The sequence below is a fragment of the Crassostrea angulata genome, chromosome 5 (assembly GCF_025612915.1).
Source record: "Crassostrea angulata isolate pt1a10 chromosome 5, ASM2561291v2, whole genome shotgun sequence".
NCBI lineage: Eukaryota > Metazoa > Mollusca > Bivalvia > Ostreida > Ostreidae > Magallana > Magallana angulata.
The window spans coordinates 14,025,930-14,149,620 of record NC_069115.1 but is presented as its reverse complement, the minus strand read 5'-3'; the positions used below and the strand labels follow the sequence as shown (position 1 = coordinate 14,149,620).

Sequence of the window (123,691 nt, the reverse complement as noted above, 5' to 3'; positions counted from 1 at the left end):
AAGCGTTATATATTCAGTCCTCATTTCTTCAACGCACAGCAAAGTAGTTTATGAAAATTCATGCGCATTGTATGTGTCCAAAATGCAGAGTCTTGTTTTTAACACACGTTATTAATAAGAAAACTAAAAAAAATGGACAATTCTCTCAAATTAAAAAAAGAAAAGAAACAAAATGCCAACACTTTTGACAAAACGTGGCTCTTTGTGTAACTAATTGGTATAGCGGAAGCTTTTACTTTGACTCTGTTTGGTTTTTTGTTTACTTTTGAAGTAACTCTGGCGACTTGCCTGCCAAGAACCACAACTCTGCTTTCAGCAGAGCCCGGCTAAAAAGTTAGTTTTGTGTTATGTAAGAAGAGAGGAATAATTTAGTTATCAATGAGTAAAATTTAGGTGATATAGGTTTTGTTCTAAGAAAATTACAAAGTTTTCTTGAGTAGATTTACTCATCAAAATGTTCGATACATTCAAAAGACTTAATATTATTTTTAAAAGTAATACAAATAAACATTAGTTGATTTATTCATGTTCTGAAAATTAAAATTTTGTTGATTTCGTGACAAATTATGTGCAGGTAAGATTACGTGATAATTAAAACTGTTCTGCTTGTGTGACATGTATTTCGGCGATTTGTTTTCAATAAGTAAATGATGATAAGATTTCTGTTAACAAAGAGTTTATGTTTTGATTTTGTTGTTGTTCTTGTATATTATTGTTTAAATTTGGGTAATGACAGCTACATGTGTTCATGAATTTATCAAGATTATTTGATATCGGTATTATATACATGTAATTTTGTGTGTTCAATTTATTGAAAGCGATACCAAAATTATATCTGATATTTTTGTTCTATGTCCTATTTATTATGTATATGAAATAACAAAAAACCAAGGAACATTCTCACGTATCGTAAAATAGTTTGGAAATTAAAGTATGAAGCGATACGACAAAGTTTTGTTTAATTCCAACAACTAACCTATCACATCTTTTCCTGATTAAAATAATATTTAAAAACATATATATACAACTTGCAAATATACTGAAATATCAACATAACACTGAAGGAAGCGAGATGGTTACGGGTTGTTTTAATCATCATTTAACAACGACATAAATAGGGACGTTACGTTCACTCAGTTTGATTAAATTAAAAAAAAGCAATACTGGAAAAGCTTTATAAAACTATTATTTTGCTTCTGTAACGACCTCTTAACCTTTGTCAATTCAATATTTTGTGTTTGTCTGCTGGGTTTGTCAGCCCACTCATTAGTCAGTCTTACCATTGTGAATTCAATATTTTATTTTTGTCTGCTGGGTTCGTCAACCCTTTCCATCAGTCTATAACCTACAGTCAGGGTTGAAACCATAGGCTTCCCAATACTCGATTGTAACTGCTGTTTTTCCCGTTTGTCTGTCACATAGTAATTCCTCCTTGAAATTACAAAAACAACCGTGATGGCACTCGTCAGTGTGAGACTAATGTCTTAAAAACTAAATTTGTCTCAAGTACATTTCAACATCTTGTCAAGTATTTCGGGTTACTGATGATGAACACATATCAGTTCATAATTATGCTAATGTGAATATGGTGGGTTTTTAGCATAAGAGGTCCTGGAGGGGGTGGGGTAGGAATAATGATTTTACAAATTTGACTTTTCTTAGCTTGGAGATACTTTCAACCAAAACGGTCACAATATTTGGCCTTGTAGTTAACAAGAAGACGTTCAAAAGAGAAGAAGTGTTAACGGACGGCAGATATAGAAATCACGCGCTCAACAGCGGACAAAGAAACTTGTAAAAATGGTTGCCTGAGTGATTCAGGTTACCTAAAATCATTGTGTGTTTCCTAAATATATTCACTCCGTCGAACTAAAATTTTAAAAGATCTGTTTCAGTTACTCTTAAAATATTGCTATTCTAGGCGTTATAAATTGTTTATAACTTCTACGTTAAAATGACTCATTTTGATTGGCAATCTGAGCATATTTCCGTAGAACGTATTGATTAGCTTATTACAGCCAATAACTATCGAAGTTGGATCACAAACTCCCTTTGTGTGATTATTGGGCGAGAATAAATCTCTGATAAGGTATTGTATGGTTTTAAAGTGAACAAAAATGTAATTGTCGCTGACAAGCATAATTCTTTATATATATATATATATATATATATATATATATATATATATATATATATATATATATATAAACATTGTACATTATATGTGCAGTAAAAAGGTATCTATCTACATTGTATATATTAGTAAAAAAATATCACTTCAACTCATGGTTTCTTTGTTCTTTAAAAATATCATTTTTAAAGTAATAAAAATATTAAGATGTGCATGTAGAAAATGTTGTACAGTTTAGAGCCCCAAAAACTTGCTTTAAAGTAGATCCAGTTCTCTGTGACGTCATACTTTTTTGGTAAAACTTTGAGTTCCTTAAAATTTGTGCAAGATAGTTTTATTTATTTTATATAAATATAATTACATAGAAGTAATTCGAATTACTGTAAAGTTCAAGATATTTTCGGAGCTTAATTTTATCATAATTCTCCAATTTTTTATACATTTAATCTATGCTAAGGGAAATAACTCTTTTCTGACTTTTCTATCAGTTGTATGTCTAAATGCCATAGTTTTTCTTATCCCAACGATTAATTTTAAAATATTTTTGTAGTTTTAGTTTTCTGTAAAAGTTGACAATAAAATTAAACAAGATAAAAAAAATTTTGCCCACAAAAATTTTACTTTTAACCAAAAAAAAAAAGATACGGTTTTCTAATGCTAAAATATGCATCAGTTTATCTGGCATCTTAAAAAGTGAGATGACATGTATATTTTTTCTAACAATTGACGAAATTTAAGTCTTTTAAGTTGAAATCAGTTCGGTTTTTCAACTTTCATCAGAGATTTCATAAAAAGAAAATCTTGAAAGTTTTGCCTCTGATTACATCAAAATCAAAATTTGAATTGAGATAAATTGACATCAACGAGATTCTCAACCATTAAATCTAAGTTGCTTTTGCAATTCTGTGTCTGTGTTGTAATAAAATTCATTTGATGCAGTTTTAACTTTTATATATACTTATTTATTTGATTATTTTTACTGACTCCGAATAAATTAAAAACTATTTTGTATTAGTCATGAAACTTTCTGTTCAAAGATATCGTAGATGGAATAATTGGATTGATTTTAAGTTTTGCAAAAAAGGAACCTTAATCTAAATTAAAAAAATAAACGCCTCAAAACAAACTCAACACTCACTTGCCGCTCAAAACAATGTCGCATTAAGTTATTATTTGATAAAAATATACAATCATACATATTTATATAATATGTGTATAAATATGTATAAAACGCTTCAGTTGAATGTAATGAAATTTCAGATCTGACAAGGCATAACACGTAAGAAAATTATCGATTGATCTTTCTGCCGTGTGTTCCAACCCCGAGATGCACGATTTTTCTAAATAAAATATCAAAAACAAAGTTGATTCTTTTATTACACAAGGTGTCAAACTGATGATTAACATATTTGTAAGCAAAAGTAGAATTAGCATCACTTTAAGAGATCAATTAAAAGTACACGTATTTTTATTTATAAATCTGTAAACAATTTATAAATAGATTGCACAATTCTAATTATTTTTTACAATCTATCATTCATTTGCTGTTCAACTCGAGTCCTGGAACTTGGGTGATATGTACGATGTGCTCATCTGCGCTCTATCCTTCGCAAAATGCAATAATGAGAGAGGACTTATTTAGAATCCGAGATATAAATGCTTTAATATTACTATAAAAAATAAAAGGCATGTTATTTTTTTGTGTTCTTATGGTTATCATGAGCTAATTAGATGCGATTTTTTTTCAAAAAAGGGATCGACCACAAGTTCAAGTAATGATGCTAAAATGACTGAAATGTGAATATAAGATACAAAATTATGAATTACAAAATAAGTAAATTAACAAAAAAAAGGCATTTATTCTAATGAATCGATTTCATCATTTGGTAAGCTAATGATCAAACCATCCCTTTTCTAAAACTGTTACAGCCACCTGCATGTCACAGCTTAGAATAAATATAGTAGTTCTCATCTTTTGCTATGTTAATCATTCACATATAAACATTAGCTCATTTAATGGACACAGGATAATAGTTGAGTCTCCCATGTCTGAAACACAAACAGTAATTAGAAAATTGGTACTACATACATACATACATACATAGGGCCCTAAGGATTATTTAATTAATTAGTAACAAGGAAAACCTTACGGATTTAAATATGTGTACTACATAGCGCAGGTGGAAGAAAGGTTGTTAGCTGACTGGCGTACTTAAAAGATACAAAAGGTCGCTTCAAAATGAAATAACTTGTCGACAGCCCCCGTCTGTTACCAAGAAGAAGGACTTGGCCTTGGGACCGAGGAACCACCATCTCTTTAGACCATTGTTTATAAAAGTAAAATAAAAAATCAGCAAGATCAACATTCGGAGCAGTAAATCATTATTTTTTAATCAAGATAGGTAGATATTAAACTGTTTTTAAATGGAACATCTTGAAAACTTTATTGCAAGTTGAATTGGACGCTCTTACAAATCATCAGTTTGGTCAGGTTTTATATTCTGTATGTTTTCTGGAGGGATAAAGCATGTACATGTATCTAAATTATGCACTTATCTTGTATCAAAAAATTGAAATTAAAGCAGTGTATGTGAAATCACATTATCATGAAAGATCTACAAAATGTACATCTAGTCTAAGAAGGGTAACTCTAAAATTATTTTTTATTATCTTCACAACCCAGCTATTTTATTGCACAATACATCACAATTATGTAATTCGAGCTTAGACAAGGTCGATAGGTGACGTCATTCATCTAATTTGACATAGTAGCAAGAATACTATATATACTAATGTAGAAATATATTAGAATTACATTGTATATACTTCTATAGTTTGCTATGGGAAGCTATGGTATGCTATAACGCATGAAAAGCAAAAGTTGTGCAATTAGATTTGACACTATGGCTCGAAATTCCAGTGCTATGCTATGAAGTTCCTGTGCTATAACATCGATATCATGAAAAAGATGCATTTTTAATTGAATTTTCTTATACCCGTGCTGTTTAAATAGCTAGATTGTTTTAATCAAACTTTCAGAAATCATAAAATATGTATAAATTGTTATCATAATTGAGAGGAGGATGTGTTTCGGTTTTTCCCACATAATATGTCCTCTGCTTGACATTTCACATTATTTTGGAAAAATCTCTGAATGTATGTTTGCAGCCACAGGTTAAAAAACCATTGAAATTCTATAATAGGGGACTTTATAGTGGTCATAAATGATTTGAATTTTAGTGCACTTTCTTTATGAAAAGCAACACAAATCACAAACCCTTGTTTAAAGTCGACGGACCTAATTCGCTTCGCGCATTTAAGAGAAGTCATTGTTACGAACATCAAATTCTCAATAATACATCACAATCACTAAAACTCAATGAAAGATGGCCTATGACGCAACATATAGCTGTTCAATGTCGCCATTACACAATTTATAAAGTGCAATTAATAATGGCTAACACAACTATTATTTAACAAGCTAACATTTGCTTTTGAACGTAATTTAACATGCATGATTTTCTTTAGGGAATGTCAAAAGTTTGTAGTGGATCTTATATTTGTTAAATTGTGTATAACTGTGTACATAGATTCGTTATCAGAGTTTCAGCCATTGAACAAGTAACATGTATCAACATTCCGATCCGCTTCAATACTCAAAAAAGAAATACAGTGAAACCGCCCTGTGCTAAGGTTTTGAAGTATTTTTATCAAAAAAGACGTTAAGCACACTCTCATAGTTGTTTGAAGTTTGCACAGTACTTTTCATGAATAAGTGAAATATAAAATAACGACATACTGCGTTTTGGCATGTGCCCCTGTAAAAAGGAAGTCGATGAGCTGATCATTTTTTAAATGATAATAATTCAAAATCATCATTTAATTGTCATATCTTAATTTCGATATCAAATCTTATGCAAAATTTGTTAAAAATATTTTATCTCACAATAAACGCTATTTTCCATTATGTTCAATTGGAAAAGAAGGTGATTTAATCTAAGGAAGCTTGGAAAAAAAATGAGAAATATTGAGAACCATAAAATAAACGTTTATCAAGATGGTATGGGACACCTGTCCATGATAATGTGGATAAAAGGAAATTATAATCTTAATACTTACACATTTTTGAAATTTCAAAATTTTAAAATATTTGCCCCCCCCCCCCCCCCAAAAAAAAAGTGTATTAAAATTTGGGTCATAAGTAAAAATCTTAAAACCCACGTTACAACGCACTTTGAAAAGTTACGCACTTTGAATTTTTTTTCAATGTTCGTTGTTTATGGGACCAAGTCAACGGTAATTGAAAAAAAATCAAAGTGCGTTCATATTGTCTTTATTAACGCAGTTAAAAAAAAATCTTTATGGTAAAGTCATAATAATTGATATACTTTTACATACAATCAATGATCGCTTTATCCTTGTTCATCTTAATGTGATTTATTTAAAAAAAAGCACTTATTGCATTCTAAGCTAACTTAATAAACAGTTTCTAGATGAGAATTTTTTCCTTTTCGTTCTTTGTGAGATTTGAATTATCCAGATATGAAATAAACTTCATCGGTAAGTAACTGCATTTTCTTTTTTTTGAGTAAGCAGTAAATTAACTTCCTATCTGGTATAGTTGGCTATGTCAGAACGAATATGTATTTTTGTATATTGATAATAGAGATCAATGTATAACAAATTTCAGCTGGCTTATTGCATGTGCTTGTAAACAAACATGATGTAAAAAAGGATACGCTAGGTATGTTCATCAAAGGCAATATGATATTTTAGAAGATCGGTGCGAGAAGAGAACCCGCATCCAAATGCTTATTTTTATGTTTATAATAATTCAATGTTTGTTAATGTGATTCTTTTTTTATATTGAAGTAATTTATTTGACTAAAATATGAAGGGAAGGATTAATGTTAATGCACATAACTCTTTGACATACCAATGGAGAAATCATTATTTTGCCAGCTCGTTTTTCAATGTCACTGCATTTACTTAATTTACATAAGAGCATAATTCTTTTTCCGATCTTAAATGTTGCTGAAAATCATATGTTTTGGAAGGGAAAATGAGGGATAAGGGACCTTCTTTCTCAATTCAATTAACTGATGTACTGGTAATTGACCTATATATTGTTTAACTCCCACCCCCATCCATATCCCCGTTCTCAAATACAGTAAATTATATTCACTAGCCTAGTGTTAACAAATTATCATACTATTAGCAAATCAGAAATTCAATCCGAGAATTTCTAATCTAAATATATTTTTTCAAAGTGCGGTAAGAGTCTCGGTACTAAAAAATGTCGATGTACCTTCTTAACCCACTTTCAAAAGAAATTTCAAATTGAAAGCGAAATCCATAGGTGCAAGATCAGGGCTGTATGGCGCTGGGGGTGCTGCAAGAGCTCAAGATATGTATTTCCATTTTCAAACTTCTGTGATTCCAATTGTAAACATTTGTCCTATAAAAATGGCAGTATCTAAGACCCTTTTGGTCTCCATTGGAGATCTATCTGTGACGACACAAAATTCAATGACGACACGGAGCTCTAAAAAATATAAACTGAGATGCTCTGCGAAGCATATCTTATCAAAATAATTAATCTGAATATTTTTTATGGTGCAATTAGAATAACAAATCTCTACATATTTCTTAGAAAATACGTCAGGATTTAATCTGAAAAGTTTCGCTGGTATCATGCAAATAGTCCATTCACAATCAAACTTGTCCGCGAACTTTTCCAACAAAACTCGTATTCCCTTAATCATTGCATGTACATTAAAAAAAAAATAAAGTGCTGATACTAGTATCATCGGGGAAAATAAGGTGTTTCTATATATCCGGCGACAATTAAACTAAAATGCTTTAGATGGTAAAAAACAATTTATTTGAACTTTAGGTCGGTATGGGTGATTTCTGGGAATCCAAAAACTACACCCGAACAATCCGAAACCTAATTTCTCTCTCCCGACAATGTTGTATAACACAATATAAATAAGAATTGAAAACAATAGAAATAAGCACTTAAGCACGAGTGACAAATGTCATATAGTAAAACTTCAATATGAGTGAGTCAATTAAATCAAAGGTGAGGTGTAAGAGTTAATAAAATAATTAAGCAGTTATAACGGAAGTGAATTATTGTCTTGTACAAAGGAAAATGTATATTTATGAATAGACAACAGTTACTCAAATTTCACCCCATGATACTAGAATCGATCTGTAACGACGCGTATAACACTTTACCTGATACAATGGCATTGCTATGCACGAGTTTCAGATGCAGTGTCATGTATACCAATAATAGACCATTGCCTAGTGAATATATAAAACCATTTTTGTTGTCATTGTTTCTCCACGTAGTTCAGACAGGTAATTAAAATTAAAATTTCCTATCAGTTTGTGACATTCTATGGGACTTTGTTCATATGTTATATGAATTCAAATCAAATACTTCCGGTCGAAAGATTCTATAAAAGTGTTATTATTCCTACGGTAAAAAAATTTTCCTGTAAGAAAATATTTTTAAGGTAAATATCTGACCTACGAGATGAGATACATCAATAACAAAATTGATTTAAAACGATTTAAAATTATGGTCAGTCGTATGACGTATTTTATATTTTCGAAACATTCATTCTTGACGGGTCACATTGGCACTGGCATATTCATTTGGCAAATTTCATATGCTCTAAGTCTTGATGTGTCAGTTTACCAGCAATTTGAAATCAAATAACTTTAAGATTAATTAGTCAATTTTTTTTAAAAAAAATGACTAATTAGTCTTAAAGTTGTTTCTGACTGATACTCATTTGCAAAAAATAAGCAGCGAACAAAATGGAATGTAAAGTGCTTGCTAGAAAAAATATATCTATAAATTGTCACAATGATGTTGGTAAGATTTAAAATTTTTATTGCATATATATATATATATATATAAAACATAACATAATGAAAAATATAATATAATGGTTTTAAAATATACTAGTTAAGAAACTCACTAGAGAAACATATCAATAGTTTAACAAAGCATTTCCACCAATGTTTGTTTGTTTTTAAATTGTTTAAACTGGGACAACGTAGAGTCGTTTAATATGTCGCTGATAATTGATGATTACTATAACGAGGAACATGCTCTCTTTCGTTCAATTTTTGAATCATATGCGCAATAATTTTCAAGTAAGAATAATGTGCTTTCATTTTTTTTTTTTCAAAATGATGAAAAGATGCGACATTATAGTTTTTAAATTTATAAAGATTTTTTGTTTAGCTTGATATTTAAATGTTAAAGATATTTTAAGATAGTTACATAAAATAGTAACCTAAATAAGATATCCAATTTAACAACAACAACAACAACAATTTCAATTAGAATTTAATAATTTCAATTAATAAGTCTCAAATTAACAAACCTGCAAATACAATATCTATTTCAATGTATAGCATGACGATAGGTCTTTAAAACGTATCTTAGGCTATTGCAGAATTTTCAATAATAAGTTTAACCAAACCAGAACATGGAACACAAAAAATTACATGAAACAGCTATTAAAACCAAGTTTCAAAAATTTATATACGAAACTAGCTGTTTTTACCAAGTTTCGGATTTATGCAAACTGTATGAATAAACAAAAATATTAAAAAGTACTTGAATATTATTTTTAAACAAAGATGCAGGTTCACTTTGTTGATATGCAACGTATATTATTTACTTAATGAAATTGGTAGTTGAGAAACACGTCACTAAATCTTACCAACAAATTAATATTTTGTTATTATTGTTTAATAATTATTTAACAAATTCACATAATTACATATTACATTTTCAAATGGTGAATAATGAAAATCAAGTATATTCCTTTTAGAGATATCATTCCTTTGAAATGCATATTGATTTTGAAAAGTTATCATACTTAAGACAATTGTTGTTTTTTTTCCCTAGAATGATACCTACAACGTGCTCCTTTTACTCAAGTATAATTACTATTTTTTAAACCTCAATTTTGACCCAAAACATCATAGTTTTCTTTTGAGATTGATTTTAAAAAGCAAATTCAAATATCACTTTTGTGATTTTTAGATATTTACATATTATTATAATATTTCACATAATGCAGACCGAAAAAAATCAACAACGATTAATATAATGGATTATTTATCATTACATAATACACTAGCTTTTTTCGAAAAGGACATATAATTTAAAATGTAAATACACAGTTAATTACTTCACAAAAATCACTTGTTACTTCAACTATAATAACTACTTTTTACAAAGTTTGCTATCATTAAACAACTTTTACTTTAACAACAGTTGAAAATTTATTCATGTTAAATGCCTTTTTTGTGGCTTTCTGCAACAAATGATATTTCTTATATCAGATTTCACTTTACGACTGAGACTTGCATAAATTAGCAGATCAGTTGGCTTTCCTAAAACAAACGTAAGGTACATGTAAATATGGATAATCGAGTTCGCATTTTGTATACGTAATTCATGTGTAGTAAAATTCGGTAAGATAAATGCGACGTAAATTGGAGTTTCTTGAAAAATGAAAGAAATACCTAGATATATGTGAACCTTGATTAAAATCAAGTAACTCACTTTCTTTAAAACTTTTGAAGAAGAGAACGGTATAAAATATGACATTCTTTTGATTTCATTACGAACCATTAGAATAAGAAAAAGCGTACACAGACAATGAATACAGATTGGAATTGTAGTAAAGTATGCTATTTGAACAAAGATACTGAACCCCTGAATGAATACATAGAACGCTCCATTAAAAAACTCCTGGTCATTTTTCATGACGCATGCGTCAATCCTTTTTAATGGCGTCCCTGGCCTATATTCCTGTATGGTGGATACATTTGTGATTGGCGTTGCAATGATAATTGTACAATACAACATGACAACCATCAAATGGAATGAAATAAACGGCACCAACATGTATCTGAATTTCAACTGTCTGAATTTAAAGGGAGAAAGAAACATGAGAACACGATGGATTAGCATCAGTGATTTGATCCAGAGCGAGGTTCCGTGGATAACAGTTTGAGCACGGATAAAAACAAACATAAACAGGCACAACTTGTATTCGACAAAGCCATAATTCCACTGTAAAACATTAAAAATCAAGTCTTTCAAACCAATTAGCACAACGAAGAAAACATCGATGGTAATAACAATGACGAGGCATTTTTGCATCGGTCCAAACAGATTCTGCCTTTTAAAGGTCCTGATAAGTAAAATGGCGGCAAAAAGAGGTAACACCCAGAAATATGGAGTGACGTAGCGGGTAAAAATCATTCCCCATTCTCCGTAGAAGTCGCGATATTTGAGAGCAGATTGAATTAAGATGTCTGCTTGAAACAAGTCGTCCAATACCTTACGGTACTTTCCGAAGAAATCTTTTGCCGTCTGATTAAGCGACATACTTGAGGCTTTTCTGGTTTCCCACGAATCTTTTTCAATGACAAAATGGCTAAGAAAAGGTGGGGTTCTAAATTGTCTGTGTTTTTCTGCTATCGAGAGAATAAAACCAAATCAAGTTTAAAAAACTCATGATATTAATAACATAATCTGATAAAATACTCTTAATAATAAAAAGTTAATATTATCCTTAAAAGTAAATAAGTAAATTTACAAGAAAATAAAGAGTCAAAATCGCATATCGAAATTGAAAATCATTTTACAAATCCATAAATTAAAATGGCAATCTATCTTATAAAAATCATTCTCATGTTGAATATTTTATATTTGATTTAACAAAAAACCGAAACTTACGTTCATGTAATTTTTCTCAAAAATAACCCCAGTCGCTTCCCTAAGCAAAATGAGTTCCAAGCCAAAATCTTTTCCTTATACTCTGTGTAACAATGCGTAATATTGTTTCAACCAATAGGATAACAATAGTGTGACAATCTACGACACGTTACCTTAATCCGATATTCAGTCGATTGTTCCTTTTACTAATTTGTCTTAATTACACATAAATATTCTGAATAAAATATAGTATCAAATTGACCGAAAAAGACATCAAAAATATAACCCATACAAACAAAAACAGCAACAAAAAAACTAATATAAAAAAATACTGGAAAAAACCAAATTGTAATTACAATCCTTTTTTTATTATTCCAGCTGACATAACTATATGTAATAGCGTTGTTTGATTATTGGGTGAACATAAATACCTGATAAAGCAAAGTATGATTAAATGTGTTCTTAGTCTTTACTCTTAATCATTCTAAGTTCATCGGGAATTATTCGTGACTTTGTAAATAAGTTACAGTAAATTAGATTTGGTTTGGAAATTCGAAGCCTGGTATAGCTTTCTTATATATGAATGGAAAAAAAAACTCCATATATTTTATATTATTTAGACACCGGATTACCTTGTATCGGTAAAGGCAATAAATTAACTAAAGTAATATAATTCAAATGCACTATCATTTTGGGACTTTTGAACGTCATGAAAAGAAAATTCTTTCTCTTAATTAATATTTAACTACTAATTAGAAAATTTAATATATTTTTATAAGTTTTTTTTAAAGTGATTTGATTCTAACAACAGAAGATTGTTTATGTTAGTTTGTTTTCTTAACGAGGCCGAGTATGTGGAGTACGCACGCATTCGCGCAGCGTTGTTTCATTTGTATTGTGACGTAAAATTGATATTATATTGTGTAAAAAACATAAATGCCTCGAAGAATAAGCTACATGTATATTTGACCCGGGTCAAAACGTGAAGAGGGCTCAGCAAGCCTTGCCCTTTTTCACGTTTTCTGTACCCGCCTAAATAAAGCTCAATTCATATATTTCAAGTATTTTCATATATTCCATGTATTTTATATCAATGACCCTTAATATTTGATGTTATATATTTATTTATTACTTAAATATGTCTGAATGTTTTACTTATACTATAAAGATAACCGTTTCCGCTTTTGTCAAATAAAAAAATACCATTATCTGAAAAATCTGGGAAATTGGGCATACAAAAACAACTTAATTAGACCAGAAGGTAACAGGTTTTTTTGTTTGACCATTTGATGCCTTTTAGCAATAACTTTGATATGTAGAACAGAAAAAGAAATCCTTAGGGCAGAAGTTTTAAAAAAAATGTAAAAAATGGGCAAAATTGATACACTTCAAGCAAAATCCCATAGGGTCATATATGTTAAATATTGACACACTTTGAGATGACGCCTTAAACAAACGGTGTTTGTAAATGTCTTATTTTTTTTATCTTAAAATTATAATTATATCAGTAGAAATTAATCAAAAATCTAGGGGAGAACAATTTAGACCCGGTCTCGTTAAAAAATGGTTCGTACATGTAGTTTGCGCATTGATTCTTGGAACCGTATAAGTTTTGTCTTTAATTCTTTGATTTATATTGGCTCAATAATATATGGCAACTTCGATTTCTTCCTTCAAATGACACCAATGTTATGCTATCATCATCTTTGACCGAACAATATACTGATGAATATAAAAAATAAAATAGTAGCTGTAAATAAAAACAATGTACTTATGCTAAAACACCTGGAATGCTTAGTGTTTTATCTTTTGATAACATCTGGACTTATAGTTGACTAGGTGAAATTTATCGATTTATCTATTAATGTTATTTCACATTATTATAGAAAATGAAGGCAAATGTACAATGTTAATATAATTATGTTTTATTTTGTTGGCGAACGTGGCCACGGCCATAGGACTACCGTTTGTAAAATGGCTAGCCCTATCATTAAAACATAAAACATTACATTGTGCATTATATTATAGATTACAGTAGGCATTACATTATACATTTCATTATGTGTTACAAAATTGGAAGGTTTTAAAATGAGATGACCAAAACAAAGCTTGAACTTGATATGAGCTTTTTTAAATATCTTGAGTTATAGGCAAACGATGGTCAATTGATTTGCGTGAACGTTTAACACCTTCTTAAAGTTTTATAACTAGGAAGTACGTTGGTGCATAAAGTTTGCATTTTAAACTTATTCCAGATGAATATTATGATATTGTACTATATGCTACACTTTTCAGGGACATATGAGCAATGAAAACACATAAGTGGTAAACAAACTGGAGGACCTCAAATTTCGGAAAAAACCATAGTCTTTTCGAAAACTTGAAAAAAATTCTCTAACTACTATTGTATGAAATTTTTGTGTTTGAGGCTACATAGTTTAGTGTTAGCAGTTCTATATCGTCTCTGATATCATCCTCGTGAAATCTTCTGGAATGGGCAAATGATGAACGTCCGCTTCTTGTTCGAGCGATCTGAACCTTGTCCACTGTTTACGAGAAATAGAAAAGGCGATCGAGTTATTTTAGTCACTTATGTGCCTAGATTTGAAAATGTATTATTAATCATAGCATAAAGAACTAAAGGGCGAACCAAGTGCATTACTCTTTTCGATGATGATGTATTCTTGTTGAGAATTGCCACTAAAGCAAAATTGTCTGTATGAAACATAATTTTCTTATTGTGGAAATGGCTTTTAAAAAGCATAACTGCCAAAAATATTAGTATTAGTTCTATAAAAGTAATATCGGTTATAATATCTGTGTCCTGCCAATCATGAGGCCATTAGAAATAAACCAACTAGTCTTGTAAATTAAAGCCGCAGCCAAGTTGTTGATAACCTGCACTATCCGTGTATAGGTGGAGGTCAAATCGGAAAGCCAATTTATTTCTAAAAAATTAAGCTTCCGTTAAATTGTTCAAGAGAGCTTAGCCAAACACGAAGGCCACTTTTCATACCTTCATTGACACTTATGAAATGAGATGAGTGCTTAATACCCCACATTGCGTCACAGACTGTTATTTAAAAGCACGAGCTGTCGGAATTGCTTTTGCGCAAAAATTCAAAGTACCTACCAGTGACTGTAAATTTTTTAAATAAATGTTATTTCTGGATTTGCCAAAATCTGTAATATACTGTGCTTAAGGTCAAGATCTTGTAAATGATTCCAAACTGTCTTTTTGGAGCTAAAACCATAATGACGTCATATACCATAATGACGTCGTAATTGATTTGTTAAATCTTTTCCCGTGCTTTAAAGGAATTATGTAGAAAAATAATCCCGGTACCTATATTCAATTTCACATCATTTTGAAAAGGAGGTCAGGAGCTTGTTTAATGTCATTTTTGGAGCAACTGTGGGCATTTAAGATATATTTCATTAGTCAAAATGGACAAAACTCCGAGATTTGTTACTTTTTTTCCTTCATATTTCATAGAAAATTGTTGTTTAAAACACGATTTTTCATTGTGTCTACCAAAAATTTAACTAAGCCCCTTTACACCATGTAAAACAAAAATATTTTTTTTTTTTTTTTTTTTTTTTTTATTGTAAACAAAGGTTAAATATATAAATCATTTTATGAAACATTTACTCTCTCACTTCTCACATACTAATATTTTCATCCCATATTGTAATATAAAATAAAGAGTAGGGTAGTTGCTTGTGATAGTTATGCCTATGCAGTAAAACTGCAATCCATGTGAAAAAAACCAGACAAACAAACCAAAGAAAGAAAAAAAAAACCAGAATACCAAAAAACAAAAAACATAAAAATATTAAATTGATGCATTATTGTAAACATGTTAATTCTAAACTGCCAGATGATTAATAAAATCAATCCAAGGAGACCATGCTTTTTCAAATTCATCAATTTCTGATTTCTGAATATAAATATACTTTTCAGTCTTGTATCTTTGATTTAAATAGTGTAAAAGCCCTAAAAAATGTGGCGTCTTACTTTGTTTTAAACATAAAAATATATATTGTTTTGTATATAGGATTACAAAGTTTAGAATTCTGTTCTCCCAAACAAGGGGATAAACACCAAATAATACATTACTAACATCAAAATTAACATTTTTGTTGCATTTCTCATAAATAAGTATACTAAGTGCATTCCATAGAGGCTGGATTTTCTTGCAAGTTGCAAAAACATGTTTTATAGTTTCAGGCATATCATTACAGAACGTACAGCAGTCAGAGGTAGTAATTCTGATTTTCTTAAGATAATATTTAACAGGAAGAATTCTATGGAGAATTCTATATTGTAACCAATTAATAATTGAATCATTGGTAGTTCTAAAACATATTCTAAACACATCATGTACACAGAGATCATTTGGCAAAAATATTGTTAGGAAGCATAAAAGCACCAAAAAAAATTATATATTGAATTTCATAAACCTGAATGCACCTTTCATTTACTAGATCTTGCCCTTAAGAGCAATAGATTTATCCTCAGGTATACTTATAACCAGTTTTTCTGTGTCGTTGATTTCTATGCTTAGAAAAACCAATTACTTTTCAGGCCCAACTGTTTTTTCATCTGCTCGCGGAATTCCAAAATCTCTATAAGTATTCTGAAAATTTGACATTAATAATTTGCACCCTTTAATATCTTTGGCTGCAAAAATAAAATCATCAAGGTAATGACTTAATGTATCTTTACCTGTTTTTGTTATTGTCCCCCATTCTAGAAAACTAGCAAATTGTTCCCATAGAGCACAACTTATTGAACAGCCCGTATGGAAGCACATATCATAATTAAACTGATTGTTAAATTTAAAACCTAACAGCTCTTGGTCAGCTGGATGTACGAGTAATAAACGAAAAGCTGATTTTCACGTCCATTTTTGCAAGAAAAGAATCTGTACCTAACTTAGCAACCATTTCTAGAACCCCATCAAACGGTGTGTAATGAACCGTGCAATAATCTGGGTCAATGAAATCATTCACACTACTTCCTTCAGGAAATGATTAACGGTGTAACGCCAACCCCCATCTTTCCTATCAACAATGCCTATAGGCGATAATCTAAAATTATGCATAGGTACTTGAACGAATGGACCTGCAACACGACCTAATTCAATTTCTTAGTATAATTTTTGTTTTGCTTCCTCTGGGTGGTGTTTGGTTGAAATTAAGTTATCACAGGTTGATACAAAACGGGGACAAGAGTAGTTTATTTTAAAACCATATTTAAAGTTATAGAGTTTTAGGATAATAATAAGGATAATAAGAAAGGTAAAGATACATATTACACAAATAAATAGGTGTTGTTCCTTGTGTTTTGATGATTTGTGGTATGGGACCACGAAAAAAGTGAGGAACGGGATTGTCAGAGCTTGGTTGCGACATAACTGTTCTGTTGTTTTGATATTTTTCATGACATTTAGTTGCCGGGTGTTTACCAGAACATTTCAAACAGGTAAGACTATAATGACAATATTGTAGAATACAAAAACCCTTATTGTTAAAGTCAAAGCATGCATTCCGCTGTGGCAATTGTTCCCCTGGCGCGCTTGATGGTGAATAAATATACAAAAGCCATAATTCTTGACCGATTTGGTTCCAGGCCTGAGGGAATACAATCATTTCTTGCTTTCTTGATGCGAAATTGTCTATCATATTCCGTCCAACAAAATCGATGTGATCGACTAGCAGCAGTTTTTACATTTGCCATATATTTTAGCATCTTTGGTGATTGGTCGGGATGGGCTACTAAGTAAATGCTCATGTAAATGAAAAAAAAACAACAACATCTAGCAATTTTTGGGTATCAAACATTTTGTTTTGATTCACTGGTTTGAAAGACAATTGACCGTTATTCAAAACAATTTTGTTTTCCTGGTCATTAACTTGATGTTTATCTAAAAAACTATACCCAATATAAAACAGTCATTGTGGTTATTTACAATTCTTAGCTTATATATTCACTCTAGACACTATACAGAACCATGATTCCAAATTAGGAAAAATTCAATACATAACTATGGATTTTGCAGCACTGATACACATGCATGAAATTTGAAGAAACAGTCATTTTCGTCTATAATTTTATGTGTTGATAATATGACGTCACAATGTACTTGCGAGAAATGGTACTCGATTTTTTGCTCAGAGTCCGTAATCGGGCCTGCCAGCTAAGATTCTAAATATTGATTGCTGCTGAAGATTGTTCAACCGGTTGTTGGTTTCATGAGACCACGCCATTATCTCCCCTCTGGGATATTAATGTCTGAATCGTCTGTGTTTATTCAGGGAGGATCATTTGTGATACAGATGCAGCTCAGTACTTCATCGATGCTGACTCCGCTAATCCTCGGGTCTGATTGGTCCGGTACGTTTTGAAGTTTCGACCTCTTAGTCCCACCCGGTAGACAAGCTTTCCCGACCAATTCCCTGTTTTCGGTCTGCCGAACATCCTTTGAATGGGAAGCCTGACGGGGCTGCATTCCAATCAATTTTCCTTCGCCCTGATTACCAAGCTATATTCTGTCCCAAGATATTCTGGATTCATATTTTGCTTAATTGCTTGATATTTATAAATACCTCAGGATTCAAACTATGTTCATTCAAAAGTATAAAAATTTCCAAGATTTCTCAGTCGAAACGCCCCTGTTAGCTTATCAGGTTTCAATACAATGCTAAAAAATGTGATGTGTACGGAGATTTTGTACTGAGGCAAGGCCAGATGATAACGTTGATAAATTGCGCGATGTATTCCGAGTGTATTCCGAATGGAGAAAAGATGTAAACATTCCCCATTATAAATCTCCGTAAAGAATCTGTTTTTGTTCCTATGAATTTTTCCGAGTGAAAGATGATAATGTGTCAATAAAATTATCTTGGAAAATATCCCTTTCAATTATTTCAATTGCACTTCTTTCACAGGTAAGTGTATTTTTATCAAAAATTGTCCAAATGTGCTGCATAAATATCTTAGGATAGACTATAATCAGTCTTCAACCATTGTAGAATGTGACGCAATGAGAAAAAAGTTTGACGTCACAATGTAGGCGAAGAATAAAATTACCCAGATTTTTTTAAAGTGCAGTTAGGTTTGTTCATTGCTATAATAATCTGATTTATTTTTCAAAAGAAAATAAATTTTATTAATAGTAAGTGTAGGATCCAGTAAATGCTCTCATGTAGCGGAACAGTCATTCAATTGTTATTTAATTACCATTTTTTTGCGATTGAAAATTAAAGCGTGTATTATATATTGTAATTTTAAATTCTAACGTTACTCGTGTTATGTACTTCCATCGTAATAATACACCTTACCATAATGACAAAAACACCAGTCACGTTTTCTTTCTATTGTTCACATGGAATATTGAGCTAACCTGTCTTTGCTTATATATTCACGATTGTACCTGAAATAATGACGGGTAAATTTTTCAAATGAAAATTAGTATAATAACTTTACATGATACATATTAATGCGAGGATCGATTTATGTTGTGCTCTATATTTTCAAAATTCTAAACAAAATATTACATTTGATTTTATGAAAGTATACGCTATCGAATTATGTGAATGTAGGACACACTGTTATGATACGGAACCTTCAACAGAATTAATTTATTGAAAGTGAAAACTGCTGTCAAGATGTAATACGTCATTTGAAACACAATAGGTATACAATCACAAAGCGAGCTCTGTGTTTCGCGTATAGGCACTATCGCTTTGATATTTTTTTTTTGTGCTGACCATTAGAAAAAACCTTTGTTAAGCATTCTTCATTTTGAAATTGGAAAATTAAAACTTAAAGAAAATAGTATCTCTTTTTTTTTTTAAGAAAAAGAAAGATGATGGGATGTGGTAACCAAACAAGTTTCTGACGTTACCATAACAAACCGTGGTATTCATATACTAATCCATGTAATACAATTTTGTTCCCTTTCAGCCCAGTACATATATACTGATGGATTTAAGTAAAAAAAAATAATAAAGATCATGAAATATCGGCGAAATTTGAAGAGGTCAAATAATTAAAAAAAAACATTCGAAGATTGTAAAACACTCTTGTCAAGAAAGTTTCTCCATAATAGGTGTTAAGGCTAATACAGAAAAGTCGTGAATTTAAGGTTTTACCACAGACTGAGGGAGGAATCAAGTGACAAAGTTTGAAAGCCACCATCACACTTGGTCTGTAGAACGTGTATCATATTTCCAAATCGAAGTAACATCATTCACGGCTTCTCACATACGATTTCTTTATATTCAGATGAGTAAGATTATCGACATGTTTTATGCGTTTAAATAAACAATAGTTTATATCGTATTTCTTGTAATATTTTTGGGTTTTTTTCTTATAAAAAATGGCATATTTTGGTGATTTTTGAAATGCAATAAAATTAAAATCATCAGCTGTAAGTATTTCTTTTTAGATTTGACAAAATATTTTTTTTATATTTTTGAAAACATTTCACTGTCAAATGTGTGACCAAAATTTCAAAGTACCAACTACAAAAAGGATCTGATAGAAAATTTGTTGACCATCGATGTTCCTTAAACTCAAACTAAATACTGTAAATATTATTTTACTACGATTATTAAAGCAATGGCATATTTGCACTCTGCTCTGGCATATAGCATTAGACCTGATGAAGATATATTACGAGTTCCTTTCAAATGTAGAAAATATTCTAAACGTTACAAGAGTAAAGACGTTTTATTTGCCGTTTGAATGAGCCTGTGCATCCACTATTCTCACTACCTGTTTATATCCTTTATCTCCAATTTTATTGACCTTTCCTACCTTTAAAAATAAATTGTTTAATTTAGACTTTATGAGGCAAATTCTGAATTCCGGAACACCTATACACGCAATCGCAAGCTTGTCATTGCAGTAAAACGATTCAATCTTTTAGCGTATTCTTTTATTTTACTATGTTTTAAAAAAAATTAATAAGATAAGGAAAATGAGCTGTAATTTTACTTTAAAACAAGCACATTGATTTGAACAAAACTTATATTAATATAAATTTACCATTATAAACAAATCAGTGATTTAACATGTCATTACCGTCTTCCTTGGAAGACGGTATAAAGAGTTGAAATAATTTACAGTCTCCGGGCTGTGCACTTCCTCTCCTTTGTGATTGGTAGAAAATACATGATGTGAAAATTTACATTTATTTCATTGGTTGATATACTGTTCGGCACAAGGGAGAACATTTTCTGATGATCGATGTTACGTACGATTTAACAATTTTCGTAGATTTCAAATCTTAAAAAGTGAGAAAACGAAAGAACAATAACAAGAGGCCCAGGGGCCACATCGCTCACCTGAGCAACTTTCTAGGTAAAAGCCGAAATGAGTTCAGTATTGAAGTGAGTGCAGGGGAGGTCCAGGTTTTGTACAAACTGAAATCTATACTTCCTACCGATGCTTTTAATTGACAATTTGTAAGTATTTCTATGTACTGTAAAAGGTTGATCTTTCGACAAGCCTCGGCTTATTTCGTTACCTTTTTCTTACAGCATTTCAACCAATGAAATAATTCTAAAAAAAATTTTCATCATGCAATTTCTACCAATCTCAAAAGAGAGAAAATGCATAGGCCGAAGATTGTAATCGAGAAATGGCAAATAGAAATTACAGCAGGATTTACATTAAAAATTAGCTTTTAAATACAAGTACAATTAATATTTTTCTCATTAACAATATATTTAACTTTATATCAAAATACTTATATAAAAGAATACAGCATGGAAAATATACTATTATTTAACCACAGTCAGGCAGCTGACATTACTTATTTTTCTTTTAATAATAAAATATACCCATACCTAGTATATATTTTTTATTAAAAGAAAAATAGGTAACGTCAGGTACTTGTCGATTTAAGTTATCGTTGGTACATGTACCTATTTAGTACTGAATTTATTATGATAATAGATAGAGTTATTTCCCGTTGGCCGCCACATATTAGAGGTCGACTCGGTGAGTTTTCGTCTTTGTCTTACCAAGTTTAAGAAAATATAGCAGAAATATTTGCTTGAAAATCTTTAATATGTTGACAGTGCGACCGTTATGGCGAGTGCAGATATTTATTTTGTTTTTTAAAATTAAGATCAGGCTTGTCAAACTGCACGTGACATTCGTCTAGACTCTGGCGTCACATGACGTCGTAAGTTACATTTTTTTAAAAAAAAGGCCCAGGGGCCATATTGGTCACCTGAGTGGAAGACATTGACTTGCTAGAATTATGCATGTAGATGTTAGAGTATGGACTTCCCCTTTTTATTCATTTTCTTTAATTGGGCTTGATCTAAGCACAATGGCTTTCTTTCCAACCAGTGCTTTTAAAATGCCTACCTCATTATCAATTTAGTCATAAAGAGGTCAATCTCAGTATTTCTGCAGAATATAGCACTTGTACTGTCAACTCTCAAGTGTAATATTATGCTTTAACATTTCTCTCCTTTTTTTGGGGGGGGGGGGTGTAACATTAGCTAAGATAGTTATAATAAAAACAGAAAATGTGAATAAGATTTTACTTTTATTTATTTACAAAATTCAAGAGATTTGGTGAAAATTTATCAGACAATAAGTACATGTAGATAATATAATAAAAAGTAAGAAGCATTATTTACTAACAATGAACTATCTAAATTTTATATGACTTAAAGACATTTTTATGTACACAGTATCAAATAATGCAATATTGCAACAATTTTGTGACAGAAATGCAAAAGTTCTTGACAATAACATTACATGTCAACATAGATGCTTTTTAAACAGTTAAGGTATTAAAAATTGAAATTAACCAAATTCACAAGACTCATAAGATGAAAGGAGATGCATGGTCATTTTGCACATTAAAAGTTTTTGAAGACGTTTTGCCCTTGATGAAAAGTAGAAAAATGTTCATTTCTCAAAATTTCTGCGGTAAAAAATTCATTTATTTCATATTTTAATGAGGAGGGTGTTTATGCATATTTCCAACCAAGAGATTTGTTTGAAATTCAAATCACATTTTACAATATCATATAATTCATGCACTGCCCATAGACTTCAATGCAAAATTCAATGTGAAATTATTTGGCCAATAATCAAAATTTTGTAAAGTCCTTTGGTGGAGCATTTTTATTTGATAACATCTTCAAAATGCTACCATGATTGGAAATATTGGACCATTCATTTATTAGGTACGAAATATGGTGGTTATATATTGAATACCTTAATTCAAACATTTGTTTAGAGAGAAGTTTAATACATCAAAGTAATGATTTGAAAGATATGAAATATACACTTTTTTTAAAGTTCTCTCGGAAGTAAATCTTTCCTATACACAACGAAAGCGAAAACCGGAAAGATTGCAACTGAAAGTAATTAATTATATGATGGTCAACAGACTTTGACTTTGAATATCAAATATTATTTTTAAAGAATTTTTAATAGGTAACATTTAATTGGAGTACCTGCAGGAATCAGATCACCTAAACTTGATGGTAATATTCCAAGATGGAATGATTAAGATCTTTCTGCAATCAATAATTTTGATTTTAAAGACCAGTCATGAGAAATTATAGTGATCCACCTTTTTTTCTCTCTTTTATAGGAAAAATTGTAATGTTAAAAAGAGGTAGGTTTACCTCCCTTTACGGGCTGTCCATTGACCCCCTCTTTTGATACTTACCTGCCTATACGTGTTTAATATATAGTCGATTCTCATTAGAGAATAATATAATGGTGGTCACATATTAAATATCTCAATGCTGGAGAAAATTAAATATCAATTAATATGGAGTTAACTGAAATCAGCAATATACTAGTAACTTAGAATGAGATGTAGGTATCTCTCTGATTAAGCATGTTGCATTCCTATTCTACACAGGTAACTAGAGCTAGTAAAGGTAAATGTTTAAAGGAATTTCTGACTGTTTTGAAATACAAAAATACAATAAACTTAAACATATAAGTTCATATATACAATGAACATTATTTCAAAATAAAATGATGTAAATGATATATATGAGAAAAAAAAATCTCTAACTGAGCTGCACGTGCTTTCAAAATTCATGTATCAAATTCTAATTTAGCTTCAAGAATAAACAAGTGACTTAAACAAAAATCAATAAGTATGCTGTATGGTCATGATAAGTAATCTAATTTCTGGGAGCTCTGAATAAAATCAAAGATAATGGTTTTTAATATAGTGTGTGAACTTTTGCAAGTACATGTATTTCATTTTCAGGTGCATCTTTTGAATTTGGTTAATTTGTAGACCACACAGCCTGTTTAAAGCCTCAGCAATTGGGATTTGTACAATACTGCATTAGGTTGATTACAAAGTAATTACATAAAGACTTGAATTTCATGTATGATAAGAATATTGACACTGAAATTGTTATTATATTTGCTCTGGAAGAAATATGAATTCACATACACTGTAAAAGTTTATATTCTCATGTTCTCTAGTATTGTTCTGCAGGGACTAAATGACACATGACACAGTAACATTAATAAATTTACAATTTTTCTATACAGCAATTATTTCATGAAGAGGTAATAGTCGGTGAATTTACTTCATAAAACTATAGAATACAGTGTTAAACATATATCAAAGATACCAATTACTTGATGCAAGTGTATATTTCTAGTACAACTCTAATCATTATTTACCAGAAGTCATTAATTTCTTGAAATTAAACTTTGTAAACAATTCATGTAATCTCAAAAAATTTCATGTATATTCAAAGTACCAAGTTCATGATATTCATGTATCATTAAAGAAAAGAATATAAATAGCAAGGGTAAAACTAAGTCACAAACATCAATACAGTATATTCATAATTTATAAGTATTAATTAACATACAATGATCATCATTTTTTTTACATGAATGATTGTCATTAATGGCACATGAATTTTCAGTAACAATGTTCAATTATTTTGTACATTTATAAATTGTCTGTTGAAAATTAATAAAAAGTCATATTGAAGAATTCCTGTTTAGTACAACTGTTTTGTGATTATTAATGAGTTGTTTGCAATTTTTTAAGCTATTCCATGCATGCATATAAAATTAGTTTAAGGTCAGATGACACGTTCCTCAAGAATTTTTTTCTATCTCCTCGTAATAAAGAGTTCCAATAAAAAATATTAATTTTATAATTACTTTAAGAATGTTCAAAATTTACTTGGATTTGGTTATGTGTCTAGATGGTCGAGTGGTTAGAACCGTGGCCGCACACAACCAGAAGTGTATAGGTTCTAGAGGTCGTGAGTTCAAAGCCTAGCCCCGGTGGAGATATAATTCTTATATAGTGAAATTCGCTGTGCTGTACATGTATTTATTTTTATATTAGCAATTCAAGTGTATTTTCAAGAAGATTATACAGGAAATTGCATACTCAAGTATTTTGCAGAAATGCGTGGTAAGGTACCCTAATTTTTTGCAAGAAAGCTTGTCAAAGTAGTAGTAAACCATTAACATATTCCTGGAAAAAGTTATCTGAAATTGAGGAACGTGTCGTCTGACCTTAAAGTATACATATGTTTAATAAGAAACAAGATTTTACATCAAGTAATTGGTGCCTATCAGATACTGTATACAGGGAAATATTCGCCCCATTTTATTTTCCCCCCGTCATCCATCTTAGAGGTAGACAAATTTAAAACGGGGTAAATTAAAAGAACATGGTATGATTTCTTCAATAAAACTGCGACTGGGGAGAATTTTAAATGTTGCAAAATTACGTGAAAGGGTGAAAATAATTAACACAGCTAGGGCGAATATAACCCTGTATACAGTAATCAATGTACCAAATGTCACTAAGTGACACTGGCACAAAGGTAGGTGGGAGAGGGGAAATAAATACTTGTGCGTCCCTTATATCAGATTTAAAAAAGTAAATGTACAGTAAATCATTTTATGGTCTGACCAATATGCCTCAATCACATCAGTTTCACAATGAGGAAAGTTTGTGAAAATCAAATCAAGTTGTGAACCCGACTCATGAGTTACCTTTTTTACCAATTGTGTGCATTTTAAATTCAAGTTCATAAAGTTCAGAAATTCTTTGTGACCTGTAAACAAATCAAAATTGAAATCTCCAAGAATTATCAATTTCTCTGTGTCTACAAAAGGTTTTAAATGCAACATAACTTCACGTTCAAATTCTTTAAAAGAACATGCAGGGAACTTGTATAAAACAATTATCTGCACTTCTCCAAGGTCTCTGAAATGTATTAAAGCTATGATGAATTCAAGCAAAGTGTTGCTGAATTTTGAAATACATTTCATCAAATGGTCTTCTTTAACGTATAATGCTGTTCCATGATGAGGACGATAGCTGTGACTTCTCTTTTCATGATTAAACAAAGTCAAGTAACCTTCCATCATAAAATTCTGTTCATCATTGATGGTTAATCTTGTTTCTGAAAAACCAATAACATCTGATGCTAAAACATTGGGTTCATTTTTAATTTCAGTGAAATGTTTATGAAGAGATCTTGCATTATTAAACATAATTTTTAGTTTGTTCTGCTCTGTTTTGTACAATGGAAGATAACACAGTTTTAGAGGTGCTTCCTTCCTCATTCTTTCCATTTCTTCTACAACTTTTTTTATCAACAGTTAATGCTTGTTCATTGAAATTCAGAATATGCAATTTGTCAACAGATCTAACTCTACTAAGAGCTACATAATGAATGTGGGGTGTTTTCCTTACCCTTGATTGAGACAAATCTACTACAATTTCATCAACAGTGCAGCCCTGAGCCTTATGAATTGTCTTACCAGCAGCTGGTCTTAAAGGAAACTGTATTCTTTGATATGTAGTTGAATTGAAAACAAAAGATCGCTGACAGTCAAATATTGGTGTCCAATCATCCATAACATCATCATGGAAAAGATGTCTGTATTTCTGTCGAGCTATTCTTCCTACTGCAGAATCTAAAAACTTCACCCACACAATACTTGGCCTTGATACACCAGGTAATCTGTTTTCAACAAGAAATACAGTACATGATGAACCATTTGTCAAGCCATCAGTAACATCAATATTAACCGTAATGTCATATATCATTCCAATGGCTAGAGTTAGTCTTGTCATGAGATTTGCAGTTTTGCTTACATCATCTTGATATTGCAATGATCTGAGTAGTCGGTCTTTCACAGTTTTACTGTGGTCTTGAAGGACACTGTCAACAGCTTTAACAATGACTTTTTCACCAGGAAGTTGCTCTATAAGTTTATTGTTATATTCATCTACTTTTGCATTCATTGTGAAAAGATGGGGAGCATTGTGTGGATAATTTGGACTATTTTCAGCAATGATGCGCCTGTGAATTATATCCAAGTCCTCAGAAGTCATCTCATTGTGACGAAGACGGTTCAAAAGCTGTGCAAATTCTAAATCATCCTTTTGTCGCATTACTTCATCTAACTCAAATAAGGTGAAGTTTTCTTTCCAAAGATTACATGCAAGTGCTTGGGCATTTTGTTTTAAATCTTGAAAAATCCAGCCATCCATGACTCAGCTATGTTAAGGAAGGTCTAAGAATTCTACCACGTGAAATTTAGAAAAATTTGCATAAGCCCCGCCCCTTATTCATGAGATTTTACGAGATATGGGTATTTCGGTAATTTACAAACATCTACCAAAATGAATATGATTAATTATTGGGTTTGAATGGTTCAAGAAAGGTGTACTGAAATAAAATCATAAACTATTCTTTATATCTCGCGAAATCATGAAATTCCTAAGTCGTCTGATGACGTGTCGAGGCTGACTACGTCACATCGGCGCTTGCAGCTGTGATCAGAATAAACATGTGGACTTCAATGATATATCTCGGAATTTAACTCGTTTACAACCAGCGTGGACAGAAATCGGCATAGGATTCAACTAAACAAGGTAGGAATTATCTGTACCTCCCCTAGATATTGTTTTATATTATTTAATATTGTTGGATGGAACGGAAACGAAGTGAAATTCCTCGGCTGCGATTTTGTTTACTTGTTTACATTTGTTTTTCATGTAATATTGTGTTCAAACATCAGTTTGGTGACTCAGTCAGGCAAAGTAATTGTTCTGCGTTTCGCTAGTTTTGATCATAGAGAGCGTTGAGACTCATTGTAGCTTTGTACTGGTCTCATATCGCGATAATATTAGATCGCATTTCCTCAATGTTCAAAGTACACATTAAAAAGGCCATGGCCAAACACTGTATGTGCTAGCACTACAAAGATTACTGTGAGGATCTGGAATGATTATAGACAAGATTGTAATGTTGTTTAAGTAAATCGAAATGTGTTATTTTATTCAGCCTTCTTTTATGAAGATCTAATTAATTTTATTTAAGACAAAATTAAAGTGTGTTCAAACTGAATTTCCACTCATTTTAAAAAAATAAACATTTGATTATGCCTGTTGTAATATCACTGAAATTGAAACCGCCATTAATATGCCCAATAATAGAGTAATGTTTCATGTTCATGTTATCTTTAACACAATAGCTTGCTAATTATGACACATTATTCATTTTCAGGGTTACTTAGGCAGTAGATGGTCCACTGAAAACACTTCTTGGGATGTTGATAAAAAGTAGGTACTACAAATGTATATAAATATTTCTTTTACTCACTAACTTCAACTTCATGCATAGTTGGTTGTTTTTTAATATCATATTGATAATCATACTAATGTAACCTATTATAATAATTTGCATTGATATCTATTGAAATGAAATTTGAAATTGATATATATTCATCATTTCAGGTATTGGTTTTCTTATCAACTGGACTACCTCCAAATATCAAAAAGACAGAAGAGAAGAACATGTAGTGTGCAAGAAGAATTGTCAATTTCCATAAATTACACATAATGACTAAAAAATACTAAAAATCAGAAAACACTAGTCTTGTTGAACAGTTTGTCACAGAAAAGCAATCTCTATAGTATTTGTAAAGTTGATTATCAAAATAAATTCTTGATAATTTTGATATATATTGTTTCTTCTTGCTTTCTTTAATTAGTACTAAAATATCAATTATGATTACAAGTAAACCTGATTATACATTAAAAGAATTTATTCACCAGCATAGTAACATAAATTATTATGAAACATAAATGTGTAAATTACAAACTCAACACATACCCCCCCCCCCCCCCCCCCCCCCCCAAATAAAGGCAACTGATGAAATTGTTTTTTTCCAATTTCAACAATTTTATAATGATGATTGGTGTGAACAGAAACAACATTTTAACATTATTTTAGTGAAATTCACAGCGTTAAATTATTTTAAGAATGAAAATAAAAATCATGATCTTAGTCAGTGTTGCGTTTGAATTTCACGCAAATGACGCTGAAAGTGAAGTGGGTCAGATAAAATGCAGTAGTGCAAGGGCATACACTTGATCAAATATATTGAAAATTTCCATGTCTTACCATTGTATCCCTATTATATCAAAAAGTGCTGGGAGCTGTATGAAGTCGGTACTCATTTCATATGAATAAGCGTTAATTGCGGGAAATCCCAGTAAATTGCTGTTCATACACTGTTTACATTGAATTTAATAATTGTTCTTACTTGAATATTTTAAGCTCCCAGCACTTTTCGAAATTTTAAAGGTTCATTTTACAAGTTAGAAACAGAAATAACTATATTTGTTTATGTTATGCCCTTGCACTTTGCATTTTTTCGTATTATTCCTGGTTCATCTATTTTTAGCAGTATTGCGTGACAGGGTATTCCCAAGAGACTCAAAAATTGCTCATCCGATAACAAATTATTTAATTTGTATAATCGATAAAATATCACTTTGTTTAACAAATGTTTGGAGTAGAATACCAAGATTGTTCAAAGGCTAACATTTTATGTGATAAATATCGCTATTTTTGTATGGACGCCCTTAACATAGCTGAGGATTGGTTTAAGTTGAAAGAAATCTCCAACAGCAATAATACTAATGTCTCCAAACGGCCTCTTCAAACCAGTAAGAAGCTGAAGTCTGTCATTTATAAATTCCAACTTTGCGTTGCCAACCATTGAAAGTTCATCGATGATGACTACTGACAAATTTCTATACTTAGTTCTAAATGTGTTGAGTTCATCACAATGCATGTTTTGCTGCCTTTGGTTAATTTTCTGGTGAAATGCAGAAGCAATTGTTTGACCACCAATGTTAAATGCAGCTTTTCCAGTGTATGCACAAAGAAGAATTCGTATATCATCTGGATTCTAAATACCGATGTAAAGCTTGATAAAGCGCTCTGATTAACACCGACTTTCCAACTCCTGCACCTCCTGACAGATATGCATGAATAGGTTCCTGTTTAGACTTGATCCATTGCATAACATGATTGAAGAATTCTCGTTGCTTCAAATTTAAACTGGCTACAAGCTTTAAATACTCATCATCAGGTAATCTAACAGAACTCTGCTCATTCAGTTGTCTTGTTGATGGAATTCCAACATCACTTCCTATATCATACTCTCTCTGTTCAATTGGCCTTTCTGGATTAAAGTGAACAAATGTTTCAGAGTCAACAGTTCCTTCATATTCATCATCTGCATCAGTTTGTTGAGCACCAGGAGCTAATTCATCATATGCTTCTGTCAAATCATCCTGCGCCATCTGTTCTGCCTGCTCAAGCATATCAGCATTATGTTCATACTGTTTGATTTTCTTAGCTAAGAAATTTTTTTTCTGGTTAAATGATTGCTCAAAGCTCTGATGTCCACACAGAAGATCAGAAGTTTCATTTCGCCATGGAGTGAACAGCATTAGTTTTTCTCTATAGTAATTTTCTGGGTTTGTCTTTAAGCTATAGCGCACATATCGTATAACTCTTGGTGTTTTTCTGCGCTTAATTTTAATTCCATTTCTCAACACAACTAATGTGCTGTCGTCTTTAAATTCACCCTCAGTATCAGATCCACTATCTTCATTTTCTGACTGGTGTCTCTCATCATCATTTGTTTCCATTTCAGATAGGTCAGTTATACTTTCCTTTGGGAAAACTACATTTAACTGTGACACATAGTCAGCTAAACACCAGTTTTCAAGTTGTTTTGGACGTTTTGCATATCTTTTGACTATGTTACTGCATTCTATGTCTGTGGAATTAGCATTCAACTTTTGAAGTTCTGAATCAGGTTTGACAAGTATTACACGGTCATCAACTGGAGATGTGTTTATAAACATTACATCTCTTGATACTTTTGTAAGGGGCATTTGCAAAACTAGATATGCTGCTTCTTGTGCTCCAATTTCAACACTGTTAAGAAATTGATTTCCAATATGTCTAACTTGTCTCTTAATGTCAAGATTGCCATCTCTTGCTTCTTTTGCAGCTCTACTCAGCAGATCACTCATGCCCCTTTGGGATTTACTTATGTATGAGACAATGTACATTGCACAAGCATATGGATCCAAAACATACTGAATATCGATGTTTGCTGCCCATCCATGAAGAGGAGTACTGTTGTAAGCATTCACTCTCAAGTCACAGGGTTTACGTTTTAAAAATACCTTGGGTGTTCTCAAAGAACTTGTGATGCATTTTATATAATCATCTTCGGATAGTTGTAGTACATTCTGCAAAAAGTCTTGGAAAGTGCAGCTGATGTCACATCCATTTTTAAAGGCATTCACTTTGTCTTGCATAGTCTTATACAATTTTTTGTATTTCTCAATGTCACTGTCCAAAGGTTCCAATATCATAGTAGCTTTGAGTGGGGGAAGTGGAAATCCAAATCTGCAAACAGCCTTTCTTTTTTTTGCATGTTTGTGAGTGTTTATGAACTTGCAATTCTATCAAATTGTCTTCTGTATTCCTTTCACACTTCAAGTAGCTGTCAACAAATGCAACAATTTCCTTGTTTTCATTTTCTAAGTATTTCGGAGCATTTTCAATCCAAACAATCATGTGAACATGTGGTGATCCCCTTTGTTGAAATTCAACACTATAGAAAAAGTCCTGTATCTTGCCAATAGGATGATGATCACTCTTAAGCACAGTATTTAAAAAAGTTCGAAAACGATGATCAAAATATCTTGTACATGTAATTGGGTCTTTCTGAACTAACTTTGACTTTTCAGTCCATGTCATGCTCTGAATTTCAGAATCTGTGTACTCTTTGCCATTGTTTAAAACTCCTAGTGCTCTGATCAGATCATTCCAACGTGTATCTGCAGCAGAAAAGGACATAAACCAAGTTGGTAGACCAAGTTGTCGTATCATTGCAAAAACATCTTTCTTTCTTGTTTCAAGATAAGGAGGAGAATTTCTCAATTGTTTGAAAACATAAAATCCTTCATTGTGTCTAACAATGTCACTGATTTGATCAGGATTTCTTATTTCATTTGCAGTAAAGGTTTTCCCCTTTGTTTTGCACTTCCTAAGGGCTAAATTGCATTTGTCTGTTACCTGTTTTAGTTGAATCTTTTTCAATTTGAAAAACAAATTTGGTACCGACTGTGCAGCACGTCTATCAGCACTTCGTAATTCCCACTTGGCAATATCAGCATATGAAAGAGGTACTTGACGCTGATCGTTTTCTACTCTTCCTTCACCACAAAATATTGTTGGAAATGACAAATACTCAGCCATTTGATCTTGATACAAACTAATTGGACGCTGTCCCTCTCCTGGAGCAAACGTGAAGATCTGGTTCATGTCATATGAGTCACTGTCTAATAGAGTATCACGATTTCCATCCTTATCACTATCAACTTCACAGAATTCATCAGAGTCTGATCCATCTGATTGGTCATGCATTGCTGAATCTTCATTGGTGTGACCCTCTATAAACTCTCTCATTAATTCGCTTGCAGATTTGGTGACCTCATGGAACCAGTTGTCATCTATGTTTATGTTTGAATTCTTATAATATTCACTGTTTTTCATTAACCAATGTAAAGCAATCAGAACCTTTGTAGGTCGGATATTTTCATGACAATAAGAGTGCTGAAAAGATAGTTTTCTTTTTAACTTCACAGGTATTGTAATATTTTCATCAAGTCTCCTTGGAAGACTATTGATTGTTGGTTGAATGTCAACTGGCACATTTCCTTTTACAGAATACTGTCCTCCTCTTGGTAATTCTCTAATCTGCATGAAGGGAATTCTTAAGGATACGAGTCTTTCTTCCAATGGTAACAGATTCAATTCACTTGGTTTTTGAATCCATATCATTCCATTTGCAATAGAGAGTTTTGGAGTTCGACTTTCTTTTAAACTTGAATTGCATGTGTTGCATATCCATTCCTGCTCGTTTACAGACTTTGTATTAGTAAAATACATACTTTTGATTTCAGCATCCAACAAAATATTATCTACATTTGAAACACTTTCCTGAAACCATGTCTGTTGGCAACATGTGCATACAAACACTGGACCCAATCTTACATTGTTGTGAAAATTGTCAACACACTCAATTGCATCAACTCCAAATTTACTTTTTCTGTATCTTTGTTTTTCAGTTTCAATATAGTCCAAATTCTCCCGTGAGTGTGCTTTTGATTGTTTTGCAGCAATATTTTCTAATGTTCTATAGTGTTCATTTTTTCTCTTTTCTTTCATCTTCAATCTCTCTTTTTCTAACTGGTTAGACTGCTTTTAATCTCTGGATCTTGTCGTTTGTTTCTCATACGGTCTCTTTCATTGTCTTTAAACTCTGGATCCTGTCTCTTGCTTCTTTTACTGTCCCTTTCCTTGCTTTTAAACTCTGGATCTTGTCTTTTGTTTCTTTTACTGTCCATTTCCTTGCTTTTAAACTCTGGATCTTGTCTCTTGTTTCTCATACTGTCCCTTTCCTTGTCTTTAAACTCTGGATCTTGTCTTTTGTTTCTTTTACTGTCCATTTCCTTGCTTTTAAACTCTGGATCTTGTCTCTTGTTTCTCATACTGTCCCTTTCCTTGTCTTTGAACTCTGGATCCTGTCTCTTGTTTCTCATATATTCTCTCATGTAATACTTTTTATCTTTCTTTATTGCTGTTGTTTTTAAGTGACCAGTATTGGTGCCATCAGATTGTTTGTTTGTGAGAGCAGTCGTTGTTAACTGATCTAATCTATAATATTGATGTGTACTTTGATTATTTGTAGGGAAGCTATGAATAAGTGTACGGAAAGAGACAGGCATCACTTCAAATTCAGTTGCAAATTCAATGTGCATACTTTCATACATTGCATACAGAAATCCTAATAAATCATTTAAGCAGCAACTGTGTCTCATCAGAGACTTTCCATCACATTCAGACAAACCATTTTCCCCATGAGAATGCGAGTCAAAAAAATAAAAATCATTGTCTGAATCTTTGTACAGTGCTGAACATATTGAGCCAATCATTATTAAAACGTACCTAGATAATCCCAATGCTTGTTGCAGACATTCATGTAGAGTTTGAATTTGATTTCTCTTATCATCTGTAACTAATAAGCCAAACAATGTATCAAACTTATCAACCATATGGTGATTTTCACCAGAATCAATATGAATTGGTAATTCATCAAACATCAGTAATCTACTTTTAAGTTTTCCAACACTCTGAAGATTCCCAACAACCGTGTTGTACAAATTATCTCCCTTGAGCAGAGTCTGATCTAAAAAGGAACTAGTAAATGAAAAATTTTCATATGAATTTGACAACATCATAAGTGAATTGCATGTACACTGATTACCTCTTGAAAATGATGAAAACCTCATGCTTCCCTGATGGAAAGATCCAAACACCACATTATCTGAATTCTGATGCATACAATTACCTTGCAGTGCATGTGTTGTTTCATTTGGTATATTGTTCATTACAAACGGAGTAATATTCTTAGTTGTAATCTGAGAGATATTCTGAGTAAGCAACTGAGAGGAATTCTGAGTAATCATTTGAGGCAACTTTTGAGGCAACATTTGAGGCATAGTTTGAGTCAAAGTGGTCTCAGGGAGAGCCGCAGAGACCACTGTCACAGGGGTGGTAGAGATCACCCCTGCCGGTACAGATGTCATAGGTGATAGGACGTGGCCTACACCCAGAGGCACAGACAGTTGGACGTGGCCAACATCTGTGGGGTACTTGTCACCCACATCTGCCTTACATGTATTCTTTTTTACAGCAGTTTTCTTCCAGCTCTTCTTCCTAGGCATTCTGTGATCTACAAAAAATATAACAATGTTATAATTTATACTAAATAATAAGGATCAGCATAGCCTTCACTTGATTCTAACACACTTTCTAAAAATAATAATGCTGTCATCAGACACCTTCAGATTAGAGAGCAGTTGTTGGAAACTACAATGCAGATACTTTTAAAAATATATACTTATTTTAAGTTTGTAGCACAAATCAAATTTAGGAAAGCAGAAAGTTGAAAAAAATTAAACCCTGAAAGTAAATTCAAAATTACAGGCAACACATATGACAACATTGATTTAAAGAGGTCACTTGTGTGGCACAGAGCGTCTGCTCTAGAGACACAAACTAAGGAGTTTATCCTTTGTTCGTTGATTCGAACCCCACTGTGGGATGTGGAGACTGGTCCTTTGGACAAGACCGTAACAACAGAGGTCCTGTGTCTCTGAAAATGCTGGCATGAAAAAGATCCCTCACTGCTCAATAGCCCCGAGTGCCAAGTATAGGACAAAATTTTTAGATCTCCACCTGCAAGTACTGGCGTCTTATATGAGTGAGAAATTCAGAGGGTTTTTAAATAACATACAATCAATCATTTTAAGAGAGACGCAAGTTACATGCAATTTGTATACCATTTTCACACAAGACTTACCTTGAACATGTGTCACACAATTCAAGAAATTATATGTACTGTATAAATGTATACAACATTTACTGGCATAGCTTTTGTGCAATAATCCAAATTACATATCTAACCATTATGGTATTTCATAAAATTTTATATAATTTTTTTTTGTTTATTGAGGACTGTGTGTACATTGGTATTGTGGTTAACCTGCAGTCAAAATTATAAAAGCAACCGTTTAAGCCATTTCAAGTTTTTCTATGTTATGCCACCACATGCATCTTTATTTTTTCATAACTCATATGAGAAATTACAAAGTCAGTATTGTTAAAATTTGGCTATTTTGGTCAAAACCTTTTAATTCTGCCATTTCCTCTAAATATTCCTCTAACATGTGTTATAATTTGGTAGCATTTAATACTTTGAAATTTCTTTAAAATGAAAGATTAAGAACGCTCTCTACACTGCACACTAAAGAGTTCTGATTCTAAGCTATTTTCCTGCAGTAGTGATCTGCCCTTAGATCTAAATTATAAAAAATAGAAATTTGCAATATATTACTCAAATTGTAACTAATTCAAGTATTCTTAACATTTTAAAAGGCCATGATAAATTGACTGAACCTGTTATTCACATGTATTCTCTCTATTGAAGTAATTAACAGTGATTTCTTTTCACTGATACTGTGTTGTCTTTGAACATTTTTCCTGGGGGTAAATGCCACACACCATACAGTTAAAATTAGATAACTAAGCTCAATATTAACTCCTTTATACAATATATTTTTCTCGATGTCCAAAAAAATTGTGTGAGAGGGTCTTTAAATCAATTCCTTTGAATTACATTATTTTTATCAGCATCTAAGATGAATTGTAACTCATAAATCTGCAAGGAAAAAATTTGTAAATTAAAGTTTGAAAAATTTTGCGACAGACACACACACTTGTGTAAAACAGTACACCCTCTTCATCACAACTATTTGCAAATGTGTGTAATCCATAGTAACTACATTTGTCTTTGTAACCTTAGACTATCAGAATGATTTTATATTTGTTTTTATTTAAACGGCTCAGGAATTTCCGAATTTATGTATCTTAATTCTGATGCAAGGGATGTCTACAAAGGAAGAAAATATTTCTATTTTGTCATAAATATGGTTTTTCAGAAAGTTGAATTTATTAGATGTAGTAAACAAAGGCTTAATAGTGTAACACCATATAAAGAATGCAAAATAACATTTTCGAGAAGTAATCAGGTATAAAGTTCTGAAATAATTATAACAATAAAACAAATTGTGATCGCCACAAGGGTTTCACTGTCATAAATATTAACAAGTTTATCTTTTAAAATGATAGGTGAGCTAGCGCTGTGGCCATTATAAAATACAGAAGCAGATTTCTAAAACATTGGTTTAAATGAATCGATTAATAAACAATAGGAAAACACAGTGGTGGAGTGGGGTCTCTATTTAGAATTGTAAATCTAGAGTGGGCTTCACATTGGCAATGACATAGCTCATTGACTGTGCCTTAATCATTATGCATCTACTGTTATTTTAATTTCGAGGTGAAAATTTTCCATAACCATTTGTACTGTTTTGTAGCAATCGTATCTTCTCGGGCCTCTGGCAAGCTCGGAAAACATATTCGAGATTGTTAAAGTTAGCTATTTATTATTATAATATTTATAAATACTTGGCATTATAAGACCTAAGCTAGAGTAAATGTTAATCTTGCCATTTATAATAAAACACAAAACTTCATGTGAAGATGATAAAACGAAATTCAACTGGTACAGTGTATCTAACCTACACAGTACAGTTTTCCCAGAATCCCCTACTATGGAGTCGAGCATTGGTATTTCAGTGAAACAGACTAACTGTTGCCAGCGCTCGAGAGTGCTAGCAATTAGACAAAGTTCAACAAAGAAACTAAGCCCCATATGGGTCACAATTAAAGCTAAGAAACCTATTAAGAACTTGTTAAATGCTAAAAAAACCATTTTATGAATACTTTACCTCCGTCAAAAATGATCACCTCTTCTAGGTTAAGAATGGTTGAAACATATCAAGGCCCTGAATGAACACTAAATTTTTTATTAAATTTTATATCGCCAGGATTGAATATAGGGTCAGACTAATAACAGGAAATGGGACTATACTGCAAGCCAGTGCAAGGTTTTACTATACAAAAGAAAACATTTTTAGTCTAGACAACCCTTAAATGTAATTATAGCAAGCGCAGCAAAGGTCACAAAGCAAGCTAAATAGACTAACGTGTAAGAACAGAGGAAATTTGGAATGAAATCTGTACATATGTCAAGCAAATTTTGTTGTGACAGCTTCCCAGAATTCCTTTGCTACCCAATACCCTTTGCGCCAATAAATAATAACATAAGGCATAAAAGACTTTCACTGTCTTTCAGTATGTAGAAATCTTAAAAAGAAACAAAAAATAACTCTGAAATTTCTTTCAACAAAAATTGCACTAGGTCTATTAGTTTCAACTAGACGCTCTGCTGTTTCCGTTAACCCTGACGATCTCTCATGTGACATAATGATCTAGATGTCTCATGCGACTTGCGTTTGAAGTGGCAGATCAACATTTCAGGTGTATTTTTTAAGGTACCACTGCGCTCGCCCAAACGGTCACACCGTAAAACATATTAATGAAAAATACAAGTCTTATTTCTGGATAACTACTTTTAAACCGAAATAAATACATGTAGTTATTCTAATGAAAGATGGGACTAATATCAGTACTTTACCCATTGAATGCAATTTTTAAAAAATATTAATTCCCATTCTGTTTCAATATATCATGATATATTGTTTAAAGTTAACTAAATATTATTTCCAACTTTCAATTACGAAAAGAAAAAATAATAAACATTTATGAATAAGTTTAACTTTTCTGTGTTTATTTTATTTGAATTAAAAATTTCGATTATAATTCATTACTAATCAATTATGCCCAGCCGAATATTACTGATATAATTGATTCTAATTTCTTTTCGATTTCCCATCACTAGAACTTAAATCAGACTGCTAATTATATAAACCACATAGTCATTATTACTATTCTAGTATCATATAGCACCTTATCTAATTATCTAATTACCCTAAAGTACTTTACATGGTAAAAAAAATAAGTACAATATAAAACAAAGAACAAGTGCAATATAAAATGCAGAATGGTAAAATCATATGGCATGAAAATAACACCTTCCTATTAATTTATTTTTAAATAAAAAATGACCATAACACAATTTTTTATAATAAACTGCATGTAAATCTATAGTCTTTTTATTCTACTGTTGTCTTTTTTTTTTATCATTTTACACACACTACTAAGCTATATTTTAGCCAATTGTCAGGAACCTGTGTAGGTGATATTTCTCATCTCCGCGATTGACACAAAATCACAATTTATATAGTTTCCTTTCTGCAAACTTCGATAAACACTTTGTACTGCTACTTTTACTAACAATAAGTTATGCTTTATAAACATGTTCTGATGACAGGTCTGCCTATATGCAAGAGTTGTCCCTGTAGACGACTTTCATATTTACAAAAGTTATTTCCCTTTGTGGGGACTATCCAGGGTCAACCGGCGTAAGGCACTGTTTTCCCTCTATAACCTTACCAACTTTATAGGTCAGTATCTTAGTAATTAAATCTGTATGAATATGTTCATAATTTACATGTTACCCTATACCCTGGCAATACAGGTACAGATTGAAATTGTCCGATAACGTTTGAAGATTAAAAATATTAACACGTAACTTACAAAGGACAGAGACAGTGGGAAAAGGAGCGAAACGCTGACAACGGGAGATAACTCTTAGGGATGTAAAATTCGTCTATTTTTGTATTGTACAATGACAAACTATTACTCTTCCTTCTACTAAGTAAATTTAAAAATAGATCATCTTCTCAATCTTCTTCAACACTAGAAAAATAATACCGAGCGCAGCGAGAGGCGGGCAAAGCCTGCCTCGCAAAGCGAGGATTAATGGTAACACGTATATATAAGAAAATCAGTGAAAAATGAAAGTTGAATCAGGGGTACTAAGGCCAAAAAAAGTTTCTTCCAGCCCTGGGCGCCACCATCTTGGCAGCCATTTTGTTTTAAAAAGTTAGTTCGATCATTGATTGATCAGTACTTATCGATGTTTGTTGCCCCTAAACTCGATTAAATAAGTTCCAGTGTTTCAATAGAAGGTAATTCGAATTAAAAGAAATTAAAAAGGAAACCAGATAATTTTCAATAGTGCTTCAATCAAAAAACACGACATGTTCTATGTTTGTCTTATCAAATTATCAGATGGAAAATCAAAACATTAAGGTCAAGGAACTGATCTTTTAGATACCGAATAAAGTATTTAATTTTATTACAGCGGCATTCATATGAATTAAATTGATAAACAATGAAAGAAGAAATAAAAAATAGTTCGGAATAACGTTACTCTCTTCGGCTATTTCCGAAGACAAAACTTGAACGTTTTACGTCTGAAATATGACGTCACAATGTAGACTGAGCACGCGACGTTTAGTAAAACTTTGGCTAATGATTTGAGTAGGCAACCAGGCGGATCTTACTGTGTGCGTTTCAAATAAATTTTATTCTACAAAAATCAAACTGCACTGTGGTAAATCTGCGCTCGGTCCATCGGTCACACCGTTTACATATTAGCAGTATCTAAATGGAGTTGTTTTTCTCCGTGTGACTTTATTCCGAGAGACTTCAACTGCGCAGCATGATCGCATGATCGAGCTTAAACACTGCATAATAACAAATTACTGCTGCATAAGGAAATATACGCAAGGTTGTAATTATTCAGCTAAATCCTTAACTATTCAAACCTTACAGAATGAAAACAACAATCAGCAATGAATACTTTTGTTTCAGATCCGTGTAAACACTAAACTTCAGTTACTTCTTCACCGTCCACATCAAAAATGACTGAAGGAAGCGAGCCTCGTTTTCATTTATTTGGTATACCGCGCCCGATCGAAAAAAAAAATAAACGAAGGTAAACCTAATCTGTTGATATCATTTCGTACGGCCATAAACTAGACAAAATTGAATGCGCACTACATAAAGTTCCTTGCATATAGATGTAACTAATCACAGCTCTGTTACTTATGGGAACTGGAGAAGATTTTTAAAGTTTAAAGGTTTTCTGATGTATTCGTATGTAAAATTTACTCATCCATTACAGCCCTGCCCTTGCCCCAGGGGTCATGATTTGAACAAACTTGAATCTACACCACCTGAGAATACTTCACTATGAGTTTCATCTTTCCTGGCCAAGTGGTTCTTGATAAGAAGATTTAAAATATTGTTTTTATTAGTATTTCCATATGGTCTGTGTGTATTCATTCGGGTTGGGTGCATTTACATGGTTTTACAATTCGTCTCATTACTAGCAAAAACACACCACAAACGTGTAAAACTTTAGTCATATAGTTTAATAAATTCTCCTTATCCAGTGACATATATTACGCATTGTAGGCAAAAGTTTCATATTGAAAATGAAACGTAGCCAAGATGTGGCGATTTTTAGTCTGCTCTATGAGAAAATTCGAGTTAACATGTGGAAATTTTAACCCAATTCATAGCCTGAAATTTGGCTCAGACGGCTGTTTGTTTCAATTAAATTAGGTGAACTTAATCTTTTCTTGATTCAGGTTTTCACTTTGGTAACCTTTCAACTCCTCATTTGTCAATTTTTTTCTATTTTTTTTAGGGCTTACATCCGACAGAATATCAAGTTGTTGATTTAAATTGTTGACTTTCACGAACTGGAAGTCGTACATAAAATTTCTTAAGTGTTACAATTTAAATGAAAAAAAGGATATAATATTCCTTGAAAATAAATAGGGTTTGTCCTTTAAACATGCTTATGAAGCGTACAAAGTTTGATACACATTTATGGGAGGGTTTTCTTTGAAGTTTGCTAAAAAGGCTGAAATGGACACATATACATACACAGACATATGCACAACAGTGATGCTATAACCCCTTTACAACAAGTTGTGCGAGGGGCTAATAACCTTGTGGAATGTATCACAAATAAATTACGACGAAATAGTTTAAATTTTCAACTTTATTTTCAATTAAACACCCTTACAAAAAAATTAAATTGTTTGAACAACAATTTTTTACAGAACTTGCTTTTCTGTAAACTAGTATTTGATACTTAAACAAAAGATTACCTTTATGGAAAATATGTTAGGAGAAAGACATCTTGTACATTGTAAAACTACTGCTGTTGAAGAAAAAGATGTTTTTGAAGGGTGAAATAGAAACACACACACACAAAAAAAAAGTAAACTACGTCAAAAAATAACTACTGTTGTGAAATACAAACAAATTTGCTCTAAACTACTTTCAACCAGACATTTTTAAATTTTCATTAAAAAACTATAAATAAAACAAATATGCCATAAGGCATTTTTTTCAAAACTAGTAGTCTTCCTTTTGTAGCCTTTAAATTATAACCATATCTTGGTGAACATAAGAAGAAAAAACTAAAACCTACTTGTCTAAAATAGTAATACAGATAAAATAACAGTCTTAGTTTTAAGCACTGCTAGGAAAAAAACGTGTATTCACAAGTTTTAAAAATATCTGTAATTAACAAACATTCAAAGTAACTTGTAAATTAAGGCAAGGAAAAAGCTTCTAAAAATGTGTTGCACTCAAAAATATATCATCCACAATCTTGGGCAGATGCAAGTGGATGATGTACATGAAGACAAATATTGTTTTGTATTTAATTTTTTTTTTGCTCCAAAATTAACATACATTGATATTGCTTTTCCACAATTAGAACGAATTACTTGCAAGAACAAAGTACGAGAGTAAAAAAAACATACATTTAATTTTGAATGGAGCTTTTGCACACCTGAATAAGAGCAAAATTTTAAGCATTGACATTAAAAAGTATTATCATAATCGTTACAAGAGGTTGACATATTTTTTCAATAACACAAGTTCAAAACATATTATTCATAGAAATAAAGGCAACACAAATAATATTAACAATGGCAAAATTCTATAATACACTAATTCTAATGACTCTAAATGTCAATAAAGAATTTTTTTCATCTGAAGTTGAACTTTTACTTAATAATAAGATTTAAAAATCAAAGGCCTGAAGGGCCACAATGGCGTCGAGTTAAAGTTAATTTGAAAAGTAAAAACATAAATAATTTTTTAAACAAGTGAAAAGCTGTCAATGTGACAGCTAACCGGGTTTTCTTTTTATATGTGAACTGTATCAATAATACATGTCAACCCATATCCAGTAAAATAAAGTACCCCATATGCAATATTTTGCTAAAAAAGACTTAGTTCAAAAGCTGGTATTTTTTTCATAAAAAATTAGAAATAAAAATCCTAGAAATATGCACACCTCTGATACATGTACAATTAATCTGCAAAAGAACAACTCTTTATCTATAAAACTGTAGGAATAATTATCCGTACAATGAGGTTACCCTATATGCAATATTTTGCTAAAAATTGACTAACTCCAAAAGCTGGTATTTTTTTCACAAATTATCAGTAATCAAAATCCTAGCAATATGCACACCTCTGATATATGTTAAATTGATCTGCAAAAGAACAACTTCTTATCTTGAAAACTGTAAGAGGAGATATCCGTACAATGAGGGTACGCTATATGCAATATTTTGCCAAAAAATGACTAAATTCAAAAGCTGGTATTTTTTCATAAATTATCAGTAACCAAAATCCTAGCAATAAGCACACCTCTGATATATGTATAACTGATCTGCAAAAGAAAAATTTCCTATCATGAGAACTGTAGGAGGAGTTATCCGTACAACGAGGGTACCCTATATGCAATATTTTGCCAAAAAATGACCAAGTTCAAAAGCTGGTATTTTTTTCATAAATTATCGAAAATCAAAATCCTAGCAATATGCATACCTCTGATATATTTATAATTGATCTGGAAAAGAACAACTTCCTATTTTGAAAACTGTAGGAGGACTTATCCGTACAATGAGGGTACCCTATATGCAATATTTTGCCAAAAATACTCATAGACATTTCATAACCAAATTGAGTATGTAAGCCCAGCTATCGCATGTGTCTCGGTGCTAATGTATTCATCCGCTGAAACCGAGACATGTTGTTTTCAATAAAATGTGAACATTTTTAAAGACGGCAACCATTTCGAATCTGCAAACTTGTTTTGTTGACGTACAGTTTTGCTCGAAATGAAGTAAGTCATCTATTTTTCTTCAAACACATACGAAAACTTTGCACTCATTTGAGTTGTTTGGCTCCTAAAAATGTAACTTCCGGACGTACGATCCCTAGATGGCTTTCGAGCTTCGCTCGACGCCATAAAAATCACTGGTACACACAGTTTTTTTTATGAAGAAGTATATGAATATTAATAATAGACCAATTCAAATTTGGAATAATACTCACATGATTTGTACCTTAACAAAATTAGCTTGAATGAAAAACGAAAGATGAACATTTTTGGCTGAAGGGGCGAAAAACAAAATGTACTTTAACAAGTAGTTAAGAAGTAAACAAATAGTTTAAAGAACTACTTAAACAATACAATATTATAATCCTGATGATCGTTTACATTGTCATACTGGGTTTTAATCAGTAGAAAATCCTAAAAAGACTGTCTGGGGTGACATAAATTTACACCGCCTGAATAATTCTCAAAATTTGACTCTTAGAAGGAGTCATCTCGACCTTCAATTTTTTTGACAACAAATAGTCCTCAATGTCATCAGGTGATTGCATCTTGTTTGTGTCGGTGAATTTTTTTAGCACTGCGTTTGAAATTGACAACTTGTGCAATGTTGGCTCATCTGATAATTTACAATTTATTTGTGCTTTCAGTGAGCTCTGCAATTTTGAAGTGTTTTGCCTCATATTGCAGAATTTGCATTTCAGTGTGGGAACATTAGAGTTATATGTTCCCACATCTTTGTTGCACACGCCACAAAGAGTCATTGACACACATGAAACACTATCAACTGTTATTGTTTCAATAAGACTAACGGACTCAACTTCAACATTCTTGACTGGCCCAATATCATCAACTAAATCAATTCTAGTATCAGGGCAGGTAGTCAGGGATTTGACGTTGTCAAAATTTCTTAAAGACACATTACAGAAGGTGTAACATTTTGCTAACTGAATTTGTTCAATATGTTTATCCCAGGCACACAGCTGAATGGAGTTTGTTGCATCTGCTATTGTTAAATATTGCTTTTGGATAACTTCTCCAGATTTAATTGTTTGGAGTGTCGGGTCATTTTGACTCATGATCTTGGCTTTCACAGATACCTGTTTGAAAATCAAGAGGTAAACAGTTGAACATGTTGAATATTAATTATTAAGATCTTTAAATTATATATAACTAGACTTTGACCCCTGCGTGCACGGGTTGACATTGCATATCGGATATTTACAAAAAAGATACATTGACACAATGTATTGTTGAGATTTAGATAACAAAGCTATAAGCCTGCAATAATTGTATTAATTTTACCACACTTTCCTTAGTAAGAATAATCTGTGTCTTGGGATGCCCTTACCACAGTTAGAATGCCTCCCATATACCCGTAACATAACAGAAAATTGAAGTTGCATTGAAAACAAGAGACGTTTGTGAAACGCTTATCCCCACCCCCCCCCCCCCCCCCCCCTTGTTGGAAACAATCACACAGAAAATGAACTAGAACTGCAAACAACTGGAATTTTTCTAAGTTCAAGGATTATAACTCTGTCAAAAATTGCTCCATCATACCCAAAATAATCAAGATTTTTAACATACTGCCTTAGCCCTACAATAACTTTTAAATTTCCAATTTGAATAAAAATAAATCACATTATCAGAGCTCTTTATGAAGACAAAAACTGTAGTACCATGTTGCACAATACACAATGCAAGTGTACCTGTACCTGATTTCAAGATATATTTTTATTTAAAAAATTTAATTTAATTTGTGAAATTTACCTTCTGAAAAGCTTGCAGGGCCTTTACTTCTGTAATGGTTAGAACTTTGTCCTCTGGTTGCTCGTATCGGAAATCAAGTTGATGAGAAGCAACAGATATTCTAGTGGCTGATGTAACTTTGAGGTCATATAAACCTGGCTTTCTTGTACTAATTGATTTGTCAACTTTTGCAAGACAAACTGGACTCCTAAAAAAAATGTTTGCACTTTAAATATTCTTTCTTTGGGGTAAAAATAAAACAATTTTATTTAATGAAGAAAACAAATTGGTTTGAAGTAGTTTAAAGTATATATTGAACATATTAATTAATCTAAATTCAGTTTCAGTGATAATCTAGAAAAGCAATTGAACTTGACAACATTTGTAACCTGTTAAAATTATATGAAGATTGATCCATCATTTAAAAAATACAAAAATTGAAGAAATTTCAAAATTCAGAAAAAAATTTCTTTCTGCTTTAAACAGTCTTTGAACATATTTGACAGGTTAATAATTTGAAAACAGTAACAGTGTGTCCCTAATTATAATAATAAAACATTGTTTTATTTATTTCAATTTGCATTTGAAACAAGATTACCAATAGTATGGTTGTTTACAAACAAATCCACAACACGTGCTATCTAAAATGCTTGACCAAATGATTATCGTGTTTATTTATAGCTTTCATTTAATTTGGAGACAGTGCTTGATAACAAATGAATTTACATATCTAACTTTATTTCTATCAGGCACGGTCTACAATTAAAATGTAAACGATAAAGTAAAATAATATTTAGTTAATGTTTATTATATTCATTTGTCATTTCTTCATAAGCAAATATATACTTATGCAATGAGTTGTCATAAACCAGAGAGGCAAAGTTGGGTCGTTTTTTTTACACAATTTAGTTGAATAAATGGAATAAAAATCTTGTAATAGGTTTCATTCTTTAAGGAACTTATTTCTTATGCGCATTTAAAAGGCAGTTTCAGAGCATGAATCTTTGGACAATTGCCAGAAACATGCTGAACAAAAACAAAAACTGTTGTCATTAGTTAGTTTCTCAGTATTCTAATTTACTATAAATATTTTTTTCCCCAAATTTTATGTTGCTATTTTTATGCAATTCAAAAGGAAGGGTGCTAGTTTTGCAGAAAAAAAATCAGTGCACTGTAGGGTGTATTTATTTTGGCAGAGAAAAGGACATGACACTGGAATGAATTACGTGGCGGCGTCAAAAATGGCATGGGTCCGCGATATGCCAGTTTGCTTAGATTGAACATACGAACAACCAACATTACCGGAGTACTGTATGGTAAAACGCAAAATTTGTTAAAGTAATATATTCAAAAAATCTTTTGTAAACACATATTGGTAATAAAATATGTAATGTTTACCTCACTGTCAAGTAAGACGAATTCATCAAATTGGTTGAATAATGATTGATGAAATATGGGGAAGGGGGTTTGTTTACTTTTACAAATTTGGCAATCAACGGGAAATAACTCTTGCTAGAATCATGATTATGTATACTACGTCCATTATCCTCTCTTAACTACTGATTTTCGTTGATAACGAAATCACCAAGTGATAGATGCACATCGTTAAGTAAGTTTTGTAACAAAATATGTCATCGGAGCAATTACTGACAATAAAAAAGTGCTTACTTTGCCTTCTGCATTTCCGTCAAGATTTGGTTGTATTCTGGGACAAAGCAAACTAGATCGCTGTACTTCTCGTGGTCCTGAAACACTGCATTGAAGTACTTGTTGTTTCTTGACAACTTGATGGGGGACACATTGTGAATGTATCCCATAATTTCCGATGGTTCTTCCTCAACTCTTGCTTTCTTCGCGGCAGACATTTTAGCGGGAATAATAGCGTCTACAGGAAGTCCACAAACATGGGTTAACGCATGCGTAATGATTAAACGAGTTATCGTTCTTCGTTCTGTGCATCAGCTTGTCCTTACCCCCATCCCCCCCCCCCCCGGCCCTGTTCCTGTTCCTAATGGTATATTGAAACTTTTTTTTTAGGGTCTTCCGTTTCCAACGGAAGACCCTCTTGTTATTCTATTGTTTCTTTTTATTATTATTATTTTTCTTTTTCTTTATTTTTCTGACTTTTTTAAAGCTTAATATCTCAAAAAGTTTTCAACAAATTTACACGAAACCTTCAGGGATTATGTAGCATTATTGTGCCTCAAATATGTTAAATTTTTAGCTACAAAGTCTCTTCCGTTCTTACGTTACGTCAATTTTTAAATTTTAAAAAAGTGATTTTGTCCAGGGCGTTTTTCAAAAACGCTTCAAGATAGAGACTTGGAATTTTCTGTGTTAAAGCATTGATCGTTTTTATTCGGACATAAGGCTGGAATTTAGTTTCCGTCACTTCCGGTCCAAACCGGAAGTATTTAAAAATTTTCGAATTTTCGAATTTTTCGTTTTAATTTCAAATGTTTATGAAGTTTGTAGAGTTGTTCATGCTGAATACGAAACTGAAATCCGTTTGAAAATCGGACGATGCATTACAGAGATATCAGGGTTTAAAAATTGATTTTTCCGGAAATTTTGATTCCGCGTCCTTGGTTTAAAAAATAGCGTAATATTCAAAGTAAAATCAACTCGTACCAAAAATAATTGTTAAGTCGTACTTGAACAATTCGGATTTTTTTTTGTTAAGTCGTTCTTGAAATCGGAAAGATGTATGTTTAGTCGTACTTAAAATCATTCGTATTTTGTTAAGTCGTACCAGGAATAATTCGATTTTTTCATCTTTTTATTTTCGTTACTCTTGTTGTTGGTTTAAGAGCTCTGCTTCTGACAGGAACTTCCAGCTTTACTTCTGACATTAACGGAAGACCCACTCGTTGCTTTGCAACGAGCTTTGCTCTAGTTATTTTTATTTTTTTACTAAAGGACGGTTTAATATTTGCACAACTTTTGTTAGGAGATTTTGTGATCTTGTTAAAATTGATGTTGAGATTTTCATATTGTAAACAATATTTAAAATGGAAATTATATAATTAGATATAATGCAAAATATTACAAATTAGAGCAGTATTGTATACTTTGAAAGACCTATGACTTTATCTTTTCAATATTTCAAGTTTTTGAGAAGAAGATTTTTAAAGATTTTCTCTATATATTCCTATGTAAAACTTGATCCCCCTCTTGTGGCCCCTCCCTACCCCCGGGGACCATGATTTGCACAAACTTGAATCTACACCACCTGAGGATGCTTCCATTTTAATTTGAGCTTTCCTGGCCTAATAGTTTTTGAGGAGATTTCTAAAGATTTTCTCTATATATTCCTGTGTAAAACTTGACCCCCCTCTTGTGGCCCCACCCTACCCCCAGGGACTATGATTTGAACAAACTTGAATCTACACTACCTGAGGATGCTTCCATTTTAATTTGAGCTTTTCTGGCCTAATAGTTTTTGAGAAAAAGATTTTTAAAAATTTTCATTATATATTCCTATGTAAAACTTGATCCCCCCTTGTGGCCCCTCCCTACCCCCGTGGACCATGATTTGAACAAACTTGAATCTACACTACCTGAGGATGCTTCCATTTTAATTTGAGCTTTCCAGGCCTAATAGTTTTTGAGAAGAATTTTTAAAGATTTTCTCTATATATTCCTATGTAAAACTTGATCCCCCTCTTGTGGCCCCTCCCTACCCCCGGGGACCATGATTTGAACAAACTTGAATCTATACTACCTAAGGATGCCTCCACAAAAGTTTAAGCTTTACAGGCCAAATAGTTTTTGAGAAGAAGATTTTTGAAAAATACCAACAAATTTTCAATAATTCTCAATTATCTCCCCTTTAAAGAGGGCGTGGCCCTTCATTTGAACAAACTTGAATCCCCTTCACCTAGTGGTGCTTTGTGCCAAATTTGGTTGAAATCTGCCAAGTGGTTCTTGAGAAGAAGATGAAAATGTGAAAAGTTTACAACGACAACGACGACAACAACGACAACGACGACAGACAACGGACAAATTGTGATCAGAAAAGCTCACTTGAGCCTTTGGCTCAGGTGAGCTAAAAATGGCTCTTAGGGAAATTCAGGCTTTCATTTTTCTGTTAACTAGTTGAAAGCAATATTCTGTAACATCTCTTGAAATAATTTGTTCTTTTCTTTTTGTTTTGATTACACAAATACCAATGAAATTTGATTCGGTATGGCTAATATCAGTAAACAAGTTTATATATTAGATACGGAGAAACTAATATCGGTAAAAAAAATCAGTAAAAATGAGTGATACTGAATGCAGTTGTATTAACTTTGATTTTACTACAGTAATACAACCCTTCCTAAGATCTCTTTTTACCTACTACAGTCGATTTCAAATAAATAACACGCTGTAAACAATTTTCAACAAATAATTTTTAAGAACGCACGCTTAAAAAGCACATATTTAACAAAAAAAGTTCGGCACGCTATTGCATGGAGAAGAAGGCGACATTTGTATAAAAAAAAAATTAAATTGTCTTTGATATCTTATTGCTGTAAAGAGTTTGCTCTAAAGACGGTAAGCTTTTTTTAAAAGCTAAACTTGTTATATAAATTTCTAACAAAGTCTTACAAACTGTTTTAACGTATTCACACGTGCTTGAGGACAGGAAATGTCCTCCCCATCTTCCAATAATCCCCTTTCACCCCAACCCCAGGTATAGACCCCCGAGACCTAGTTTACTGTGTCTTTTTAATTAACAAATCATTTTATGATAAACCTGGTATTTCTAATCCAATTCAATCAAAACATAACTCGAAACATTAATTTTATCATTTTTTTTTAATTTTTCACTTAGATATACTCATTATGAGCATCTTCTTTAAGATTTACCTCTACCCAAGACGACAAAAAGTTTCATGTTCTTATTCGCTTACATCTTATGAATTGTACTTTTTTGGGTTTGTCATGCAATTTCGTAAATATCTTTTTTATTTGTTGCCCAAGTGGTCACTCGGAACTTAAATTCTCTGTTTATGAGCGGAGGTATCTTCCATGCAATAAATCATCGCTGCCGTTGATTAGTTCAAAACTTGCAACTTAATTTGTAGGTGAAAATTGTCCGAATTTACCTCATAATTGTACATATTTTTCACATGGGCACGACATGCGCATTTTCAGATAAGGGAATTATCGGGTTACGACTTACAGTCAACGCTTTTCTTGTAGTTGTAGTCTGATAGTACATTTCAACAAATATTCATGGACATTGGTTTTCGGCTGGCAGGCCAATACAGGTAAACATCGGTATCTCGAACTGAGGAGGACTTTAACAAAACTTTTAGATATCCAAAGTGGCTTTCCAGGTTTAATTCCGTGATGTTCTTACATGTATATCAACACGTGTTTTAGTATCGGTATATACTGAATTTTTCTACTACTCATAAACGAATAATCAACCATTTGATAAAATATTTCTAGCTTGCGTCTTTTTATTCGTGAAATACATATATTGATATGTATTTGTGTAAAAGTGTCAAAAATGCTCTTATTCAATATTCTTCTCTGTTACGTCTTATGAAATGTGACAAACAACGTCTTTTCTCAAAATTTGCTGATACATTGTGATATATACATGTACTTACACGTTTTTAATTTGTAATTCTATAAAGTATTTAGCTACTTTGAGAAAACAGTCTCATGTAGCATCGTCCATTGGGGAGTGTTTGGACTTTTTGTGTTGTAAGGACCCTGGTGGACCATAATTATCAAATAGTATCAGAGTACTTCTATATTATACATATGCTTATGCAATGCAATTGGTTGTTAAAATACAATTTATCCAATTTATGTATATTCATTGTTTGAAAACAAAATATATTCGACTTAATGTACAAGATATCTATGTATTAATCGTCAAATCTAGATTTATGTTTTCCTAACTTATTCCTGTATTGTTTATGAATTATTGTTATCTGTATAAAAACTGAATAATATTATAAAAAAAAAAAAAAAATATATTGATATTTGTAAAAGCAATCAAATAATAAAGTCAATATTTCGTTAATAATATTACTTCATATCCTTTCCACTCTCGACGGATCACAACTTTGAATCGGAAAGAGCACTTGCCATGTAATTACTGAAATTTATTACGAAGGAGAGGAAAAATACGATTTGAAAATATAAACAAGACACGAAAAAATTATATTGAATACAATTTCACGTATGGTATTTTTATATGATTTCTGTTTGTTAACTAACCTATCATATGATAATTTCATTACGCTCACAGCTGTAGTACTCATATTGGAAACAACCCCTTTACAATGAACCGGAAGTCACTCACACGCTGCGTTTGCAAGACATGAAATGTTTCTTATTAACTCAAATAAGTTTTCTTTTCAACATTTATATCTCATTCTTGCTTCATTGTTATTGGAGCGTATATGAAAAAAAAATAAATTCGTGTCCGTATTTTATCCTTTTGATAGATACAAAATTAGCAGTTATCAATGTTAGGTCGATTTTTCCTAAACAGTGTGTATTTTTAACACATTATCGGTAATCGTGACTGTGTTATAATCTGGATTAATAAATAGGTACTAACTTTACAACACACATAAGCTGTTATCATATTTAACTTAAATCTTGCAGTTTGAGGTACCACTAGATTTGAAAGGTTTGAAAATTGCCGCGGGCAGAATGGTCTAAAAATGACCTAAATTATGATCAGCTGAGCGGAAAAACGGCTCCACTTCGAGATAAACTAGGTAACAAAGAACCTCGACCTTTCAAAATACTTCGATAAACGCGTGGTATTGATTATACCAAATTCGAGACACAGGAGTTTATTTTTTTTTTTTTTTGAAAAACATCTATATAGAGAATACGGTCGGGACCAACTGTAGACCTCAACAAAAGCATAGTAATGGAGATATCCATGTTCGAGATACAAGTACCAATATTTACTTGTAATTTCAAATTAAGCTGTTTATACTAGTATCCGTTTTTGGTCACCTGTCAATATAATTATATTTGCGGTATCCATCTTGCAGAAATTGTTAGTGATTTCAATATGAAATGTACTCACGATAGCGATATGCACACAGAAAATAATAGAGCTGCCATTAATTTCAAACGTTTCATGTACGCTCGTTTAACTATGCCTGTAACCGTCGCACGTCGGCAAAACATCTTTGACAGACTCTGTGCCAGTAAAACATTTCTTTCTCAACCTAAAATCTGTCTAATTAACATAGCTCATAAACTTCCCTCAATTAACTTAAAACAGGGGCGGATCCAGGATTTGAAGTTATAGGGGGCGCCAGTTTAAGGCAATGGGTCTAGAGCTCCTGGATTCTAGAGATTTTGTAGGGTAAAAATGATGTCTTCCAATTTAATCTTTTGTAATATTTCTTCTCGTGAAAATACTCAAAAGTAAAACGATTGTATGGCATTTTTAAAGGTTTGTAGATTTAAGACCTGCAGTAATGCCATCGAAAACATCTGTTTTGCAGTAATATAAAGAAACATTTTCTTTTTAATTTCATGGGGGTCCAGGGGGAAACTCTGGAAGCTCCTTGATTCTTGAGACTGTGTAGGTTAAAAATGAAGTTTTCATATTTAGTCTTTTGTGCATTTACTTGATCATAATTGCGATGATCAGTACATTTTCTTTGCAAGAAAAAGTATGATTTAACTTTTTTGAACAATTTTAGGGGCGCCGGATGCGCCATCCTCCCCCCCCCCCCTTGGATCCGCCACTGCAAAATATGCGTTATGGAATGTTTCGTGCAAACTTCTATATTAATTCTTATTTTTTCAATATTCTCAACCCCATTTCATAACCATTTTAACAACAATGATCAACGACTGGGCCTTTCGAAATGAATTCAAGTCTGAAGGCTCCTGTTAAACCGTTTGATTATTATTGAATGAACTATAATTTAAGAGTATCACCATTTGTGAAATCATGCAAAGCGGTATTGCACTGTGCCAAAATACACATTATTTATCTGTAATAAGGTTGATTTAGTTTTGTATATAAAAGTGTGAATAGTTGTGTTCTTATATATTTTTGTCACGAATGGGTTACCGTATGTTACTGACAGTTGTCGGGTTCGTGTGCAATTTTTTAGAGTGAGTATTCAAAGTGACCGGTTTTGGTGTAGTGGTCAGTATAGTGTCCGGTAACGACATCAGCCTGGTGCCACGATATGCATTTCTAGATCCTAGATCTGGTGAATACTTCCAGTAAATATAATATTAGAATAGAAACGGGTAACCATTGAACTCAGAATTTATTTGAGCGGGCACATGTTTTCCCAGCAAGTAGGTTTGGTTTGTTGTTATTTTATCAATTTTGCAGGTCATTAAGTTACAGGGGTAAATCGTTATATGTTGGTATATTCATCGGGGGTTTATTAGTCACAGTGAAATATTTCAGTGCAAAGAGGTGTTTGGTTCAATTCCCTGTACCTCAGACTGTGGGCGCAAGATGTGAACTTTCGCTATGGAAGGTCTTGGGTAACAGACGAATGTCGGGGACGCATGCTGCGTTGAGCGGGGCGTACTAGTGAGAATTGGTTGCAAACTGCAAGCAAGAGACCTGTGAGTCTGGAATTTTTGGTAAGGACGCACGAGATACAGGCAGTGTGACTAGCGCAGGGGCGTCACAGAAGCATGGTGTCCTTGATGTATTACGTGACTGGCTTCCTTTTCAAAGTGGGGTTACCAGTATTAAAGCGACTGTTGTCAAAATTTAATTTTTCTTGTGCAAAGCTGAAATTTAATGTTCATGTATTTTTACGTTTTTTTTTTTTTAATATTGAACTTTGAGACAATGTTTGAGTAATTTTTCAACAAGCGTTTTATTGGTTGAAACAGATTCTAAAACAACATTTTTGCAGTTTATTACCATTTTATTTCTGATGCACTGTGATCAAAAGTACTTTTAAGTTTGGAATTAAGTTGATAATATCAGATATTTGTTAACTTTTTTAATTTAATTATATTTGGGAAGTCATATTCGAATGAGAATGGAGTGAAAAGGTGGAGTGGTAATATTAATTTGTTTTGTTTAGTAATATTCTTATTCAAATTAAACTTGTTTATTTTCTTTTCAAAGTCTTATTTTTCATTCAGCCGACAACATCCATATAACTCATTTCAAAATCAAACAGTACTCCTCGTTCTGCAAAAGTTGAATACTACTCATAGAACGAACATTTTGGTAAAACAACCACATTTTTAAAATTTTTAATTTTACACGGATTTCATTGTTATACAAATGTAGGATCGCCCATTATAGAACTAACATGTATTTGAGTGTGAATGTGTATATGTAGGGGTGTAGTATTTAGATTGAAATAGATGAAGAGAAATAAACCAGAAATTTATCAACATTTTATTAATCTGATAGATGGACAACTGCGTTCCGTTGGTTACCAAATGGTTACCAAATATCGCTATTCCGTGCAGCAGCCATTTTGTACAGTAGAATCAAGAGCATTGCTCCGTTGACAGTTGTCCCCAGGGACCAGACTAGGTACAGGGGCAGCAGTATCTTCTTTCTTGACATGGTAGTCGATGCTTTAACAGAAATAATGATGAAATGTATGTAACTTAAAAATTGTTAACGTTTAGAATTAGATTGATCAGAAATATATATGGTGAAGAGATTGATTATCTTTTTACCTGCTTCTTTTATATATCAACTATTTTTTTTTGGTCTCGAGTTATTCTTTCTCGACTATCATTTTATGATAAACAAAAAATCTGCAAAATTGGCAAATAAAATAGCATGCGTTTTTTAAAAAGTTATCGTTATTTATAGTTTTTGAGAAATTATATGACAGGTTCGGGGAGGAGATTAATGATTTTAATATTCCAGTATCTCTTATCAGAAAACAGCTTTACATAAATGTTGTCTTTGTAATATTGCCGATTTCCAATAAGGAAGTTGGGAATGCTCTAGTTTTGACAAACAAAGCACAAAACAATTACTCACTTTAGTGACACAGTTAAAATACATATTATAAATGGTTTGAGGTATTTTACATCACAACTACTGGCAACAGCAATTGTATAATATGCTTGCTTATACCTATGCATGCAAGGCCACTTCCTGTAAATCCGTCCTTGCATTCGCATTCAAACGATCCGTCTGTGTTGATACATACAGCATTGATGTCACATACACCCGACTCTGTTCCTGTGACATTCTGTTTGCACTCTTCAATGGCTGCACGCAGGAGTTTAAGTAAGTTAAAATTCATCATTAAAAACAAGATTGTTGTTCAGCTGTTTAGTAATGATTTGATAATTCAAAATTGATTTATCTAATACTCTTTATGGTAATTGGTCAATAAATCAGGGTTGTTTTTTATTTTCATTTTAATACCTTTTTGTTTGAAAGTTACAGCAAATCCATACTCGTCAAAAAACCCATTGCCATCCGATTTAAATTTGATGCGCAGATTATTTCCCGTTGTTTGGCTGTTGATTGCATTTTGGAATGGACGGCATGTATAATACGTTTCCTTTTCTGAAGAGGATAAACGATTATTAGCTACTAGTGGACAAACTTTAAAAAAATCTTTATAGTAACATAAAAATATTTGGAGATATATAACGTCGTAAAATGCAATGACTATTATGAACATCAAGTTGTTTAATCATTTATATAACCTTTATTTATGTAAAGAAAAAACATCTTTATTTTGTTGTGTGTTGTCCAAAACCCAGATATTCCTCTTTTTTATAGGGTAATATATTTTGATCAGTTGTATAAAGTAAAATGTCCTAAAAAAAGTACATAGAATGGGGAAATTTAACATTTCTAATTTCATAAATATCAATGTACACATTCTTAAGTGGTTAATATATTCATTGATTAATTGCAGTGATCATTCACTTCACGCTGATGAATAAATCTAAACTAGAGGTATTGTGAGCAAGCTCACAAACGATAATCCCCGCTAAGAAAAAAATCATAACTTAAATATTTTTTATGATAACAAATAATGGATGCTATCTAGCTAACCGTCAATGTTCTATCGATAACAACTATTAATTTAAAAATATATATATAATTATAATTTCCATTAATACAACAAATGACACAGACAGAAACTAAGCATTTTTATAAACAATGACCTTTAACTTGCCCAAATGACTTTGAGTCAAGGTCACGAGACATTTTCAGGTCAAAAGAGATCTTTGTTGACTTTCTTATGTTTCTGCATAAAAAAAGACAATTTTTTTAATGTTCCAGTCAGTGACCTTGACTTTACCTAATTGACCTTGGCCAATGTCGTGAAACACCCTCAGGTCATAAGCAATCCTTGTTTGAAGTAGGAACTTCTATTGTTTATCCATTAAAAAGACATGGACCTGATAAGAATTTTGCATTTTTCCCGCCAGTGACCTTGAACTTGCCCGAATGATCAAAGTTCAATGTCTCGTCACACCATAAGCTCAAAAGCAATCAATGAGTGAAGTAGGAACTTCCAGTGTTTCGCTATTGGAAAGATATGGACCGGGCACGAATTTTGCACTCTTCCTGCAAGTGACCTTGATTTTGCCCAATTGACCTAAGGTCAAGGTCATGACACACTCTCTGGTCATAGGCAATCTTAGTATGAAGTAGGAACTTTCAATGTGTCTCAATAAGAAAGATATGAACCAGACACAAATTTACACAGACGGACGGAAGAAAAAACAGACGAACAGACAAAGTGATTCCTATATACCACCCTTCCCAACTTCATTTTCGGGGTTTTAAAAATTGACTACTTTTTTGACGGTTCAAAACAGAAACTGTCACAAATAGTCATAATTCCAGATTTAGGTATGTGATTCGTATTTCATTATCTACCTTCATTGCCAAGAAAGTTGTCATGCAATTATTTTATGTTATTAAGTATATTTAATATTGAAAAATATATGTTTTTAAATCACTGGGTATTATTTATGTGCCATTACATTTTGTTAAAATTTAGAATAAATAACTCAAAATTTTGAAGTTTTAATTTTAGCAATATTTTCATCAAGTTATAATATTTCTATGTTAAAAAGTTAATGCTGTAAATAATTTAAAAACTTATTTCAGTTCTTAGAATTTTTTAATGACGCGAAAAGAAATGCCATCAAATATATTATTTATTGCCGAAAAATGAAAATATCAAAAAATAATCATAATATTAGAGAAGGGGGGAACTTGTTACCCCCCCCCCCCCCCCGAAAAAAAAAAATCATTGACAATTAATTTTAAATTGCAACGTCTAGTTCCCCATTAATATTGGTATAACATGTGTTGTTTTTTTTTTTTTACATAATGCAGAATAAAACACCAACCATTTTATAACCTAGGATTTATTCTTGATCGTCAACTTCAAATAAAATAAGTACTATACTTAAGTGTATAAATAATTTCTAATTCTTATGCGAACGGGCAATAATAATTTGCATACGTTAATTTTTTATTATAATCAAACAAGCACAGGTGGTGCAAGGACAACATCTTTCATCTAAGCAACAATAACCAACCAAAGCCTAGGCGGAATGCTACACCAACATATTTTTTTATGGATCATTATAACGTTATTTGGGAAACATGATTTTGTCATTCAAAGAAGAATGTATCCTTTTCATTATTTTATTCGATTTTTGGTGTTTTTTATGAAACAGTGGAAAATTTTTGTTGGCTGATAGTACATGTAACACACTGCACAGTTGAAAATATGGTATGGATTTATACATTCTATTTATATCTACTATATCATGTCTAGAAATGTCACTAGTAATGTTAAAAGAAGTTTGTCTTTAACGTATCAGCATATACTTAAATTACATATTAAGTTGCTTTCGTTGTTTAGTTTTTTTGAGAAAGATTTGAAGATTTTTTTTAAATATATAATAATAAAGTAAAATTTCATCTCCTTTCCAATTTAGGTACCACACTAACCCTGGGAATCAGTAATTGGACCTATTTTAATATACACTACCTGAGAATGATTTCATACAATTTTCAGATATTTGTGTTCGAGCGCGATTTTAAGAATTAGATTTTCAAAGTGTTTTATCTCTATATTCCAAAGTCAAACTTTGGGAAAACACTGAGGCCCCACCCCAACCCAGAAAATTGGATGCTTTGGACCGAGTTAAATCTTTATTCCCTGAGGTTGATTCCATACAAGTTTGGGTCCTCTTGGGTTTTTATAGTAAGTTTAGAATGAGAGTTTCCAAGATTTTCTCTCTATATATACCTATGTAAAATGTCCCCACCAAATGTCGGATCCTGATTTAAGCAACATTAAATCCTAATTAATTGAGGATGTTTCCATACCGAGTAGAGCTTTTCGGCCAAATGTGTTTTTATTTTTTGTAACTGTAAACTGGGAAACTGTACTCTTATGTAAAATTAAGTTTCCCTTATCCCATTTGAGTAGCTTTCTACCCCTGATAACAAATTTGTTGCAGCTTTTCATGCACATTTGTTTTTGATAAAAAGAATATGAAAGATTTTTTTCGATAATATATATTCTTATGATAAAATTCTATTGTCCCCCGTTACCACCTGAAGCTGGCATGATGATGTCAGACAACTTGAAATTACATTACCTGCGGATGATTTTGGGAAAAAAACCCAAATTTTTAATAATTCTTAATCATCCCCCTTCTTTGTGCCTAATTTGACCCTGAAAAGTTTAGGAAAACGAAACGCAAACGCCAGACAACGGACAGATTTTGATCCAAAAGAAAAACCTTTATCCTATGTCTCAGGAGAGTTAAAAAAATCAGAAAATTTTCTTTATACTTATATTGTTACAACACACGAATCATTCCTAAATCCACTTACATAAAAATTGAGCCTTTAATGTAGAATATGGTTAAAGATAATGAAAACGTTTTAATCTTTGCTTTAATTAAACCCTTTGATTTACACAATTTTGATAATAATAGTTATTTTTGAAGCTCTAACTAATCAATATATCGAATATCCGACTTCACTACATCGTAAAATATCACGTACTGCCGAAATTCCAAGCTTAAAATTGATATCAATTAATATCAAATGTGATAAATTGGTGACAAGTAAGAAATCAAGAATTTGAGATCGAAAGCTTACGTAGTTAGGGGCTGATCTTGAAAATACAAATGAATCGTGCAATTTTTATTGCATTTCATAAGAATTAATAAATCTAAACATGAGTTTCCGTAGAACCAAATCATCCAGAACGGATTTTATACTTGTACCTGAAGACAAAGTCAAGTAGTCACGACATTTATCCTGATAATCATCGAAAATAAGAGCAGGAAAAGAGAAAACAATAACCGTTCCTTCGTCAGCTGTTATTGTGACGTCACAGTCTCCGTCGCTGTAAAACGATTAAAAAGTGTTAGCATAATTCTATAATATCTTGATACTATTACCTATTAGTTAGTTACTTACTCACTACGGAAATATATTGGGTTGATCAATCTCATAGATGGCGAGGCGAAACCGAGCCGTCTATAAGATTTGATCAACCCAATGTATTTCCGTAGTGAGTCAGTAACTAACCTAATAAGTGGTTTGTTTTCCCGAGGACTATCAAGCGACATATTTAGTCACAAATAGCGATGACCTACACAAAACCATGTACAAGATGCCTAACATCTCGTTCAATTTAACTCATTGAAACTCTTTAAAATGTTCAATCTCACCTTTCAAATACTCTTTAAAAATAATTACTTAACCCATGTGTACTTACAATATTTTGCGGCTTTTCAATTTTAAATGTTTTCTCCCTTTCCTCGGAGATTTGAGCAAATTTCGACGCTGCCATTTTGTTCTGCTCCAGACAGAACAATATGACGGCAATATTCTAAGGGTAACTACTCTAATTTTAAAGAATTTTAAAGGGCAACTACCCCAAATACTTTAAGAACTTACGTCATGCGGGTTAAGTATTAAATACTATGACGTGTCGAAATGAGTAAGCAAAGCGTCGGCCAATGACGGCCAGATTGCCTAATTATATTTCTCACCGATCAAAAATAGAGATACATGAGGCAATCACGTGCTATGCTTAAACCAATGAAAGTGTGACATTTCAGTCCAAGGGAAAACAAAATCAAGTAGCGAGCAAAGAATATCTCTTCCGTATTTGTTGTCTTTTTCTTGGAGGGGGTGGGGTGCTAATATTTTGGCTTTTGTTACAATGTTTGTATTTGACTTTAGTCGATCACACTTATATCTGTTGAGGCATCTGGTAAATTTCACTTTTTTACGCATACATTACGCTTCGCACCATTTGTTGACCATAAGTAAATGATATATGTAAATTCTTAGCTATTATTGTTATAAATAAGGAACAGTAGAATGATGTGTTTGACTTAAGGTTTAAACTTTAATGATAATAATAATAATAATAATAATGATCTTAATCACGATTTGTTTTTCTTTTCTTATGTGTTTCTTTTTTGGAAAGCAACAAAAAGCGCAATTCAACCTATTTAACGCATGTTTTATATATACGTTTGGCATAGCATAAAAACAGTTCCATTATTTGTAATTACAACTACACAAAATTTAGCTAGGTAGAACTTACTTTTTCAGTCTCATTCTTTACTTCATGAATCATAATAAATATTGCATTTGCTTTTATATGATGCGGATTTATTGTTAAAGTATAAATGTATTCGCGTTTAAAGTTAGCTTATACTTCATAATTTTAACTGTTCAGTTTATTTTCGGGTACGAATATACGTCTTTGTGATCAGACATTGAAGAAATAAGAAAAGTTACACAGACACACATACATGGCGTCCGTTTCTTATATTCGTCTACAATGTATATGTCGAATTGTTTGTCGATTGGATTCTTCAGTATTTAAACTGTAAAGGTCTTTAAATAAAACAAATGAAAAAAAAATCATTTATATTTTAATTTCACGCTGTATTGTGTAACATAAATTGTTCACAGTATTTGCATACTTACGCTTTTCCGAATCAACAAAAGTGTAGCTCGCATCAATTTTTTTCACCGTTTTCCGAATTTATCACACTATCCATCATTCATACTATAAATGTTGTACTTCGTATTACAAAACAAAAAATAATTACATAAATTTTCGTTTCGCAAATCACTAGGAAACATACACTCAAATCTGATTGGCTACGAAATGCAGGCTAGGATAGGATAGGATAAGGTAGTATTTAACTTATTATTTCTTATTATTTCTATTTCTATAATGTTTTGTGCATCCTGCATTATATCCTAATCTTGTCAACTTTCATGCGTCAAAACAAATTCAGGATGACGCTGGTTTCAAGCAAAATTTGCACCATTGCAAAGGTTTAGCTAAAAAGCCATACAAATTGTGTTGATGGCTAAGTTCCTAGCCATGAAAATACACGTTGTCTCACACAACTGCAAAAAGTTCAAGCTTTATTTAAGATGGTTCTGCTTGATTCGTTCGGTCACATTTTAAATGATAAAAATTTTTTTTTTAAAATAATGATACTAATCTCACGATCTCCGATCCTCAGGCACATTCGATAATTCTTAATTATCCGGATTGTTTTTTATTTGAACTATGATTTTTTTTATAGACAAAATGTTATTGTTGTAGTGTTGATATTACGCTCAGTTATTTATCAAAATGCTTGGATTCGAGTCTCTATGGAGATCGACTACGTATATGTAAATGGGTTTGAGCCACGGTCCACCAATGTAGATGTACAACTTCTTATTTAAATTTAATCTCAGCTGGTATATTTTTTTCAATTATATTTATCGAGAGAAAATTTGCAATAACTTTCCAAATATGCTTGGATACCATCATTAATTTTTTTTTCATTTATAAAGAATATACTCTAACATTTGAGGGTCGGAGTATCTTAATCTTATTACTTCAACTAATGGGCATTGGAATACAAATGCACATTAAATCACATAAATTTGATGTTTTAAAATTGACTATAAGTCCTTTAAACTGAATAAGATTGATTTTATATAAATTTATAATTCATCAACCAATTCAATCATCAAAACAAGGTAACAATGGACACAAAATACGCAAGAGTTACATATAAGTATACCTGATGTTTAATAATCAATTCGATGTGCTTTGAATTTGATTTCATTCATTTTAAACTAAAACAGTATCATTTAATTATCTGTAACAAGGTATAATTGTACGTAGAATGTGAAGTTAAATATTTCTTATTTGATCTAGCACAGAACTAGATATATTCAGGAGAAAGGGAAATACTCTGAAACAAATAATTTTAAAGGGATATGGGAGATAAATTATATTAAAATATTTTATAGTAAGGTTGAAGCAGGACTTTAAAAAGGGAAAATCCAACTAATAAGTCAACGTTCCGGGAGGGAGAAACTACAATTGATTTGTTTTTTTCTAACCACTGATAAAGAGATAATGAGTCCCAATGGTTCAAAAATTGAATACATTAATATTTTTATTATTGTTTAAACATTATTTTGAAGTTCTGTTTATGAGTTATTTGAACAAAATGCAACTAAGTTTACTTAACAAATTATTGATATCGATTATAAATATGTCAAAAAAAAAAAAAATGGGTCGGTATATTATATAAAACATATCTCAATTTAGTATTGTTAAATACAAAGTACTTAGTTCACTTGACAGTTTGAATGTGGAAGACAAGATTCAACAACTTGACTAAACCATGCATATAACGTCTGTTATGACAGTGCGCTGTCAATCAAAAAATACACTGAGATCAGCTGTACTTGTACGATATACCAGAGCATCCGCAGCTGAAGTATTTTTAAACCTCGTGTCAAGGCATGTCAAACCGACACCTTTTACTTTAATGACATTTAAGACTTGAACAGTCTACCACCCCGTATTAAATGTTCCAACGGGGAGGGGGGGGGGGGTTCTTAACACAACATTTAACAGTTTTAGGGTGTTTTAACACAAAATTTAAAAAATTTTATCATTCATTTTAGAATTATTAATGGTGATATGTTGTTTATCAGACAGTATATAATATTACCAAATGCATATTAACGATGTTATCATATGTACACATTGTATACTAGGAATTGTTTATAGCGCTTTGAATGGTATAATCAACACAGTGACAACATCTTTGTTTCAACAATATATAAGGTCGCTGTAAAAGCTAAAACAAAATGTCATATAATTATTTAAAAGTTTATCGGAAGTTTTTAAGCTTTAATGGGTTATCCTGGTATCATTTGTATAATGAATTTTGAACAGCTAGTCTTTAAAGTATAACTATTTGATATTGAATCTTACTATGAACAATATCTATGTTTATATGTATGATGACAATACCAATTAATTTTTCTATCTATCACTTACGATAAATATGCTTTGGGAAAGTTTGCCGATGTTATTGTCTGGAAACTGTCTGTAGCTTGAATGGTCTTGGATCCAGGACATGTTCCTACAAATATATTTGAAACTTTGAATTTTATGTATGTTTAAATATTGTTAATGAATATTTCTCAGAAGTTATAAATTCATATTTTGCATTTGTTACAATTATTTAATATTTAAACATTGCATATATTTAATTCAATACCTCATAGCTTTTTAACAAATGTTGTATTATAAGTACCTTAAATAATAACATCATGATACTATGGCAGCATGTTTCTCGATACCACATGTATATTTTGTAACATGCTTTGATATGATATGATGATAAATTGATAAATGATGATTGAAATGCGTTTTATGAATGTTATACGCAACGCCAACAAATGTCTAAGTACTGTTATGATGAAACAAACTGGGTCTACGAAGGGTAAAATTGATCCTATTACAGACATTGTTGGTATGAATTATTGAAATATTACATTTTATATATCATAGATTATTTTAACGTTAATAATTTAAATTCTTGTTATAACGCGGCTCTTGATAGAATAGAAATAATTGACCCAAACTTTGCCTTGGTGGTACATTTTGTAACGGCCAGCTCCTTCTAATGGAGCTGTCTGTTACCACTTAGGTCAAGTACCTAGGGGTCTATATGTCCAGTTGATTTTTTGTACAGGTTTACATACAAAAGAATACAAAAGTTTTATCAATTATTATTCGTACAATTGTGTACATATGAAATAAACATCAATGTTTGAGTGGAAATGGTCAATTAGGGAATATTCATACGTTAAATTGTCAGACTCGCGCATTGGACAATGAGATTCAGGTCATTGAAAGATCGACACTAGTCCAGAAAAGATTTAATTGACGTTGCACATGTTGCCCCAGAAAGATATTGGACTAAACCTTGGCAATATGTTGTTAGATCATGCAACTTATAATGAAATGTTTTGTTTTAGTTCTCTTTTTCGTGTACACTTTTGAATTTAATTTTTCAATTTTTAAAATTACAAATATTTCGAACATTTCTGTTTGTTACATTATTGGGTTTTCCTTTTAGGGTATTACCTATATGTATATATGTCCTATTTGGAGAGATCGATGTTGAGTTATTTCTTACGCATATCAATAAAAATATGTTCTGTGTTCATGCGTGCTATTGGGTTTCTAGGAGGCTCTGGACTATTTCGGACTGTTATGTTTCAAGCCTTGGACTTTCTGGTTTTTTTTAATGTTATTCTCTCTCCTGGTTGACTTGAGCACTCTGCACTTACTCGAACAATGTCGCAGCATATATTTTGAATTTATGCAACTGCACCGATGTTTTGGTCATTAAAAATTTCACACATAGTATATCACTCAAGTATTTCGTGATATATCGTAAAGTCTTTTAATTGAATACACAGAAATACAAAAGCATACTCTTATTTCTCTGAGATAAATCTACATGTCAGTGTTGGACGCTGTCTTTAAAGTTGACTAAAAAGGGCGCCTCTTGCAAAGGGGTCTTTCACTTCATCATTCCCAATAGTTATCATCAAATTTGATGCTAAAATTAAAGTCACTTTTCCTAAAACAACAAACTATCGACTTTTTTTTAGTCTAAAAATGGATTTTCTGGTGATAATCGTCAACTCATCAGCAGTACGCATTTTCCTGTTCGATATTAACATATTTTTTCTTAGCTGGTCTTTTTTGCTTATCGGGTTAAACGTATTTTCATTTTCTTTTCATCGTCGATGATGACTGATTTGTCGTGTAGGGCAGACGTTGAAGAATTCGACTGACCATCGGCAGACAGTTTGTTTTAGCAGTCCTCAGTTGGTCAACATCTTGATATTGAACTTTCTTAATCGTCGATCGACATACACCAATGGCGACCAAATATCAATTGAGAGTTGTAGGGCTTTTGATCGTTATTGATAAATCTACTAACGAAGGATGACTATATTCGGATTACCTTCAGCATCATTCGTCTGTCGCTTGCAAGGCGATGGGAAGGATAGGGTAAACATTCGCCAAATAATATAAATTAAAAGATTTGTAGTCATAATTATTTTTAGGATTCAGCGTGACAGGGCATGTTTCTTCTTAAGCCGACGAATGTAGAAAAATTGGTACTTAGACCTACGGTTGCTCCTTAGCTACCTCTTAAAATAGTTTCTCAAATTAACAAAAATTACTTGATTATAAGAGATATCATAAAAGATTATAGATACAGAAAGGGAAACAATCAGTCAAAAACTATTTTCACAAATTGTATTCAATAAATATGGACAAAAGACCTCGACAGATCCAACGTAAGGATATGCGGTTTACGCAACTAATGTTTTAACCACTGAGCTGGGGTGAATTTCAACGAATATAATCGTTACAACAAGTTTAACAAACCATTAAAGTCACCATCATGTGGCGTACTGTCTCAAGGAGTTTTGATGTAGTAAAGTACTTTAAATGTGACCCAGGTATAAACGCCCTCATTTTTTTGCTCTGAAAGCGTTCCGGTTCTAGAGGTGTATGTTTAACTATTCACGATAATGCATATTCAAAGAAATCGAAATAAGTTTTGTTAAGCTTGATAGTTAATGAGAAAAATTGGAAGCCAAAATATTCAACTATGACCGATGCACGTTACACACTGCCTCACGACAGAAACAGACGTACAAAAATAGATCCTCCTTGAAACCTGATATTACAATGACCTTGATAATTTCTTACCAGAATCACTGCCGCTGAGAACTGATACCATAAAACTCTCCATTTTGTTGAAGTTGTCGTCTGTTGTCAATATGACTCTCATAGAACTATCTATTGAGAACCGAGATCGAGAATCTGAGGCTTCCATGCGCGGTCCTTCGATAGTTATTCGTGTCCCAAGGACTTCTAAAAGATTTTTAAAAATTCACGTAAAACAACGACACTTTTTGAGAAACTCAATTAAGATGCATTTTTTACAAAAAACATATTATAACGTTATTGTAGAGTAGACTCTCTCTCTCTTTCTCTCTCTCTCTCTCTCTGTCTGTCTCTCTCTCTCTCTGTCTGTCTCTCTCTCTCAGAATAGAGTTTTAAAAAATACCAGCATCATGATCAACATTGAGACTGTCGGATCCTTCAAACGTCATGTTAAAAATGTGAATGAGGATTCCTGACCCTTCTTCTCCCTTAAACGTCCATGTACAAGTAGTAGAGCTGACATACACAAAAATATATAAGCTGAATTTCGTTAATTGCGTGCATGCATTTTTGATTGAGTAAACAAAAACATGCCATATATAGTGTCTAATGATATTTTTGCATCTATTTCTAATATAACTTTCACATATACTTTTTCTGAAAAAAAAAATCAGCTTACAAAGAAGATGATTAAATATTCCTAATTTGGTTATTGCTACATTTTTTGTAAAATATAAAACAAGTAAAAAAATCACATTGGAAATCCGTCTGTTTCTGGCGGTGGAAATGAGAACGTTTGTGCTTCAAATTCAGGAACATCTATAACAACTTCCGATCCATCGTTTGGACAGGACAAGAATCCTACAGTCAAATTTTAATCAATAAATAAACTGTAAATCAAGTAATATTTCATCCGTTGCATTCCGTTGCTTAATTGATACATTGTACATTATATATCGGATACAGTGGTATATTTATAAATTATCATTCATTAAGTATTGCAAAGTCCTGTAACGATTTTTGATGTATGTGTGTTTATTTGTATTGGTAAAATGCATATTTTATCGATAATTACATTAGAAACAACCGAAAGCGTCACTCATCATTACGATATGATTCAAATGTATTTAATGTGTTGTATATGGTTACTTTTACCTTAATTATATGTTTATCCTATGTTTTGTTTTCATGCCTGCCACTTCAGGTAACAAAGAAGTGTCGACCAAATGGGTTGTGCAACGTTACGTTAGGTTGCCTGACGTCATATATATTTATGTGAGCTTTTAAAATTTAAATTGAGTCAGTATTTGACGTTAGTTTGGGGAGTCAAACGTTAAGTGAGTTTGAAATCAGCTCTTGTAATTTTTAGAGTTTGGAATAAAATTATTTATAAAAATCATAACCAATATCTCACGTCGTTACCAGATAACCCCATTATGGCAAGTAATTGCATTTAGTTTTCAAAGATATTATATTTATTAAAATTTACATTTACCTTTAAGGAAGAAGTCTTTTCTGGGTTTTCGACATTTTTAAAATTAATTTCATTAATAGTTTATTAAAGTAAGATAAAAGGAAATTAAAATGTCATATCTTTCTTTATTTTATACCATCATGCAACTTGGCATAGAAATAGTAATCAGAGTCTAGATTCCAAAAAAGGACTATATTTTTGGCGGAACTTTGGCGTAGGAATATATTTCTCTTATTTCCATTCAAAATTAAATTCATAAGTCAATTAAGCATATTAAACAGAATAAGAGTATTGTTGGATTTTTTTTTAGCTTATCTTAATTAATGATAACATACTTGGGTTAAAGAATATGTTTTAATAACTTGATTTTCTTATCAAATTACATTTTTATCAGCTTTTTCAGCGCTCATTCTATAAATAGATGTATGTGAAAAAATCATTAAAATTGACTTTTCTTTCTTTTTAAATGATCAATACATAAGCTTTTTTTGTCAATTTAAATTTCATATAAAGTTTTTATAAAATCAAAAGAACCAGAAGTATCTAAATGTTGGAAGCATAAAAAAATAATCTAAATATCTTCAAAATTTATGAAAATTAGAGAAAATGCTGGCTAAGCAATATCAATTGAAGTTTAAATGTTTTTTCCAGCTCAGTAATATAAGCTAACAAATATGATATTATACTTTCGTTTCATTGAAAAATAGAAACATCATATCTCAAACAGGTGAATATATAACTGGAAATAGCAACATATATAGAGGATATCTATATTGTGTGATTTTATATTTGCTTTATCCAACGAGTTGAAATGGTGTATATATTCGCGAGGCTTGCCGAGCAAATATAACCATTTCAACGAGTTGGATAAAGCAAATATAAAATCACACAATTATAGATGTTCTATTTATCTCATACAATTTGATTTATATTATGAAGCTTTTGAGACAGTCCCTTGTGTGACCCAAATTGTTTTTTTTTTTCAAAGATTAAAAACGATGATGCAACGTTGTGTTATGCGGCTATTGTGACCTTGCGCAATACAATTTAGTACGTAATTCCTGAGATTAATCTAACTGTTTTAATGTAAAGTTTCACTGAAATAAACCTTAAAATAATTTTTTAGCTCTAGATAATTTTTCTTAGAGCTTATTCACTTGATTAAATGGAAATTCCGATTAGAAGACTTGAATAATCAAGTTTGTTGACATACACAAAGTTGCGAATGCTCGTTAGTTTGAATTGACTCGAACGAGGAACAGATGTTGATGCATGATGTTTAATAAAACAAACATTAGGCTAGCATTATGATTCAAAATTGAAAATGGTGATTAAGGATGCTTACTGGTGGTGGAATAAAAGTCTCATGAAACTTTATTTCGGTAAGTTCTTGTATATAAACACAACCAAAGCGCTCTGTTTTCATCGCGTCGTGAGGATGAACTCCTTGATAGTTTGTAGTTTTATAAACTTCACAAAGCAAATTGAAAGTTGGAAGTGGGCTAAATTTATCAAAAATCTTGACAAACAAGGAAAAAAGGGTCTTGTGGTTACGGTTATGAATAACTTTGCAAAAAAGGTGGGGTGGGGGGGGGGGGCTAACCTCCCCCCCCCCCACACTCACAATAGCCCCCCGGTTCCGACGCCTGTGCTAGCAGTTATGTGTTTTCTTTCATATTTGTAATTTAAATCTTTGACAAAATCCATTTTATATTAATTTTTGTAGTATATATATATAGATATGTTGAAAGTACTAGCAAATCTTCGAAAATAGGTCACTGAAGCGTTGAAGCGAGGGGCTGTGTCAAAAGTAGTTCCGACCGGAAGTATTTGATATAGCATCACCCGTGTGATATAGCAAAGGTTTATCACACGGGTAATATACACCACACGTATGAGATAAATTGTTATATCCTTTTAGTTGAAAGAAATGGTAAGGACCTTGACCTGACCTTATTGCGAAAATAGAAAGGTCAAATTTCATGAAACTGAAAGAATCAATAGGTTATGTAATATGTTTGAAGATGTCAACATTTCATGGATTTCTTAATGTAAAAAGTATGTCTAATAATGAAAACACGCGTTTCATACGCAACTGGTTGTTTATTGTTTTTTCATTCAATCTTGATTTAATTATCATCAAACTATAATTAATAAAACTATATTATCATGTAGTTTATTTCGTTTAAAAGAGCTGCTTCCAGGTTAACCAAGGATATATTCGTTACCAGAACTTTGTTATAATAGACCGGATGAATTTTAACCTCTCTTACGAACTCATTAAGGCATAAACGTAGCAGCCCTATATATAAATACACCTTTCCATAATATAGGAAAAGTAATATTTAGAGTCCATATCACATGGGTATCTTCTGATACTGTTCTAGGGGACATAACTCCCGAGAATGGTATCAGAACTACATCCATCTATCAAAACCCGCAAGATATCACTCATATTTTAACAATCCTAGATAAATATATGTATTTTAAAGTTATATATTGAAAATGTTATATATGTAATGGACAAATCGTGAATTTGATTTTTAATCTTTGTGGCATTCGGTTTTAACACTATTAAAAGGAAATATAAAATCATCCCATTCAATAAAACAAAAAAGTTTAAATCTAACTATAAGGTCAAAGCGCCTGAGCATCTAAGGAAAAAATTGTAATGTTTAAAGTTTACGCTTTTCAGTAGTTTCAGCATGTCCGTTGCACTCAAACTCGTTCAAACTTTCGGGTTCAAAACATATATCTCTTGGTGAGCAGTTTTTTTCCAAGCATTCATTAACATCTGTAAATGGAAACACAAACAAAAAATAAAGTAGACATTTAAGAAGATATTCAAAAATTAACATACGTGTACATTCCTGTAAAAAACCTAAACAAATGTGAACATCTATGTTGCGCATTGCAGGGAAAAAAACGGATACTCGGAAACAAACAAGTATATTAACATTGATTTTCTTTTTATTTATTGACCAAACAGGAGGACCACAGACCTTGGCGGTATCCTGAGCACCATATATTTAAATCTGTTAACAGACATGGACACCCTCGGTAATAGGTTATCCAAGTGACTTAAGTCACATAAAAAGCATAAAAGTTATAACATTCTACTATGTATGTCCACGTCAAGATGTATTAAAAAAGCACAGGAGTGCAAACTCAGAAGCTTTAACATCTTTGGTACTAGAGGAGCCGAAAAACTGTGAGTTAAACACTAAAAAATTGACAGGACTTGTGACAGATGGAGCGTCAGTCATGGTTGACAAGAGATCAGGTGTTGCAACACGTCTAAAAGAGTAAAACCCTTTGCTCATTAATATTTACTGTATCTATCATCGACTTGCTTTATCCTGTACAGACACAAAAGTATAAAGTACATACAAACTGTTGAAACAATTTTGAGACAATTATTGCAATTTTTTGAGAACTCGCCATAGAGAATGGCAGCATACCTAAAAGTGCAAACTCATATGAAAAAGATAATGTTAGGAGAAGAAGCCAAAAAGTCAGTAGGCAAGCGCTTGAAAAAAGCTTGTAGACCAAGATGGCTTTGTTTTTAGGCGGCTGTGGATGCCATTGTGAGTGACTATGAGTCTGTGCTACAAACACTTTCTCAGATGGATGATGATGCAACAGCTGTTGGAAAAGCTGATGTATATCCAGTTTTTAGATGCTCTCTACATTTTGAAGGACATTCTTCTTATCCTTGCACAACTTTCCAAATATTTTCAGAATGATGTCATCAGCTTTTCTGCAATTAACCCTGCAGTAAAAATGACCAAGGACAAGATAAAAGAGATACAAGAAACAGAGGAGCCCTTGGAAAAGTTAAAAGTCGATGCTGACTCTTTTGCAAACATGTGTGGAGATATCAAGTGGAATGTCAGAGATTCAGAATATCTTCACAAAATGCGGACCAACTACACCAATGCATTAATTGAAAATATTGATGAAAGATTCAATGACAGTATGAACCTTTTGTCTGCATTTCAGATATTGGATCCAACACTCGTACCACTGCGAGATGATAATGATTTTAAGAAATATGGCAAGCCGGCCATTCTGGTAATTGCAAAGCAGTGCTACCCAAAAGAGGGCAAAGATGAAGTTGAAACAGATAAACTGAAAATAGAATGGGAAAGGATGAAGTACTATGTTGCAAAAGGTGTGTTGCCCAATATGCCAGATGAAGTTAAATCAAATTGTACTAGTACAACTCCAACAGACTGGTTTATTGTTCAATTTCTAAAACCCAAAATGAAGCATTTTTATCCCCAGTCTACACACATTGCAGAGGTAGTGTCAGCTCTTCCTGTCAGTAATGCATGGCCAAAGAGAGGGGCAAAAAGATTAAGCCAAAGCAACGGAATCGACTTTCCAAATCTATGCTTAAATGCCTCATGCAAGTTTCAATAAATGGACCACCCTGTGAAGAAGCAGAAGACACACTAATTCTGAGTCAGGTGTAACTTAGATATCAGATATTGGGGTCCAAACAAACCCAGTTATTTTAGCAGACAATATCTCAGAATTACAAAATCAAATTAAGTCAAATTTTTACATCAGTATGCTATAAAAATGTTAAATCTTGATGCATGTAATTATTCAGATTCGGATAACTCTGACGAAGATTAATTATGCATTTTAATCTAAATCTGAATAATTACATACATCAAGATTTAACATTGATTTTATGAATTGAAATAATAAAGAAGAAAAATAAATTATCAGTGGTAATTTTTTTTAATTTTGTCATCTAGTAAAATGTTGGATCAATTAGTTTTTATTGCAATAATTTACCTGCAGCTGCATGTGCAAGTTTAAAAATTACCTATAGCAATTGAACATATAAAATTTACAGTCATATTGATTTGAAGCCCAAAAAAAGTCTCACAATTAGACAAAATCTTGAAAAATACTATCATGTATTATTTTAAAAAATATAATAAACTTTTAAGATTTTTAATCTGTTGGAAGATGCCTAAATTTTAAATTGTATCTGCCCTGAGAGCTCTCCTAAGGGTTCTGAAATGACCTAAAATCAATTTCGGCCGGGGAACTTCGCCACCCTAGACCCCCTATGAGGGTTTTGTCCTCGACCCACAAGGGGAGCTAGGCGGGCAATTTGACCCCAGATTCCTAAAATGAGATTGTAGCCTTTTACTTTCAAATAAAGGGAAAACACTGTATGAATTATCAAATGAAATTGAGACATGTGTTTATTAATTTGATTAGTGATTATTTATTAAAAGTACCCTTTCTGGACCAGTGTCCTTCCATTTAGTGACTATGGGATATCCTCCTGGTATCCTATCAGGGTGTCAGGATACCTATGACGCCAGTTTATTATATTTTTTTAAAACTTAAAATAAGTTTTTATTTAATTAAAAATAATATTATATCAATTATAATTTGATCTAATTTGTTAATAAGATAGACAAAAAAATAAAATTGAAATTATTAATTATACAATTTGAAACTGATATGATTTGGCCTCATCGAGTCTAATACAAAGTTAATTCAATTAACTTTATAGTAACCATCAAACACTTTTAAAATCATGTAATTATTTTCATTTCTGTTCCTATTTGTGATCGTTTGAATTAACCTCTCAATTAATATTATAATGAAAACTCTTAGGTGTGGTTATAAATTCCTCGCTGACACCAATAGATACAGTTAAATTGATTCAAACATGAACACAACAAAATACAAGAGACAAATTTATTAGCATGATATTTTTCCCCATAACAATAATGAAGCATGGGTCGAAGAGCCACCCCACGTCCATTTTACAATGACACAAAAAATATATAATGTACAATATCAAAATTTACTGTAACAGTCGTCTACCCTCCTTCATATCATAATTAACGATCTGTGTATATGTAAGCTTTTTTCGATATGACGGAATCTGAAGTTGGACCTTTCCGGGGTAGTACACTCTTATATTCAAAGGTTAGATACATCAGATGCGTTAATCCACGAATTGAATCTTTGGATAATGAAGCCATTTGACAAAATATTGTTTGTTTCTTCCCTTTCCTCTGGTCTTCAAAATGTTTTCAACCTTCCATAGGTCGTCGTCTTTTACATCTACTTTCTGGAGTTCTGATTAATAAAAATTTTCTTTAATTGTATCCTTATCAAAATCCTGCACTCTGTAAACAGGCAAAATCCTCTGAGAAATTCTCTGAGAAATCACGAATATCTCACCCGTCCACCTTTCGTCATAATTCCGAGAAAATGGATTTCTGAGATGGGTGAGTCGAACGTAATAACCAATTTTGAATCAAACGGTTTTCTTACAGGCTTTGTCTTTTTAATATCTTATTGATCCCTTGGCCAATACATTCTCCACCATACGGCTGTTTCATGACCACTGTTAACACTTTTAGGCGTCATCCCAACTGATCTGTGATATGTTTTATTTCAGCCTTTGACAAATGTTTAAAGTTTGTTTGCATATTGATACCCCTGTTGATAAGTCATAAAACGATAAATCCTTGTTTTTCAGTTTGAATGACACGTTCTGCAATCACAGCTTTAGTTTCATTTTGAGCATATAGATGGGTTATTTAATAAATAAAAAACTTTTCAACTTCCTTGGAACAATATTCTTGTCCCTTATCTGTTCGTATTCTGTTGGGCTTTCTACCTCCTAGACAAATTTTCTGTAACGCATTGGCAACGCAAATTCCTTTTTTGTCTATTAATGAACGCATCCACAAAATATGTTGATAGGACTTCAATGACGACCAGTATATACGTAAATCCATCGTTGTACTTAGGAAACTTAGTCATATCCATGAGATCTGCAGAATACTGGTCATCTATGCCAGTCACCATAATTTTATTTCGTTGAAAACGTCTCCGTATTGTCTTTGTAAGCCTCTTGTTTTTGCAACCATTTTTTGATTTTATATTTACTTAGGCCTAAAAAAAAAGTTGTGTGTTTCGGGTAACCCGACCTAACTTACAATAATGGCCCGATCCTACCATTTTTAAATGCCTGATTTTATCCGACTGTGAATTTTATCTTATTTCCAATAAAAAATACTCTTTTAAATATGAAACAAACAAACATTCTTAGGATTCAGGCAAAAAAAATAGATAAAATAAAAAAAAATCTCCACCTACCTAACCTAATTTTTTCATCAGTGTTACCCTAAACACACTATTTTTTTCAGGCCTTATAACATATTTACCATCTTTTCTCACATACTGGAACAATTTTGTCTGACCCAAAAAAAACTTCCAGCATTCTTTGGATTGTAATAAATTTCATGTAAATAGTTTTCCCATGACCTGTTTTCTCGTCAATCCACAGCAACAAAATGAATAAACAGTACTATATTACACGGTTTTTATAGACAATTCATTCACCACTTTTATTCCCTGTTTCATCCTTAGAATCTACGTCATCATTCTCATCATCATCTTTGCCATATGTTGCCATTGCTTGTTGTTTATCTATCGGATTTTTGAACAGAACAAGATAATGACAATTTCGTTTTTGGGTTGGATCCTTATTATAGAACAAGTTTTGGTTAATAGCGATGACTGAGAGGTTTTTGTGATGACTCCCTTCCGTAAACAATTCATTGATTCGGGTTTCCTTGGAGGCGCTTGACATCATATCATCTAAAATCAGTTCATTTCTTGTCCGAGGATATAGAAACAAATCCTCTTCCAGATCCATTAGTATCCCTTTAACGAATTCAACACCAGGGGAAACTGTCCTTCATAGGTTGCCACCGTTTATACAGTCAAATTATTAGCTCTGGTTGGAGATTAATTTTAGTTAAAAAATTCTGAAATAGCTATTTGACAAAATACGGTTTTCAACATGAGGTAGGTCCAGATAAATTTATATAGATGTATAAATTGAAAACTCTGTTGTTGTTGCTGCTGCCGCTGTTTGAGATGTGTTTCCTGGTATTGATTTTGAAAAGTGTCATAGATCTTTTGCTGTGTTGAATAAGCTCCTTCTTGCTGTTGCTTGTTTGAAGTAATGTATAATTTTTGCTGCTGCTGAATCGACGTGGTAGATTCCTGTTGTTGGTTGGACCTTGTGGTATGTCCTTTTTCTTTGATTGGGTGTTTCAGTTTCAAGTGACGCTGTAAATCATGAGGTCATGCATAAGATTTTAGGCAAAATTTACATTGATTCATAATGATCGATAAACACCTCGACTGCAGAGTCTGAAATGGCTAGACGCTATCACTTAACTCCTCAAATAGCCATAACTGTGGCATTGTGAGAAATTCTCCAATGTCCATGAGCTAATGAGTGAATTCCATAGTGCAATATATACCGTTTATCATCAAAGGGAGAAAGAGTTGTCTTATTCAATGCAATGGTGTGTATCTGGTGTCTGTCCAATCTAAATGTAACCATAGTTTCCATGTGATATTCTCTTTGAAATAGATATTCTTTGTACGACAAATGACGAAATTTTGATCGTTTCACCGATTTCCTAACACATTTTGCTTTGAGTTTTTCACTTGGTCCGTAAGTGAGACTATACATTTTTAGTCTCAGTCCTACAAACTTTGTCATAAGTATTGACATGGTTTCATCTTTCATTTTTCCTCGGACCTTTTGTTGGTACCATTATATAGAAAATGATCGGTTGGATAGTCGCTGAAATCAAATTAATTTTTAACATTTTCCAGATCCTTGTACAAGTCTTCTGTAAAAATGTTGTAGCATAAGGAATCCGTGTCTGTGAACAGTAGCTCTGCCTCTCCTCCATATGTATATTTGACATGGTTATAGTGGTAATCGTACATCAATACCTTTGACATTGATAAGATAAAAATCTAACGTATATAGGCTGATTCAAGACCAGATTTTGTTCCACCGATGCCAGGTCTTGATGAATATCATAAATTATTTGAACCCTGGTTTTGCACTGACCTTAAGAAGACTTTGCTTACGGTGAATGAGCTGAATATCAACTCGTTTCCTGAGTTTTCCCATAGTCTTTCTAAACACACTGTTATTCATTAATTTGTAGAAGTCTTTTTCAAAGTCATTCTTAGCTGCATTCTTTCGCATGTTCATGTTAAAGTCAATATAGTTTTTCAACCATGGTTCCTGTTGAAACACAAGCTCTTGATGAATTTTAGTGACCTTCTTTCCAAGTGATAAATATAGTTGCAAATTCCTGTAGTAAATAACGTTATCTTTTTGGTTGTGTAGATTCGGAACCAATTTCCGAGTTGATGTTCCTTAAAGCTTGAGATCTTTGAGTAGCTTTTGCGGATAGGATGATAGCATATTTGGCTTCACTTCAAATAGTCCTAGTGCTAACGGATAATAACTGTAAAGGTCATGCAACTCTGCTGGATAATCAAGATCTACTGATAAAATGTAGCTTTCTTCGGAATTTTCACTGATATGTTTAATATCAGAAGAATTAATTTTCCGCCTGGAAAGCCATCTGAACCCATGTGTTGGAAGAGCTTTACTCATCGACCATTCATACAAGTTGTTTGCATCTAGATATATGAGGTACTTGTTTGGTTTGCTCTGGCTGTAATCTTCTATATATGGATTGTTAGCCGTGGCATATCTTTGCGATATAATAGAAATACCCCCCCCCCCCCCTAGACCCCTTTCAATGAATAGATGCATTTCACGATCTGTAAAAAGTTCTAATTGAATGTCTGTCATTTTAAGAGCCGCTTGCCATGCCAGTTCCAGTGCTGTGTAAAACTGTGCTGGGTCTAGTCCATAAATACGAAGACAGAGATATGTAAAGTTTTCAAATTCACCAGCTAAAAGAATGACGTCAGTTTCCGTGAAGAGATCGTGGTAGTCTCCTAAACTGGATGTCTCAAATTGTGCGTGATAATAGTCGGCTTCGGACAATTCCCGATCGTCAATATTATAGTGAAATGTTGATTTCCTTAAAAGGCATATTTCTTAAAATGTGTCCATACTATCCATGTAATCGTAAGGGTACACCCCTTTGCGCATGAGTAAATTCATCTTTTCGTTAATGTGACCAGGGTGCCGCTTTTCAATGTAATGATGGAGATGCTTTAACTTCTCTACGCCTTCCTTTGAAAGGTTTGGCACAAGTGTTTCTAGAGATGTTGACAGAAATTGAAAGGAGTTCATGAAATCCAGTTTTCCCATCAAAAAAGATATGTACTTTTCATGATTCTGTGAAATGCAGTTCAGCTTTTTGTTTTTCATTTTTCTATTGCTTGCATGATTTTGCGAGAGTCACATCCCTCTGTATGAAAGACACACGTATTCGATGTGCATGCAAAGTAAGCAGCTCTGTCTGTCCAAAATAATACGGATACCTTGGAATTTTTTTTAATTAATAAAAATATTTTGTATTTCATTGATTGTTGTTTACTTATTCTTTATTACAAACATTTTACTAAAATGTGTAGTTTATGCATTTAAAAGTTCGTGGAACCTGAATGCCTCGATCAGAAAGCAACCGACCGTAACTTTCTCAACCGATATAATTATATACCCCTGTGGCAGTAATGGAGCGATCGAAACTAATATGGCGACCAAATGCTTTTAGGACTTCATTTCAGCTTTAATCTAAACAAATGCGTCACATTCAAAGGAGTCTACAGTCATTGAGTAGTTCACAGTCAAAGGGGAGTCTACAGTCAGGGGGTTAGTCTATAATCAGGGGGTAGTCTACAGTCAGGGGGTAGTCTACAGTCAGGGGTAGCTATATATAGTCTACAGTCAGTGGGTAGTCTACAGTCAGTGGGTTAGTCTACAGTCAGGGGGTTATCTACAGTTAGGGGTAGCAATATATATAGTCTACAGTCAGGGGACAGTCTACAGTCAGTGGGTTAGTCTACAATTAGGGGGTAGCAATATATATAGTCTACAGTTAGGGGGTAGTCTACAGTCAAGGATAAGTCTATTGTCAGGGGGTAGTCTACAGTCAAGGAGTAGTCTACAGTCAGGAGTAATCTACAGTCGTTAATGAAACTCCTTATATGACGTCATAGGTATACCCACACCCTCGAAGGATACCAGGAGGACACTTCATAGTAACTCTATGGGAGGACACTATTCCAGAACCCACAGTTTTTCCCCTACTTTTAACATTAAAATTTCAATCATTCTGAATTATCTTCCCTTACAACAAAGCTTTGTAAGTTGGGCGACTCAGGTGTCTAAACCATTTTTTTAAAATATCGATACATACCTAATATGGATGTGATCACTTGTAATACATGTAGATCAAAACAGATTCTATTCTATAAATTAATTCTTTTTCTATATACGTTTTCAGAAGTGTTTTATTCAAATAGAAAATGCAATGTTAGGTTAGGCAAGACAGTTTTATTGATCTTTAACCAGCTAGTTAAAAAATACCTTCTTGTTTAAAAAGCAACACAAATCCACTTTTTTCGTTTCCACCATTTGAAAAGAATCGAAGATCGAGAGTTCTTCCAACACTTGTCGTTTTCAATTTGGATAACCTTCCGGGTAAGAATGGGTTGCAAGTATCAAAGATTCTGTTTTCCAATGTTGACCCTATAAAGGTTACAACTGATTTATAGATATCTATCTAACACAAAATCACGCTTATACACACAAACAAATTTAAGAAAATCGCTTATTAAGCTGTAAACGTGGTAAAGTAGAAATTAAGGGTGTAAAAAAAGATACTGTAGATTACTAATGAAACGCAAGGAACTAATTTCCGCGTAAAATCGCGAGAAGCAACTCTCGCGGGTTTTAAAACTTCACTTTAATTTTTCAGACAGATTGAGCTATAGGAAATAATAAGAAAGAATTGGTGTTCGCGATTTAATACAAATCAGAGGAATCTCGGAATTAAGTCTTATTTATCCTTGCATGAAAAAAGGAATTTACAGTGCTCTTACTATCGCTCAAGTACTTCGTTCTAATATTTAAATCCCGATAATTGCTTAAAACATTACCCATCCCCTCCCTGTAATTTGAATTTAATTTAGGTTTTAAGACAAGACATCGCTGACCTAAGCAATGAAAGCCAAAACTGGTCATGAAAGGTTTATACCGTCTTTAGATAACCAAATGCAAAATATACTAGCGGAAAAGAGAAACTGTGCATTATTCAATAAATGAAAAGAACATTTAAAAACTACAATGAGCAAATTTTATTTTTTTGTAATACTGTTAACAACTACTAACTACGTCTCATAACACATGAATGTCAACGTCGAATCACGTCAATTTCAGCACGCTCGAAAGTTATTTTTATTTGAAATTGAATTAACAGAATTAAAAACGCGTGTGACCACCATTTGCGTTCACGCATGCTTGACAGCGACGCCTCATTGATGCCACTAAAGTGTTCCGAAATGCTTGAAGGATGTTGTTCAAGATGTTGGTTAAAGCCTAGCCTAAATCAGACAATGTCACTGGCTGATTTAATAAACGGCGTAAACGTCTTTCCATTGCATCCCAGACGTGCTATATCGGCGACAAATCGGGGGAAACGCGGGTAAGATTTCCATTGACAATTTGTAGAGAGGTCCTTCCACGTGCTAATATTTCACCCCACACCATAACGCTACCTCCACCAAAGTGTCGACGTTGCACAACACAAGTGTCCTGGTAATGCTCTCAAACGCGACGCTATACCCTACAACGGCTGTCACTTCTATCCAAAGGAAATCTGGATTCATCAGTGAATAGAATATTGGCCCAGTCCTGTATTCTGAATGGCAGATGCGGTGTGCACCACACTAGTCTGGCGATACGATGACGTTGAAGCAGTACTGTGCGCACCGCTGGACGTCTTGGTCTGATGTTTTGCTTGCGCGGACGATTACGCACAGTTCTTGAACTAATTGGTTGAAGCCCTGAAATGCTACGGGCAGTCAAACTTGCTGTCTGAAAACGAATTCTGAGATGCACAATCTAATGTGGTTGTCCTGTTGACGTGACGTCACACAAGGTCGTCCAGAGCGCTGTCGATCTTGAGTGTTTCCAGATTGTTGAAAACGTCCATAATGACTGGATGATGATCCGATGAACTCCAAAGTGTCTTGCTACAGTATCTTGTGTCATTCCAGCTTGCAGCATCCCAACAATACGATTACGTTGGTTTTTGTCGAGACATGACATAGGGGTACATTTTGTTGAAACTAACGTGATTTCCTTATCATAAACAGTTTAAACAAATTCTTTACAGTTCTTATTCCAAACGGTATTGGCCCGTAAACTCGTGCGTACAAATTCTACAATAAACAACAGGTGCTCACTAACCATGAAAAAGTCCGTGCACCCGGACGATTACCATCCGATATTGTCAAAAAATTATCATTATCGACTGTTTAAATTTTATAAATACAAACCATAGATATAGAAAAATTATACTAAATTTTATGAGACACAGTTTCTTTTTTCCGCAAGTATATCTGGACAAATTAGTAGAAAATATCTTGTTTTATAAAGGTTTTAAAAGCAACTTTTTTCACGTACATTTAAAGTAAAATTTAGCTGAAGATCTGTAGCTCCCGGTATGAAAAATTCGAATGGACGACCTGGGAGCCAGAGTGCCCCCAAAAGTAAAAAATAATTTGGAAATATACGGCGCACAAAGATGTTTAGGACTGATATCTTATTTCCCCACTTATTCTGTAGAAACATTTAATTCTAAAACAAGTCTCGGCCATTGTACTACAATCAATTTACTTACATCTGTTTATATTTGAGACACCAGCTCCGGCCCCTTACAGTGAAATGGTGCCGTTTGGCTACATGTAACAATTGTGGCTCTCGATCTCGACGTGCATTTTGCATACTTCTTTTTCCGAGGTCAGTTACATGTAACGTGTTTATGAGAAAGTCCGATGGAAGTAAGGTGACAATACAAAAAGTAAACTGTTTTAATAGTAATCACTTTTTAACAGAATTTGTGTGGAAAGAATATACATAAGCTAGCCTCATGTTGAATAACTCTCACGTCATCCATTTGCGGTTTTTTCAGACCGGGAGCGGTGGGTAGAATTAAGCTTCTTTTCATATTACAGTTTTAGAGTAGAAGATATTTTTAAGTGTTCTCTTTTTAGTCGATATAACCCCTCCCCCACCCATTTGTGCTAAGTGGTTGTGAAAAAGATAAAAAAAGAAAAGTTTATGACAACGACAGTTTTGGCTCAGGTGAGCTAAAAAAGAGGCAGACTCCAACTTTTTAATAATAAAACGGTAGTTGTTTTGCACATTTTTTTTAAGACAGTGAGGCTTTTTTAAAAATTAAACATGGCTTTTTTATATATATTAAAATAAAAAACCATAAATCCCTGTCTTCCTCGCCTATATTCTTCGTAATTGTATATTGAAACCATGGACAACATTTGAAAATTTTTACATCAAATAATTTGAAAAACATTCCTCTTTTCTTTCGGTATTATTTTTTTCTTTTTGAAAGTGACATCGATTTTGAAATTTATCGATTTAATCATTGATATCTTGGTAAATCTTGTTCGAATGTATCAGCTGGTCAAAAAAACGAGAAAGAATGATAACTCTTGTTATCTTTCTTATCTCTGTAACTATGTCTTTAAAGACATTTCTTGATCCTTAAACTCTAAGTTTGCTAAAGAAATGTAATACGCTTGAAGCTATGTTGTGTAGCATGATGGGGCTTTGGTCTTTTGGTTTTAAGATACGTAATTTTTATGTTTGATTATAAGCATCAAAACATTCTCGAACGTTTCGGATGTCATTGTGTATGTAATGTTATTTGGAACGTCATTTATACATAAGCGGAACCGGCTGATGCATACGGATTACATGCCTTCTCTATTTAAGTGTCCGTCGAGAAACCCTATTTTGAAAGACATATAAGTAACAGCAGCAAATAAATATTATGCACATAAATAATAAGTGTTAATTGGCTTTGGATGTTTCTAATCAGGTAAAATGATGGGGAGGGGGTGTCATGTAAAACATTGTCTGTGGACAAGAGTAGCCAACATACCGTCGAAAACTTCAAAAACTTCCTCACACTCATCAAACGCTGTTGAGTCTTGTATTTGTTTAAAAAGTATTTCATACGATATAACTTTGTTTTCGTCGGCTGTTATCGACACTGTACATACTTCGTTTCTGTAAAACAACACATTCATTTATTTAACACATTTCTACGAAACAACACAATACATACATTTCTGTTCATGAATGTACTTTTAAGATTAAAAGAACAAATACAACGCTTGTAAAGAATGAAATAACTACTTACTCGTTATAATTGTCAGGAAAGTTACTTGAGGTTATTATTTGATATTCATCTGTCGCGGAAATTTTGGAATTTCCCGGACATGTCCCTGGAACACACAGAATGTATTTAAAGGCCCATGTTAATCGGGTTGCATTACTCAAAACGATACAACACGTATACCGGTGTCATATAATATTTTGAACCCTGTGATATATTCAAAATATCGCTGCAGTTTTATTGAACAAAAAAAATATAAGATATTGAAATTCGGTTTCAATTATTATTGCCGCAAAATATTGATCATACCTCTGCTTTTTCAAATGCTATTGGGAGGGGTTTCAAATTACTATGGCCATGATACATGTATGTTGAGCCCACCCCCTTTTTCCAATTCGAATTGGAGAGGGGGTTAAAAATTTCATACTTGCAATATAAGGACCTTCCCGTACAATTTCAAATTTCAATTGGAGAAGGGAGCTGCGATACATTGAACCCCCTAAAATTGGCAATTCCAATTATAGAGTTCTAAATATGACCACGATATATTGGTTCCCGAATATTTTTAATTCTGATTGTAAAAAAGATTTAAAATATTATGGCAGCGATATATTACACCCCCCCCCCCAATTTGCAATTCCAATTGAATGGAGGTTTAAAATATTATGGCCGTGATACAATGACCCCTTCCCATCCAATTTCAAATTTCAATCGGAGAAGGGGTTTAAAATAATATGGCTGCGACATACTGAACCCTTCCCTCTTCTGTTTTTCAATAGCCAATGGAGATGGGGTTCAAAATAGTATGGCTACAATATATTGAACCTCCTTCCTATTTCCATTTGCCCCTGGAAAGGGGTGCAAAATGTTATTTCTGCAATATATTGAACCACCTCCTAATTTCCAATTTCATTTGGCCTGGAGAGGTGTTCAAAATATAGTGACTGTAATATATTGACCCCCTCCCCCTGCTTTTCGTTTGCTATTGTAGAGGAGGTACAAAATATTATGTCTGCGGTAAATTTACCCCCTCTCTAATTTGCAATTCCAATTGGAGAGGGGTTCAAAATATTATGATCACGATATTTTTAACCTTCGTCATATTTTCAAATAGGAGAGGAGTTTTATTATATTATGTCCGCAATAGAATGTGCATCCATCTAATTTCCAATTTCAATTGTAGAGGAGGCTCGACATATTATGGCTGCAATATATTGAACCCCATTCCTATTTCAAATTGTAATTTGAGAGGGGTTCAAAATATTATGACTGCGATATAATGTGCCCCCATATAATTTCAATTTCAATTGTAGAAGGGGCTCAAAATATGATGGTCGAATATATTTAATCCCCTCCAATTTCTAATTCCAAAAAGATTATTGCTACAATACATTGAACCCCCTTCATTTTTCCATTCCCAACTGGAGAGGGGGTTTAAAATGTTATGACCACGATATATTGACTCCCCCTCCCGCTTTTCAATTGCTATTAGAGAGGAGGTTCATATTATTATGGCTGCAATATTGAACCCCCTCCTAATTTCTAATTCTAATTAAAGAGGGGGGTCAAAATATCATGGCCGTGATATATTGAACCCTCCTCCAATTAACAATTCAAATAAGAGAGAGGATCAAAAAAATTATGGACGCGATATATTCAACCCCATCCACTTTGCGATTCAAATTAGAGACGGGGTTCAAAATATTATGGCAGCGATAACTATATTGAACCATCGCCTTCTTTTTAATTGCTTTTGGAGAGGGAGTTCAAAATATTATGACCGTGATTTATTGAACCCCCTCCTATTTCTAATTCTATTTGGAGAGGAGGTTTAAAATGTTATTGCCGCACTATACTACCCCCTCCCCCTTTGGTTTTCAATTCAAATTTGAAATTTCATAGGAAGGGGGTTCAAAACATTTTAGCTATGATATTCTGAACCACCCTCCTTCTTTAATTCTAATTGGATGAAGGGTTCAAAATATTATGGATGTGATATATTGATCCACTTCCTATTTCCAATTGCAGTTGCAAATGTGGTTCAATGTTTAATGGCTTTGATAAGTTGAACCCCTCTTCTAATTTTTTTATGCAAAAGGAAAGGGGGTTCTTAATAGTATGGCCGCGATAAATTTAGCCCCCCATTCCACCTATTTTCAATTAGACTGTGAAAGTGGGTTCAAAATATTATAGCTGCGATATATTGAACCCCTTACTTATTTAAAACGCCCATTTGAAAGGGAGTTTCAAATATTAAGGCGGTGATATATTGAACTTCCCCTCCCATCTATTTTCAATTCTCTTTGGAGAGGGGGTTCCAAATAGTATGGCCGCGATATATTAAAACCCCGATCCAAATTCCAATTCCAAATGGAGAGGAGGCTCAAAATATATAAGGCCGCGGCATATTGAACCCCTTCCAATAAGCAATTCCAATAAGAGAGGGGGTTCAAAGTGTTATGGCTTTGATTCATTGAAGCCCCTCCTATTGCAAATTCCAACTAGAGAGTAAAGAGGGACGTTAAAAATAGTATGGCCGCGATATAGTTTATCCCTCCTTCTGGTTTTCAATTCCGATTAGAATTTCATAGAAAAGGGGTCCAACTTGTTTAAGCTGTGATATATATTTCCAATTGCAATTTGAGAGAGAGCATTTGATTGTGAATTAGTGACAATACACTCTCTGCCTAAAATGATTAGAAAGAAGTAAGTTTTGAAACAAAATTTGATTAAAAAAAGTCCAAGAAATTTGAACAATTAATGTCAATGTCATTTTTGCTCTATACGTTCATTTCACCATGGATCGGACACAAATTAACCATGCATCGTACAGTTTTCAGTGCATGATTTCTTCAAATGATAAGAAAAATATCTGCCCATTTCTTGTGATGTACTTTAAATGAGAAGTAAAATTAATGTTTAAAAAATAATTGATACAAACATTTTCTTCAGACCACTTCAAATTTTAGTTTTACGGACACAGCCTTTTTAGTCCAAAGTTTCTGTAGGAGCTGGCACGATAAAGAACCCCTCATGATAAATATTCCTATAAACGAAAGCACTAGTCTAAATTCCTATATGTAGATTTGAGGATTTACATTAAAAGGATTTGAATAGCAATTGAATGAATTTATTTTTCCGAAACTTTGTATTTTTGCATTAAAACCAGTAACTGTTATTTTTAATCTCTACTCAGTACTGTATAGCTGTCCGAAGCTTGGTAAATATTGTCCGATTCATGGTGAAATAGTTCAACACTTCATTAATTTGCTTGATTTTCTACATTTTTAACAATTTCACAATTATATCTCCAAAAATTAAACAAGGGGAAAACTTGTAACTTTTAAAACAAGTTTTATTAATATTTGGACGATATTTGATGCATGAACAAAGGGAAAAACCCAAAGGTGTCCGATGCATGGTGAAATCACCCTACTTTGTTACTCTGATGTATATTTTTCTATATTTCTAAGTTTATTTAATAATGCATTAAAACATCGGTTTTAAAACTTAAAACGTACATTGCACTTGTACATACAGTTATGAGGATTTCCTACGCCTCTAAATATGCTAAATGACCGTTATCGCCTGTGGCAGTGTTTATATAGTAATTATCGTGACCAAGCACCTGCTACCTAGCTTTTCTCACCTTTGGCTGTCTTCGACCCTTATTTTTTGGCTTACTTTAATGATTTGTTTTCACTTAACATCGTCGTTTATATAGTATATTATATAAATTAGATAGCACACAGTTGAGAAATTGAACAGACCTAAACTTTAAAGGTCTGTAAATATTTTAAAAGAACTGAAGATTCAAAAAACGTAAAATATCAGCTGTGCGAGTAAACTAGCTTATTCTATACGGGGGGAACGACAAACATGTTAAATAACATTTGTCTTAAACATAAAGAGGAATTTCTACAAAAGTGACCAAGTTTTTACAGTTATCAATGTACGTGTTCATATTTATTTACACTCTTACCGAGTACCCGGGTACTCGATCGGAAAAACGTCCAAGTAACCGAGTACTAAAAATTGACCAATTTGACATCCCTAGCTATAAATATAAGGAATCGTTAACAAAAAAAACGATTTTCTGATTTGTATATGTGTCAACTGTAACAAAGTCACGGTGAAATTTCCCCATTTTACCACAGATGATTTTAATTTTTACGGACATGTCCAATTCGTAAAAAAATAACGTGTAAACATTCAAATCACCCTATTTTATGACAAATTCGTAAAAAATTACAGCTTAAAAAATTACCCGTTATACGGTATAATGGCAGCGATAATTATATTGAACACGAATCTGCTTTTCAATTGCTTTTGTAGAGTGTGTTTAAAATATCATGGCCGCAATTTATTTAATTCATATATTCCTAATTCCAATTCCAATTGGAGAGTAGAGAAGGGGGGAAAAATATCATGGCCGCGATATATACCCCTATACTGGGATAGTATACTGGCTGATGTCAGCTATGATGGGAGCTGATAAATGTTTACCTAACACCGATGTGTATACGCAATACACAGGTGTTAGCCCCATTTTCTCCCACCTTAGGGCAACCATTTAGAATATCATTCATGCAGTACATTCTATGTTCTTTGTAACAAAAAGATTCACCAAAACAATATGTTTGGTATTCATAATATGTTTAAATTATTACAGACTGACAAATAAACCCACCATTATACCACCTGACTCCCCACCAAAAAAGAAAAAAAAAGGAATTCCAAATTAAGCCTTTTTTGTATGTGTATGCCTGAAGTTGGTATGGGAGGGAGGGGGGGGGGTCATTGATGAGAATTAAAAATAAGAAAGCGTTTCAATATTTCACGTACAGCTATAATAATACAATATATATCTTGAAACCCCTCTTGAAATCAAGGAGGTAGATGACAATTATTCTAATTTCATGGCCATAAAATTTTAATTTTGAACCACCTCTCCAATAGCCAAAGAAAAAGCGGGGTTTTCATTATTTCACAGTCAAAACGTTTTGAACCCTCTCTCTAGTGGGAATTCAAAATCAATGGAGGATTAAATGATTTGCAGCTATAATATTTTGAAAACCCTCATTACTGGTATTACATACTAGGGATGCTATAATGATTGTATGGGAATTGAATGTTTACCAACCCTGTGTATATACAGTACACAGGTGTTAGCTCTCTTTCTCCCACCTGATGACAAACATAGAGTAACTGAGTGTACCAAAACCATGAAGTTGTTAATAAGATCTAAGGGGGTTTAAAATATTTCATAGACACAATATCCTGATCCACCTCTCCAATTGGAAATAAAAGGGGTGTCGTTCTATATTTTCTAGCCATAATATTTTGACCACATCTCCTAAAGGAATATGAATTAGGATAGGTTTAGATATTTCACAGCCATAATAGCAATGAGCATAAGATGCAGGGGGGGGGGGGGGGTTAATATATCGCAAACAAAATATTTTTAACCCCCTTCTGAATAGCAATGAAAAGAAGTCGGGGTTCAAATATTTCACAGCCATTATTTTTTTAACCCCCTCTCCAAAGGGAATTTGAAATAGGAGACGGGTTAAAAATATAGCGGCCATAATATTTTTAACCCCTTTACCAATTGGAATTGGAAGTATGAATGGGGATCAATATATCGCAGCCAGAATATTCTGAACCCTCTTTCAAAAAAGAATTTGAAATAGGAGGGGGTTCCATTAGATAATCCCAGACTTCGATTTTTAGGGGTTTTTTTAAGGAGGGGAGTGATTTACAAATGTTTGATGACACAGGAAATGTTACAGAATATCGGGAATACATACATGTATAAAGAATATGTACGCGTATTCTATTCATTTATGCATACATACCAGAATCAACACCAGAAATGACGTAGATAAATATTTCTTCGTCGTTAGAAGAGTCGTTCGTGTCTAACTGTATGGAAATAGAATTTCCAGTGGAGGTAACAATTTCGAAACCTTCTCTTGTTCCAACAGCGACAGATGTAGTTGGCAAAATATCCCCTGATAGTCAGAGTGAATGAATAATTGGTACGATGTCAAGCTTAACAAAAATGATACATGTAATATGTCTATAATATAACTCTTAAGCGCTTTACACAGTTATTCAAAATGACATAATAAAACAGGAATAGTTTACATTAGACTGCTAACACAAAACACATGAAAAGGATTTAGATTAACTTAGATCAGGAGAACAAAATAATCGCAATCACCATGTAAAACCTCTCAGATATAGCATTACACTAAAAGAAACGCATTTCCTAAAAAACTACGCGAGCTTATTCATAGATTTGATGTTTTCCGAGTAAATCAAATTATATTTATACCGGTATTTTTGTTTTAACCGGTATAATATCAAAATCAAAATAATTTGAATATAATCTTAACTATACACTAGACTTACTAAAATGTTAGACTTATTATTTTAAACATAACATTTCATCCCTTGTTGTGGAAATGTTTTCTTGTAGCGACCTTTAACCAGAAACAACGCTATTGAAGATGCATTTTCTTAATTAATATTTAAGTTCATACCGTTTGAATCTCTCAGAGTTATTGTATCCGTTGCATCTTTCGTTATATCCGTAACACCAAGAACAATTCGCAGGTCTGCTTCTGTAATGAATTTCCAGACACATGTCGTGGACCTGTGTATAAAATACAACTTAGATTTTTTCACCAATCGAATATTTGCACAGCATACTGAAAAAAAATCAATTCATATGGTTTTATCATTTATTACTAGTATTCATATTTTATGTTCGCATTGTAGCAAGATCCACCGGCATTTTTTAACCATAATTGTGCCACGATGACGAATTTGGCCGGTTAAATATATGTCATCGGGTTCGGAATTGTTTGAATTATTACAATATAGAAACAGTCATACATATTTGAGGTGTTTGTCCGAGCCCTGCCGGAAACTGAGATGCTGTCATTGTTTGATTCGCGTATATTCAATTAATGTAGTTATACATGTTTTCTTTGATTTCTGAAAGTTCTCAAATAGTAAGGTGTTCCGTTTCCAACGGAAGACCCTCTTGTACTACGGTTTCATTTTCTTTATTAGGGTCTTCCGTTTCCAACGGAAGACCTGATTGTTATTGCTTTATTTCTTTTTAGCGTCTACCGTTTCCAACGGAAGACACTCTTCTTATTCTACGGTTTCTTTTTCTTTATTAGGGTCTTCCGTTCCAACGGAAGACCCTCTTGTTCTTCTTCGGTTTCTTTTTATCATCATACTTTTTCTTTTTTTTTTCTGATTCCTTTTCGGCTTCATAACTCAAAAAGTTTTTAACCGATTTTTATGAAACTTTCAAAGAAAATGTGCAATTATAATGCCCCTAAGATGTTAAAGTTTTTATAGCAACGTCACTTCCGTTTTTACAATACGTCAATTTTAAAAATTTAAAAAAGTCATTTTGTCCGCGGCTTTTTTCAAAAACGCTTCAAAAAGAAAGTTGAAATTTTTTGAGCTTATATATTGATCATTTTGCCTCTGTTATAAGGCTGGAAATGAAAATCCCTCACTTCCGGTCGAAACCGGAAGTAAATCAAATTTTTCGAAAATTTGAATTTTTTGAACAAATGAAAACACGTATATGTATTTTGTAGGACTTTAAAAGCTGAATCTAATTCCGAATACTGTTTTTTAATCGGATGATGCATTGGGGTTTAAAAATTGATTTTTTCGGAAAATTTGATTCCACGTTTCTTGGTTTATAAAAACAAAAAACTAAAAGTTAAATTAACTCGTACCAAAAATAAATGTTAAGTCGTGCTTGAACACATTCGGATTTTTTTGTTAAGTCGTTCTTGAAATCGAATAGGTTTTTGTTTATTCGTACGCAGAATCATTCGGATTTTGTTAAATCGTACCAAGAATTATTCGATTTTTGATCTTTTCGTTTTAGGTGATCTTGTTACAGTCGGTTCAAGCATATCTTTTACAACATACACCATAGCATAGCATAGCATAGAATTGAAATCTCATAGCATAGCATTGAAATCTCAAATCATAGCATTGGAATCTCATACCATAGCATACAATCTCATTCGTCATATTTTACCATAGCATACCATAGCATAGCATACAACATTCTTTTACCTCGGTTTTAAATGTTTTTCTTTGAAAAAATAAATGTTTACATTAAAGATTTGTGGGAAACTTTTCTTTCTTATTATTTTACTTCAAAATGTGTGGATATCCTCTGTGTATGGAGGCGTTTTTGTTCAAATCTCATAGCATACCATAGCATAGCATACCATATCATTGAACCCTTCATTTTATTTTCTCATAGCATAGCATACAAATCTCATAGCATATCATACAAATCTCATAGCATTTCATTAAAATCGCATACCAAAGCATAAATTTGTAAAAGAAATGCATGAAATGACTGTATTGGTTTAATAACTTTGCTTCTTACAGGAACATATAGCTTTAATTTCGACATTAACGAAAGACCCACTCGTTGTTTTGCAACGAGTTTTGCTCTAGTTATTATACTTTTTCTTTCTTTTCTTCTGACTCCTTTTCGGCTTTATAACTCAAAAAGTTTAGAACCGATTTTAATGAAACTTTGAGAGATTATGTGCAACTATAATACCTCAAAGTTTGTATAGTTCTTTGAAAACGTCACCTCCGTTTTACGTGAGGTCATTTTTAAATTTTTCAAAAAGTCATTTTGTCCGCGGCGTTTCTCAAAAACGCTTTAAGATAGAGGCTTGAATTGATAATGGTTATGATTAGGTCGGTTTACCTCTGTAATAAGGCTGGAAATGAAAATCTGTCACTTCCGGTCGAAACTGGAAGTGAATCAAATTTCTCGAAAAATTAAATTTTTTGATCAAATCAAAAACGAAAATGTGTGTTGTAGACCTTTTGAAGCTGAACCTAACACTGAAAACCGTTTAAAAATCGGACGATGCTTTACAGAGATATTAGGCTTTAAAAATTGATTTTTCCGGATATATTGATTCTGCGGTTTTGGTTAAGAAAGTAGCATCAAGTTCTTGGTTTAATTAACGTGTACCTTAAAAATTAATTGTTAAGTCGTACTTGAACATATTCGGATTTTTTGTTAAGTCATTCTTGAAATCAGAAAGGTCTATGTTTAGTCGTACTTAAAATCATTCGGATTTTGTTAAGTCGTACAACGAATAATACAATTTTTTCATCTTTTTATTTTAGATACTCTTGTTATTGGTTTAAGAGCTCTGTAAGAGCTTCTTACAGGAACTTCCAGCTTTACTTCCGACACAAACGGAAGACCAACTCGTTGCTTTGCAACGAGCTTTGCTCTAGTTATTCTTTTTTTCCTTTTTCTTACTTTTTTGGAGCGCTATTTCTCAAAAACCTTTCAACCGATTTGCACAAAATTTTCAGGACTGATAGACCATGATATATATATGCGCTACATTTTTATAAATTTTGCAAATGATGATGTCACTTCTGGTTTCAGGTATTGAGGATTTTGCAAATTTTTAGCGGTCATTTTGTCCACGCATCTACTCCATAACTATTAATGATAAAAGCGTGAAGTTTTCAGGGATTGTAGATGAATGTCTGTAGATGTACCCCCCTGTTATCCAATTATGAAAATTGCTCAAGGCCTCGAAGCTCGCCTGAACTTGAAAATTAGCAATAAATTTTTTCCCGAAATTTTTCCACTTTTCTGTAATATCTTTTGACGTATAAATATTTTGACATAACATGTAAAGCGAAAGTTGTTTCAAATTTCACGGGCTTTCATTTGACTCTAAAGTCTTTAAACAATAACTCTTTACTGAACAAAAATTTGTTATCAATTGTAGAAGCAAAAATGTTTATTGTAGAGCTGTTTATCTATGCAGTACCATGCCTAAGTCATATATTACGTAATTAGAGGTTTCAAGGGGCCATAATTTCAAAACTTTGATCACAATATCTGATAAAGGAAAAATATTTTGAAACGCAATGTAGAACAAAGTTGCTCGAATAATGATCTGTACAATATGCTTTCTTATTTCTTATTTTTGTTGATGGCCCCATTAAGGAGTTTAAGGGTCGGCCCCTAAAACACAATTGTTCAGATACAATGTATCTCGAGAACGGTTAACAATTCGTGAACACTTCTTGAACAAAATATGTTTATATTTGCAAAACCTTTCCTGTCATATCAGGAAAAAGGGGCTGGCCCCTACAATTAGGGGCCAAGGAGGCATTAAAGTCTTCTTACGATAACTCTTTACTGAACAATAATTTGTTATTGATTATAGAAGCAAGAATGTTCACTGTACAGCTGTTATCTTTACAGTACCATAAGTTCAAAACTTTGATCATTATTATCTGAAAAAAGGAGTAGTATTTTAAAAAGCAATGTAGAACAAAAAATGTTAAAGAGAATGTTCTAAACAATATGGCAGCTTTTCCAACGGAAGACCTTATTGTTTTCGTTCGTTTTTTTTCCCTATTATTTTTTTTTTACTTACGTATTTTGTGTACGCGATTTCTCAAAAACTACTCGGCCGATTTACATGAAACTTTCAGATCTGATAGATATTGCTCTGAACCTTATTGTAAATTTTTTTTAATGTTGACGTCACTTTCAGTTTTGAGATATTTACGATTTAACAGTTTTTGGAGGGTCGACTTGTCCACGAAGGTTCTCATAAACTAAAAAAGATATTGAGTTCAAATATTCAGGAATGATAGATGAAAGATTGTAGATATGTAATAGGGCATTTATAATTTTTCAGCGCTAAAAGCGCCGAAGTTCGGTAGCGCTCAAAAAATGAGATAAAAGAGCGTTGTGATTTTGCATGGTTTTCTTAATTTATCTTTTTTCCCGGAAATATTTTGTTAAAACATGTAGAACAGAAAAGATTTATGTTTAAAAGAGCTTTCATATGACATCAAGAAAAAGGAACTGGCCCCTCAAGTTAGGGACCTAGAGTTCTTGAAAGTTATCGCTTTATAACTCAAACGTGGTTAAGATTTCGATATGGCTGTCGCTGCAAAAGTTGTTCATTATGATCTTTTTAATGTCGTGACAATAATATTTTGTTCGGGTATTGCGTAATATGAGTATAAAAAGCTAGACTTGTTACCATGTATTAGTGTTTTATTTGGCAAATAAACGGGGTGTTTGTGCGTATACCTGACTTTATATAAAGGGCACCAGTTTACATACGGAAAGTGTTTAAACATTTAAATTATTTTCTAGTGAAACACATTATTGATAAAAGAACTCATTCTTTGCAATGCCTTTGAGTCGCTTTTAAAATCTAGCTGGATTCGGAGCTGCGTTTGTGAACACCCTTTGCCCGCGGCCGAGGAAATAGGTCGCGGCTGGACTAGCGAGCGGTCTGCCGTTATCTAATACACAAGATTTGCGTCTTGCTGTAATGCACACACGTGTTTATTTATGTAGCTTCAAATACAAAAACTCCGATTTTAAAAGTAAATAAGAAAGATTACAATTTTATCTACTACCATATAAAGTGAGTTAATAAAAAAAGGTTACACTTTTACCTACTACCATATAAAGTGTACCAGGATACATGCGGAAAGTGATTAAACAGTTTAATTCTATTCTAGGGAAACACATTATGGATAAAAGAATTGCCTCTATACAATCCATTTGAGTTGCATTTAAAATCTAGCTGGATTTCGAGCTGCATGTATGTAAACAATTCTACATATCAGATCCCTTGCCCGCGGCCGAGGAAATAGGTCGCGGCTGGACTAAAAGCGAGCGGTCTACCGTTATCTAATACACAAGATTTGCGCCTTGTTGTAATGCACACATGGCTTTATTCATGTAGATGCAAAAACACAAAGAATTCCGATTTTAACGATATAAAAGAGTAAAAGAAAAACGATTATACCATTACCTACGAAGTAATGCTGTTTTGTATCGTAATTGAAAAGAAAAATAGTGTGACTGTCATTGAAATAAGGCGTTCTTTGTGATTTTGTCTATGTCATGAAATAGTATTATTGTTGGAAAATGAAATTCAGTAATGTCAAACCCACCACGTTGGGTGTACATTTACATAGCACGGGCCGAGGAGATGCCGCGCTAGTGAACAACCGATTTGCTGTAGTCTCGGACACATGCTTCTCGTGTATATACTTTATCACACAATTGAATGTTCATTAATTCTTTATTAAATTATTTTTATTTTCAATTATATTGGTAAAAGATGCATCAAACCATTGATTGAAATCAAAGTGCGTAAAGTAAAAACAAATGCGATCAATGAATATAATACAATGTGTTACAGTCGTACTAGTTGAAATGTAAATACATTCACCTGTGTCTATTTCTGACATTTTGCTGCTCAGAATTTAATGCATTACATTACCTACTTCGACAAAATATAGGCGATTTTCACAAAATGATTATTCCAACACACACATCGTAAGTATCTGTAATATGTGATAATTCATTTGGCTAACAAAATATAAGAATCTTTTTATGAGGCAAGAGAGAGAGAGAGAGAGAGAGAGAGAGAGAGAGAGAGAGAGAGAGAGAGAGAGAGAGAGAGAGAGAGAGAGAGAGAGAGAGAGAGTTGAAATATATTTCAAAAGCGTTCGAGATAAGGCAATTTTACATGCTTGCGGTAGGTGCGGGCACGATAAAACTAACCATTTTTGGACAATTTTTTTAAATATTCAGGCCGTAAAAGACTAAGGGTCACACTATTCGTTTAACATTTGTTCAATGGTAGTCTGATTCATAAAAAAGAATATTCATTGCTGATTTTATTCTTTTATTAATTAGATTTTATTGTTTGTTATTGAAATTTTATTTTGAAAGAATATGCAAGTTTTAAAAAAGTTTATGTACATTCGATGAGTAAAAGTTTTGATTGGATTCGGACAGTTTAAGATCGAGTAGAGGACAACCACATGATTAAAAATACTTCTTGTATGCTTTATTATGTATTTTCTGTCTGATTAGGACTGTTCGTTCCTAAAAGAAGCGCTCGGCGATCGCGTAAAGAACGTTCTGTTAAGTACAACACCTGATTGGAGTACATGCTTATATGTATTTTATTAAAGCGAAATTGTAGAGGTTATGGAGTCATTAAGCAAATCAAATTTGCCAATTAAGCAATAGCAGTTATCCAATGCCTATGATTGATAATTTTACACGGTAAGTTAAATACATGTAAATAGGAATTTTAAAGCACTACCCGTCCCCTTGTAAAGAGCTTCCGTTTCCGACATTCTTTTCTTTTATTAACGATTTTTGTGCCCGCATTTTCTCGAAAATGGCTCAAATGTTGTTACAGGGCCCGATAAGGAGACCCCTAAAATTTCTTTCTCAAATATATCTATCCAGAGCGGTATGAAATTTCAAACTAATTTGTGCATATTATATGTGCATGAAATGACAATTTTCCTGTAACGTAACAAAAATTACACATTGTGAAATCTAAAAGTTTCTAAAGAACTGCGAACGCTAACGCCCGTTTCCCGCCTACATTTTACATCCAAATATTTTGGAATTTCTGTCAGATATTCAAAAACTATAAAAAGTATAATCAAATCCTAATCAATTTATATCAAAATAAAATTTGTAATCAAATGAATTATCTTAAAACAAAAGTTTTGCTAACGCGGTGTCTTAAAAAATGTCATCGAAATGAGTGAGGAAAATATTTTTTAGCGGCCAATATGTGCATAAAAACTTAATAATAACATATTTACGATAGATATTAAAGTAAAATTTTATTTTAATTCATATCTGTTAATTATTTTTTAAAAATTTTCAAAGCAAAATTCTTTTTTTGGAATGTATTTCGGTCTGTAGACATATGTCCCCCCCCCCCCCCCCCCCCGTGAAACAACAAACCCTTTGGTAAAAATATGCTAAATAGCAATAATAAAATTCCCTCAAAAGGAATTTTTGTTTCACAGGGGGGAAAGATGTTTTAAAAACATTTCTGTTTTCCGTTATTTTCTATTATGAAATGAGCTATTTTAACCCAAAATACAAAGTTATCTCTCTTTGTTTGACCAAATCATTTGTATTTAATGAAAATATATATAAATGATTACATTATAATAAAAAATAACTTTGATTAGACAACTTTCAAAAAATGACTTTTAGTTAGGCGGTTAGACAATGCTATCGTTCGTAGTCCTTTATCATTGAAATTAATATTTTTAGACGACCAATGCAGTAAATTTCTCTAGCCGAGTCTTTCGTTCAACAGCGCATCGATTGAACATTTCAGCTTGATTTGCAACAAAAGGGTGAAACGACCATGATATTTGACAGATTAGGATAAAAGGAGTTTAAAAGTTATGGATACAAAATACAAGTGCGATTATATTTTGTAGGAGAAAAAAATAATAATTAAAATCAACATTTGCCATAAATACAAAATTTTATCATGAGAATAGTTTATATTTTAGATCCGCCGAATATTTCCATTTCTCCTCATTGTTTGGTGCCTGATTTGAAATTATAACGTTTCGAGGTATAATGAGGGAATGACAAACGATATCGGCAGTCTTACTCCCGCAGTTTTCTGAATCACGGCCTAAAAAAAAATGGGGTGAATTTATAATCTAATTATGGGAAAAATGCGTATTTATTTATAACAAGACTTAACGGTATAAACTGAAATAAGTTGCTACTTTGCATCTACATTTACAGTTGTTTAAATCAATAGCAACGACAGAAAAATTGGTCGATGATTAAGAATTAAGTATCTCGCAGAAGGCCGATCGATCGATAAGTGGCCGGACTACGGGAGATAACTCTTACTAATTATAAGCAATCGGGTTTTTTTTTTCCATCGCGGCGCCGTACAGAATAGACAGATATAAGAAGGGATGACTTCTTTAAATTAGGCGATCAAATGGCTCTAAAGTCCTTTTTCTGTAGCCCTTTACTGAGAGATATTTTGTGAAAGGTTACAGAGGCAAATATGTTTATCTTAAAATTATGTATCCAAGCAATGTACTGATCTTATCATGTGTTACGAAATAAGGGTTATTTAAGGCCAAAAGTCCAAAATTTGATCATCCATTTCTTAGAAAGAAAAACATATTTAGAAATGCAGTACCAAATAAAATTGTTTAAAATTATGTTCCTAACAATATGCAACCTTAAGAATTTCGTTAAACGGCCCCTATAAGGAGATAAGGGATCGGCCCCTAAAACGTTCCTTTCCACATAATTAAAAAAAAACTGAATCAAATTTCTAAACGCTTGTTGATGAAATGTGTTCAGAATTAAATGAACTTTTGTTTGATATCAAGAAAAGAGGCTGGCCCCTCAAATAAGGGGACCAAAGGCCTTTAAAGTATTTTATCTATAGCCCTTTGCTGAGAGTTATTTTGAGATATGTTATTAAAGCTAAATTAGGTATAATACGTTTATATATCATAACAATATGTTTTTCTCTTGCGTTACCTAATTAAGGTTTTAGGGGCCAGAGGTAAAAAAGTTTAATCCTTTCTATTTTAATTGGAAGAAATGCAAGTATTTGAAAAAAAGCAATGTAAGAGATGTTTTGAAAAGCGATTCAAAAAAGCATTAGTACTCCACTCTTCTTTTCAAAATCATGTTTTGTTGTCAAAAATCAAAGTCGATGGTGTCATATTTCCTTCTAAGAAATGGACGGAAGACCTCCTTGTTGCTCGCGACGAGATCATGTCTAGTTATTTTTCTTCTTCCGTTTTTTGTGCAGCGATTTCTCTGAAACGGATCGGCCGATCGTCATCAATTTTTCAGATATAATATATATAACTTGATAGCAATTTTTTTACATTGAAGACTTCATTTACGTTTTTGAGATATAGAGATGTTTTCAATTTTTGTATGGGTATTTTGTCTGCGGACGTTCTCTTAAATTAAATAAATTTCTACGGTTGGTAGAAGAAAAATTGTTTTGCATGGTTGTTGTTTTATACGTCTAGCGCTAAATGCGCCAAAGCTCGGTAGGGCTCGACAAGTGAGATTTGAAAATCGTCGTTAATTTTCATGTTTTTCTTCATTTATCTTTTTTCTGGAAAATATTTTGTGAAAACATGTAATATAAAATTAGTTTAAATTTACAAGACCTTTCAGCTGATATCAAGCAAAAAGAGCTGGCCCCTTAAATTAGGGACTCAGAAGGCTCTAAAGTATTTTATCTATAGCTCTTCACCAAGGGACATTTTGTAATAGATTGTAGAAGGAAATATGTTCATCTTACAGTTAGGAAGCCCAACAGCATAACGATTTTCTGATGTGTTACGTAATTAAGGGTTTTCAAGAGTCAAAAGTCCAAATTTTTGATCATCTCTATCTCAAACAAGAAACATTTTTGAAATGTAGTATAGAATAAAAGATGCTAAAAATGATGAACTTAACAAAATGCAACCTTTAAAATTTAGTTCAGCGGTTCCAAAAAGAGATAAGGGACCGGCCCTAAAACGTTTGTTCTGAGATATCTCAAGAATAGTAACAAGTTTTATAAACATTTTTTGAACACAATGTCTTTAAAATTAAAAGACCTTTCATTTAATGCCAAGAAAACGGGGCTGGCCCCTAAAATAAGGGTCCTAGAGGGCTTTATAATCTTTTTCCTATAGGTCTTTACCGGGGGATTATAGAAGCAAATATGTTTATTTTACAGTTATGTAGCCTAATAGTAAAGTGAACTTAATGACATGCAGGCATTAACATTTGGTTCAGCGGCTCTAATAAGGAGTTAAGGGACCGACCCCTAAAACGTTTTTTCACAGATTTCTCAAGAACGGTGACAAATATCTAAACACTTGTTGAACAAAGCTTCTTAACCTGAAACAAAATAGAATCTGGCCCTTAGAATGTAGACACTTTTTCTGTTTTAAATGATATTTAGCTGTTAAATAACAAAATCAAACATAAATCTCAAATTCTAAAATCAGACGGTAGACCTCCTCGTTGCTCGCAAAGAAATCGTGTTTAGTTAAGGTCTTCCGTTTCCAACGGAAGACCTTATTGTTTTGTTCGTGTTTTCCTATTACTAAGGTCTTCCGTCTTCAGGGGAAGACCTTCATGTTTTTCTACGCGTTGTCATTCTTCTATATTATTATTTTTCTTCTTGATAGTCACCCTTAATTTCTCAGCCATTTCTTAATTGATTTTAATGATTTTATCAGGGATGATGTCTTAGATAAATGTTTTTTTTTTGCATTTTACTTCCTGTCTGAAAATGCACTTCCGCTTCTGAATTATCTCCCCTCAAATTAGGGGACCAAAGGGCTCTAAAGTCTTTCATATGTAGCTCTTTATTGAGAAATGTACACAATTATAGAAGCAAATATGTTTATTTTACAGTTATATATCCAAGCAATGTAATGATTTTATCATGTGTTACGTAATTAGGGGTTTTTAGGAGCGAAAATCCCAAATTTTGATCAGCTATATCTCAGAAAGGAAAACTTTTTTGAAATGCAGTATTGAAAAAAGGATGCTCAGAATAATGTATAAAATCATATGCAATTTTCAAATTTTGTTAAACGGCCTCTACAAGAAGATAAGGGATCGGCCCCTAAAACGTTCCTTTCTCATATATCTCAAGAACGGCAACAAATTTCTCAACAGTTGTGGAACAAAATGGGTTGAGATTTAAATGACCGTTTATTTGAGATCAAGAAGAAGGGACCGGCTCCTAAAATTAGGGGACCAAAGGACTCTAAAGTATTTTATATGTTGCCCTTTACTGAGGGATATTTGTGACGGTTATAGAAGCAGATATGTTTATCTTACAGTTATGTATCCAAGCAATGTATTGATTTTATCATGTGTTACATAAGGATTTTTAGGAGCGAAAATTCCAGAATTTAGATCACCAATATCTAAGAAAGAAAAAAATATGTTTGAAATGCAGTATAGAAAAAAAGATACTGAGAATGATGTACTAGATAATATGCAATTTTCAAAAATTCGTTAAACGGCTCCTATAAGGAGTTCAGGGATCAGCCCCTAAAACGTTCTTTCCCATATATTTCAAGAAAGGTAACGAATTTCTAAACAGTTGTTGAACAAAATGTGTTGAGATTTAAATGACCTTTTATTTGATATTAGGAGAAAGAGGCTGGACCGCAAATTAAGGAACTTAACGGCTCTAAAATCTTTCATCCGTAGCTCTTTGCTAAGGGAAATTTTATGAAAGGCTAAATAAGCAAATATGTTTATCTTACAGTTATATATCCAAGTAATGTAATGATTTATTTATGTGTTATGTAATAAGGATTTATTTTTTAGGGGTCAAGAGTACATAAAACTATGACCACCTACATGTATATCTCAAAAAGGAAAACATTTTGAAATGCAGTATAGAAGAAAAGATGCTCAAAATGGTGTACTTTACAAAATGCAACCTTCAAAATTTTGTTCAGCGGCTCCAATAAGGAGATAAGGAACAAAGCTTGTATCACTGATACAAAATAGTATCTGGCCCTTAGAATGTTGACCCTGTTTTTCTATTCTGAATCATGTTCAGCAGTTCAATAGCAAAATCAAGATCGAACATATATCTCAAATTCTGAAATCAGACGGAAGACCTCCTCGTTGCTCGCAACGAGATCGTGTCTAGTTATTATTATTATTTTTTTTTTTTAATTTTCTGCACGCTAGTTTTCGGAAATGGCTCGGCCGATTTTCATGACGCCTTCAGATCGGATAGATATTAATCTGAACCTTAATGAAAAAAAATATTTCAATGACGTCATTTCCGTTTTAGAGATATTGACGTTTAGAGGGGCAGCTTGTCCAACAAACTCCTCCTAAACGACAACAGATTTTAAATTCAAATTTTCAGGAATTGTAGATGAATAATGAAGTTTTGTCTAAAGGGAATCATTTATGTCTGGTTCAAAAGGCGCCGAAGCTCGCCTGAACCCGAAAATGAGATATAAAAAGAAGTGATTTTTCTTGGTTTTCTTTATCAATCATTTTTATCGAAAATATTTTGTGAAAACATGTTAAACAATTTAAATTCAACACAATCTTTCATTTGACATCAGGAAAAGGGGCTGGCCCCTCAATTTAGGGGCCAAAACGTCTTTAAAGTCTGTCCTCTATAACACTTTACTGAGAAATATTTTGTGTTTGAGAAGCAAAAATGTTTATCTTACATTTATTTTACTTTACATTATTAAAAAAAAAATATGCGTTACGTAATTATGGGTTTTAAGGGGAAATAAGTCAAAAATTTCGATCACTTATATCACAAAAAGGACAACTATTTTGAAAAACAATAATAAAATAAAAGATGCTTAAAATGATGTTCTAATTAATATTCAACCATTATAATTTCGTTTTGTAGCCCCAATAAGGATATTGGGGGCCAGCCCCTAATACATTCTTTCCCAAATAGCTTAAGAACGCCAACAAATTTCTAAACACTGATTTAGCAAAACATGTGTAATATTAAAAGACCTTTCATTTGACATCAAGAAAAAGGGGTTGGCCTCTCAATTTAGGGCCCAAAAGGGCTCTGAAGTTTTTCATCCATAGCACTTTACTTTATATTATCATGATAACCTGTAAACTAAATTCCATTTCAATATGGTCATCCTATGCGAAGAAAATGAGCGGAAACTGCAAAAAAGTAGAATTTTTCTACGTTCAAGGGCCATAACTCTGTCGAAAATTGCTCGATTGTACCCAATATCAAACTTGACCTAGATATTCACATGAAAAACCTGTATTCCAAATTTCATTTCAATATGTTCATCCTCTGCGAAGAAAATGAGCGGAAACTGCAAAAAACTAAAATTGTTCTTTGTCCAAGGGCCATAACTCTGTCGAAAATTGATAGATCGTACCCAATATCGAACTTGACCTAGATATTATCAATGTTAACCTGTATATTAAATTTAATTTTAATATGTTTATCCTCTGCGAAGAAAATGAACGGAAACTGTTGGTGGACCGACTGACCGACCGACAGACCGACCGATTGACATACAGCAGCAAAGCAATATGGCCTCCCTTTTTCGAAGGCGGGCATAAACAATTTCATGCGTTATGTAATTAGTGATTTTAAGGGGCTCGAAGTAAAAAAAAATTATTACTTTTATTACAAAAAGGGACAACTATTCTGAAAAGCAATATAGAATAAAAGATGCTTAAATGATGTTCTAAACAATATTCAACCATTATTATTTCGTCTTGTGGCCCTATTAAAGATATAAGGCGCCATCCCCTACAATGTTTTTTTTTTTCCAGATAGCTCAAAAACGGTACCAAATTGAACAAAATATGTCTAGTATCAGAATACCTTTCATTTGACATCAGGAAAAAGGGACTGGTCGCTCAATTTAGATACGAAAACGGCTCTGGAGTCTTTCATCCATAGCACTTTACTGAGAAATTAGTGAGTTATAGGGTCCGCTCCTAGAATAATTCTTTGCCAGGTATATGATGAATAACTGTTAAACAAAATGTGTTTAGTTGTAAATTCCCTTTCATTTAATACGAAGAAAAAAGGACCTTACTGCCATGTACCAATACAATATGATATTTTTCTCGAGTGTAATTAAGGGTTTTTAGGGGTAAGAATATCAAAATTTTTTGATCACCTATATCTCGTAAAGGAAAAATATTTTGATAAGCAGTATAGAAGAAAAGATGCCCAACGTGATCTACTGAACAATATTCAAGCATCAAAATCTAAAGAACAGTAACGAATGTCAATATATTTAATGAACAAAATCTGTTTAATTTTAAATTCCCTTTCATTAAAAATTAAGAAAAAGGAGCTGGCCCCTAAAATTGGGAACCAAGAGGGGTCCAAATCTATTCCAAATATCTTAAGAATGGAATAATTTTTAAACACTTGTTGAATAACATGTGTTAAGAATAATAATTTTCTTTATGAATTATAAAGAAAATAGGGATGGTCCCTCAAATTTCGAACAAAGAGGGATCCAAATGTTTTCAACCAGAGCGCTTACAACAGAAATAAAATAATCTCTGTCCTTATAATGAAGACTCCTTTCTTTTATGTTTAAATCATGTGTAGCTGTTAAAAAGCAAAGTCAGGGTCATACATACATGTATCTCAAGTTCGTAAATCGGACGGAAGACCTCCTCGTTGCTCGCAACAAGATCGTCTCTAGTTATTTTTTTTTTCTTACAAATTTTGTGCACGCGAAATCCCGAAAATGGCTCGGCCGATTTTCATGAGACTTTCAGATCTGATAGATATTGATCTGAACCTTATCGGATTTTTTTTTATTTTAATGACGTCATTTCCGTTTTAGAGATATTGACGTTTTAGCGATTTTTAGAGGGGCAGTTTGTCCATCAAACTCCTCCTAAACGACAAAAGATAATAAATTCATAGTATCAGGAATTGTATATGAATAATTGTAGTTTGTTTTAAAGTGAATCATATATGTTTATTGCAAAAGGCGCCGAAGCTCTCCTGGACCCGAAAATTGAGATAAAAAATGTTTAGTGATTTTTCCTGATTTATTTGATCTATCTCTTTTATCAAAAATATTTTGTGAAGACATGTACAGCAGTTAAAGTTAAATTTTACAAGAGCTTACATTTGAAGTGAAGAAAAAGTGTTTGGTCCCTCAAATTAGGAACAAAAGGGCTCTGAAGTCTTTCTTTCATAGCACTTTACTGAGAAATATTTTACAATATGTTTAAAAAGCAAAAATGTTCATCTGAAATTTAATTAACTATATATTATTAAAAAAAAGTGTCATATATTACGTAATAAGGGGTTTTAAGGACCAGAAGTCGATAACTTCGATTCGTTATATCTGAAAAAGGACAAATATTTTGAAAAGCATTATAAAGTAAAAAAAAAATGCTTAGAATGATGTTCTAATCAATAAACAACCATCAAACTTTCGTTATGTGGCCACGATAAGAAATTAAGGGGTCAGCCTCTAAAACGTTCTCTCCCAGATAGCTCAAAAACAGTAACGAATTTGTAAACACTTGTTTAGGAGAACGTAGAGGGACAAGCAACTGCTTTAAAAATCGCTAAAAAGTCAATTTCTCAAAAACGGAAGCGATGTCATCAATATAATTAAAATCCTATAAGGTTTTAATCATTACCTATCAGATCTGAAAGTTTCGTGAAAACCGGTCGAGTCGTTTATGAGACATTGCACAAGATTTATAAGAAAAAAATAATAATAACTAGACACAATCTCGTTGTGAGCAACGATGGGGTATTCCGTTCGATCTTCAGATGGTGATATGACATCATTGACTTCGCTTTTTGATAACAAAACATGATTTGGAAATAGGAGTGGAGTACTAATGGTTTTCTGTATCGCTTCTTATAAGCTCTCTTACCTAGCTTTTTCAAATATTTGCATTTCTTCTGATCACAATTAAAAAAAAGATTAAACTTGATTACGTCTAGCCCCTAAAAACCCTAGTTAGGTAAACGGATGAGAACATATATGTATTTACATTGTAAAGATATATAAACGATTCATTTTGCTTCTATAACGTTTAACAAAATATTCCTCAGTAAAGGGCTACAAATGAAAGACTTTTGGTCCCCTAATTTGAGGGGCCAGCCCCTTTTTCTTGATATCAAATGAAAGGTCATTTAAATCTAAACACATTTTGTAAATTAAGTGTTTTGGAATTTGTTACCTTTCTTAAGATATATGAGAAAGAAGGTTTTATTGGCCATCCTTATTTCTTTCTAGGGGCCGTTTAACGAAATTTTGAAAGTTTCATATTATCTAGTATGTCATTTTGAACAAACTTTCTTCTGTACTGCATATTAAAATCTGTTTTCCTTTCTGAAATATTGGGAATCGAAATTTTGGACTTTGGCCCCTAAAGGCCCTAATTACGTAACACATGATAAAATCATTACAGTTCTTAGATACACACCTGTAAGATAAACATTTTTGCTTCTATAAAATTTCACAAAATATCTCTCAGTAAAGGGCTACAGATGAAAGACTTTAAAGTCGCTTGGTCCCCATATTTGAGGAACCAGCCCCTTTTTTTATATCAAATGAAAGGTCATTTAATTTTAAACACATTATGTAAATTAAGTGTTTAGTAATTTGTTACAGTTCTTGAGATATATGAGAATGAATGTTTTGGGGGCCGATCCGTTATCTCTTTTAAGGGGCCGTTTAACGAAATTTTGAAAGTGGCATATTACTTAAGACATCATTTTGAGCATCTATTTTTCTACTATACTGCATTTTAAAATCTGTTTTCTTTCTGAGATATGGGTGATTGGAATTTTGGACTTTTGGCTCCTAAAACCCCGTAATTCCGTAACACATGATAAAATCATTACAGTGCTTAGATAAATAACTGTAAGATAAACATATTAGCATTATAATATTTGACAAAATATCTCTCAGTAGAGGGCTAGAGATGAGAGGCTTTAAAGCCCCTTGGTCCCCATATTTGAGGGGCCAGCCCTTTTTTCCTGATATCAAATAAAAGGTCCTGAAAATTTTTTTTACATTAGATGTTTTAACAAAATATTTTTCAGAAAAGAGATAAACAAACAAAACTTTTTTAATCTCAATTTCTAGGTCCAGGCGAGCTCCGCCGCCTTTCAAGCCAGATAAAAATTAAAATAGAATCACAAATATTAAATCTCTAAAAAATGGCTAAAACGTCAATTTCTCAAAAACGGAAGTGACGTCATCAATATATTCAAAAATCTATAAGGTTTAGATCACTAAATAACATATCTGAAAGTTTCAGGAAAATCGGTCAAGCACTTTTTGAGAAATCGCATGCACAAAAATTGTTAGAAAAAAAGAAGAATAACTATACACAATCTCATTGCGAGCAACAAGGTGGTCTTTCGTCCGATTTTTAGAAGGAAATATGACATTATCGAGTTTGATTTTTGACAACAAAACATGACATGGAAATAGGAGTGAAGTACTAATGGCTTTTTAGTATCGCTTTTATATGTTCTCTTACATTGTTTTTTTTAAATACTTTCAATTAAGATAGAAAAGATTAAACTTGTTTACCTCCGATCCCTAAAAACCCTTATTGGGTAACGCATGAGAAAATTATTATATTCCTAGGATATACACCTGTATAAACGTATTATACCTAATTTAGCTTTAATAACCTTTCAAAACATAAATCTATATATAATGTGTAAAATCGATTAAAGGCTATTTTCATTTCAATGGTTTCTTTTTAAATTTCAAATGTTTATCTTACATTTAATCAAGATGCTAATCGATTCAAAACAGCATGATCGATCTCAATTTAATGATTTCAAATCCGTCTGAACCATTTGAATTGAACTTAATGGTAAAAAAATGAATACAATTTATATCAATAAATTTTTACTTTGAAAAAGAAAACATATCTTTCTCTATTTCTCTGAATTAAGAAAGAAGATAATAATTTTTCTATTGATCGACGTTTCAAAGAAAAAAAATGACCGGGAAACTACGCGCATTGATGAAACAGTTTTCAAGTCAAATTTTTCTTTGATAGTCAATCAATAGAAAAATTATTATCTTCAATTCTTATCATTTAATAAAACATTTTAAAATGAAAAAATGTGGTGTCATTGATCAAAAATGTAAATAATGTAAATGAAGTGGCGCGTATGAATACAAAACAACAACAGCAACAATATTCAAAATGGATGCGCCTTCAGCTGATGCAAAGCTATTGAGCTAAATTTAATGGATTAAACACAGATCGTGAGTTAAAATCTGAACCGGTTGAATTGAAAACGAAAGGAAAATGCATGCGATAGCTTGTGATATTATTCACTGTGCAGAAAAAATCGTAATACTAATAAAACTAATTTTCATGTGAGATCGCTGGAATATGCAACTGGACATATAATGCGATCGTTGACGAAAATAGCTGATATGTCGACAAAGAATAGTATGTATAAGCGACTTTTGTAAACGTTGTGGTAACTAGATAGCCAGTGATGTACTAACATGGTATATCTGCCACTTGGAGTGCGCCGAAGGAGTTGATGCTTTACTCATAGCTTTTTTTACGACGCTTATACTGATGACCGATCATGTACGTGTGTAAATTTAAGAATTATCGCTACAAAATTTGAACAGCAGTGTTACCGTGAAAGTTTATAGGCCTATTTGTTCGTTATGATATTCGTGGAAAAGGAACAGCCAGCCTCGCTGTAAATGTTAATTGATCTCAAACAGACGAAATCGTGAGAAGACGCTTAATTTTCTGTTTCGTGAATCAAATAATGTGTTTTGTTTATTTTTGAAGGTTAAACTTTTAAGTTCTTATGTTTATAAAGTTGTATTTTGTTTGCTGACAATAAAACTGACAATGTTACATTTTAACGACAGTGTTTATTTTGAAATTCCCGTTCTATGAATAGTGTTAGATCAGAACAGTTGAGAAAAAAGTTGATCCGGCGAAACTTTTATTGATGCAGGTATCAAAGAAATTTTTCGCCCAATCAGAAGCGCCGATATCTCATCAAATGAATACATATTAAATGATATTACTTTCATGCAATTTTCGTTTGCTCAATTTAAAATTTATTGAATTTCTAAAAACTTGATTTCTATAATTTATTTTATATTAGAGCTTTGTCTCAGGTGAACTTACAACAATGAAAAGCAAAATATTTGTAACACTTACACAGGAAAGCCATTGGAACCTTTAGGTGGAAATCTGAAACCCCTTGGATCGTAGCCATCAATCTCGATTTCTGCACTGCCGCCTGAACATGCAAGGTCACCTAAAATAGTTGAATGGAAAGGAATATCAATGCTTTTGGTTGAATTACTCCTTGAAATTAACTGAACAGGATACATTTAAATTAAAACAGTGTTAACATTATCATATATGTTTTTTTTTTAAATTAATACAATACGGTTAGATTTGTAGAATCTGAACCATTTTTATCACTAAAACAGTTTTTTGAAAAACAGCATCAATTAATCAGATCATTGTAAATTTATCAAAGCCCAAACATTTTGCAAGAATCGTGGTATATTTTGGTATAACATGAACAGTTAACATTGCAATAATAAATTGAGCTTTAATCGGTATTATAGAGGTTTTAAGAATTCCAATCGCAGAGTATTACATTTGTAATAATTAATTTAAATTAATAAACTATGTTCATCAGCTTTAAAAATTTTTTTAAAGATGTTTTAATTTAAATAGTCCGATGGTCACTTATGAAAAAGGCAAGTGTTACATGCAATATGGCCTGGCTCTCGGGTGTTTACCTTTAAAATATCAAGGCAATTAAACGTTCCTAAACTGGTGCATCTTTTATTAAAAAAATGTTAGTGTGGTTTCCTGAATTGACAGTCAAGTAATACATGTTAAAAATGTCCCTGCATTGAGGCTAGAAACAAATTTTAATGGTTATTATTTTTGCACAAGTACACCCGTGATTTGTAAAAATAATTAATGGAAGCTAAATTCTGCCTTGTATCAAGTAGATGCCCCTGCTTGGTATTTTCATCTTTTATTAGTAACAATAGATATACAAAATGAGCAAGAGTTGAAATTTGTATATACGCAATTTTGTAGGTTATCTGCTTATTTTCATTTCATATATTTTATTGAGGGAGCAGCACTTTAAAAAAAAAATGAAACACCCCCTTAGTTTGTATTCGGAAGAAAATACTGATTTGTTTAGTGAATTTAAAATAAAATAGATTTTGGTATGCTTTCCGATCTCAAACACATAAAAGTTGTACATTAAACACTCTCGAAAAAAGCATATGCTTAAAAAATTGCAAGCTAAATCACAACACCAATACGATTTGTATTTAAGAGTATAGTAATTGTTTGAAGATTATGATCCGTTTATTTATGAAATGCGAAATGTTAAAAAATTGACTGATTCAGCTCTTTTCTTTACACACATGTTGTATGCCTAAAAAAACCAAGTGTGATGTCAAATTACCAAGTGTACCGCGATTGGTCAGTTGTTTAATATATTAAACGTTCCTGAACCTACTTGAATATAAAATTACACGCAAAAGTAATTTTCAATGTAAATTAATGCATTCGCATAGATTACATTCAGGTGTTACTTTTTTGTGCAGTTTTAATGACTTATTGATGTGTGTGTGGTCATAGTTAAAATTTACCTACTTTTTGGTAGTCGCGATGAATTAGTAGACCCAATAGTGCTGTGCAAAACAGTAATGACTGGGTATACACCAGTCAACAAATTTATCCGTATCATGTTACCTGTTGGCTGTAAGCAAATTTTGACGCAACCGAACTTGAAGGCATTAGTTGTACATGAGTGTTTTGTTCATAATTACAAAAACTCTTCATGAAATAAATATCTCTCATTATATTTTAATTCACAAATTAATCGAAAACAAACATGTACATTGTAATGACGAACGATGGACAACAGCTGAATCTGACTGAAATCTGTGAACTAAGCAGTTAATTCACTGTATTAGGCGTTATAGAATAATCATTCTAACATATAGGTTTTCTGAGGTAATATCTTGAATATGACTTAATAAACAGAATTTGGAAAATTTCTTTTCGAAAATATTTTCACCGATTAAGGTTAATTAAAACCTTTCGCATGGAAAATAAATTTAAATGTTAACTGTTTTTGTAAAACGCTCATCTAGCTGCAATTTTATTGTAACTGCATGTAGTTGATTGGATGGTCAAAATAGTAGCCATCAGTTCTGTTCACAGTTTTGGATTTAACATGTAACTTAAACCTATCAACTGTAATTAAGGATAAAAAATAATGTTTTAGCTTAAAAACTTGCATATACTTGCTATATCTTTTAAAAGATCACTGTTTTTTAGGAGATTACCTAAGTCGTAAAATAGCAACGACCATCTATTTCTGTTATGCCCGCCAGTGACAAACGTGTATTAAGTTACATCACAGCACAGTCACTCCTGCTGATCAGCAATTCGAAGTACCTAACCTATCTATTATCCTATGAATATTAATTATACTTGAGAACATCCTGGTTCACAGCAAAACTAAGATCAATATCGCGAAGTGTCGGGGTTGTTAGTTCTATAAATATATCAAAAATGATGACCACTGTATTTCTGTAAATAGATACCGTGGCAATATACAAGGAGTTGAAGATGTTGTAAATATTCTTGAAGTAATTTTTTGTATTAATTCTGTTTCGATATTCATTTAAAGACACTAGGATATAAGGTTTTACAAGAAAAACAGCTAGTTAATCGTAGTATACCTGTCCATTTTTATAGTCTGCGGGTCTGAAAAGAAATGTCTAGCACCTTTCTTTTAGTAGTTTTTTTTTAGCTCACCTGAGCTGAAAGCTCAAGTGAGCTTTTCTGATCACATTTTGTCTGTCGTCCGTCTGTCCGGCAGTAAACTTTTCACATTTTCAACATCTTCTCAAGAACTACTCGGCCAATCTTAACAAAACTCGGGACAAATCATTTTTAGGCAACGGCATTCAAAGTTGTCAAAAGTAAGGGCCACACCCGTTTTCAAGGGGAGATAATTAGAAATCAATTTTAAAAATTGAGAAATTTTCAAAAATCTTCTTGTTGAGAACCATTTGGACAGGAAAGCTGAAACTTGTGTGGTAGTATTATAGGGTAGTGTAAATTCCAAGTTGTGAAAAACATGACCCCCGGCGGTAGGGTCGGGTCACAATGGGGGAGGGGGGGGGGGTCAAAATTTTACATAGGAATATATTGAGTAAATCTTAAAAAATCTTCTCCTCAGAAACTAATCAGCCAGAAAAGCTGAAACTTGTGTGGAAGTATCCTCCGGTAGATTCAATGCTGTGAAAATCATGACCCCTGGGAATAGTGTGGGGCAGAATGGAAGGTCGAAGTTTTACATAGGAATTTTTCTTCCTATAGGAAGTATCCTCAGGTAGTGTAGATTCAAAGTTGTGAAAATCGTGATACCTGGGTTAAGGTGGGGCACGATGGAGTTTCGAAGTTTTACATAGGAATATATAACTGACATCTTTAAAAATCTTCCTCTCAGAACCTAATCAGCCAGGAAAGCTGAAACTTGTCAGGAAGCATCCTGAGGTAATGAAGATTCAATGCTGTGAAAGTCATGATCCCTAGGGGGTAGGGTGAGGCACAATTGCGGGACGAAAATTTACAATGGAACAAATGGAGTAAATCTTTAAAAATCTTCTTTTCAGAAACCAATCAGCCAGAAAAGGTGAAACTTATGTGGAAGTATTCTCAGGTAATGTAGATTCAAAGTTGTGAAAATCATTATCCCTGGGTGTAGGGTCGGGCAACGTTGGTGGGTCGAAGTTTTACATAGATATATAGAGAGTAAATCTTTAAGAATTTTCTCTCTCATAAACGTATCATCCAGGAAAGTTGAAACTTGTGTGAAAGCATCCTCAGGTAGTCGAGATTCAAAGTTGTGAAAATCGTAACCCCCAGGGTCAGGATGGGGCCACAATGGAGGGACTTAGTTTTACATAGGAATGTATTGAGTAAATTTTTAAAAGTCTTCTTCTCAGAAACTAATCAGGCAGGAAATCTGAAACTTGTGCGGAAGTATCCTTAGGTAAAGTAGCTATATAGATTCAAAATTGTGAAAATCATGACCCCCGGGGGAAGGGTCGGACCACAATGGAGGGTCAAAGTTTTACATAGGAATATATAGAGTAGATCTTTAAAAATCTTCTCGGTAACTAATTAGCCAGGAAATCTGAAACTTGTGTGGAAGCATCCTCAGGTAGTGGAGATTCAAAGTTGTGAAAATCATGATCCCTGGGGGTAGGATGGGGCCACAATTATTATGAATATGTTCTGTGCAAATTAAATTTAATGCCAAAATTTCATTGCGACATTTAACCTTAAATATCAGTACGTTTGTGGTCTCTAAGTATTAATGAAGTAAAATGTCTCGAAAATCTTTTGATATGAAAATATTTACGGAACATATTCCTAAATGACCTTTATAAGCTTGTGCATTTTTATGTGCGCAAATATAACATTGTTTTTGTATGAATAAAACTGTAGTATCTCCATTGTCCATAAAACCGAACCCTGCTTGGAGCTACACATTGGCATAATCAAGAAAATGAAAATTAATTTTGATAAAAAGGGAGATTATTTTTCGTACCATTTTCATTTATTGTTTCATTGTATTTCTTTTGTTAACTTATGATGTAAAGAAATTAGTAGAAAATAGTGTTTTAATGGAAGCTTTTAAACGCTATGCAAATTTTTACACATATCCTTAGGGATACAATGTTATTGAACAATGAGAAAAGATAGAGATAGATATCCATTTGATCAATTTATCGGAATCACACAGCTCGACAATTCGGTAAAAAGTACTGATATGGTTTTGTAAAACACCACAATAGGAATAATTGTATATAGATATCACCCGGGTAATTCTAAATGTAATATATTCAATTCAACAACATGAAGATAAAAGTCTCCTCAAATCCATTTTTATTTACCAAATTTGATCTTTGATATTGCTGAATCCAAAAGGAAATCAGATGAAGTTTAAGAGAAACACAAATTAAATTTGCAATCAAACCTGACGAAAAATGCTGAACAACAAGAGAAAGAGAGAGTTGGGGGATACACAGAGTTAAAGGGTTGAAGCGATGCACGGATATATCGTATATCCGGTATGAATTTTTCATGTTTTGAGAATAAGAAAATGGAATAGTTCTTTTATTCACACAATCCAGGGATTTTTTTTTATTTTTTTTATTTTATATTTAAAGACATAGATAAATTTAGCGTTGCTTTGTACTACGATATCAGAGATAAGTTTTAAAAAATGATGAATAGTCAAACATCACAACTCGAATATACGGTTTAAAAAAGTTTAAGAAGCATACATAGAAATTATATATCTCTAGAATAAATAATTTTCAAATAACTATAGTGTTTCAAAGAATTGTGCACAATGTGAAACGAATTGTAATGAAAGTGTAGATAAGTTCAATTTAAAGACGTTTGGTGGCGAAATATGCTAGATATGACTTGATAAAGGAGTAGTACTCACTTGTCATGAAACTGCTGACAATCATAATGTTAAAAGCAGCAACAATCCAAACAGGTCTAAGCAACATTTTTACTCTGATTCATAAACGCTTACCCTACGACGTGTTATCGCATGGTACTGTTTCTCGTTTATGCAGAGTTAATGAATCAGAACGTAGGGTTAAATGCAATCAACACGGATTACTCAATTGGTTATTCAGCCAATTAAAATTATATGTTGATATGAAGTGACATCATACATGCGCGAATCTAGAGGTGGGGGGAGGGATTTTGGGAATTTTTTTTTCTTGATATGAATTGTTTGGAGCAGTAGGTATACTACGTTACTGGCCCTCCCCCCCCCCCCCCCCCCGCCATGGAATAGGAATTTCATGATTTTGGGAATTTGTTTATTTTACAAGGTATTTTTTTGAAGTTATAGGTATATAATGTTAACATCCCTCCCCCCCCCCCCCCCCCGGATTAGGAACTCCATGATTTCAGGAATTAGGTTGTTTTTTTTTCAACTTTCAATTTGCTTCGACGCAAGTGTGTCCACCCCCACCCCCTTGGAAAAACCTTCTGGATCTGCGCATATTATAACATTCAAACGTATTTTTTCGGAGAACCGGCATCATCTTGTTTCGGGAGTTTAATTTTTGTTTGCAGAGCGGAGTGAATCGAAAACCCTTTGATAGCGAAGAAGTATCATATAGTGCAAAACGTAATATATATGTATATGTAAAATCCTACTTTATTAGTCCAGAGCTTTCACTCGTAGATCATCCATAATTAGAGGCTGGGTATACACCAGTCAACAAATTTATCCGTATCATGTTACCTGTTGGCTGTAAGCAAATTTTGACGCAACCGAACTTGAAGGCATTAGTTGTACATGAGTGTTTTGTTCATAATTACAAAAACTCTTCATGAGATAAATATCTCTCATTATATTTTAATTCACAAATTAATCGAAAACAAACATGTACATTGTAATGACGAACGATGGACAACAGCTGAACCTGACTGAAATCTGTGAAATAAGCAGTTAATTCACTGTATTAGGCGTAATAGAATAATCATTCTAACATATAGGTTTTCTGAGGTAATATCTTGAATATGACTTAATAAACAGAATTTGGAAAATTTCTTTTCGAAAATATTTTCACCGATTAGGTTAATTAAAATCTTTAGCATGGGAAATAAATTTAAATGTTAACTGTTTTTGTAAAACGCTCATCTAGCTGCAATTTTATTGTAACTGCATGTAGTTGATTGGATGGTCAAAATAGAAGCCATCAGTTCTGTTCACAGTTTTGGATTTAACATGTAACTTACAACCTATCAACTGTAATTAAGGATAAAAAATAATGTTTTAGCTTAAAAACTTGCATATACTTGCTATATCTTTTAAAAGACCACTGTTTTTAGGAGATTACCTAAGTCGTTAAATTGCAACGACCATCCATTTCTGATATGCCCGCCAGTGAAAAACGTGTATTAAGTTACATCATAGCACAGTCACTCCTGCTGATCAGCTATTCGAAGTACCTAACCTATCTATTATCCTCTAAATATTAATTAATCTTGAGAACATCCTGGTTCACAGCAAAACTAAGATCAATATCGTGAAGTGTCGGGGTTGTTAGTTCTATAAATATATCAAAATGATGACCACTGTATTTCTGTAAATAGATACCGTGGCAATATACTAGGAGTCGAAGATGTTGTAAATATTCTTGAAGTAATTTTTTGTATTAATTCTGTTTCGATATTCATTTAAAGACACTAGGATATAAGGTTTTACAAGAAAAACAGCTAGTTAATCGTAGTATACCTGTCCATTTTTATAGTCTGCGGGTCTGAAAAGAAATGTCTAGCACCTTTCTTTTAGTATTTTTTTTTAGCTCACCTGAGCTGAAAGCTCAAGTGAGCTTTTCTGATCACATTTTGTCTGTCGTCCGTCTGTCCGGCCGTAACCTTTTCACATTTTCAACATCTTCTCAAGAACTACTCGGCCAATCTTAACAAAACTCGAGACAAATCATTTTTAGGCAACGGCATTCAAAGTTGTCAAAAGTAAGGGCCACACCCTTTTTCAAGGGGAGATAATTAGAAATCAATTTTAAAAATTGAGAAATTTTCAAAAATCTTCTTGTTGAGAACCATTTGGACAGAAAAGCTGAAACTTGTGTGGTAGTATTATAGGGTAGTGTAAATTCCAAGTTGTGAAAAACATGACCCCCGGCGGTAGGGTCGGGTCACAATGGGGGAGGGGGGGGGTCAAAATTTTACATAGGAATATATTGAGTAAATCTTAAAAAATCTTCTCCTCAGAAACTAATCAGCCAGAAGAGCTGAAACTTGTGTGGAAGTATCCTCCGGTAGATTCAATGCTGTGAAAATCATGACCCCTGGGAATAGTGTGGGGCAGAATGGAAGGTCGAAGTTTTACATAGGAATTTTTCTTCCTATAGGAAGTATCCTCAGGTAGTGTAGATTCAAAGTTGTGAAAATCGTGATACCTGGGGTTAAGGTGGGGCACGATGGAGTTTCGAAGTTTTACATAGGAATATATAACTGACATCTTTAAAAATCTTCCTCTCAGAACCTAATCAGCCAGGAAAGCTGAAACTTGTCAGGAAGCATCCTGAGGTAATGAAGATTCAATGCTGTGAAAGTCATGATCCCTAGGGGGTAGGGTGAGGCACAATTGCGGGACGAAAATTTACAATGGAACAAATGGAGTAAATCTTCAAAAATCTTCTTTTCAGAAACCAATCAGCCAGAAAAGGTGAAACTTATGTGGAAGTATTCTCAGGTAATGTAGATTCAAAGTTGTGAAACTCATTATCCCTGGGTTAAGGGTCGGGCAACGTTGGTGGGTCGAAGTTTTACATAGATATATAGAGAGTAAATCTTTAAGAATTTTCTCTCTCATAAACGTATCATCCAGGAAAGTTGAAACTTGTGTGAAAGCATCCTCAGGTAGTTGAGATTCAAAGTTGTGAAAATCGTGACCCCCAGGGTCAGAATGGGGCCACAATGGAGGGACTTAGTTTTACATAGGAATGTATTGAGTAAATTTTTAAAAGTCTTCTTCTCAGAAACTAATCAGGCAGGAAATCTGAAACTTGTGCGGAAGTATCCTTAGGTAAAGTAGCTATATAGATTCAAAATTGTGAAAATCATGACCCCCGGGGGAAGGGTCGGGCCACAATGGAGGGTCAAAGTTTTACATAGGAATATATAGAGTAGATCTTTAAAAATCTTCTCGGTAACTAATTAGCCAGGAAATCTGAAACTTGTGTGGAAGCATCCTCAGGTAGTGGAGATTCAAAGTTGTGAAAATCATGATCCCTGGGGGTAGGATGGGGCCACAATTATTATGAATATGTTCTGTGCAAATTAAATTTAATGCCAAAATTTCATTGCGACATTTAACCTTAAATATCAGTACGTTTGTGGTCTCTAAGTATTAATGAAGTAAAATGTCTCGAAAATCTTTTGATATGAAAATATTTACGGAACATATTCCTAAATGACCTTTATAAGCTTGTGCATTTTTATGTGCGCAAATATAACATTGTTTTTGTATGAATAAAACTGTAGTATCTCCATTGTCCATAAAACCGAACCCTGCTTGGAGCTACACATTGGCATAATCAAGAAAAATGAAAATTAATTTTGATAAAAAGGGAGATTATTTTTCGTACCATTTTCATTTATTGTTTCATTGTATTTCTTTTGTTAACTTATGATGTAAAGAAATTAGTAGAAAATAGTGTTTTAATGGAAGCTTTTAAACGCTATGCAAATTTTTACACATATCCTTAGGGATACAATGTTATTGAACAATGAGAAAAGATAGAGATAGATATCCATTTGATCAATTTATCGGAATCACACAGCTCGACAATTCGGTAAAAAGTACTGATATGGTTTTGTAAAACATCACACTAGGAATAATTGTATATAGATATCACCCGGGTAATTCTAAATGTAATATGTTCAATTCAACAACATGCAGATTAGAGTCTCCTCAAATCCATTTTTATTTAACAAATTTGATCTTTGATATTGCTGAATCCAAAAGGAAATCAGATGAAGTTTAAGAGAAGCACAAATTAAATTTGCAATCAAACCTGACGAAAAATGCTGAACAACAAGTGAAAGAGAGAGTTGGGGGATACACAGAGTTAAAGGGTTGAAGCGATGCACGGATATATTGTATATCCAGTATGAATTTTTCATGTTTTGTGAACAAGAAAATGGAATAGTTCTTTTATTCACAAAATCCAGGGATTTTTTTTTAATTTTATATTTAAAGACATAAATAAATTTAGCGTTGCTTTGTACTGCGATATCAGAGATAAGTTTTAAAAAATGATGAATAGTCAAACATCACAACTCGAATATACGGTTTAAAAAAGTTTAAGAAGCATACAAAGAAATTATCTATCTCTAGAATAAATAATTTTCAAATAACTATAGTGTATCAACGAATTGTGCACAATGTGAAACGAACTGTAATGAAAGTGTAGATAAGTTCAATTTAAAGACGTTTGGTGGCGAAATATGCTAGATATGACTTGATAAAGGAGTAGTACTCACTTGTCATGAAACTGCTGACAATCACAATGTTAAAAGCAGCAACAATCCAAACTGGTCTAAGCAACATTTTTACTCTGATTCATAAACGCTTACCCTACGACGTGTTATCGCATGGTACTGTTTCTCGTTTATGCAGAGTTAATGAATCAGAACGTAGGGTTAAATGCAATCAACACGGATTACTCAATTGGTTATTCAGCCAATTAAAATTATATGTTGATATGAAGTGACATCATACATGCGCGAATCTAGAGGTGGGGGGAGGGATTTTGGGAATTTTTTTTTCTTGATATGAATTGTTTGGAGCAGTAGGTATACTACGTTACTGGCCCTCCCCCCCCCCCCCCCGCCATGGAATAGGAATTTCATGATTTTGGGAATATGTTTATTTTACAAGCTATTTTTTTGAAGTTATAGGTATATAATGTTAACATCCCTCCCCCCCGGATTAGGAACTCCATGATTTCAGGAATTAGGTTGTTTTTTTCAACTTTCAATTTGCTTCGACGCAAGTGTGTCCACCCCCACCCCCTTGGAAAAACCTTCTGGATCTGCGCATATCATAACATTCAAACGTATTTTTTCGGAGAACCGGCATCATCTTGTTTCGGGAGATTTATTTTTGTTTGCAGAGCGGAGTGAATCGAAAAACCTTTGATAGCGAAGAAGTATCATATATTGCTAAACGTGATGTATAATTATGTAAAATCCCACCTTATTAGTCCAGAGCTTTCACTCGTAGATCATCAATAATTAGAGGCTGGGTATACACCAGTCAACAAATTTATCCGTATCATGTTACCTGTTGGCTGTAAGCAAATTTTGACGCAACCGAACTTGAAGGCATTAGTTGTACATGAGTGTTTTGTTCATAATTACAAAAACTCTTCATGAAATAAATATCTCTCATTATATTTTAATTCACAAATTTATCGAAAACAAACATGTTCATTGTAATGACGAACGATGGACAACAGCTGAACCTGACTGAAATCTGTGCAATAAGCAGTTAATTCACTATATCAGGCGTTATAGAATAATCATTTTAACATATAGGTTTACTGAGGTAATATCTTGAATATGACTTAATAAACAGAATTTGGAAAATTTCTTTTCGAAAATATTTTCACCGATTAAGGTTAATTAAAATCTTTAGCATGGGAAATAAATTTAAATGTTAACTGTTTTTGTAAAACGCTCATCTAGCTGCAATTTTATTGTAACTGCATGTAGTTGATTGGATGGTCAAAATAGTAGCCATCAGTTCTGTTCACAGTTTTGGATTTAACATGTAACTTACAACCTATAAACTGTAATTAGGGATAAAAAATAATGTTTTAGCTTAAAAACTTGCATATACTTGCTATATCTTTTAAAAGACCACTGTTTTTAGGAGATTACCTAAGTCGTAAAATTGCAACGACCATCCATTTCTGATATGCCCGCCAGTGACAAACGTGTATTAAGTTACATCATAGCACAGTCACTCCTGCTGATCAGCTATTCGAAGTACCTAACCTATCTATTATCCTCTGAATATTAATTAATCTTGAGAACATCCTGGTTCACAGCAAAACTAAGATCAATATCGTGAAGTGTCGGGGTTGTTAGTTCTATAAATATATCAAAAATGATGACCACTGTATTTCTGTAAATAGATACCGTGGCAATATATAAGGAATTGAAGATGTTGTAAATATTCTTGAAGTAATTTTTTGTATTAATTCTGTTTCGATATTCATTTAAAGACACTAGGATAATTGGTTTTACAAGAAGAACAGCGATTTAATCGTAGAATACCTGTCCATTTTGATAGTCTGCTGGTCTGAAAAGAAATGTCTAGCACCTTTCTTTAAATTGTTTTTTTTTAGCTCACCTGAGCTGAAAGCTCAAGTGAGCTTTTCTGATCACATTTTGTCTGTCGTCCGTCTGTTCGTCCGTAAACTTTTCACATTTTCAAAATCTTCTCAAGAACTACTCGGCCAATCTTAACAAAACTCGGGACAAATCATTTTAGGCAACGGGATTCAAAGTTGTCAAAAGTAAGGGTCACACCCTTTTTCAAGGGGAGATAATTAGGAATCAGTTTAAAAAATTGAGAAATTTTCAAAAATCTTCTTGTTGAGAACCATTTAGACAGGAAAGCTGAAACTTGTGTGGTAGTATTCTAGGGTAGTGTAAATTCCAATTTGTGAAAAACATGACCCCCGGTGGTAGGGTCGGGCCATAATTGGGGGTCAAAATTTTACATAGGAATATATTGAGTAAATCTTAAAAAATCTTCTTCTCAGAAACTAATCAGCCAGAAAAGCTGAAACTTATGTGGAAGTATCCTCAGGTAATGTAGATTCAATGCTGTGAAAATCATGATCCCTAGGGGGTAGGGTGATGCACAAGTGAGGGACGAAAATTTACAATGGAACAAATGCAGTATATCTTTAAAAATCTTCTTCTCAGAAACCAATCAGCCAGAAAAGCTGAAACTTGTGTGGAAGTATTCTCAGGTAATGTAGATTCAATGCTGTGAAAATCATGATCCCTAGGGGGTAGGGTGATGCACAAGTGAGGGACGAAAATTTACAATGGAACAAATGCAGTATATCTTTAAAAATCTTCTTCTCAGAAACCAATCAGCCAGAAAAGCTGAAACTTGTGTGGAGGTATCCTCAGGTAGTGTAGATTCAAAGTTGTGAAAATCATTATCCCTGGGTGTAGGGTCGGGCAACATTGATGGGTCGAAGTTTTACATAGATATATATAGAGTAAATCTTAAAACATTTTCTCTCTCATAAACGTATCATCCAGGAAAGTTGAAACTTGTGTGAAAGTATCCGCATGTAGTTGAGATTCAAAGTTGTGAAAATCATGACCCCCTAGGGTCAGGATGGGGCAACAATGGAGGGACTTAGTTTTACATAGGAATGTATTGAGTAAATTTTAAAAGTCTTCTTCTCAGAAACTAATCAGGCAGGAAATCTGAAACTTGTGTGGAAGTATCCTCAGGTAAAGTAGCTATATAGATTCAAAATTGTGAAAATCATGACCCTCAGGGGAAGGGTCATGCCACAATGGAGGGTCAAAGTTTTGCATAGGAATATATAGAGAAGATCTTTAAAAATCTTTTCGGTAACTAATTAGCCAGGAAATATGAAACTTGTGTGGAAGCATCCTCAGGTAGTTGAGATTCAAAGTTGTGAAAATCATGATCCCTTGGGGTAGGGTGGGGCAACAATTGAGGATTGAATTTTTACATAGGAATACATGTATATATAGAGTAAATGTATAAAAGTTTTTCTCAAAAAATAATCAGACAGGAAATCTTAAACTTGTGTGGAAGCATCCTCAGGTAGTGTAGATTCAAAGTTGTGAAAATCATGATCCCTGAGGGTAGGGTGGGGCTACAATTGAGGGTCGAAGTTTAACATAGGAATACATATATATATGGAGTAAATCTTTAAAAATCTTCTTCATAACTAATCAGCCAGGAAAGCTGAAACTTGTGTGTAAGCATCCTCTGATAGTGTAGATTCAATGCTGTGAAAACCATAACCCCTGGGGGTAGGATAGGGCCAGCATGGTGGATCGAACTTTTACATAGGATTATATAGAGTAAATCTTAGACAATCTTCTTTTGAGAAAATAATCAGCCAGGAAATCTGAAACCTGTGTGGAGGTATTCTCAAGAAGTGTAGATTCAAATTTGTGAAATTTATGACCCTTGGGGGTAGGGTTCGGGCCACAATGGTGGGTCGAAAATTTACATATATATAGAGTAAATCTCTAAAAATCGTCTTTCTCATAAACTTATCATCCAGGAAAACTGAAACTTGCCAGGAAACATCCTCAGGTAGTGTAAATTCAAAGTTGTGATAATCATGATCCCCAGGGGGTAGGGTGGGGCCACATGCGGGGGGGGGGGGGTGGTGTGTATGAAAGTTTTACATAGGAATATATAGAGTAAATGACAAAAAATCTTCGTCTCAGAAACTAATCAGCCGGGAAAGCTGAAACTTGTGTGGAAGCATCCTCAGGTAGTGTAAATTCAAAGTTGTGAATATCATGATCCCTAGGGTAAGTGTTGGGCCACAATGGGGATGACAGTTAAACATAGGAATATATAGAGTCCATCTTTAAAAATCTTCTTCTCAGAAACTAATCAGCCAGTAAAGCTGAAATTTGTGTGGAAATAACCGCAGGTAGTGTAGATTCAAGTTGTGAAAATCATAACTCCCGGGGTCAGGGTGGGGCCACAATGGAGGGACTAAGTTTTACATAGGAATGTATAGAGTAAATCTTTAAAAGTCTTCTTCTCACAAACAAATAAGGCAGGAAATCTGAACCTTGTGTGGAAGTATCCACAGGTAAAGTAGCTATATAGATTCAAAGTTGTGAAATTTATGACCCCAGGGGGTAGGGTTGGGCCGGAATGGAGGGTCGAAGTTTTACATAGGAATACATAGAGTAAATCTTTAAAAATCTTCTCGGTAACTAATTAGCCAGGAAATCTGAAACATGTGTGAAGGTATCATCAGGTAGTGGAGATTCAAAGTTTTGAAAATCATGACCCCTGGGGTCAGTGTGGGGCCACAATGGAAGGTTGAAGTTTTACATATATAGGAATATGTAGGGTAAATCTGTTAAAGTCCTCTTTCTTATAAGCTTATCATCTTGAAAAGCTGAAACTTGTGTGGAAGCATCCTCAGGTAGTGAAGACTCAAAA

The 123,691-nt window shown here is 32.8% G+C and overlaps 3 protein-coding genes and 1 long non-coding RNA gene across 4 annotated transcripts; 1 reads left to right on the top strand and 3 right to left on the bottom strand.

Moving 5' to 3' along the window:
• Window positions 1-24,386: 24,386 nt before the first annotated feature.
• Window positions 24,387-27,415, bottom strand: LOC128185113 (uncharacterized). Its single transcript, XM_052854791.1, has 3 exons — window positions 26,713-27,415; window positions 26,085-26,351; window positions 24,387-24,406 (listed from the first exon to the last, which is right to left on the bottom strand). The coding sequence occupies exons 1-3, from the start codon at window positions 27,347-27,349 to the stop codon at window positions 24,387-24,389; spliced, it is 924 nt and encodes a 307-aa protein (XP_052710751.1). The 5' UTR covers window positions 27,350-27,415.
• A 55-nt stretch (window positions 27,416-27,470) lies between these two features.
• On the top strand, window positions 27,471-29,058 carry LOC128185988 (uncharacterized). Its single transcript, XR_008243871.1, has 3 exons — window positions 27,471-27,832; window positions 28,467-28,522; window positions 28,697-29,058. It is a non-coding gene; the product is annotated as an uncharacterized LOC128185988 (long non-coding RNA).
• A 14,709-nt stretch (window positions 29,059-43,767) lies between these two features.
• On the bottom strand, window positions 43,768-47,546 carry LOC128185817 (uncharacterized). Its single transcript, XM_052855485.1, has 3 exons — window positions 47,350-47,546; window positions 45,703-45,889; window positions 43,768-45,029 (listed from the first exon to the last, which is right to left on the bottom strand). The coding sequence occupies exons 1-3, from the start codon at window positions 47,544-47,546 to the stop codon at window positions 44,376-44,378; spliced, it is 1,038 nt and encodes a 345-aa protein (XP_052711445.1). The 3' UTR covers window positions 43,768-44,375.
• Window positions 47,547-55,035: 7,489 nt separating this feature from the next.
• LOC128184243 (dorsal-ventral patterning tolloid-like protein 1) lies at window positions 55,036-114,499 on the bottom strand. The gene is made up of 16 exons (XM_052853664.1): window positions 114,380-114,499; window positions 109,021-109,120; window positions 89,954-90,066; window positions 89,264-89,419; window positions 83,430-83,514; window positions 83,169-83,296; window positions 79,568-79,729; window positions 70,874-70,981; window positions 67,469-67,574; window positions 67,117-67,229; window positions 66,756-66,920; window positions 64,011-64,095; window positions 59,905-60,026; window positions 56,048-56,191; window positions 55,751-55,888; window positions 55,036-55,236 (listed from the first exon to the last, which is right to left on the bottom strand). The coding sequence occupies exons 1-16, from the start codon at window positions 114,444-114,446 to the stop codon at window positions 55,100-55,102; spliced, it is 1,929 nt and encodes a 642-aa protein (XP_052709624.1). The 5' UTR covers window positions 114,447-114,499; the 3' UTR covers window positions 55,036-55,099.
• Between the last annotated feature and the right edge of the window lie 9,192 nt (window positions 114,500-123,691).

Bases quoted from the DNA above. Each gene is read 5' to 3' on its own strand.
- LOC128185113 (XM_052854791.1), bottom strand. From the start codon at position 27,349: ATGCGACAAAAGGATGATTTAGAATTTGCACAGCTTTTGAACCGTCTT. The intron at 26,352-26,712 runs GTAAGACAATTC...TTGGTTTTTCAG, and splicing joins TCCTTTAAGACCAGCTGCTG to AAACAAGATTAACCATCAAT. The intron at 24,407-26,084 runs GTGAAGTTATGT...TGTGTCATTTAG, and splicing joins TTCTTTTAAAGAATTTGAAC to TCCCTGCAGAACAATACTAG.
- LOC128185817 (XM_052855485.1), bottom strand. From the start codon at position 47,546: ATGTCTGCCGCGAAGAAAGCAAGAGTTGAGGAAGAACCATCGGAAATT. The intron at 45,890-47,349 runs GTAAGCACTTTT...CATTTTTTTTAG, and splicing joins ACGGAAATGCAGAAGGCAAA to GAGTCCAGTTTGTCTTGCAA. The intron at 45,030-45,702 runs GTAAATTTCACA...ATTTTCAAACAG, and splicing joins CCCTGCAAGCTTTTCAGAAG to GTATCTGTGAAAGCCAAGAT.
- LOC128184243 (XM_052853664.1), bottom strand. From the start codon at position 114,446: ATGTTGCTTAGACCTGTTTGGATTGTTGCTGCTTTTAACATTATGATT. The intron at 109,121-114,379 runs GTGAGTACTACT...CAACTATTTTAG, and splicing joins TGTCAGCAGTTTCATGACAA to GTGACCTTGCATGTTCAGGC. The intron at 89,420-89,953 runs GTATGAACTTAA...TCTGACTATCAG, and splicing joins AACTCTGAGAGATTCAAACG to GGGATATTTTGCCAACTACA.